Below are 144,179 nucleotides of genomic sequence, written 5' to 3'. Positions count from 1 at the left end.
AAGAGGTTCTGACAAACCGTCCGGCGCCTCAGAAAGGGTAAGCAGTGTCCAGTCCACACTGTTTACAGTGGGGACGGAGGCCTGCTGACCTCGACTGAGGATATAGTTGGGCGGTGGAAAGAATACTTTGAGGCCCTTCTCAATGCCACTGACATACCTTCCATCGAGGAAGCAGAAGTTGAGGACACAAACGTGGCTACTACGTGCCATTCGGTCCTTGTACAATCAGAGCAGGAGCCTGGTTCGCATTGCCAGCAGTAAGTCAAGCCTGTTTCAGGTGAACGTTGGCCTCCGCCAAGGCTGCCCTTTGTTACCGATTCTGTTCATAATTTTCATGGACAGAATTTCTAGGCGCAGCCAAGGTGTCAAGGGAGTCCAGTTCGGTGGTCTTAGGATCTTGTCTCTGCTATTTGCGGATGACATGGTCCTGATGGCCTCATCAGGCTGTGACCTGCAGCGTTTACTGGGACGGTTGGCATCTGAGTGTGAAGCTTCTGGGATGAGACTCAGCACCTCCAAATCTGAGGCCATGGTTCTCAGTCAGAAAAGGGTGGATTGCTCCCTCCGGGTTTGGAATGAGGTCCTGCCCCAAGTATCTCGGGGGTCTTGTTTTCGAGTGAGGGAAGGTTGGAGCATGAGGTCGATAGGCGGATCGGCGCAGCTTCTGCAATAATGCGGTCGCTGTACCGGACCGTCGTGGTGAAGAGAGAGCTGAGCCGGAAGGCAAAGCTCTCAATTTACCGTTCGATCTATGTTCTTACCCTCACCTATGGTCATGAGCTTTGGGTCATGACCGAAAGAACGAGATCGCGGATACAAGCGGCTGAAATGAGTTTTCTTCGTCGGATGGCGGGGCTCACCCGAAGAGATAGGGTGAGGAGCTCGGTCATCCGGGAGGAGCTCAGAGTAGAGCCACTTCTCCTTCACATCGAGAGGAGCCAGCTGAGGTGGCTCGTGCATCTAGTCCGGATGCCTCCCAGACGCCTCCCTGGTGAGGTGTTTCGGGCATGCCCAACTGGGATAAGGCCCCGGGGAAGACCTAGGACACGCTGAAGGGATTATGTCTCACAGCTGGCCTGGGAACGCCTTGGTGTCCTCCCGGTGGAGCTGGAGGAGGTAGTCGGGGACCGGGAAGTCTGGGCTTCCCTACTAAGACTGCTGAACCTGCGACCCAGACCCGGATAAGCGGAGGAAAATGGAATGGAATGGAATGTTCGATGGAAGGTTTAGTTGAAAACACATAGCTTATTTTTGTAAATGTGAGGAATTGTGCGCTGCTCTCTCTCCCGCTCTACCTCTGCTCCTCATTGCAGCGCACCTGCCATCACCCAGCTCCCTCCTGACACACCAGCAGCTTATCAAGAGGGAGGACTTATAAGCAGCCCGCATCGACAGCATGTTGCCAGATCGTTGTTGCTCGTTTGTGATCTTCTTTGCATGTTTCCGTCAGGACTCTGCTCCAACGCCCAGCTGCTGATCCCCCTTTGTTAGCACACGTGCCTGCCGCCGTGTGCCGTTGGTATTTCTAGCTGTGTTTGCTGGTAGCTCCTTTTGTTAGTTTTACCTTTAGTCATTGCTGTTACTTCATTTCCTTTTCGGGAGCTTCCAGTCTAGGTTGTAGAGTATTTTCTCCCCGTAATCCTCCGGGTGAATTTCTGTTGTACTTTCCTTTTTTCTCCTTTTCCTCTGTTCGTATTTTTGCTGCTGTTGAGTAATAAACTCATTACATCACCTGCTGGCTCTCGCATCCTGGGGTCCTCGTCCTGGCCGCAGGCCAAATCCTCACAGTAAACCTCATAATGAACCTGGAGCTTTGACTTTTCATTTTCAGCATTTTTGTTCGACTGTCCGGCACTCCCGTTTCTGTGCCATGACGGATTCTTCTTTCCTCCATGAGGCCTTTTGTGTCATGTTCTGTGTGCTGTTCTTCTGCCTTCTGCTTGTTGTTTGTTGCAGCACACCCCTGAGCCTGCCAGGAGAGCCTAATTGGGCACACCTGCAGCCTAGCCCTGGTCTTCTTAAGTAGCAGCCAGACAATCTACCGCTGCCAGATTGTTACCCGCTAGCCTACCTGGCAAGTTAGTGGTGAGTGTTTTGTGTTTTTGTATGGTATCCTGCTTGGTTCCCAGCAGCGACTTTAGTTTTGTATGTTCTCTGCCACATTTGTGCAGCTTTTTCTGTTTTCCTTTTTTCCCTGCTTGTTTTTCCGTACAAATATCGCCCTGTGTATTTCAGTATTTTTTCCCATGGCCAGGTCCGGGTATATTTTTGTTGTATTTTTGCATTGTTTGGTATTTTTCCCTTGTTGGACACCTTTTGTAATAATAAATCATTTTTGTTACACGGAAATTCGTCTCCGCTTCTTTGAATCCAAGACCTGGCGTAGCCGATCCGTAACGTTTTGCTTACTTTTAACCATTTTAACCTTGAGGAGCAATGGTATCCAAAACATCTACAACACTTGATGTATAAGAGCTCAACAGATCATCAACGTTACAACCACAGAGTGTTTTCAATCCGAATCCTTTCTTTAAACTGTGTCCTTGTGCTGTTATTAATGTGTCTTCCCTGAACAACTGTAGAACCAACTGCTGGTTTGTGTGTAACAGACAGGTTAAAGTAAACACAAAAGTGATCAGACAAAGCAACATCCACAACATTCACATTTGAACAACACAGTAATGATCAAATCAAGGGTGTGCCCTCTGCTGTGGGTGGGTTCTGTCACATGCTGAGTTAAACCAAACATTTCAAGGACAGCAGTGAGTTCTTTAGCATGCCTGTGATCCGCTACATCCACATGCACGTTTAAGTCCCGTGTAATTGCCAAACAGTCAAAATCAGTGAACACAACTGAAAGTAATACAGTAAAATCATCAATAAAACAAATCAATAAAATGTTACCAGCAAGGCAGACAGGGGAGCAGACGAATAGGAAAGCCAAGCAAAATAAGTTAGCGGGCGGGCAAACGGGCGAGTAGCAAGGCAACCCACCACACAGCGCCAGCCGACAACAGCGGGGCAGCAAATCCCCCGAAAGGGAGGGCCGCGCTCCCAAGCTGCGGGGAGGCCGGAAAGCGAGACCAGCAGCAGACCAACCGCCAGACCCCACCAGCCACGGACAAGCCAGCAGACAGACCCGAAGGAAGGCAAAGACATGGACAGCAGTCCAGCAAAGCACAAAGACCGGCAGCAACAAACGCCGAAGTGCCCGGCAGAGCATCACTCCACCCTGGTAGACCTGCCCCCAGGAGCAAGACCGAGCCCCACGCCACTAGACAGCCCGCATGGACCGAAATTAACCTGACGCAAGATGCTAAATGTGTGCAAAAACTGTCAAAATCGTGCAGATCGGGTCAGTTCGGTCATGGGAATAAGGGCGCACTATAATTTGCGAAAACCAAATTGCGCTGGAAAGTACGGTATTATGGCCATAGTGCGTATGAAAGCAGATCTCTGATTGGTCGTGAGACATATTCCCATCCAATCACGATCTGTGTTGCAGCAGATCGTCTGTTGCTGTCGGAAACAAATATGGCGGTGATGTTGCTGTTTTAGCTGGCGATCTGCAGACTGAACACGATGATTACTAAGTATTTTGCCAAGACGGACTCATGTCACTCGGAGCGGGACAACAATAACAACCCTCCGAAAAAACAAAAAACAACGGCCGATGACTTGGATAAGCTCGCGGTTTCTCAGGCACCAGTGACAGTTCCTGGACGCCGACGACGCCGACGGTGAGTGATGGACGACAGCTGCCACCGAGACCTGGTGCATCTCATGTCGCCATAACCAGCTCGTTAAAAACAGTTTGGAAGTGGATGAAAGAATTAAACATGGACATTGGTTATAAAGTCAAGAACGACGATTGTGTTTACGAAATTTGGTGTGAGGTGTGCAAGGAACATGGTACTGGCTCAGATCGTGGGTCGGCTCTTGTGACTGGTAGCAACAGGGTGAAAAAGGAGGCAATACAGCAACACATTAAATCAACACTTCACGAACGGTCGTTAGCAAGCAGGCACGCCAAATATTTGGAAGCAAACAAGAAACCAACTCCAACTGAAGACGGCTTTAAAAGGGCTGATGAAAAAACATTGGAAAAAATTGACAAATTATTCTTGACAGCATATTACATTGTCCAAAAGGAAAAGCCTTTTACTGAATTCCCCTACTTGTTGGAACTACCAAAGTTGAACGGACCTAATGTGGGGGACACCTACCAAAATGAAAAAGCAGCCAAGGAATTTTGTGCCCAAATTGTCGGTTCTATTTTTGACGATTTGAAAACATTACTGAATGAAGGTGACTACTTCAGTGTCTTCTGTGATGGAAGCACAGACAGAACTGAAAAGGAAAATTAATGTGTCATGGTCAAAATGCTGCAAGGCTTTTATCCCACAATTTTTTTTCTGAAGTTGCAGGAGCCACCCAATACCAAAGCCAACGGCATCGTCGAAGCCATCGATAATGCTTTTGCTGCATTTGATTTGCCCAATTACAAACGAAAATTGATCGGATTCTGCAGTGATGATCTTTCCGTAATGATGGGAGAAAGAGGCGGAGTAATCCAAAAAATTAAAGAACAGGGAGATGCTGATTGGATACTTGCACAGTGGTGCTTGGCACACAAGTTGGAACTCGCTGTAAAGGATGCCTTCAAAAAGACTTACATGGACAATGTAATTGATGTGCTCACGCTCATTTACTACTTCTACAAGGGATCTGCCAAGAGAAACAAGGAAATTGAACAAATCGCCGAAGTTATGGAAGACCATTTCTTGAAACCAGAAAAAGCCAATGGAACAAGATGGGTCGACCACAAACTTAGAGCCATCAGCAAAATGATCAAAAACTGGGAACTCGTCTACATTCACTTGTCAAACTATGCAAAGGACAATTCTAACAGAGCTGATGATCGTGCCAATGACAAAGGAATTATCATCAAAATGCTGCAGTACAAGTTTGTTTGGTACCTGTACTTTACCAAGGACGTTCTGAGTGAGGCTGCTGCTGTAAGTTTGCTTTTTCAGCGTGCAGACATCAACGTTCCAAGCTCTTTGAGCAAACTGCAAAGTGTTCGGCTAACACTGACTGAGATGTTGCAGAACCCCGGTGTGCAGCTGCGTCAATTTGGAAACGACGTCCAGAACAACGACTTCAAGAACCAGACTTTACGAAACAAGTGGAGCCAGAAGTTCTAGAGAGGCAGAAAACGGCTATTGTGCAAGCAATACTGGACTGTATTGATTCCTGCTTTGTATTTTGTATTTGTATTTTGTACTTTATTTTATCCCACAGCGGGGAAATTCACTTGTTACAGCAGCAAGCAAGATACGCAAGTAAAGAATACAGTGTAAAGAATACATATTGACTACAACATGGTTCAGGTGGTGCAGGTGTTGTAGAGCCTGACAGCGGGTCGGTATGAAGGACCTGCGGAACCTCTCCTTCTTACACCGTGGGTGTAACAGTCTGCTGCTGAAGGAGCTGCTAAGGGAAACAACAGTGTCATGTAGCGGGTGAGAGGTGTTGTACATGATGGATGTCAGCTTAGCCAACATCCTTCTCTCCCCCACTTCCTCCACGGAGTCCAGAGGACCGTCCAGGACAGAGCTCGCTCTCCTGATCAGCCTATTGATCCTGCTCCTGTCCCTGTCCGTGCTGCCCCCTCTCCAGCAGCCCACAGCATAGAAGATGGCTGAGGCCACCACAGAGTCATAAAAGGTCCTTAAAAGAGTCCTGTACACACCAAAGGACCTCTCCACAGCAGGTGGAGGCGACTCTGGCCCTTCTTGTAGAGGGCGTGGGTGTTGACGGACCAGTCCAGTTTGTTGTTAAGGTGAACACCCAGGAATTTGTAGCTGCTACCAACTGTATGTCCGCTCCCTGGAGCTTCACCGGTGTGAAGTGAGATGTTTTCCTCTGGAAGTTAATGATCATCTCCTTTGACTTGCTGGTGTTGAGTTGCAGCTGGTTAAGCTCACTGCAGCTGACAAAGTCCCTGATGACCGTCCTGTATTCCAGATCATTTGAGATGCTTGAATCACCCATCTATGTGTCTTGCAACATCTTTGACCACAAGAACTGGCCAGTGGAGGAAGAGGACCTTCTAACATTCAGCACCAATGAACTCACAACGATATGCCAGTACTTCAGCACGCTGTTGGAGTCTGCAAATTGTGACCAGCTCTTGGCTCAGAGAGAATCAGTCTAGTCTGATGGAGTGATCACTTCAGAAACATCCATCCTCTGGCGGTCTGGCAACGAGTCAGTCAGGATGATAGCAAGAGGGGAGAATTCAGGAACATCTTGAAAGTTGTTCATCTCACCAGCTTGTACCCTCTCTCAAACGCAGCTTGTGAGAGATCGTTCTATGTAATGAAGCGAATTAAATCAGATTGGAGGTGCAACTTGAGTGTTGAGACTTTGGACGTGCTCATGAGGACCTTGATTGAAGGTCCAGATGTATCCAAATATGACCCCAGACCTGCTGTCAACACATGGTGGCTCTCTGGACAGAGAATGAAAAGACCAAACACTGTGCCTTATGGGCCCAGACAATAGTCCATGGCACTCAGACTTTTCATTGTTTGCTAAGCTACAGTTCAATAAAGAAAATATCTATAAAGCTGAAAGTAATGATGTTAAAACAGTTATTGGACTTTTATTATCATCAACATACGAATACAACATACCATGATTGATTACCAGTGGATTCGATCACAGGCAATAGGTGTACAGTATACATCAATGATCATGACGTGCATGATTTTTTTTGCATGAAAATTGCTTCTTAGATGAGCAATTTGCTTGTAAAGTTAAAATCTAAAAGCAACAAATTGCTTCCACTGGATTTTGGCAATTTCTACCCCTGGCCCGGCCCCCCAGCAGCCACCACGGTGCAGCAAGCCCAAGCCACCACGGCGGCATGCAGGCCAACCAGCATCAACCGGCCCCAACGGGCCACCCCAGGGCAGGCGAACAGGACAAAAACAAGCCAGGCCACCCCGGTGGACAGGAGCCGCGGAATAGGCAGGAGGTACCCCAATCCAGCCCGCTCCACCTGTGTAAATGATAAAATGGGATTGTGTCTATTATGCAATTAAAAATATAAATATATAAAAGAGGACAGCTCTGAAGGGCTGTTTGTGTGTGCATGTATATGACAGATGTATGTGGATGACAGCTAACGATGCAATTCAAATTGGGGGACAGCTGAGATATGGTGGACCCATCACCTGCCCAGCCCCCCTAAAGTGCCTATTGTGTGATTAAAATTGAAGGACAAAGGTGTTGTTAAATTGTTTTCAAACTAATTGTGTGTAGATAATAATCTACATATGTGTCTATATATAGAATATGCAGTGCGTACATTCACACAATATATTACTTAACATAGTTTTCAAGTAAATTTTTAAGGTGTGGCAGCTTTTATTTTGTAGTGGCAGGCCGCCACGATCAAATACATGTAGCGCAAATACTGCGATCAAAAGATGCAAGAGCTCCTTTGACATGACTGAGAGGTTTTACAACAGCAGCCCGCCGTCTGTGCAGCACTCCTTTCCAATGAAGTGAGAAAGAATGAAAAGGACATATTCACATTGACTGAGACTGAATTCACATGTGCAGAGGAGGTACTCAAAGCACTGAAGCCTATGACAGATGCAACATTAGCGATGTCTGAGGAGAGCATGCCAACTCTGTCAGTCATTGCAGCGCTCCATGCCAACTTGTTATGGGAACACAAGAAAGCTCTGAAGAATAAGAAAGAAGATCTGTCTAAAAGATATGTCAATGAAAAGGAGACCTTGTGCGAAGACTTTTTATCCATCCATCCATCTTCCTCTGCTTATCCGGGTCCGAGTCCCAGGGGTCTCAGGAGGGAAACCTAGACTTCCCGGTCCCCGGCTACCAGGCACCAAATCCTCCTCGCGGAGATTTTTTATATCCTGTTCAATTTAAACCGAAAACACAGTCTGCAACTTGTTGTTAGTTATGCTGAGTTATGTTATACAAATTTTCTTTTGAATGTGTACTAGTTTACTAAATAGTTGTTTCCAGAATCATATATTTTTTAAGATCCCAATAATCGTCTTGACCTTAAGTTTCGGGATATATAGAAATCAAATCAAATCATGACCTATGACTTGTAATACGAATCGACTCGCCAGATACTTGGCAATGCACACCCCTAGTATAATAACATGTATATAGAATAAAATGTACATGATGTCCACAAACAGCTGTCCATTTATGTACATAATAATTTATAGGATATAATTGGTTTACAAATAATAAATTATTTTAGTTACAAATATGAGTTAGACATAAGTCAAATTCATAAGTCAAAGTCCAACAACTGAAGTAAAAGACTTATGGTGACCACGGTGGTCAGTCATAATTACAGTAGTCAAGGTCTTGTATTTTAACACGAATTTAAGTTTCAAACGTCACACTAAGCTTTACGTATACGGCGTGACAATGCATAAATCAATGCGTAAATCAAGCTATTCAGTGTTCTCTCACGGCATTGCGGCTCACCTTTCGCGGATTTGCTCTTTTGCGGATTTTTTTTTGTGCAATTTTGCACGTTTTTTTTAAACAGTGTAATGTATGAACGCGCATTGTGTTCTGTGTCCTTCTGGTGTCTTAGAGCGATCTATCGGTGCTCTGTTGCATATGTCTGTTATTGTATTTACTACTGCTAACAGTAGATGGTGTTGTATACTCATGTGAGAGTTGAAAACGTGTCCAGACCTGCCCAATTTGTCTCAGTAAATACAGAGCCACAACTGTCCTGATTGGCTAAGGAGAACCCGCCCATTGTGTTCTGCGTTCTGATTGGCTGTAGACCATTGTCAATCAATCTCCTTTGTGCAGGACTGCCTGTTTCCTGTTGTATGATCATACATGCTGAATGAAGGCAGAAGTTACGCGGCTGTAGGGTGCCTGGAATACTGTAAATGAATCTTCGGTTCATGCAGGACGACGAGGAGAAATACGTTTTAACAAGGAGACAAAAACGCTACTGCCTAACTGCGCCAGTATAAGCCATGACCAGAGGAGTGAGTCACTTAATTTATTGTGTCCAATCTCGCAAGTTAATCATAGAAAATTCAAACTAAATTTGAACTTTGAGTGTGTTTAAACAGGAGAGAAATGTGATAAAATGTTCATGCCTAAAAGTGTATGGTGAGGGGTTTTACAGCCTTAAAACATATATAATAATTGCACAAAAATATAGTTGGCTACTTCATGGATTCCACTTATTGTGGGCTATTTTGGGAACCTATCCACTATAATACCTATAATAAACGAGGGAAACACTGTACTTACAAGTCGTTTTTTTCACCTCCGCGTGGCGCCACCATGTTAAATTTTTTTCAGTGCTGGGCGTGCAAAGGATCTTGGGATATTAAAGTCCAGTTAGGAAGTTTGCGATGAACCCTTGGAGCTAATGGCAGAGGAGGACACATTCGTTGGCCGCATTTTAAGACACTTTTTCGAATTGGGACAGCCTTCTCGCACCACGATGACGTCATGCGCCCTGCAAATGCGACCTTGAAGGGTGCAGACCCCGAAATGGGACACAGCCTTTGAGTGTGCACCATTGGAGTCTTGGCCACTGTCAGTGGCTGCGTTTAAATCCGAGGTCCGCAGCCTACTATTATGCATTTGTGGGCTGCATGACGTCATCGCGCCGCATGAAGGCTGTCCACAATAGAAAGTCCGCGAAGGCTCCTTCAAATGTAGCCGACAAAAGTGCCCTTCTCCATTGAAAAGAAGTCTGCATTCCAACCATCCTTCGTGGCCCATCATATCCCAAGATTCTTTGCGCACTTCCGTCCAACCCTTAAAAATGCCAACATTACAGTTACAAGTTACAAGTTACAAGTATTGATTTATTAATAAATATTGGTTTGTTTGTAAGTCAGAAGTATATAGATTTTTTTGTGCAAGCAGACAGTTTGATGTGCGGAGCCTTTGGATGTAAAGTCTTAAAGCGTTCTACGACGTGAAAGTTTCACTTTGATCTTACTACCGTGATTATGTAAATACGTAACACTTCATAATACCTACAGTACATAAATGGAACAAGATGAAGTCATTTTGTGCTTGCGTACATCACGTACATACAGCATATGTTTTATTGGGAAATTCTCTGTGCTAACTTTTATGAGCGTTTGTACATGTGTTAACCTGATCTTATGTTTACCTTCTCTTGCTTCTGTCTTTTGAGCGGTCTTGCAGGAAATGGTTGAGCTCACAAGCACCTACAGTAAACAAAAAATAAAAAAAAATAAGAGTATGTGCAAGTTGAGATTATAATTTGGCAAGCAAAATTATGTTTTCACTGTTGAACATGTCAATGAATAAATATTGTCTTCTGTATTAATTACAAAGACTGAGGAATAGGGAGGATGTTCTGCCTTACAAATGATTCACTATATACATCCATCCATCCATCTTCTATTGCTTATCCGAGATCAGGTTGCGGGGGCAACAGCCTAAGCAGGGAGGCCCAGATTTTCCTCTCCCCAGCCACTGTGTACAGCTCCTCCCGGCAGATCCCGAGGCGTTCCCAGGCCAGTTGGGAAACATAGTCTCTCCAACGTGTCCTGGGTCTTCGAGGCCTTGTACTAGTCGGACTTGCCCTGAACACCTCCCCAGGGAGGCGTCCGGGAGGCATCCTGACCAGATGCCCAGGTCACCTCATCTGGCTCTTCTCAATGCGGAGGAGTAGCGGTTCTACTCCGAGTCTCTCCTGGATGACAGTGCTTCTCACCTTAACTCTCAGGGAGAGCCCAGCCACCCTACGGAGAAAACCCATTTCGTCCGCTTGTACCCGCGACCACTTCCCAAAGCTCATGAACATAGGTCAGGGTAGGAACGTAGATCGACCAGTAAATTGAGAGCTTTGCCTTTTGGTTTAGCTCTCTCTTGACCACAAAAGACCGATGTAGAGTCCGCATCACTGCAGACACCGCACCAATTTGCTTGTCGATCTCGCGTTCCATCCTTCCCTCACTCGTGAACAAGACCCCAAGGTACCTAAACTCCTCCACTTGGGGCAGGATCTCATCCCCGACCTGGAGATGGCATTCCACCCTTTTCCGGGTGAGAACCATGGACTCGGACTCGGAGGTGCTTATTGTCATCCCAGCTGCTTCACACTCAGCTGCGAACTGATCCAGCGAAAGTTGAAGTTCACGTCCTCACTTTAGTTGTCTTAGTTCATTCAGGATTACTATGTTACACTTTGCCTATGTACAAATTAAGCATACATTATGTACTGTATATACTCCCATTAATTTTACTTCCAGGTACACATACTTTGCATTTGATCTTGTTTACACACACATCACCAAAAGCTAGTGTAGGATGAACTCACTACAGTTTGTCACTTGGAATGTCAGGGGAGTTGGGTCGATAGAAAAAAGACAAAAAATTTTTAATCATTTGAAGAACACCCAAGCAGACATTGTCTTATTACAAGAGACTCACATGTCCAAGTCAGCTGTCCATACACTTCACTCACCACAGTTCCCACACACATATTTAGCAAGTTACAACTCCAAACAGAGAGGGGTAGCTATTTTAATTAACAGGAGGGTGAATTTTACACTCCACAACACTATTACAGACACAGAAGGGAGATATATAATTATGAACATATCTGTTGATAATGTACATTTCTGCATTGCCAACATATATGGTCCGAATGTTGACGACCCCTCCTTCTTTCATGCCTTCTTTTCTTCTCTCTCTGCACATTTGGATACAAATATGATCTTGGGAGGGGACCTCAACTTAGTATTTAACCCAGAAGTGGACAGGTCTAGCCCAGCTGGGAGACATCGTGAGTCTCAATCAACATCGATACTGAAGAAATACATGAATGATTTTGGTCTTTGTGATGCTTGGCGCTCTTATCACCCTACTCACAGGGAATATACCTATTTCTCACCAGTGCACCACACCTACTCTCGTATTGACTACTTTTTGACAAGCAACTCAGTCATATCAGACATCTCAAACATTCACATACACCCTATCACCATTAGTGACCACGCCCCAGTCTCTCTTTTTCTCACTAACCAAACAATGAGCACTCCTACTAGATGCTGGAGATTAAATACATCATTACTAAAAGACTCAGACTTCCTAAATACTTTGAAAGAGAGTGGACAATGTTTTTAGACTTCAATGACCAACCCGGTGTTTCGGCTAGTATTTTGTGGGAGGCAGCAAAAGCAGTAATGCGCGGAAAAACCATTTCATATTCATCATATAAGAAAAAGAAAGAGAGATTACTAGAATCAGAGTTGGAGAAAAAAATCCAACTCCTCGAAACCGCTCATGCTGACTCAAAGGATGAGCATATCCTAAGTAACCTAACGAAACTGAAACTAGACTTAAAAGAAATTACTGACAAGAAAATTCAGTTCCAACTGCAGAGACTACGTTTGGAAAAGTTTGAGCATGGCAATAAACACGGAAAATACTTAGCTAACCAGCTAAAAGTCAATAAAGAAAAAAGCTCTATCTCCTCCATTAGAAACTCAGAAGGTCACATCACTCACCTCCCGGAAGAAATTAATTCTGTCTTTAGGAGCTTTTATAAAAATCTATATACACCACAGATTAAACCATCTCTCCCAGATATCAAAACATTTCTCAACAACATAGAATTACCAAAATTAAATGACGAACAGGTGACCAACTTAGATGTACCCATTTCATTCATAGAACTCCATAACGCTCTACACCGGTTGCCGAATAATAAAGCACCAGGACCTGATGGGTTCCCTGCCGAGTTTTATAAAACATTCTGGCCATTACTATCTCCAATATTTCTTAGAATGGTTTTGGAAATTAAAGACAGTTCATGCTTGCCTCCAACCATGAACTCAGCTACAATCAGTCTCCTGCTGAAACCGGATAAGGACCCAACACTACCTTCCAGTTATCGTCCAATTTCACTGATTAATGCAGATCTTAAAATAATATGCAAAGCGTTAGCTATAAGGCTGGAAAAAGTTACCCCTCATATAATACACCCTGATCAATCAGGATTTATTAAGGGGAGAAACTCAACTAGCAATGTACGCCGTCTAATCAATCTGATTGATTACTCTATCATCCATAATTTAGAAACCACAATTGTCTCATTGGATGCTGAAAAAGCATTTGACAGAGTAAACTGGAAATTTCTCTTTGCAACACTACATAAATTTGGCTTTGGAGACTCATTCAGAACATGGATTAAAATACTATACAACACCCCGAAGGCCTCTGTTCGGACCAACAATCACATCTCTCCAGAATTTACTTTACAAAGAGGTACTAGGCAAGGGTGTCCACTCTCTCCCTCACTATTTGCTATCTTTATCGAACCTCTTGCAGCTGCAATTCGACAACATATAAATATTAAAGGGATCCACACCACAAATGTTCATCATAAGATAAGCCTTTATGCTGATGATGTATTACTCTTCCTGGATAATTCACATTCTTCACTTCACGAATCTATCTCACTCATTAACAATTATAGCACCTTCTCAGATTACTCCATTAACTGGTCTAAATCCACAGTACTGCCCATTAACTTTGGTTTCCAGAGCACCCCCTCTATACCACTGTGTTCAGGGAACATTAAGTATTTGGGTATTAACATTTCCTCCAACCTGTCAGACCTGATCCGCTTGAATTATACTCCACTATTGAAGTCAATAGAGGATGATCTTGCACGTTGGAGAACCTTGCCCATCTCACTTACAGGCAGAGTATCCACCGTGAAAATGATTATTTTACCAAAGGTTAATTATCTATTTTCCATGATCCCCACTAAACCATCTATAATTTGGTTCAAGTCATTAGACTCATATATAAATAAATTTCTTTGGAAAAATAAGCCAGCACGAATAAGTCTCAAAACATTACAAAAATCTAAAGAATATGGGGGCTTAGAACTCCCAAACTTCTCCAACTACTTCCTTGCAAACAGGTTACAGTATATCTTAAAATGGATCAACCCTAACCCATTGGATTATTTATGGCTAGACATAGAACAATCACTTAGCCACGAAATCCCAATTTGTAACCTGCCCTTCATTAGCCAAATCCTCCGAAAAAATAATTGTTTTAAAAGTATAAATATAAGCAACACTCTGACAGCATGGTGGGAATTTTTAAAAATAACAAAATTCTCGCTCACTCCTTGCCAATACACTCCCGTCTGGAATAATCCTGACATCTTGCTTAAAAAGAAACCATTAAATTTCCCAACATGGCACGAAAAAGGAATGTTGTATGAAAAATATAATTATAGGAATCAACTTTATCTCATTTAACGACCTTGTTACACAGTATGGAATAAATCATAACAAATTTCTTGAATACATACAAATTAAATCCATAATTAAAGCAAGTTTCAGGACCATATCATGGGAAAGCAATACCACTATTGACCAATTTTTAAAAATATCTGCCCCTAAAACATTATCTAAATTATATATTCTACTTTCAAAAAATGACAACACAATCGGAGTACCAATCTCCAAATGGAGCTCAGATTTATCTACAAGCTGTGACCCTGAATTTTGGAAGCAAATATGTCTTAATGCTTCCCGGTTAATCAATAATCCCAACCTACAGCTGATTCAGTTTAAAATCCTTCATAGAGTACACTACACAGGACATAGAATGTTTAGAATGGGCTTAACTGACTCTAACATCTGTACACACTGCTCAGACCATAGAATAGATGACTACTTACACTCCATGTGGACCTGTGCTCCCATTAAAAATTTTTGGCACGGAGTGTGTGAGTACCTATCTTTGGCACTTGGGTTCTCCATTCCTACCTCTCCTTTACTATGCCTGCTGGGCGATCTCTCCACAATTGATGTAGAAACAAATCAAACACAGCTTCTCATCACTGCATTAAGCATCGCCAAGAAAACCATTCTCATCAATTGGAAATCAAGGAAGAAACTGAACATAGCTCTTTACAAAAATCTTTTGTTTGATCATATAGCTATGGAGAGAATGTCTGCTGAATCTAAAGAACAAATGTCAGAATTTCAGTCTATATGGGCACCAATAATTAATTCCCTGACCTGACTCTCAGGGGGGTGAGGGCATCTGTCTCTGCCCCTGGGGGTCTCGTTCTTCTGGCGTGGGGTGTGGTCCTGGTCGCTGGGTGGGCCTGGTACCTCGGGGGCGGGCGGTGGCGGGCTTGGTGTCCCGGGTCTTCTTTGCTGGGCTGCCTACCTTGGGGGGCTGGTGGGTGGGGGTGGGGAGGGGTCCGGGTCGGGTGATGGGGCGGGGTCGGGGGGGTCGCCCAGGGGGCGGCGTTGGTTGGCCTCCGGGGTGGTGGGTGGATGGGGTGCTGCATCCTGCGGGTGCCGGGCGCCTACTGCTGCTGGGGGGGCCCGTGTGCGGCTGGTGGCGCTGGCTCTCCCTCGCCTCCTTTGCCTCTGGGGGTGGGGCGGGGACTGCCCTGGGCCCTCCTGCTCGGCTGCCGCGTGGGGCCGTCCGGTGTGGGGTGTGGGGGCCGGCCTCTCCCCCTGGTGGGGGCGCGGGTGCCTGAGCCCAGCTGCCCCCGCGGAGCCATCTCCCCTGGGTGGGAGGGTGGTTTGGGTTGCCCCTTTTTATTTATTTATTTTTATTTTATTTTATTTTTTTTTTAATTATTTTATTTTATTTTATTTTATTTCACTGATTTATGTGTGTGGTGTATGTGTGATAGGTGGGAGCTGCCTGTTATCCTCCGGCGCCTGTGGCTGTCCCCCGGGTGACGGGGGCGCGGAGGAGGGGGTCGCGGATGTGCGGTTTGGGCTCGGGGTGGGGGGTGCGTGGTGCTGGGGTGGGGGGGATCCCTTGCTTTCTCCCCTCAGGGACGGGGCCGCTGTGGCTCGGTGGGTGGGGCGTGTGGGGGCCGTGGGCGGGTTGCGCGTGGGGGCGGGCGGCGTGGTGTCCATCTGCGTGGTGCTTCCCGGGATCGGCGGGAGGATGCTTGCTCCGGGGTGGGGCGGTCGGGGGGTGGCTTTGGCCGGGGGCTTGGGGGTCGGGCTGGCGGGGGGCTGGCGGGCGGTCCCTGCTGCCTGCTGGTGTCAGGCTGGTCCTTGCTTCCGGGCCGGCGGTTGTCTCCCTCCCTCCGGGGTTTCCCCCTTGGCGTGTTGGTGGATGGGCGGGGGGTGGGGCGGTGGCCGGTCTGTGGCGTGGCGGGGGGCGGGGCGGGCGGGGGCATCTGCTTGGGCGCCGGGCGGGGGGCCGCTCCTCTCGCGGGCCCGGTCGTGCGGTGCTTGCTTCTCTGTCCCTCCCTGGCGCCTCTGGCCTGCGTGCTTCGTGGGTGCGGCCGTGCTCCGCTCTATGTGGGGTCCGGTGCTCTTGTGGTCGTCGTGGTGTTGCTCCCTTGCCGGCCGTGGTGGTATGCGGGGGGCGCGTGGGCGCGGCTCCCGCTGTCCTGGTGGCGGTCGGATCTGCCTTGGGGGCGTGTGGCTTGTCCGTGGTGTTTGGCGGTTTGGGGGTGGCGCTGTGAACGCTACCTCCGGTGGGGTTCCGGTGTTGGGGGGCGCTGGGGGTATCGCCTCTGGGGGGTTGGGTGGGCCGGACTGGGCATCCTGGCGGGCCGGGTAGGGCCTGTGGTGTGTCCTGCGGCACGCCCGAGCCTGGGCTGTGGTGGGCGGCCGGTCGGTCATGTGTCCTTGGTCCCCCCCCTGCTCGGTTTGGGCGGCGTTGGGGTGTGGGGCCCCCGTCCTTCCTGTGCCACTGCACCACCTCACATATATATATAGGACATTGGGGGGTGGCCTACGGTCGGGCGTGATTGGGGAGGGGAGCTGCCTTGCGGGGCTCCTTTGCTCCTGCTGTGCCACTGACCTGTTGCCCCCCAATTTTAATCGCAGAGTAGACACTTAGGGTTTGGGGGGGCTGGCCAGGTGAGGGGCCCTCCGAGCGGCAGCTGTCCCCCGATTTTAATTGCATCATTAGCTATCATCCACATACACTCCATATACATGCACAAAGATACACCATCCTCTTTTATTTTATTTATTTATTTATTTTTTTAATTGCATCATAGACACTATCACACCTTATCACATACACGGGTGGGGCGGGCTGGATTGGGGTGCCTCGTGCACCTCGGCGTCTGCCCGCCAGGGTCGGCGGTGTGGCCGGGGGCCTGGCCGTCGCGGTGGCTCGCCCGGGGCGGCCTGGCCTGTGGGGTGCCCTTGTCTGGTTCGCCTGCCCTTCCCTGGGGTGGCCCTCTGGGGCCTGTTGATGCCGGGGCTTGCGCCGGGGGGGGCGGCTTGCGGTGCCCCCCCTGGACTGACACGTGCCGCGGGCGCCTCTGCGCTCTTGGGGCGGGTTCGGCGGTCTCCGGGGGGCGGTGCTGGTGCTTCGGGTGGCCCGTGTGCTGTCGCGGCGGCCGGTGGTTGCTGCGCTGTGGCGGCTGCTGGGGCGCCGGGCCAGCTGGTGGGTTGGGGCTTGGTCATGCTTGCGGGTACTGTGGGCCTGGGTGGCGGGGTGGGGGTGGGGGGGCAGGTGCCCTGGGGCCGGGCTCGCTGGGGGGGGTCGTGCTCTGCCGGGCGCTTGGGCGTCTGTCGCCGTTGCGCTTTGTGCGCTGCCGGGCCGCTGTCTGTGTCCTCGCCTCCCCCGGTCTGTCTGTGGGCTTGTCGGGTGGGGCTCCGGTGCGCGGGTGGTGCGCTGTCGGCTCTGGTGGCATGTGGCTGGTCTGGCTTCTGGTGGTTTGTGGGGGCCGTCGGCTGGTCGGCTGCTGGTCTCGCCTTCTCGGCTCTGGTGCTTGGCCTCCCTGCGGCTTGGGGTGTGGTGCTCCCGCTCTCTCTTCGGGGTTTGCTGGCCCGCGGGTGTCGGTTGGCGCTGTGTGGTGGTTCGCCTGGCTGCTCGCCCGTTTTCCCGCCTGCCTGCTCGGTTTCCCGCTCTCCTCCTCGCTGACTCCCCTGTCTGCCTCGCTGGCGGCGTCCTACCGCTGGGGGGGTGTGGCCGGGTGTCTTCCTGCTCCCCGGCGGTCTGCGCTCTCCGCCCCTGGGTTCTGAATCGTATGTCTGGGACCCCGGGGTCCCCGGCTCCGCTGCTCCTTGGGTTACCAACGGGGGATAGGGTGGGGCTTCCGGGTGTCGGGCAGTCGACCACTGTGTGTGTGTGTGTGTGTGTGTGTGTGTGTGTGTGTGTGTGCGCGCTTGAGTAAGTAAGAGTGTGTATGAGCGTGCGCATAGGGGTGTGTTTGTGCGTAGGAGTGTTTATGTGCGTGTGTGTGGGTGCGTAGGAGTGTGTATGTGCGTGCGTGTGTGTATTTTTATTTATTTATTTATTTTAGTTATTTATTTTGGGGGGGGGGGGGGGCATACAGGGGTTTGCTCCGTGGGGTCAGGTGCTGGGCGATACATCTCTGCCGCCCGTGCCTCCGCCGGGTGGGTGGAGGGTGTGCCTCCTGCATCCCTTGGCGGGGCGGCCCTGTGTCGGGGGTCGGGCGGGGGTTGGCCCGGGGCGGGCCGGGCTCCGCTCCCTGGGGGTGGGGGTGGCGGTGGGCGGGAATTGGCGCTTCCGGCGCGGGCGGGCTTCTTTCCGGCTGTGGAGGCGTCTCTGGGCCTGCCGGTTTGTGGCCCCAGGTACCCGTCTGCCTTTGTGGGGTGTGATCTCTCGCTGGTCTCAGGGGTTGGCAGTCCTCCGGCCCGCTGGCGCCCTGTCCTTGGCTGGGATTACCTCTCTTCGGCCCCTTACTGGTCTTCCCGGGGGGGGGGCTCTCTGGGCTGGCTCTTGGGGCACTGATCTTTGTGCTGCCTGCCCCTATGGGCCTGGTGGCCTTCTGGCGGCCGGGGCCCGGCCTTGCTATTTGGGGCGGGGCTCTCTGGGAGGTGGAAGGCGGCCCCTTTCCTTTCATGCACTCTCAGTGACAATCACACGCCCACACATTCCTGCACCTTTATATATATATGAAGTTTTCCTTACATACAGAGATACCTGTACATATGCACACTCACAGTACATACGTACTTCCCCACATTACTCACTGAGTTAACCAGGGTGTTATTATGTTGTTGGTTTTATTACAGCGACGGTGATATCAGCAGTATGACTATATATATATATGTGTGTATGTGCGGTATATATGTGTATATATATATATATATATATATATGTATATATATGTATATATATATGTATGTATGTGTATGTATGTATATATGTGTGTATATGTATTTTTTTTTTTTTTACAATGATGTGCATTACAGTAACTTTGATTCTATTCACTATCATGGATAATCATTTCATTACTACCGTTATGTGTGACTGTTTCAATGCGGTATTATCATGGTGATCACTATCATAATTCATCATTTCATGACTGCTATTGTGTGCGACTGTTTCAATGCAGTATTGTCATTGTGATCACTGTCATAGTTCATCATTTCATGACTGCTATTATGTCTGATTGTCATTGACAGCTTTGTCATTGTGGTTGTTGATATTGATTTGTCCTTTATCCTTGTTCGTCTTTATAGTTGTCACGGACATTTATTTGCTGATGTCGTTCTGTATGTTTCTGTTGTTCTGTCACAATTGTTGTTGTTGCTGTTGTTGTCCTTGTCTCTTGTCTCTCTTTTTTTTGTTTTTGTCCCCTCTGCCCCCCCCACCCCCCCGTTTCCTTTTCTCTTCTTCTCTGTCCCCTCCTGCTCCGGTCCGGTCGCTCCAAATTTGCTTTATAACAAGCATCAAGGTTGAATAAATTTATGACAGGGGAAGTGTATATCACACTTCTCTCTGGCAGAGTAAATCTGTTGAGCACTTGACGGCATTTAGGTATACAATTCTATCTGCTTTAAAGGCTGGACAGGACAGGGGTAAAAAAAAAAAAAAAAAAAAAAAAAAAAAAAAAAAAAAGAAGTTCACGTCTCGATGAAGCCAGCAGGACCACATCATCTGCAAAAAGCAGAGACTCAATCCTGCATCCACCAAACCGGAACCCCTCAACACCCTGGCTGCACCTAGAAATTCTGTCCACAAAAGTAAAGAACAGAATCGGTGACAAAGGGCAGCCCTGGCGGAGTCCAATCCTCACTGGAAACGGGTCCGACTTATTGCTGGCATTGCGAACCAAACTCTGACACCGGTCATACAGGGAACGAACAGCCTGAATTAGCTTGTCCGAAACCCCATACTCCTGGAGTACTTCCCACAGAATTCCTCGAGGAACACAGTCGAATGCCTTCTCCAAGTCCACAAAACACATGTAGACTGCGACTGCCAGAGCCACAGACCGCTTGGCCTGCTGATACCTGTCAGCTGCTTCCGGAGTCCTTGGTAGATTACAACTCTTCGTTTCAATTATGTTAAAATATGTTTGTTTCGTGTTCCCAAACTTCTCCAACTACTTCCTTGTAAACAGGTTACAGTATATCTTAAAATGGATCAACCCTAACCCATTGGATTATTTATGGCTAGACATCGAACAATCACTTAGCCACGAAATCCCAATTTGTAACCTGCCCTTCATTAGCCAAATCCTCCGGAAAAACAATTGTTTTAAAAGTATAAATATCAGCACCACTCTGACAGCTTGGTGGGAATTTTTAAAAATAACAAAATTCTCGCTCACTCCTTGCCAATACACTCCCGTCTGGAATAATCCTGACATCTTGCTTAAAAAGAAACCATTAAATTTCCCAACATGGCACAAAAAGGAATAAGTTGTATGAAAAATATAATTATAGGAAACAACTTTATCTCATCTAACGACCTTGTTACACAGTATGGAATAAATCATAACAAATTTCTTGAATACATACAAATTAAATCCATAATTAAAGAAAGTTTCAGGACTATATCATGGGAAAACAATACCACTATTGACCAATTTTTAAAAATATCTGCCCCTAAAACATTATCTAAATTATATATTCTACTTTCAAAAAATGACAACACAATCGGAGTACCAATCTCCAAATGGAGCTCAGATTTATCTACAAGCTGTGACCCTGAATTCTGGAAGCAAATATGTCTTAATGCTTCCCGGTTAATCAATAATCCCAACCTACAGTTGATTCAGTTTAAAAATCCTTCATAGAGTACACTACACAGAACATAGAATGTTTAGAATGGGCTTAACTGACTCTAACATCTGTACACACTGCTCAGACCATAGAATAGATGACTACTTACACTCCATGTGGACCTGTGCTCCCATTAAGAATTTTTGGCACGGAGTGTGTGAGTACCTACAGTATCTTTGGCACTTGGGTTCTCCATTCCTACCTCCCCTTTACTATGCCTGCTGGGCGATCTCTCCACAATTGATGTAGAAACAAACCAAACACAGCTTCTCATCACTGCATTAAGCATCGCCAAGAAAACCATTCTCATCAATTGGAAATCAAGGAAGAAACTGAACATAGCTCTTTACAAAAATCTTTTGTTAGATCATATAGCTATGGAGAGAATGTCTGCTGAATCTAAAGAACAAGTCTTTATGGGCACCAATAATTAATTCCCTGACCTGACTCTCAGGGGGGTGAGGACATTTGTCTCTGCCCCTGGGGGTCTCGTTCATCTGGCATGGGGTGTGGTCCTGGTCGCTGGGTGGGCCTGGTACCTCGGGGGTGGGCGGGGGCGGGCTTGGTGTCCCGGGTCTTCTTTGCTGGGCTGCTTGCCTGGGGGGGCTGGTGGGTGGGGGTGGGGAGGGGTCCGGGTCGGGTGATGGGGCGGGGGCGGGGTCGGGGGGGCCGTCCAGGGGGCGGCGTTGGTTGACCTCCAGGGTGGTGGGTGGGCGGGGTGCTGCATCCTGCGGGTGCCGGGCGCCTACTGCTGCTGGGCTGGTGGTGCTGGCTCTCCCTCGCCTCCTTTGCCTCTGGGGGTGGGGCGGGGTCTGCCCTGGGCCCTCCTGCTCGGCTACCACGTGAGGTCGTCCGGTGCGGGGTGTGGGGGCCGGCCTCTCCCCCTGGTGGGGGTGCGGGTGCCTGGGCCCAGCTGCCCCCGCGGAGCTATCTCCCCTGGGTGGGAGGGTGGTTTGGGTTGCCCCTTTTTATTTATTTATTTATTTATTGATTGATTTTATTATTTTATTTTATTTATTTATTTTATTTTATTTTACCGATTTATGTGTGTGGTGTATATGTGATAGGTAGGAGCTGCCTGTTATCCTCCGGCGCCTGTGGCTGTCCCCCGGGTGACTGGGGGCGCGGAGGTGGGGGTCGTGGATGTGCGGTTTGGGCTCGGGGTGGGGGGTGCGTGGTGCTGGGGTGGGGGGGATCCCTTGCTTTCTCCCTTCAGGGACGGGGCCGCTGTGGCTTGGTGAGCGGGGGGTGTGGGGGCCGTGGGCTGCGTGTGGGAGCGGGCGGCGTGGTGTCCATCTGCGTGGTGCTTCCCGGGATCGGCGGGGGGATGCTTGCTCCGGGGTGGGGTGGTCGGGGGGTGGCTTTGGCCGGGGGCTTGGGGGTGGTGCTTGCGGGGGGCTGGCGGGCGGTGCCTGCTGCCTGCTGGTGTCTGGCTGGTCCCTGCTTCCGGGCCGGCGGTTGTTTCCCTCCCTCCGGGGTTTCTCCTTTGGCGTGTTGGTGGATGGGCGGGGGGTGGGGCGGTGGCCGGTCTGCGGCGTGGCGGGGGGCGGGGCGGGCGGGGGCATCTGCCTGGGCGCCGGGCGGGGGGCCGCTCCTCTCGTGGGCCCGGTCGTGCGGTGCTTGCTTCTCTGTCCCTCCCTGGCGCCTCTGACCTGCGTGCTTCGTGGGTGTGGCCGTGCTCCGCTCTATGTGGGGTCCGGTGCTCTTGTGGTCGTCGTGGTGTTGCTCCCTTGCCGGCCATGGTGGTATGCGGGGGGCGCGTGGTCGCGGTTCCCGCTGTCCTGGTGGCGGTCGGATCTGCCTTGGGGCGTGTGGCTGGTCCGCGGTGTTTGGGGGTGGCGCTGTGGACGCTACCTCCGGTGGGGCTCCAGTGTTGGGGGGCGCTGGGGGTATCGCCTCTGGGGGGTTGGGTGGGCCGGACTGGGCATCCTGGCGGGCCGGGTAGGGCATGTTTTTTTTTTTTTTTAAATTCTTTATTTTTAAAAAGGGACAGTGTACATTAATCAACATTTCATCAGAAAGTAAATGTACCCAAGTTAGCTGAAAGGCTAATTTTCATCGGCAGTCCCTTTGCCAGATGGTAATAGACCCAACAAAACAAAACAACAAAAAAGACACCATACACAACAGACATAGACAGAAAAACAGTCAACATTACATTTCCCCACAGTACAAGTTATATAATAAAATTAATAAAACCAAAATGAAAAATTATAATACAAACACCGCCAAGCCAGCCATATTGGCTACTTTACCATTTACATTTAATTTGTTCTCTACCTGACACTGGTAGAATAATGGATAGTACCAGTGATACTGCTAGTGCACACATCTTTGCGATTCAACAAGCCAATTCTTAGCATTGAGTTTAAAAGAGTGATATGATGAAGATTCTCTGACTGATTGTGGTACTGTATTCCATTGATGGGATGCTCTGAATGAGAATACAGCCTGGCTAAATGTAGTTTTCCTGATTGGGATTGTGCAATCTTTTTTAGTGGCACCTCTGGTGGCTCTGATAGCAGAGGACCGAGATGTTATGAAACCGGATAGTGGAAGAGGAGCCAAACCGTGCAAGATCTTATATACCAAGCAGATGTTTTTGTATTTGATGAGATTTTCCCAGCTCAGCAATTTATACTTCTTCAAAATATGGCAATGGTGGTATCTGAAAGGTTTTTTATCCAGTGTTTTAAGTGCTTGTTTATATAATGATTCGAGTAGTTTCATTACAGTGGAGTGTGCATTAGACCAACTTATCAGACAGTATGTGATGTGAGAGATAATCATAGAGAAGAAGTATATCTTGGCTGCTTCAATTGATAGAGAGTCTCTGATAAATCTAAAATTTGACAAACTAAACTTTACCTTATTGCAGACTTTCTTTATGTGATTTTTGAAGCTGAGATTCGAGTCAATGTGTAGTCCTAGATATTTAAATTCTGTAACAACCTGTAGCCTCTCACCAGAGACAGAAATGACCGGATTCATGTTTGAATTGTTCATCCTTGAAAAAAACATACAGACCGTTTTAGTAACATTTAACTGCAAACAACATTGATTTAGCCAGGATGTAATTCTCACCATTGCATCAGTTAGCTTAGTCTCAACCTCCCCTGCCGTCTTCCCATGACCTAGGATTACTGTGTCATCAGCGTACATTAAGATGTCACATGATTCACACACAAAAGGGAGATCATTAACATACATGCTGAATAGAAGTGGGCCTAGTACTGAGCCTTGCGGAACACCAGTTGATAACCCTAAGACATTGGAATTATGGTTATGATTTTTAACCAGCTGAAAGCGAGATGAGAGGTATGACTGTAACAAATTAAGACAGTTTGTGGAGAGATTGAAATTCAGGAGTTTCTTTAATAATATAGAGTGATTAACAGTATCAAATGCTTTCCGCAGGTCTAGGAAGACAGCACCCACTGCCCCCCCTCCCCGGTCCATGAATGACTTGATTTTTTCAACAAAGTAGCAAGTGGCAGTTTCTGTAGAATGGTTCGCTCTGAACCCAAATTGCTTTGGATGCAGTGCGAAAGTGCTATTGTTGAAGTGGTCAATGATTTGTTTGGCAACCAATTTTTCAAAAACTTTTGAGACAGTGGGTAATATGCTAATAGGCCGGTAATTTGAAGTGAGGAAAGGATCCCCTCCTTTAAAAACTGGAACAACGGCAGCAAATTTCCACGCTTCTGGAAATATCCCCTGACTTAGTGAAGCGTTAATAATGTGTGTTAATGGACCAGCTATTGACTCACTAACTTCTTTAAGTATGAATGTGTCCATCCCATACACATCCTTTGCTCTGGATGTCTTGAGAGATGTTATCACTTTTGTGACTTCAGTTCTTGACACAGGTTTAAAAACAAACTGTGGCTCATTTCTGTTTGCTATGACAGTACTACTTGTAGTAGTACACTCATTATATTGAACTGGGAAACTCCGAGCTATGTCAGCAACCGACTCGATAAAGTAATGATTGAATGTCTCAGCCACATCAGTTGGGTTTTGCAGGATGGTACCATTAACTTTTAATTCAATTTCTTTCGTAAAAGTATGATTTTGACCAGTTAGTTTATTTATTTGAGTCCAGATGCTTTTCGAGTTGCCGTGGCAGTTTTCAATAATAGAAATAAAGAAATCTGCTTTAGCTTTTCTCATTTGTCTAATCACTTTGTTCCTCAGTATAGTAAATATCTGCCTGTCATGGCTCAGTTTAGTTTTTATGGCTACTTTTAAAGCGTTATCTCTGTCCTTCATGAGTTTGATGACATTGTCAGTCAGCCATGGGAGAGACTGCTTCTGGCTTTTGCGTTTAGTTCTAACTGTGAATTCCTTGATTTTGCTTTGTATGTTCTTTATAAAATTCTGACTAATTATTTCCACATCATTGTCTGAAAGTAGATTGTCCCAGTTCAGGTTTGTTATGGCTGTTTTGAAAGCTTCCTGTTTATTTCTTGGGATACCAATGAAGTCTTTACTGCCAGAAAGTGTAAAATTTCGCCTATTACTTAATTTCCTAGATATAAGTACCAAATTATGATCCGACAGCCCAGTTATCATATTATATGATTTTGTAATTCTTTCGGGCCTGTTGGTAAAAATCAGATCAATTTGAGTACTGGTAGAGGTTGTAATCCGTGTAGGACCCTTTACTACTTGGACCAAGTTAAAACTATCAGTTATCTGCTTCAGCTTTTTTCTTGAATTTTTATCTTCCCAGTTTAAGTTTAGATCACCCATTATAATGACCTCCTTTTTAAAATCACACTGGCGTAATATTTCCTTAAACTTATCGAAGAAGTTAATGTTAGAGGACGGTGGCCGATACACGACTATGAGAGTGAAAGACATCTGAGGTGCAAGAATCATGTTAAGGCCGATACATTCCAGATCATTCAGACTCTGCCATTCAATCTCACTGCACTGAATGGTGTCTCTCACATAGACCAAAACCCCACCACCTTTCACCTCAGTTCTATCCCTCCTAAATCCCACATCTTGATCTTGATCTTAAGCTGCGTATATTAAGATGACCACCCAATATACCCTTTGGTTTTGCTTTTGAGTCCCAGATTAATCTAGAGTTGTTAACCGTCTGAAAGACTTTCCATGTCCGATTCATGTGGATTGCCCTGTTAATTACCCCACATTTTTTTTTATTGTGTGAGTGTGTGTCCATACTGTTCAACCTGTTCAGCGGTGGCCTGGATGCTACTGTTGTTGTTGTTAGCCTCCCTGGTGTTCTTAGCCCACTCCGGAGCCTCGGCGCACCCCCACTGCAAGAAGACAGCAACGACTGTTCATCGGTGGCCTGTATGCTGCTCTTGTTGTTGATCGGTTGTGGCCCAGCTGTCGGTGGTTGAAGCCTGGCTAGCAGTGGTTGGAGCCCAATTAGCTGTGGTTGAGGTCCGGCTAGCGATGGTTGAGGCCCAGTTGGCTGTGGTTGAGGCCCGGCTAGCAATGGTTGAGCCCCAGCTGGCTGTGGTTGAAGCCCGGCTAGCGATGGTTGATCCCCAGCTGGCTGTGGTTTAGGCCCGTCTAGCGGTGGTTGAGGCCCAGCTAGCTGTGGTTGAAACCCGGCTAGCAAGGGTTGAGGCCCAGCTAGCTGTGGTTGAAACCCGGCTAGCAAGGGTTGAGGCCCAGCTGGCTGTGGCTGAAGCCTGGCTTGCGATGGTTGAGGTATAGCAGACAGTGGCTTAAGCCCGGCTAGCAATGGTTGAAGCCCAGCTGGCTGTGGCTGGAGCCCGGCTACCCATGCTTGGGGCCCTGTTAGTGTTAGATGGTGAGGCCCAGGTAGCAACAAAAGCAGCCTGGGTAGCAGTGGAAGTAACCCAGGCTCCAGTGATTGGTGTCCAGAAAGGAGTTGGAATAGCTCCATTAACAGTGGATGTAGCCTAGCATCCTGATGGTTTATGTTCTGCTGCAATGGTCCTGGATTTGTTTCAACATCACCAGCAAGAAGCAGGATGACCAGAAGATGTGCAACTCCCGAAAGTGGTTTAGAAGACTGAGACAGTTCATGTTGACCAGGGAGCGGCCTAGCATGGCCCTCATCCAGTATTCTTGTGAAGAGGAGATGTTGGCTCACCTTTACTGGATACATGACTTGGTCATCCTTTTTTCGTGGAAATGTTAGGCACAGCAACAAATAGAGAGCTATAAAAACAAGTAACAAATAAGATGATGGCAAAAGCCATCGTCCTTTAGGGCTTTTCAAGCGTTTTTGTGGCAAACACACAGGACCTGCCAACCTATGTGACTGCTCCACGGCGGCCATCTTGTTCGAGTTATGTGGTGTGTCCTGCGGCCTGTGGCTCGCCCGAGCCTGGGCTGTGGTGGGCGGCCGGTCTGTCATGTGTCCTTGGTCCCCCCCCTGCTCGGTTTGGGCGGCGTTGGTTGTGGGGCCCCCGTCCTTCCTGTGCCACTGCACCACCTCACATATATGTAGGACCTTGGGGGGTGGCCTACGGTCGGGCGTGATTGGGGAGGGGAGCTGCCTTGCGGGGCTCCTTTGCTCCTGCCGTGCCACTGACCTGTTGCCCCCCAATTTTAATCGCAGAGTAGACACTTAGGGTTTGAGGGGGGCTGGTCAGGTGAGGGGCCCTCTGAGCGGCAGCTGTCCCCCGATTTTAATTGCATCATTAGCTATCATCCACATACACCCCATATACATGCACACAGATACACCCCTCAGGGACACAGAGGCCAGCTTTTCGTACCTGTCCTCTTTTATTTTATTTTATTTATTTAATATTTTTTTAATTGCATTATAGACACAATCACACCTTATCAAATACACGGGTGGGACGGGCTGGATTGGGGTGCCTCGTGCACCTCGGCGCCTGCCCGCCAGGTTCGGCGGTGTGGCCGGGGGCCTGGCCGTCGCGGTGGCTCGCCCGGGGCGGCCTGGCCTGTGGGGTGCCCTTGTCTGGTTCGCCTGCCCTTCCCTGGGGTGGCCCTCTGGGGCTTGTTGATGCCGGGGCTTGCGTCGGGGGGGGCGGCTTGCGGTGCTTCCCCTGGACTGACACGTGCTGCGGGCGCCTCTGCGCTCTTGGGGCGGGTTTGGCGGTCTCCGGGGGACGGTGCGGGTGCTGCGGGTGGCCCGTGTGCCGCGGCGGCGGCTGGTGGTTGCTGCGCTGTGGCGGCTGCTGGGGCGCCGGGCCAGCTGGTGGGTTGGGGCTTGGTCATGCTTGCGGGTACTGTGGGCCTGGGTGGCGGGGTGGGGTTGGGGGTGGGGGGGCGGGTGCCCTGGGGCCGGGCCCGCTGGGGGGGGTTGTGCTCTGCCGGGCGCTTGGGTGTTTGTCGCCGTTGCGCTTTGTGCTCTGCCGGGCCGCTGTCTGTGTCCTCGCCTCCCCCGGTCTGTCTGTGGGCTTGTCGGGGGTGGGGCTCCGGTACGCGGGTGGTGCGCTGTCGGCTATGGTGGCATGTGGCTGGTCTGGCTTCTGGTGGTTTGTGGGGGCCGTCGGCTGGTCTGCTGCTGGTCTCGCCTTCTCGGCTCTGGTGCTTGGCCTCCCTGCGGCTTGGGGTGTGGTGCTCCCGCTCCCTCTTCGGGGTTTGCTGGCCCGCGGGTGTCGGTTGACGCTGTGTGGTGGTTCGCCTGGCTGCTCGCCCGTTTTCCCGCCTGCCTGCTCAGTTTCCCGCTTTCCTCCTCGCGGGCTCCCCTGTCTGCATTGCTGGCGGCGTCCTACCGTTGGGAGGGTGTGGCCTGGTGTCTTCTTGCTCCCCGGCGGTCCGCGCTCTCCGCGCCTGGGTTCTGGATCGTATGTCTGGGACCCCGGGGTCCCCGGCTCCGCTGCTCCTAGGGTTACCAACGGGGGATAGGGTGGGGCTTCCGGGTGTCGGGCAGTCGACCACTGTGTGTGCGTGCGTGCGTGTGCGTGCATGCGTGTGCGTGTGCGCGCTTGAGTGTGTAGGAGTGTGTATGTGCGTGCGCGTAGGGGTGTGTATGTGCGTAGGAGCGTGTATGTGCGTGCGTGTGGGTGCGTAGGAGTGTGTATGTGCGTGCGTGTGTGTACTTTTATTTATTTATTTATTTATTTTAGTTATTTATTTTGAGGGGGGGGCATACAGGGGTTTGCTCCGTGGGGTCGGGTGCTGCGTGATACATCTCTGGGCTTGCTCTTGGGGCACTGATCTTTGTGCTGCCTGCCCCTGTGGGCCTGGTGGCCTTCTGGCGGCCGGGGCCCGGCCTGGCTATTTGGGGCGGGGCTCTCTGGGAGGTAGAAGGCGGCCCCTTTCCTTTCATGCATTCTCAGTGACAATTACACGCCCACACATTCTTGCACCTTTATATATATATGAAGTCTTCCTCACATACAGAGATACCTGTACATATGCACACTCACAGTACATACGTACTTCCCCACATTACTCACTGAGTTAACCAGGGTGTTATTATGTTGTTGGTTTTATTCCAGCAACGGTGATTTCAGCAGTATGACTATAGTTTTTTTTACAATGATGTGCATTACAGTAATTTTCATTCTGTTCACTATCATGGATAATCATTTTTATTACTACAATTATGTGTGACTGTTTCAATGCAGTGTTATCATTGTGATCACTATCATAGTTCATCATTTCATGACTGCTATTATGTGTGACCGTTTCAATGCAGTATTATCATTGTGATCACTATCATAGTTCATCATTTCATTACTACAATTATGTGTGACTGTTTCAATGCAGTATTATCATTGTGATCACTGTCATAGTTCATCATTTCATGACTGCTATTATGTGTGATTGTCATCGACAGCTTTGTCATTGTGGTTGTTAATGTGGTTTTGTCCTTATGTCCTTGTTTGTCTTTGTGGTTGTCACGGACATTTATTTGCTGATGTTGTCCTGCATGTTGTCCTGCATGTTTCTCACAATTGTTGTTGTTGCTGCTGTTGTCCTTGTCTCTTGTCTCTCTTTTTTTTTGTTGTTGTTGTCCCCCCCCCCCCCCCCCCCCGTTTCTTTTTCTCTTCTTCTCTGTCCCCTCCTGCTCCGGTACGGTCGCTCCAAATTTGCTTTATAACAAGCATCAAAGTCATTTAAATTCTGTATGACAGGGGACGTGTATATCACACTTCTCCCTGACAGAGTAAATCTGTTGAGCACTTGACGGCATTTAGATCTACAATTCTATCTGCTTTAAAGGCTGGACAGGACAGGGGAAAAAAAATAAAATAAAATAAAATAAAATAAAATAAAATATGTTTGTTTGTTTGTTTGGTTTTTTTTTTGTTTGTTTGTTTATAGTTTTCTGGTTAAATTGTTATTTTACACTGTGCTGTGAGCCGATAAAATCACAGCCGCGGGCCGCACTTTGGACACCCCTGTCTTAAGATATGCAAAGGTCCATTGTTAAATATCAGATTGTGATTTATGTCTAATAGCATTCATTTTAGGTTGCAGATTTTCTTGAATCAGCTAATTGTGTTGATTCAATGTCGTAATAAGGTGTGCTAAACACCTGAGAAATGGAAACCATGCAAAGGGGTTTAATTGTTGTTGCTGCCCCTTTCACCTACAGGAAGGAGCCAGTGTGACCACCTTCCGAGACTGCTGACACAAGGTAACCATTTCTCCTCTGTGTCAGTGAGCTAAAGTGACATCCAGAGGTGCTACATTATTATTGACCGAAAGCCGATTCCATGCAAGGCATAAAACTTTGTGGCAGATTTTGATGAACTGTGTCTTCAGTCTCTCATATAGTTCAAAATGGATAACAGCAAACATTTGGGTGTGAATGCTGCCCAGTCCACGCGTCTTCTATGGAACACTCCACTTATTAAACAATCTGTAACATGAAAGGTGGGGAGGAACCTGGTCAGACATGACGTCTGCAAGCATCTTCCAAGTGTGTCAAGTACCAACTGGTCAAGCACCAGGTTGGTTTATTCATATGTACTGGCTGTAGCTTTGATCTACCTGTGTTCAAGAAGATCCGTGATATAATAATAATACACAAAGAATGTGCTTTCATAATAGCCTGTAATGTAGAAATGACATACTATGACGATAACTCCTACATGTCAGTTTAGGCCTGTTGAATTTGCTGTGTGGCAAAGTGATGTAAACAAAAAACAGGAGCATAAAATTGGCTGCGGGGGTGTTATTTCATGTCTACGGAGCTCTAATAATGTTAAAACCCGCATTTTGAAAATCCCAGAGAGGTTTTGATTGCTCTAACTACGAAAATATTTCATTTATTAATATCGACTAATATGTCGTGGAAATTTAACAGTCTGGGACTGGATTAATGGCGATAAAGGAGCAGGATCAATAGACTGATCAGGAGAGCGAGCTCTGGCCTGGACGGTCCTCTGAACTCCGTGGAGGAAGTCGGGGAGAGAAGGATGTTGGCTAAGCTGACATCCATCATGGACAACACCTCTCACCCGCTACATGACACTGTGGGTTCCCTTAGCAGCTCCTTCAGCAGCAGACTGTTACACCCACGGTGTAAGAAGGAGAGGTTCCGCAGGTCCTTCATACCGACCGCTGTCAGGCTCTACAACACCTGCACCACCTGAACCATGTTGTAGTCACTATGTATTCTTTACTTGCGTATCCTGCTTGCTGCTGTAACAAGTGAATTTCCCTGCTGTGGGATAAATAAAGTACAATACAATACAATACAAAGAGGGATTAGTATACATGCAAACACCTCATTGAGATGGTTGGTCTGTTGCAGAGATACATTTGAAAGTGGGGAATTTTCCCCTGAAACAAATGCAAGAAAATGGACCAAAAGTGCCTTTTTTGGACGCTGGTGTCACTGTGGGAATCCCATGCTACAAAGTTAACATATTCTGTTGGTAAAATTATGCTATAGTGGCCAAATACAATCCAAAGTATTTTTTCAGCCTTACATGTGAAAGGTGATCCCGTGAGGTCTTGTTTGGACTGTAAACTGGCTGGGACAATCCCATGCAGAACATGCATTAGCGGTCTTCACCCGTTGCCACATCCAATATGGCGGTGACGCCCCACGTATGACTCAATGCGCAAGGAGTCCACCTACCCGACTCACTAAACTCGTGAGCTCAGCAAGACTTGCCCATTCAGGTTCACGATTCACTTGTCGGCACCCTCATGCCGGTGTTAGCGAGTTTTAGCGTTGGTTCCCCGGTTGCCGGGTTTGAGTGCTCGGCGCGGCGTTAGCAAGCGATCAGTTCAGACAGGAACAGGAAGTAAAAAGGAGAGTTGATTCGAGGCAAGGAGCATATCTGTTGCTTTTTCCACGCGGTTAGCACATTTGTTCAGGTGCAGTTAGAGTTACAATTTCACAATTAATGCCATGTTACCTGCGTTCCTTGTTCATTTAACTAGCGGCAACAGGATAAGTGAACGAGTCAACAGAAACCAATACCCGCGAGGCCCGGTTTAGTAAAGTTTTGAACGACTCGGTCAACACTCGCCATCATCACTACCCAGCTGCATTTGTTGGACGCACTCAGCCAGGATGGACGTCGGACCTGGACACCAGTGAGTTGTACTTCTGCAGAACATCCGCTCAACCGCTCTTACGAACTTTACACTGCTCGTCGTTCAGCTTTAGATGTGTTCATCGTGTCATTGTGTTCGTATACAGCTGCTTCTCATATTTTCTGCCTATCATTAGATGTGGAAATAATGAATCATTTTCTCTCGCATCCATTTATTACGTTGTTCATTTATTACATTGTTCGCCGCTGATAGAACAGTGTTGATAGTAGGTATACAAGCTTTCTCTACGGTCACGTGAGGACAAAACAAGAACAAGCTGAGCGGGTTTTTGATAGATTTTTTGAATGAGTGACTTGATGTGATGAAACAATGACAGAAGATAAAACATTGACAGCCACACTCGCCGAAGATGGGGCTTTTTAAATTTCCCATATTTGTGACAACATCAAATACATGAAAATATAATATTAAATATGATATTAGTGATGAAACTACATATTGTTTTAAAGTCATAAATTAAAGGTACTATTTGTTTGATAACAAGCTAGAGTGAGTTCAGGGGTGTCCAAAGTGCGGACCGGGGGCCATTTGTGGCACTCGGCTGTTTATTTATTGGCTCAAGGCACATTCTGAAAGCATCATTTAGCAAGGCAACTAAAAATAACAACAGCAAAAATGGGAAAATCAGCAGTAATTTTGCAAGAAAACTCCAAATATTAAGAGAAAAAAGTTATAATCTAATGAGAGAAAGTCATAATTGCACCAGGATAATTTGTAATACTATGAGGAAAATAATGTTATTTTAATAGCATACATTTTAAATATTAAAGAAAAAATATTTTTTTAAAAGTCATAATATTATGAGAAACAAACAAAACAATAAGTTGTAATTTTTGGAAAATGAGGGCGGGTTAAAAAGGTGTTATAGTGGGGATAAAGGCACAATTGCAAGAAGAACATTTCCAAGAAAAATGTTGAAATAGTTGGGGCAAAAAAACCAAACAACAACAGCAGAAATGTAACCCTCCCCCCCCCCAAAAAAAAAAAACAGCTGTAATTTCACAAGAATGAAGTCAAAATATTACGAGAAAAAAGAGGAAAAGTTGTAATTTTATGAGCATAAACACTCATAATTATATGAGAAAAAATAATGTCATTTTAGTGGCATAGAGTTGACATATCAAATTATTTTTTATATTATGAGAAACAAAACAAAATAAAGGTGGAATTTTTGGAAAAAGTTATATAATGGGAACAAAGTCACAATATTATGGCAATAAAGTCCTAATATTACGAGAAGAAAATTTATGAAAATTAGAAATATTTGGAACATTAAAAAAACAACAGCAATAATGAGGGAAAAAAAGAGCAAAGAGTGAAGTTGATACTAATAATAAACTACATAATAATGAAATATGAATGACGAATGAAAATAAATAATGAAAAATTGTAATACACTAAATAAATTTATAAACTTATTTAAAAACAGTATTATAAAATGAATTGTGAGCACCTGTGTGAGCACAACCTGCTTGTTGTATGCTGCTTGTTGTAACAGACATACAAACTTGATGACATTGCGTGTGAATGCGTAAGCTGAATGAAGAGATGAAGGGAAAAAAAACAGAAATGAGCAGGAAAGGCGCGAGTGTCGAAGACGTGAAGCCGTGCTGAAATGGCGCTGAATGGTGCTGAATTTTTATATGGATGTATGAAAGGTACCTAGCATGATAGCGCTAATTGTTTATATGTCTCTACTTAAGAAAATGGCTAAAATGCTACTATGCTAACATTAGCATGCTAATAATGCTAACGTTACCATGCAACACCCAGCATGGTAAAGTGTCTGCGTCTGTTAATTATTGTGGAAATGGCAGAAAATGCTACTATGGTAATTTTAGCAATGCTCACATTAGCACACTGAACCTAGCATGATAGCGTAGGTGTCTGTCAGTTAACAGTAATGAAAATGGCAAAAAAAAAATGCTACTATGCTAATGTTGGCATACTTGGCATATTAACATGTTAATGTTAGCATGGTAACACTTAACTCTTAACATGACAGTATTAAGTGTTTCCATAAGTATGTACTTATAAAAACAGAAAGATAGTATGCTAACATGTGTCTGCCTATGTTAATACTCACAAAAAAGGCAAAAATGTTCCTATGCTAATGTTTGCATGTCAGCAATGCTAAGTGGCTTCTAGTGGTAATATTAATGAAAATGGGTAAAATGCTACTATGCGAAAGTTCACACTGTCAGCATGATAATGTTATCATGCTAACACCTATCTTAATAATGCAAAGTGTTTATGTAAGTGTCTACTTATGAAAATGGCTAAAAATGCTGGTCCACTAATGTTAGCATGCTAACAATGCTAACATCCCAACGTTAGCATGCTAGTACCTAGCATGACAGTGCTAAGTGTTTACATAGCTATGAAAATGGCTAATTGATGAAAATTGGTGTCAAATTTTACAGTAGTGAAGTGTATAGTAGTAGAAGATGCTGCCCCCTGTTGATCAAAGCTGTTTTTTCATTTTTGTTACCGTATTTCAGCATGGAGGTGAAGCGTCGTGCAGTCAAGTTGTCGGTCCATCCATCCAGGGGACTGGTGGACGAGAAGTTTGTCATTGTGGTCCAGAGTGCGCCCCCTGGTATCCAGCTCACCGTCCACGCCTTCCACCGCTGCGAGGATGGACACGGCTGGGAGGCGTTCGCTCACTACGTGTCTGATGCCAGCGGCTCTGTTAACGGTACGCCCTCCGAAAGAAGCACACTAGACACGTTCTGGAACACGTTCTTTGTCTTTGCAGTGTTGCAGGATGCCAGCATGGGGGGGACGTACTCCGGGGTGGAACAGATGGGTCTCCTGTGGAGCCTCAGACCAGTTCCAGGCAGCAAACCTGGACTCAGGTAGACCAGCTGCATAGGTTGCATCAGTGATGAGCATCCTGGTCAACATGCTTGCTTCATCCTCATCATCAGGTTGAGGAAGATGAACGTGCAGACCCCCATGGAGTTCACCATCTCAGTGCATCGGGGTTATCGAACTGAGGGCTTCCTGGACCAGGTGGCCCTGGCCTCTCAGGTGGTGGAGCGCTGGTACATGGCGCCCGGCGTCCGCAGGATCCCCGTCACAAAGGACGGACTGTCGGCCACCCTCTTCCTTCCCTCAGGTAGGACCACCACAAGGTTCCTGAAACACAACCTCTTCAAACAACCGCATCAGAGGATCAGCTTCCTGTTTGGATTGTGACCCCCAAAGGACCTGGACCGTTCCCTGGAGTCTTGGACTTGTGGGGGGGCGGAGGGAGTTTAGTGGAGTTTCGATCTGCGCTGCTCTCCTCCCACGGTTTCGCCTCGCTGGCCCTCGACTACCTGAGCCCCAGGATCAGCCAGGAGACGGGCAAGATGGTGGACGACTCATATTTCGAGGTGCGAGAAGGAAATATTCTGTCCCGTCACGCCGCGACGCTAACAAGTTGTTCCTGTGTCGTCTAGCAGAAGGCGCTGAGAGTCCTGCAGAGACACCCTCAGGTGGTCAGCAGCAGGACAGCATTGGTGGGCCTCTGCCTGGGCAGCAGCTTCTGCCTGAAGATGGCCGCTGACCCCTCAAGCATGAAGGTGGGACGTGCGCTGAGGTGCTAACAAACGCCGCGTAAATATGTGACCGTTTGTGCTTTTATTTTGGCAGCCTCGGTGTTTGGTGTGCGTCAGCGCGACTCATGTGATTCCATCGCCGACAACATTTGACTACCGGAACCAGTAAGCTAGTCTTGTTACACACACACACACACACACACACACACACACAATAAATCAGTGTCATTATTTGTATACGTGTTTCAGAAAGTGATATAGGTCATCCATAAAAATGACCTGCACGTACGACGTGCACGGCCAATCACGACAATTAGACGATGGCATCATCGTGCGTCCTGCAGGAGGCACTGTCATGTTTGCTTTTGTCCAATCAGAGCTTCTGGAAAGTGTCGCCGCAACGAAGACAACGAGGTGATCTCTCGCGACGTGCTGCTGCCGCTTCCGACTGACCCCGCCCTCAAAGTGGACGTGAGTGTCTTTTAGCATACTCAGCATGGAATTGACTCCAGCTGTCTCTGAGTCTTCATTCATCATCCGAATGAGACATTTTGGACAATTGTCTGCTCGCAACTTTTCGGGACACACTTCGGGGATGGGCCTTTCCTGTTTCCTGTTCTCCGTGCGCCATCAAGGCACGCATGGACACAAATTCTAACGCTGCAAAGTCTCCTGGAGCTGTCCCAATACTTTTGTCCATGTTCTCCTGAAAAAAGCCAAAGAAAAACCACACTTGTGTCCTGACAGGTGGGACGACTGCAGTGTCCTCTGCTGCTGATTGTAGGCCGGGACGACCAGAATATACCCGCCTACGAGTCTGCTCTGGATGTAAACTTCTCAACCTCTATGAACCTCCGACTCGCACGCGTGCATGAATGCATGGATGAATCGATGAATACCGTAAATTCTGGCATATAATCTGCTAAAAATCGCAGGAGGTCATTTTATGGAACAGTATAACAACATAACAGTCTGACTCACGATGTCGCCTTAAAAAGAATACTAAACTCATCACACAGTAACTTTACACTCCAAAGGTATACCTGACAGATATACAAACATGCAAAAACTTACGTTTTCTCATAATGCAATGCGTCTGAGCAGCGTCAGCCTCCCTCTGGTGGACAGAGGCAGCATTGCAGCGCCATCCATCCATTTTTCTATGCTGCTTGTTCTTCAATGGAACGCTTTGCTCAGACACAATGCATTATGACAAAACTATTTTGGTACAAACTCATATCGGTACATGTTTGTACATGTATAAGGTATACCTTTTGAGTGTTAAGTTACTGTGTGATGAGCAAAGCGTTCTTTGTAAGATGACACTGAGTCAGACTGTTATATTGAGAAATGACCTCCTGCAATTTCCAGTGGGTTGACAAGCCCACCGTGGGTTTTTTTTTTCACAGTTCCTGTCAAATAAAGAACTGAATTGGTGCTCTGACGTGGACACGTGTGGCTTATACACCAGAATTTACAGTAGGAGGGTGGATGGATGGCTGGATGGATGGTTAAATGAATGGACAGATGGATGTATCGTATGTATAAACAGTACATATACATACGGTACATCCGTATGCGTGTATAGATAGATAGATAGATGATCCTTCTGGTCTTTCTTCTAGATGAAGGAGATGATGGAGCGGGCGGGGAACAGCCACCTCCTGACGGTGGTGTCCTACCCGCACGCCGGTCACCTCATTGAGCCTCCATACTCGCCACACACCAGAGCCAGCTTCTTCCGCTCCATCATGGCAGGACAGAAGAGTGCATTCACTTGTTCGTCACAGTCAAACCTACACACACACACACACACACACACACACTACACAAAAAACCCGCCCCTTGCCAAGGTTATATTTATAAAATACTTTGTAAAATAAAAAAAGGCTTCGCTACATATCTTAAAATTGCGCTATGCCAACTATCTCTCAGTCAGCTACAGACGTGGGAGATGTAAGTTTGGTCATTTAGTTTTTTCTTCAGAAAATATGCTAACCTAGCATGATGTTAAGATGTAATGTTAGCACTTTAGCATCATGTAGCTATACTAAAGCTACACGCACACAAAAGTGTGTGTTCACAGTACTGCAAAGCACCTCAGACACTTATAATGGATGACAAATAATATAATACGAGGCCATTAACAGTGAGCCTTTGGGCTTCTCGTTGGCTAAAGTAGTCGTACAGTGTTTATATCATAGCGCCATCTGTTGTTTGACATGCACTTAACAGCCTGTCAATGTGTCTTCTTGTGTTCCCAGTCAAGGCACTGTGGGGCGGACAGATGGCGGGTCATAGTCACGCTCAGGAGGACGCCTGGAAGAAGACGCTGGACTTCCTATGGGAGCACCTCTACTGCAGCGTGACCCCGCCCAGGGCACACCTCTAAGTGTCGTTCCTGCTGTCAGGAACTCAAAAGATGATTTACGTCCTGATTGCAATTTATGCACAATCCACTACTCACCAGCAGGGGGAAGCAATGTATTAGTTATCACACACAAAAACAGTGATTTTTTTTAAAGGCTAATTTTAGGTGTTTGATCTTGTACCTAATGTCAGTGCTTAATCAAAACTTAAGATAAAATGTTGTTGAAGTAAAAATAATAATAAATTCTTGTTGAACGCTGCCGATTTCAACTGCGGGACAAAAAAAACGTTTATTTTTTAAATTGGCCTTGCATTGCAGTGTTGTCCCGCTGGGGGGCGCCCGAGTACCACGTGTGTTGATCATTCCCCGAAGAAGCTGGATTTCAATTCACCTGTTCGCCCACGTCACTTGTCTTGTCACTCACCAGCCTGGACTTGCAGACCACCCCGCCCCCTTCCCTTCCCACGATGACACCTTCCGTGGAACTTAACGAGCTTGGCGGGACAGATGAGCGTCGAAGCTGCTGTGACGTGGGGGCGTGGTGGTTGGGTGTCACGATGAGCGGGGCTGCTGCGGTGCAGTGACGAGAACAGTCGCTCCATCCACGGGGGAGGAGAACCGGACACCCACCGGCAGATGAGGAGACCCGAGGAAAGTGACGTCGCCACCAAGGAGGGCTTCACAAATTGTTGGCTTTGGCGGTAGAAACGTCCACAGTGGCGCGGGAAAGTCCTGCTCGTCCTGCGGAAGGGAGAAAAAGGTACTTGAAGGCACCATTCAACTGCTCTGCGTTGCATTCGAGCCTGTTTCGGTTCCAAGTGTATTATTCTTAGGACTAGTTAGATTATCTGGTGCGTTTCATTGAACAGACATCATTATGATGACTGTTGTGACTTCGGAGTCAGCGCCCCTCGATGCCTTTCCTGCACCCTAATTGATCTGCAAATCATTTGTTTCTTTAATGAACAAATGCATGAATCAGAGAGGCAAGCGAGTTTTTTTCAGGACCCAGTACGAGCCCATTTTGTGTCAAATGTAAATTGTATTGATCATCATTCATTCACATTGGAGTGAATTTATGTTCTTTATCATGACTATGTGTACAGTACATGTCCATGCCATGGTCATAGATGATTTTGTTTCCCAACAGGAGACCAGGACTGTAGGTTTTAATGACTTGTAGTCCACGCACACAAATATGTGTTCGAGCAGACTCCCGTCATTCATGAGCTTACTAGATTTATTCAACATTATTATGACAGTACAACCTCTAAAGTTGAAGAAAATTCCAATTTGTCTGTTACAGGGTCAAGCTGTGGTCATCATAAAAGTAGTGTACTGTTTTATGTCACATTTCAGCATTTCAAGTGGAAAAAGAAGTGACGCGGTCAACAAGTGAGGCTGACAAAAATGTGACTTGTTATCTTTGGACAGTCACACCATTTAAACGCAACAACAAAGTGATGGAGTCACGGAAAAAGTGCACCATAAGATGGTTTTGTTGTCCAAAGAGGCAGAAGATTCTTTTCTGTTGCTGCTAATGAAGTCGACAGCACAGATTGTCTCCTCACAACAGATGCTCCTCTCGACACGTCTGTCTTTTCGTCTGTCGTCCTTTCCCTTTCCTTCCTCGCATGCTGCAAACGTTACTCTATATATCAAATAGATTTCTAGTTCAGAAAAAATACGGTCTAGCGATAATAAATAAATTAATCAATTAATGCATCATGTATTAATCATCAATTCATAAATGAGAACAAACTTGCCCACCTCAAAGACATCGACCCAACTCTAGGCATTAAGATCTCAACAGTCAACACTCACTGGGATGTTTGGTGGACAAAGTAAATACAAACGGGAACGTTTGCAAAATTGTGAATGTCATTGCAAAAGAAATGATGCTCTTTAATACAGTCGAAAAGCCAGCATTTAAAAAAATGCTGCAAATGTGAGACAGTACGAATTGCGTGTGAAGAAATACATGTCACAAACAACAATTCCACCACTTTACAAAAAGAGGAGCAATTTCATAATATATCATTATTTTTATTTATTACCGTAATTCCCGCTACTTTTTTCTCATATGCTTTGAACCCCATACAGTGATGCAGCTAATATGTGGTCATGTTCTGGTCTCGCGACGTCTCATGTGCTTCCGATCAGCGGCCTCAGCTTGGAGAATGTGTGGAGCGGTGTCCAGAGGTCCGTGCGGTAAACTGTAACCAAATGTGACCAGTAGATGTGGGTATATCCTCAGTAATGTTGAGTAAATGTCTGAAAAAGAGATACTTGCTGCCCGTGTTCTGGCATGATAACATGACGGAATAATGTGTCCGACCACAGTGCACCTTGCTGGGCCGTGCCAAATGGCTCCACCCTCTCTATATCCTGGTTCTACTGACATCTGGGGTGGCACACCGCGGCGCTCGTGGAGTGTGTCCGACCACAGTGCACCTTGCTGGGCCATACCAGGTGCCTTCAGGTTCATGTCGTGTTTGGGTTCACGTATTACCACACGTTCGGGTTCATGTATTGTGATGCATTCAGAACCGTGTATTGTGGTGCATTCAGGTTCATGTAGTGTGATGCGTTCGGCTTTGTGTAGTGTGGCGCATCATGGTTCATGCGTTGTGATGCATTCAAGTTCATGTCTTCAGGATCATGTATTGTGATGCGTTCAAGTTCATGTATTCAGGTTTGTATACTGTGATGCGTCCAGGTTCATATACGGCGACGCGTTCCGTTATGTGACGCATTCAGTTTCACGCGTTGTGTTTGGGTTTATGTGTTGTGTTGCATTCAAGTTCATGAATTCAGGTCCATGTATTGTGGCCCATTTGGGTTCGTAAGCTGTGACACACGTTCGGGCTCACGTGTTGTGATGCATTCAAGTTCATGTATTCAGAATCAGGTATTGTCAGGGTTTCCCCTAGGATTTTTTGAAGCTGTGGTGGTGAGCTGCATGGGAGGCGGACTGTCGCCGCTGCTGCTGGCAGGATTTTTTTAAATACAGTCAAACCTGTCTTAGCGGCCACCTGTATAGAACGGCCACCTGCCTATAGCAGCCACTGAAAAATCTCTCCCCCCCACCCCAGCAAATTTACATGTTATAGACCCTGTGTATAGCAGTCACCTGTCTAACGCGGCCAGCGGCCACCCATTTTGTCTCCCTTGGTCAATATCTGACCACATATAGCGGCCAAATTACCAACTCAAGTAGAAGCTTCATGCACGAAAAAGTTCCGTTTTTCAATCAATGAAGTCGTCGTGTGTAGACTTTAATTACTGAGTCCTAGCTCAGTCACAATCATTCACAAGATCCACACAAACTGTCAGTTGTTCCACATAAAAAAGCCGTCTTCTTTGGAGCTTGCTATTTCCTGGTCAAACATGTAACTTTAAGAGCATTTGCACCAAAACATTACCACAAAGTAGGCTGGGAACAGGACGTGCTCCCAGCGACGCTACAATAAAAAAAAAACATACGCTAGCGTGCATGCGGCAGCGGGAGCAAAACTGAGTTCGGTTGCACTTAATTGAAGTATTTTAGAATGTACTCACGTTATTTTTCATCAATCCTCATCCACAAATCCATCAAAGTCCTCATCTTCTGTATTCAACACAAACAAAGCCGTCTTCTTTTCCGTTCGCTACTAGTCTGTTAACTTGTCAGTGTTATTCAGCTCCGAAGCAAAGAAGGAAACTTCTCCTGTTGCTTCTGCCAACTTTATTTATTGAACGCGGCCACCAGACAGCAGCTCAGAACACACACACATCTCTCAGCATCGTCTCTCCTTCCTGCTTGCCCACAAGGCAAAGGTTAAACAAGCCCCACTACATAGCTGTCCAGCCAATGCCTGTAAGAAATGACACCGTTTATTTCCTGGTGTGCACTGGTCAATACTGTAATGCCGCTTGTTGTGGGGAAGGAGAGACTCACGTCGCCGATGCACTTTAATGGCTTTATTAACAGCGGAGAACACTGCAGGACTTTACATCCACGCCAACATAAACACACTTCCCAACTCTCTCCAAACTCACAGCTAGCACTGAGCCTAGCTCTCCTGCTCGGGACGCCCACCGTCACTTCCCGTCACTTCCTGATGAACTAAAGCTGTAATGACACTCTGCCGTATAAAAAGTAAAATATAAAAAACAAGCGTAAGACATTACTAGCACAGCTTTGTTCTGTGGGTGGTGGATATATTCTATCAGTTATTATTAGATCAAGATCAAGATCAAGAGAGTTTTATTGTCATGTGCATGGTAAAACAGCAGTTATACCATGCAATGAAAATCTTATTCTGTTCATTCTCCCAAGAAAAGAAAGAAAACAAATGAAAGAATAAGAACATAAGAAACATAAACACATAAACATATATACCAATAAATTAAGCAACAACAACAGAAGAGACATTAATACAAGTAAATAATACAAATAAATAAATAAATAAATAAATAAAGTACTATGAGTGTGTGCGTGTGTTGCGTGCGGCGTGTGCGAGTGCTTCGTTGAGGAGCCTGATGGCCTGTGGGTAAAAGCTGTTTGCCAGCCTTGTGGTCCTGGACTTCAAACTCCTGTAGCGTCTGCCTGACGGTAGGAGTGTGAATAATGAGTGTTGTGGATGTGTGCTGTCCTTGATGAGGTTGTGTGTTCTGCGTAGGACTCTAGATTTATAAATGTCTTGCAGTGAGGGGAGGGCTGCCCCAACAATGTTCTGTGAGGTCTTGATCACCCGCTGGAGTGCCTTCCTATCACGTGTTGTACAGTTACCGTACCAAACAGTGATGGAGGCGGTAAGGACACCTCTAGCCTCTAGCTTCCTTTTAGTAAGTAAAAACCTTGGCTATGATTGCACTACATTGTCATGTAGACCTACAAAGTACACTTAGAAGAACAAGAGGTGAATAAATGTATTGCAACTGATGTGAAACTGACGAGGGGTAGGATTAAATAAGCTTTGCTTCTTCCTACTCCTTTTTGGACATGCAAAAATGTGAATTGTACTATGTGATGTGCTACTGTTTGACTCATTTGCATGTTCAGGATGAATTAAAACCATGAACCATGATAATACCAAGCCTAGTAGTGCTGTACAACTTTTATCCGCAGTCCGCAGTGCCCTCTACTGGTCAACATTATTATTATTATTTTTTCCCCTTTTTTTTCTTTTTTTTTCCTCTACTGGTCAACATTCAAACTGGACGCCAACCTGTCTATAGAGGCCGCCTGTCTATAGCGGCCACTTTTGCAGACTCCCTCTAGTGGCCGCTATAGACAGGTTTGACTGTATATATTTAAATGTACTCTCGGTAATCATATCAACATTAGGGTCGTTTCAACAGGCTTGAACAACAAATGCATTCATTCACTTTAAATGCCTTTCTCTTGGCCTTTTCTGTCATCTGTCAAGTGCCAACAGGGCAGACAGGTGATTTTGGTGCATGTTTTTAGATACTTTATTTCAAATTAAACATGGTCAATATGTAAATAATAGGCTATACATGTATGTATATAGCACAGGGGTGCTCACACCTTTTCAGCCTTGAGTCAATTGAAGTTCATGACGCAAAGTGCAGCCATGAAACAAATGCCTTTTTTTCCACATAAGCATCTGCCACAAGTGAACAGATAACTTTTGTTATAGATACAGGTATCTTACCACTGAGTTAATCGGTAATTGCATTAATAAAGATGGAAGTGCCATTATCTGTGTGTGCCTGCCGACATCTGTTCTCCACATTGTTTTATGCCTCGCCGCAGCACATCAACGAATGAGGAGGGGGCTTAATGTCAGCTGACTGATGTCATTTGACATCGACGAAGTGACCGTAATGATGCACTTGACTTTTTTGTTCCATAATGCTCAGGATCTTTCCAAAAACTTAGAATGACTGATTTCCTGGGAATGCCTGACAGACAAAATTTAAATTTCAAGCAGATTTTGGCTTTTATAGGCTGTGGTCTTAAACTTTTGATCAGCTGATAAACAGCCTATTTCAGCTGAATTGTTGTTTTCAATCAATGACTTTTTCAAAATGCTTTTTGTCTCACCCCCCTTCTTGTTTTTGCATATTGTAGCTCTACTTAAAACCTCATTAAGATCCAAATGTGCAAAATGCAAATTCTAGCAATTTTTCAACTGGTCTTACGATTTTGATCAGGAGTATATTGTGATGTGTGTGATGTGTGTGGGTTCATCTGTTGTTATGCATTCAAGTTCATGTATTCAGGATCAAGTTGTGTGATGCGTTCAGGTTCACGTGTTGTGATGCGTTCAGGTTCATGTATTCTGATATTGGTGTTGTGTTTCAGGAAGCATGTGAAAGCGGATGGTGAGGAGGAGATGTCCCAGAACAGAAGGAGGACCACAGAAGAACCTCCTGGTTTTTAGGGGTGGTCAATCCGGTACTTGGACTCGGGAGGGGGGGCCTCCATGGTCCCGCCCATCACGACCCTGCACCCCTCCCAGTGTATTGACCTCCCGCAAGATGATCTCTGCTTGGAAGCTGCCGACGGTCACGTGTCCCTACTTCCTGTCTCTGCTGATGATTAACAGCTGCTGGCTGCTGGGCTCCGCCTCCCAGAAGACCGGCACAGCCGTCGCAGACCCCCAGCAGGCCTCACAGGAGTATGCCCACTCCATCCGTCTGGACGGCGACATCATCCTGGGGGGCCTGTTCCCTGTGCATGCCCGTGGTGAGCGTGGCCTCCCCTGTGGTGAGCTGAAGAAGGAGAAGGGCATCCACCGGCTGGAGGCCATGTTATTCGCCATCGACCTCATCAACAAGGACCCCGAGTTGCTGCCCAACGTGACCTTGGGGGCGCGTATCCTGGACACGTGCTCGCGTGACACCTACGCCTTGGAGCAGTCGCTCACCTTCGTGCAGGCGCTTATCGAGAGGGATGCCTCTGACGTGCGCTGTGCAAACGGGGAGCCACCCGTCCTTGCCAAGCCCGACAAGGTGGTGGGCGTCATCGGGGCGTCGGCCAGCTCCGTCTCCATCATGGTGGCCAACATCCTGCGCCTCTTTAAGGTGAGATGCTCTCATTGGGCGTTTTGTTGGCATTTATTTATTTACCCTTGACTCCCTTGGCTCTCATGGCCACCATTCTGCCACCACACAATATAATAACATTACTGACACCTAGTGACCAGTGTAGCATACTACATTTCATCACAAAGTCTTTGAATGCATCTTCTGAATGCCTTATTCACATGTATTATACACATTTTCATGCTACACAGCATGATTTATCCATCCATCCATTTTCTATGCTGCTTCTCCTCATTAGGGTTGCGGGTATGCTGGAACCTTTCCAAGCTCCCTTCGGGGGAGAGGCGGGGTACACCCTGGATTGGTCGCCAGCCAATTGCAGGGCAAATATACATAAACAGTCATTCATGCTCACATTCATACCTGTGGACAATTTAGAGGCTCCAATTAGCCTAACATGCATGTTTTTAGAATGTGGGAGGAAACCAGAGTACCCGGGGAGAACATACAAACTCCACACAGACATGCCCAATTGAGATCTCCTGACTGTGTGGCCAACATACTAACCACTCAGCCACCGTGCGGCCCAGCATGATTTATAATTTTTTTTTTTAAAAGATGATAGAGTGAAGCTGCGAAATTTAAAGTGCAAAGTGGCGAGTGATTATTGTACATGTCAAATATCCATCCATCCATACATCTTCTACCGCTTATCCGAGATGGGGTTCCGGGGGCAGCAGCCTAAGCAGGGAGGCCCAGATTTTCCTCTCCCCGGCCACTTCGTCCAGCTCCTCCCGGCGGATCCCGAGGCGTTCCCAAGCCAGTTGGGAAACATAGTCTCTCCAACGTGTCCTGGGTCTTCCCCGAGGCCTTCTACCGGTCGGACTTGCCCTGAACACCTCGCCAGGGAGGCGTCCGAGAGGCATCCTAAACAGATGCCCAAGCCACCTCATCTGGCTCCTCTCAATGCGGAGGAGTACTTCTACTCCGAGTGTCTCCCGGATGACAGTGCTTCTCACTTTATCTCTCAGGGAGAGCCCAGCCACCCTACGGAGAAAACTAATTTCGGTAGAGTCAGCATCACTGCAGACACCGCACCAATTCGCTTGTCGATCTCGCGTTCCATCCTTCCCTCACTCGTGAACAAGACCCCAAGGTAGCTGAACACCTCCACTTGGGGCAGGATCTCATCCCCGACCCGGAGATGGCATTCCACCCTTTTCTGGGCGAGAACCATGGACTCGGACTTGGAGGTGCTGATTCCCATCCCGGCCGCTTCACACTTCACTGTGATCCGATCCAGTGAAAGTTGAAGTTCACGGCTTGATGAAGCCAGCAGGACCACATCATCTGCCAAAAGCAGAGACCCAATCCTGCAGCCACCAAACCGGAACGCATCAATGCCCTGGCTGCGCCTAGAAATTCTGTCCATAAAAGTAATGAACAGAATTGGTGACAAAGGGAAGCCCCTGGACCGATAAACAGAAAGCACTCGAGTTAACGCTTTGCCTGTTGGATGAAGATCCTGTTGAGTGATGAAAAGAGAAGGGACTACACGTCTTTAGTGGGGGGAGGTGAAAGGTGTGGCGGACAGGAAGTGATGTTGGTTAGTGTGGAGATCCAAGTCTTTGATCTCCAAGTGTTTCATTGAGATTAGTTTGGTAATGGTTTCATTTTATTTTAACAGGCATGTAAGTTACAATGGAATACATCAAATAATTCAATTCAGTTCACAGGTACACAAAGTTAAAAGGAGTAGGAAGAAGCAAATCTTATTTAATCCTACCCCCGCATTCGTTCCATGTCTTATGCAGTACATTTATTCACTTCCTGTATTCCATATTTTATTTTTTTAAAACATAGAAGAATCATAAGGCAATGTAACAATATGGATAGGGCGGATGGCACTCCTTCTTCAGCGTGATGTCATCCCTCACCACTGGTGTCCACCAACGGGTTCTGGGATTACCGCGACGACTGGCACCAACCACCTTACGGCCACAGCTCCGATCAGCCTCAACAATAGAGGCACGGAACTTGGCCCACTCGGACTCAATGTCCGCCACCTCCCTCGGAACATGGTCGAAGCTCTCCCGGAGGTGGGAGTTGAAACTTCTTCTGACAGGGTTCTGCCAGACGTTCCCAGCAGACCCTCACAAGACGTTTAGCCCTGCCAGGTCTGACCGGCATCCTTCCCCACCATCGGAGCAAACTCATCACTAGGTGGTGATCAGTTGACAGCTCAGCCCTCTCTTTACCTGAGTGTCCAAGACATTTGGCCGCATGTCCGACAAAACGACCACAAAGTCGATCATTGAACTGCGGCCCAGGGTGTCCTGGTGCCAAGTGCACATATGAACACCCTTTTGCGACGAGCACACAAGTCCAATAACAAAGCACCGCTCAAGTTCAGATCAGGGGGGCCGTTCCTCCCAATCACATCTCTCCAGGTCTCACTGTCTCTGCCAACGAGAGCGTTGAAGTCCCCCAGCAGAACAAGGGAATCCCCTGAGGGAGCACTCTCCAGCACTCCCACTAAGGACTCCAAAAAGGGCGGGTATTCTGAACTGCTGTTTGGCGCATAAGCACAAACAACAATCAGGACCCGTCCCTCCACCTCAAGGCAAAGGGAAACTAGCCTCTCGTTCACCGGGTTAAATTCCAACATGCAGGCCACAAGCCAGGGCCTGCATAGCGCAACAAGAATTGCCACCCCTGCCCGTAACCTCTCACTGCTGGCAACGCCAGAGTGGAATAAAGACCAACCCCTCTCAAGAGAACTGGTTCCAGAGTCCTTGCTGTGTGTTGAGGTGAGTCCGACTATATCTAGCCGGAACTTCTCCACTTCACGCACCAGCTCAGGCTCCTTCCCCACCAGAGAGGTGACATTCCATGTTCCAAGAGCTACCTTCTGCAACCGAGGATCGGACTGCCAAGGCTCCCGCCTTCGGCCACCATCCAGCTCACTCTGCACCCGACCCCTTTGACCTCTCCCACTCATGGGAGGGGGGACTCATGTTCCCTTTTCGGGCCCAATGGGTGCAGGCCCAGCCACCAGACACTTGCCATCGTGCCTCACCTCCAGGCCTGCCTCCAGAGGGGGGCCCTGGTGACCCGCGTCCGGGCAAGGAAAATCGTAATTCAAAGTTTGTCTCTTTATTGGGATCTGCTATTACCAAATAGCATTATTTTAGGTTTACTTAAGTTCAAGGATAATCTGTTTTTATCAAACCATCTTTTTAATACGGACATTTCATCCGTGACTTTTTGAATTCGCTCCTCTGTGCTTTCCCCAGAACTAAAGGCAGGAATATCATCTGCAGATAATACAGACTTTAAGTCTTTAGTCACTTTACAGATGTCATTGATATACCCCATGCACCAACAGTTTTGGTCCCAATATTGACTCCTGGGGTACTCCACACGTAATATTTGTGGCGCTACCTGCTAACTTGCAGATGTGTATTCTCCTAGCTTTACATTACAAATTGCTTCCTTTTTGCCAAAACTAATCCTCTGATTCTGTACCTTTCTAATTTTGTTGTTAGTCCTGATTAATTGAATCGAAGGCTTTTGTGAGGTCAGTAAATACTGCAGGTGCACACTTTCTGCGGCCTTCAGCGTTAGTTTAGCGTGGTGTGCAGCCGCAACAGTAGCCCGTGTTGGGAATTATTGTGCCTGCTGTGAGAATTTCAAAACTGCTGTTATTTCGCTGACCCATTCTGGTGCTTGTGACACACACACATTGTTACAGTATGTTCATTCTCAAACCACTTCTTTCCTGACGCCAGCCAAGATAGCAGCTACACACCTGCAGGCGGCATGCTCATGTGTACATGACACACACGCACATGCGCACACACTGGCAGGCATAACGAGGACAGAAAGTCCCGTTGACATCACTCATCTAAAATTAGCAGAAGATGCTTCCAGGGAGAGTGGCGAAGATGGGGGACCAGATTGTGCTGATGTGGATATCAGAGATGGTCACTTCATTAGGTACACCTGCTAATGAGGCCCAATACAAAAACAATCGCACAAAGAAACAGGGGAACGACTGTGCCGACGTCACAACACGCGACTGTATGTTGTTAGACAGCCAATAAAGAAAACTTCGTCCACAAGACTTACTTTTCTTGCTTAAGTGAAGCTTTTTTTCACATGAATGTGTGCGTGCGGTAACTGTAACGAACAAAAAAAATGGAGTTAATATCAATAAATGGATATTTGATATGCTAAACACAAGTAGCTAGCCAAAACACATCATACAGGAGTAACTGCTTACAGCACACCATCGAGTTTAGAAACTTATTCAAAGTAATCATTCAGGAGCATTTGTGACCACTATTTAAATGCTTTGTACACTTAGAAACTCACGAAGCATGGTTGTATATCTCTTGGTGGTACACGAATTGATACACATGTACATACAGGGGTTACGGTACGATAAAAAAAACGATATATTTTAAAAACAGAACGAATAGACACAGTGTATAAACTATACAATTTGATTTGATACGATTCAACAAGTTATGTTGGTTCATGGGCCTGTCACGATAATTGATAAATCGATTAATCGAATGATAAAAATAAAAAACAAGGTTGATCATTTTGACGGCCTCAATAAATTAACATGTGCGTATTCGCCTGTTCCTTTTCCTCGTCTTGTACCACACATGCTGGATGGTAAGAGGGTTCACTCTACATGTGTGTCTATGAGCATTGGCTCTATAGTGGAACGAACGGAGAGAGTGAACACTCCTGTTAGCCTCTTTGTCCCCCCCCCCCCCCCCCGTACATGAAGGCGGGTTACAAGTGAGTGGATACACAGACAGCAAGCTAGCAGTTACCAAGTTAGCAAGCAAACGCTAATATGAATGAAGGCATGAAAGCGATAGATTCTAAGCCGAATGCCACATCTCCAGTGCACATGTGCAGCAGAGCCTTCGTCCTGACAGTCAACGCTTACTGAGGCGTTTGATCGGCGAAGTAAATAAAAAACGAAACAGGGCAGTGTTGCTCGCTACATTGCAGAAGAAATGCAACCTTTCAATACGGTCGAAGAGCCAACATTTCAGGAAATGTTAGGAATGTTTGACGGACTGGGAGAACATACATTTGTGGAAGGACAATCAGCAACATTTTACACTGCATTTTACTCCGCCACCACAGATATGTGGTCCAGCTCAAATATGACCGCCTACATTGGTTTAACAATACACTGCATAACTGCATGTGTGTGTGTGTGTAGTTTTTATGGGGGTGTTTTTTCTTTCTTAACAGAGACAGGGTCTATACAGGCAACTTCTGTCAAGGTAATAATGGCTCACACAGGTACACTATACTTGAGTACCAATCCAGTTGTTCAAATGTGAATTACATCTCTAATGACAATAAAGAAAGCATGGTCTGATAATGTCGATAATGTCGATTATCGACGATAATTTGTAGCCCAATTACCGACCAGCAAAATTTGTTGATGTAGACATTAATCTTACATTGTTAACAGCCAATTCACTTTGTTGGACGGTCCTTGAACGCACCTTGTAACTTTCTCCCACGCTCACAGATGGACTACTACTCTCTGATCAGCAAAGTCCAGGCTCGTACTGGTGGATGGTGGCTCTGTGTTCATTTTGTGCTTTGAATTTGATGATGTTACTGTCATAGTTTCACACAACACAGAACAAGATCAATTATATTGCAATAATGTACGCACTGCTACTATTTACATCCATTCTGGTCATTAGTCATGTCAAACTAATCTCTAATCTCTCGCTTGTCAAAGCGGATATCCGGTCGCATCGGTTTATCCTTCACACCCCGATCACAAAGACCAAAGTTTCCCAAGGCTCAAACCGTGAGAGACGTACAATTCGCTCTGGATGTGAATGCGTCGCTCGGAGGTGATCGGCGTTATCAAGCAAGTATCGGCATGGGCACCCCGACTAATAACATTACAACTTTCAAAAAATACCATGTTTTGGATTTAATATTTCAACTCCATGCTAGTAAAATTATTTTTCCTGATAATATTACAAGTTAATTCTCGTCAAAAAAAAAGATTGTTACAATCCGACTTTTTTCTGTCAATATCAGGACTTTATTCTGGTAGAACTACTGCTGATTTTTTCCCATTTCTGCTGTCATTGAGGTGTTTTTATTGTCTATTTATTTTTTTCATCATTTGTTTTTTCATCATAATATTGGGACTTTATTCTTGTAACATTATAACTTCTCTCCCAACCCAATTTCCCCCAAATTACAACTTCATTCAATGTTTTGTTTTGTTTTTTTTTGTCATAATACTACAATTTAAAAAAAAAAGAAAGTTCCACCTTTTTTTCTTAAATATTTCAACTTTATGCTACTAAAATGTTTTTTTTTGTGAAATGACGTTTTCTCATTAAATTACAGCTTTTCTCTGTTAATATGTAGACTTTATTTTTGGAAAATTACTGCTGGGTGTTTTTTGTTGTTGTTGTTGTTGTAGATTCCTTGCAGAATAATAATAATTTTAGAATGTGCCGCTGGCCAATTAAAAAGTAGCTGCGGGCCACACTTTGCGCACCCCTGCTTTACTCACTTTTTAAAACTTTTTAAACATTTTTTTTACTGTACATTTTGAACTTCTTTAACAAATATCTTAACCTTTTAAACCACGCACCCATTGTCTAGTGACTGGATATTACATTTCATGTGTATTTGGTTCCTCAAAGCGAGATTCGTGTTGCTTTTCATCTCCCGGCTGCTTCACAAGATGTGCTGTTAGCACGTTGTTGTGTTAGCAGGTAGCGCCTGATTGGGTGCAAACAAGTCCTCGTGTTCACACATCCTCACAAGGTGAGAAGATCTGCCCTCGCTGCAGAAACTCTCTCAACTTCTTGCAGTGTTTGGAGCACATTTTATTGTGTGACCGTTCCTAGCTGCCATGCAAGTGTAAAAAGAAGTGAGGCTGTACAAAAAGGTGATCAAAATCTATCATCTCCCTCACTTGTTAGCTTTATTGCTTTTCAAGTTTTCACGACGTCATCCTCCAAATATATTTAGAAGGTCATAGACAGGTTTACCCTGTCTTTTATGTCTTATTTTCTCTTACATCTACTACATTGGGTAATAGGGGTGTAAAGGTGACTATAGGGGTGTTACTTCATGTCTAGAGGGCTCTAAAAGTGATTAAAAAACATATTGAGAAGGTGGTAAACAAGTGTATTATGTCTTATATGTCTTATTTTCTCTTATTATGTCAACTACATTGGACAATAGGAATGTGATGGTGGCTATAGGAGTGTTATTTTATGTTTAGAGGCCTCTAAAATTCTTAAGTGCCTTTAGAAGGTGGAACACAGGATTTCTATGTCTTATTTTCTCTTATTACATCGACTATATTGGGAAATAGTAGTGTAAAGGTGACTATAGGGCTGTTATTTCATGTCTAGTGGGCTCTAATAATGTTAAAAAACATATTTAGAAGGCCATAAACAGATGTACTACGTTTTATATGTTTTGTTTTCTCTTATTATGTCGACTATATTGGGTAATAGTAGTGTAAAGGTGACTACGGGGCTGTTATTTCATGTCTAGAGGGCTCTAATAATGTAAAAAAAAACATATTTAGAAGGCCATAAACAGATGTACTATGTTTATAAGTTTTATTGTCTCTTATTATGTCTACTACATTGGGTAATAGGAGTGTAAAGGTGACTGTAGAGGTGTTATTTTAGTTATTATTGTTATTTTGTCTAGAGGACCCTAATAATTGTAAAAAGCATATTTACAAGGTAAGTTAACCACCATCCGTCCGTCTATCTATTTTCGATGCCACTTATCCTCATTAGGGTAGCTTGTGTGCTGGAGCCTATCCCAGCTGACTTCGGGCAAGAGGCAGGGTACACCCTGGGCTGGATGCCAGCCAATGGCAGGGCACATATAGACAAACAACCGTTCACACTCACATTCATACCTATGGACAATTTGGAGTCGCCAATTAAGCTAACATGCGGGCCAATGTGGGAGGAAACCGGAGTAACTGGAGAAAACACACACGGGGAGAACATGCCATCTACACATAGAGACGCTCAACGGAGATTCGAACCCAGATCTTCCTGATCTCATGACTGTGTGGCCAACATGCTAACCACGTGCGGCCAATTAACCACCATATGATAAAAATCTATCATCTCCCTCACCTATTTGCTTTGTTGCTTATCAAGTTGCGTATTTTAACGACATCATCCTCACGGACTTGTCTCCATGTCACCACCTCTGACCCGCCTCAAGCTAGATGAGCCCGCCGCCCACTTCGCTATACATCGCAAGCTCTGCCAGCTGTCGGTCCGTCAGCAACACACGTGGGAGGTGTGAGTCTGAGCATGTCGTTTTTCCTGAGCCAGTATGCTAACCTAGCATGATGTTAAAATGTTCTTTAGTGCAGCAGATGAGACGCTCCTCATGAACGCTCGTCAAAGATCCTCTATATGGCAGACGTGCTCTGCTGGCTTAGGGATACCTAAGATCGAGATCGGGTCTACAAGGAAAGAAATAGTGAAATGAAAAAATATATGATGATATATTGCAGTCTAACAATTTAATTTGATGAATTTTTACAAAAATAAATACAAATACCCACTTCTTTAGAAATAAAAATACATTTTATTTTATTTTCTCAACTTTATACGTTTTCAATATTCCATTTTCAAAAACAAAAACACAGTTCTCTGAAGTTCGTCACTTTTTTCTAAAAAAAAATATCCAACTCTCCAAAAAAAAAATATATATATATATATATATATATATATATATATATATATATATATTGATTTTTATTCTTGCAACTATATACATTTGTGTTAATATCCCAATTTTTTCCCTCTTAAATAGATAATTTTTTTATGAAAATATATACATATATACTCAAAAAAGCTACAAAAACCTTCTCTTTGGAGGATTATAATTTTCCAAAAAAGTGACTTTATTCTCTGATGAGGGAAAGGCTTCTTGAGATGTCATCTGTACTTCTGTGAAGAAGGTGTCGGACGTTTCGCTCCTCATCCGAAGAGCTTCGTCAGCGAACTAATAAGTGCTGGTAGCCTAGGCCTTAAATACAGTAAGAGTGGGCGGAATTGGTGTGCCAGCACCCTCCTCCTATTGGTTCCTTACACTAAGACTGGGAGGAGTGGTGGTCTAATCCTCACCGACCATTAGCACCTCCGATCAAAGGGAAGTGTCGCTCCCTGTAGTTGAGTATGAACGACTCTGATACTGGCTCCTTAGCATCTATTGTTCTGGCTCGGCCCTGGCTCTACCTCATTTGCATGACTAAGAGCTGTGGGTTTTGGTCTCAGTAACCTGCTGAACACAGGGTCCAAATTAAACCTCAAACCACCATTCCGATTCAATGATGGGTTCTGTTGTTTGACAAAAATAGCTTCCTTTACTCCTCTTTCAAACCATCTGTTTTCTTTGGCCAAAATCTTTACCTCGCTGTCCTCAAAAGAGTGATTGGTAGCTTTAAGGTGTAGATGTACTGCTGATTGAGGACCGCTAGAATTGTCCCTGCGATGTTGATAAAGCCTTTTTTGGAGCATTTGCTTAGTTTCCCCAATGTAGTGCTCTTTGCATTCCTCATCTTTACAGTGGATGGAATAGACCACATTGCTCTGTTTCTGGTTTGGAGCCTTGTCTTTAGGATGCACTCATTTTTGTCTCAGGGTATTTACTGGTTTGAAATAGGTAGGAATTTTGTGTTGCCATAAGATCCTCTGGAGTTTTTCGGAGACCCCTGCTACATAAGGGACTACCACTCCTCTCCTTTTTGCTTCTGTGGGCTTTTGGGTTTCTTTCCCTACTCTCTTCTTTTGACATTTGTTAAAAGCCCACCGTGGGTACCCACAGGTTGAGAGCCCTCTCTGGACATGTTGTGTCTCCTTTTTCCTTCCCTCAGCACTAGTTGGTATTTGTTCCGCTCTATGTTGGAGGGTCCTAATAACCCCTAGTTTATGTTGTAGTGGATGGTTTGATTCAAAAAGCAGGTATTGGTCAGTGTGTGTGGCCTTTCTAAAGACCTCTGGAAGTAGCTGTCTGTCCTCTCCTATAATTACCTTGCAGTCTAAGAAGGCTAGTTGGTTTTCTTTAGCGTCCTCGCGAGTAAATTTGATATTGGTGTCCACCGCATTGATGTGATCTGTGAAAGACTGAATTTCTTGTTTTTTTGATTATGACAAAGGTGTCATCCACGTATCTAAACCAGTGCCTTGGTTTTGTCCCTGAGAAGGATGTGAGAGCCTGTTTCTCCATCTCTTCCATGTACAGATTCGCCACTATGGGTGAGACTGGTGAGCCCACAGCACAACCATGAATTTGTCTGTAAATTCTTATTCTCTGATGTTTGTCACTTCTTGTAAAAAAAAAAAAACAAAAAAAACAACTCTCGAAAAAAAATCTGATTATTCTTGCAAGTTTGTAACTTTTTCTCAGTGGCATCCCTTTTTTCTTCCTAAAATCTATAAAAGATTTCTCTTTAAAAGATTACAACTTTTCTTAAACTAAAAACGTTATTTTCCAATATTTTTGTCTGTTTCCTTTATTTTAGATTTTTGTATTTATTTTTTTGTAAAAAAAAAAAAACATACCCAACTCTCAAAAAAAGAAAGACAAGTTCATACATTTTTCTTCATAATATCCCATTTTTTAAATGAAAATATATATACTGAAAAAAATCTAGAAAAACCTTCTCTCTGGAGGATTAGAACTTAAAAAAAAAGACTTTATTGTCCTAAATTTGTCCCTTAAAAAAATAAATGAATAAACAACTCTCTGAGTCTATTCTCACAAGTTTAAACTTTTTCTCAATAACCCACCCATTTTTTTTCTTGAAAATCTAGAAAAAAACCTTCTCTTTGAAAGATTACTATTCTAAAAAAATTGACTGCATTCTTTGAAGTTTATAGTTTTTTGCCAAAAATATGTATTTTTTTCCCTCTCTCAAATAAAAGAATTTCCGTTCATGCCGTTGTTCTATGGAACAAGCGTGCCCAGGTGGTGAAAGCAATGCACAGAGTGACTCCTACGAGGAGACGAGGAAAACGGACACGCACGCACATGGCAATGTACTGATTGTCCTGTTCGTTTTCGTTTATTGTGTGATGAATTTATTTATCGATTATCTCCCCGGGCTGAGTTCCCACCAGACATTGTCTTGTCACGTTTTAATCTCGCAATATTTTGGGATACCCCTCCTGAATCCAGTTAGCGGTGTTGGATTTCTTTTTGCGCCTGTATAACCACGTTACGTCAAGAAGGTCACCCCTGTGGGGTGTTGATGCGGCAAGAAATGTGCTGGTTTTAAGTGAGGTGGTGAGCTAGACAGTCCAACCGTCGTCATCCCAAAAGAAAGATTCCCAGAACATGCGCTGCTGTCAACTGATACCTCCAACATCCTGTATGTTCTTCAAAATCAATAGTCTTCTTGCTTTGACTTGTCAATATTGGTATCAGGCATTTCAAATCAGTAGAGTTCTTACTGTTGACAGTACAGTATTCCTGTAGTGTATGAAGACCTTGGCTGGTGGACCGTCAGCTTAGATGCTGCTAAAGAGAAGCTGCTTTCAGTCAACGTCAAGCCGCTGCTGGAGCGGGTGTCAGCAGGCCCGTGTCGGCGAGCATCACGTCTCGTCACGTCTCATCGCGTCGAACCACCCCCCTACCACCTCCCCACCCCCTCTTCCTTCCACACAGCTTAACCCCAAAATGTCACGCCGACGCCCGCCCGCCGCGGCCACGCGAGGAGGCGGTGTGGTGACGTCCCGCGCCCGAGGCCTCCAGAGGAACCACGCGACACGTTTCCCCTTCCGCCCCCGCGGCGGGACACGTCAAGGCGGCGCGCGCGGGCTCGACAGTGACGAGTGGCGGGCCAAGAAATGAGACGCGCTGAGGTCGGGATGAGTCCAGCGGGTCGTGCAGAGAACAGCGTTCCTTCTGGCCGAGTAGAACCAGACCCAGAACCAGGAGCTAAAACATGACATTGTCAAATTTCTCTTCCCATCGTCCTCTCTGTCTGATTGGTCAACAAATAGTCCCGTCCCGCCTATCCATGTATGCCGATGGCGTGGCGGTACACGGCTTTGCCCACTCTCAGCGTGCCGACCTCAGCGTGTCACTCCAAGCAAAAACACACAATAAAATCCACCCTCACGCTAAGGCTTTTGTTAGCGCAAGAATGGCGAGTAATTAGCCGCGTTGAGCCCTGCCTCTCTGAGGAGCGCCCCGTGTTGCCTTGCACTGTGGAAAAGCATCGAGCCAAGCGCCAGGAAGAAAATAGAGGAGCAAAGAAAGCCGTGGAGCTCAAATGAAATACAGTGATCCTTTGCCACGTCATGCAGATCGTCCATGTTTTGCTGGCTAACTAACAGTCAAGAATAGAAATATTGAAAGAAATTCTTTTTTTTTTTTTTTTTGCCTGAATGAAGCATTGTCAAGCATAAAAATGGTAAAGTAAAAGTACAATACAGTACAATACAAATATAAGGCATTCAGAAGACGCATTCAAAAACGTGATGATATGCAGTAGTCCACACTGGTCACTAGGTGTCACTATTGTTACATTGATGAGACAAGAACCACTGCAGGAAGTACTCTGCACAACAAGGAACTCTCTCAATGCTAACATGTGAGTCTTTATTATGTCATATTTTTTTACTTATTATGTCTACTATATTGGCTAATAGGAGTGTAAAGGTGACTATAGGGGTGTTATTTCATGTCTAGAGGGCTCTAATAATGTTAAAAAAACATATTTAGAAGGTGATAAACAGGTTTACTATGTCCTATATGTCTTATTTTCTCTTATTATGTCTACTATATTGGGTAACAGGAGTGTAAAGGTGACTATAGGGGTGCTATTGCATGTCTAGTGGGAACTAATAATGTTAAAAAAACATTTAGAAGGTGATAAACAGGTTTACTGTGTCCTATATCTGTTATTTTCTCTTACTATGTCTACTATTTGGGTAATAGGAGTGTAAAGGTGACTATAGGGGTGTTATTTCATGTATAGGGCTCTAATAATGTTAAAAAAAAAACATTTAGAAGGTGGTGAACAGGTTTTCTATGCTCTAACTACCAAAATATTCCATTCACAAATCAAGAATCCTACTTTGCGGAAATTGTCTGATCACAGTCGGGTCTGGAACCGATGAAGCGCCATAAACGAGGGACAGCTGTGTACACAATACTTCACACACGGCATCCTAAACAAAATGCGTAACGCACGGTCTAAACAACAACATGATGTCATGTTCTCCATCTTTCGAGACTCCTGGAAAAACTCCAAGGATCGTGAAAAAAATGATCATTAAAAAAAATGATGCCATAATGATTTGGAGTGCATGAGAAAGTGTAGTTCGCTGTGGCCACATGACCACAAGAATAGTGCACAACACAGCAGTAACAGAACCAATGTTGGGAGCAAACTGCTGAGTCAGCTGATGAGCAACATGTTCAAGCGCACACAGACCTAGATAAAGGCTACAGCACGCTGACAGCTTATCATACTCCAAATGCAATCTTGTGGCGTCAACAATAAGAAATAAGAAGAATAAGAAATAAGAAAAAAGAAAAAAAAAACAGCCACAGCTGTTAATCCCAATGTGTTTGACCCACAGCTAATTGTGGTAAAAACCCAGCAGGGTTTTGCGTGCGGCCGTCCACCATCATCCCACTCCAGCTGTGACGCAAATACATGAACCCGCCCCCGCCCCTGCCTCCCCTGAGGAAATAACACAAAAAGCGTCGACTGAGTGCGGTGCAAAACTGCAGCTTCATCTTCTTTCAGTTTTTATCAGACGTCAAAGGTGCAAGTTTGCAAACTTCCCTGACAGAGTTACACCTGCACATGTTTGGGATTTGTCATGCCGATATTTCATCTCAAGCAAATACACTAAACTCATTTTAGTAGATGATGGCATTTTGGTGCAGATTGCAAAATTTATATCCAGCTTTGTGTGTTGCTGTCTGCTTGCATCGTGGCCAAGCTGGAGTGGAACACGTCAGGATTTTCTCAGTGAAAGGAGTCGCACAGGCCTTGGGGGGAGCCTCCGAAACCTACCATCTAAGTCAAGCTGCGTTCAGGCGTCTCAGTGAACGAGATCGGGGGTGTCCAAAGTGCAGCCCGGCAGCTAGGCCTGTCACGATAATCGATTCATCGAACAATAAAAAAGGTCGAAAATACAAAATTCCTATCAAAAATAGCATGTCTTTTCTTTAATGTTTCAACTCTATGCTACTAAAATGACATTAATTTTGGTCAAAATATTACTAGTTTATTCTCGTAAAATTGTGACTATTTTCGCATTGGAATGTAACATTTTCTCTTCCTATTTTGACTTCGTTCTTGTAATTTTACAGCTATTTTTTTTATTTCTGCTATTTTTCTGTTTCTTATAATGTTATCATAAACAAAAAGCATGTTTTTCCTTTAATCTTTCCACTCTATGCTACTAAAAATTACATTATTTTTTCCCGAAATATTACAAGATTATTCTCATAAAATTGTGAATTTTTCATGACATTTTTTCTCTTACTACAGTCAAACTTGTCTATAGCGGCCACTAGAGGGAGTCTGCCAAAGTGGCCGCTATAGACAGGTGGCCTGTAGACTGGCATCCAGTTTGAATGTTGACCAGGAGAGGGAAAAAAAAAGAAAATAATAATAATAATGTTGAACAGTAGAGGGCGCTGTGGGACTGCGGATAAAAGTTGTACAGCACGACTAGGCTTGTTATTATCCACCACCCACAGAACAAAGCTGTGCTAGTAATGTCTTACGCTTGTTTTTAATATTTTACTTTTTACACGGCAGAGTGTCATTACAGCTTTAGTTCATCAGCAAGTGACGGGAAGTGACGGTGGGCGTCCCGAGCAGGAGAGCTAGGCTCAGTGCTAGCTGTGAGTTTGGAGAGAGTTGGGAAGTGTGTTTATGTTGGCGTGGATGTAAAGTCCTGCAGTGTTCTCCGCTGTTAATAAAGCCATTAAAGTGCATCGGCGACGTGAGTCTCTCCTTCCCCACAACAAGCGGCATTACAGTATTGACCAGTGCACACCAGGAAATAAACGGTGTCATTTCTTACAGGCATTGGCTGGACAGCTATGTAGTGGGGCTTGTTTAACCTTTGCCTTGTGGGCAAGCAGGAAGGAGAGACGATGCTGAGAGATGTGTGTGTGTTCTGAGCTGCTGTCTGGTGGCCGCGTTCAATAAATAAAGTTGGCAGAAGCAACAGGAGAAGTTTCCTTCTTTGCTTCGGAGCTGAATAACACTGACAAGTTAACAGACTAGTAGCGAACGGAAAAGAAGACGGCTTTGTTTGTGTCGAGTACAGAAGATGAGGACTTTGATGGATTTGTGGATGAGGATTGATCAAAAATAACATGAGTACATTCTAAAATGCTTCAATTAAGTACAACCGAACTCAGTTTTGCTCCCGCTGCCTTTTAAAAAAGCGTTTTAAAAAGTGTTTTAGCGTGCATCCAGTATTGTAGCGTCGCTGGGAGCACGTCCTGTTCCCAGCCTACTTTGCGGTAATGTTTTGGTGCAAATGCTCTTAAAGTTACATGTTTGACCAGGAAATAGCAAGCTCAAAAGAAGACGGCTTTTTTATGTGGAACAACTGACAGTTTGTGTGGATCTTGTGAATGATTGTGACTGAGCTAGGACTCAGTAATTAAAGTCTACACACGACGACTTCATTGATTGAAAAACGGAACTTTTTCGTGCATGAAGCTTCTACTTGAGTCGGTAATTTGGCCGCTATATGCGGTCAGATATTGACCAAGGGAGACAAAATGGGTAGCCGCTGGCCACGTTAGACAGGTGACTGCTATACACAGGGTCTATAACATGTACATTTGCTGTGGGGGATTTTTCAGTGGCCGCTACAGTATAGGCAGGTGGCCGTTCTATAAAGGTGGCCGCTAAGACAGATTTGACTGTATTTTTATCTTATCTTATCTTATTTTCTTTTCATTTTTTAATTTCTATTGTTTTTTTGTTGTTTTTTTTAACATTTTCCAACTTCTAATCTTGTAATTATAACTGACACTTTTCTTGTAACGTTATTGTTTTTTCTGCAACCTAATTTTCCGAAAATTGCTACGGTCTTTGTTGTTTTGTCTGTTTCTCGTAATATTGTGATTTTTCGAAAAGTAACGCTTTATGCTACTAAAATGACGTTATTTTGCCTCATAATATTACGAGTTTATTGCCTTAATAGACATTTACCGTAAATCACGGTGTATAAACCGCACCCGTGTATTAACCGAACCCCCATTTTCAGGCTCACGACGGGGGAAAAAAAAAATTTGGTTCATAAATGCTTTCATAAATGCTTGCCAACTCTTTCATCTAAAGGTACTAAGCAATTTAAAAAAGAAGAAAGGACAAATCTGCCGTCCATCAATTTATCTGCAATGGAATTACATAATGCTGCATTGCTTCAGTGTGAATTTGAATAAACTCCAACGTTTATTCAAGCATACACAAGCATTTTCAGCAAGAGAGCGCTTAAAGTCAAAGCAACTGTCTGACCCACAGACGGCTTCTCAAATGGGCTTCTGGTCAATTTCTCCCTGTATTCATAGCCAAATTCTGGCCTAGCGGACCCAAGCGTCCACGAACTTGCGTCTAGCGGCGCCAAACTTTGACTGGTTGTTAGAGCTGTGATGAACTTTGCCGTGGCGGAAAATTGGCCGCTCCTCACCGCTCGCAATATTTTGTGCAGCTCAAAACTTTCGGAGCGGTAGGAGGGACCATCAGCGGTGGCCGAGCGGATATGGCGTTGCCTTAACGAGGTCCAACCTCTGTTAAACGGTGGTGAACGAGCGGTGATGAATTTTTTTAAACCGCTCCAGGAACGCTACAGCAAAGTTTAGGCGGTGTGACCCGGCTTGTAGTACGAGTGATCTTCCGCTGAAGCGTTGTAGAAGTGTTGTCTGATATTATTTTTCAGTCCGAGTCTGGTCACAGACCTGTCATCGTGTATAAACCGCACCCCGATTTTTTGCTTCTTAGAGGTGGAAAAAAAGTGTGGTTTATACACGATGATTTACGGTACTTGGTTCTCACAGGATTGTGAGCGGGACAGTACTACAGTAACTACGATTCAACAATGTTGCAGTTTTGCGACGTTGGCGCTAAAAGCTCGATATTGGCTTTCATTTTAGGGAAAAAAACAATACCTAGGCTTGTCACCATAACAAATTTTGCTGGTCGATAAATGTACTATAAATTATCGACGATAATTGATAATTTCGACTTTTTTTTAAAGACCATATTAAGTTTGTCATTCATTGATCACTGTTCTCAAGTGTAGTGTATCTGTGTGAGGCCCAGAAGATATGACTTACCACTTAGGAATCACGGGGCGTCACCACTTCACATACCCTGGTTAGATAAATCGTTTTATCGATTATCGTGACAGGCCTATCCATATCGATGTTGGCCGATATCACATTTTTATGCCAATATCGGGCCGAAAATCATCCATTGCCAATATTATCGGACCACCCTATTAAAAAGGCAAAGTCATTTATTTTTTATATCAAAAAAGTATCGAATCGTAACACAAATGTGTCGAACCAAAACGAACCGTGAATTATGTGTATGGTTGCAGCCCTAGTAATATTAAGGAAGGAAAAATAATGTAATGTTAGTAGCATAGAGTTAAAATAAAATGAATTAAAATGAAATAAATCTGAAATGTAGTGAAATGTAGTGCTCTAGAGCACTACATTGGGAAAACTAAGCTAATGCTCCAAAAAAGGCTTTATCAACATCGCAGGGACAATTCTAGTGGTCCTCAATCAGCAGTACATCTACGCCTTAAAGCAACCAATCACTCTTTTGAGGACAGCGAGGTAAAGATTTTGGCCAAAGAAAACAGATGGTTTGAAAGAGGAGTAAAGGAAGCTATTTTTGTCAAACAACAGAACCCATCATTGAATCGGAATGGTGGTTTGAGGTTTCATTTGGACCCTGTGTTCAGCAGGTTACTGAGACCAAAACCCACAGCTCTTAGTCTTGCAAATGAGGTGGAATCAGGGCCGAGCCAGAACAATAGATGCTAACGAGCGAGTATCAGAGTCGTTCATACCCAACTACAGGGAGCTACACTTCCCTTTTATCGGAGGTGTTAATAGCAGGAAAGGATTATACCACTACTCCGCCCAGGCTTAGTGTAACGAACCAATAGGAGGAGGGTGTTGGCACACCAATTCCGCCCACTCTTACTGTATTTAAGGCCTAGGCTACCAGCACTTATTAGTTCGCTGACGAAGCTCTTCGGATGAGAAGCGAAACGTCCGACACCTTCTTCACAGAAGTACAGATGACGTCTCAAGAAGCCTTTTCCTTGTAAGACAGGAACAACATCAAATTAAAAGCACAAAGTGAATACAGAGCCACCGTCCTCCAGTATGAGCCTGGAGTTTATGATAAAGATGATTAAATGATTATCTGGCCGGAATGTTTCCATGGTGTCCTGACTCTAAAAGAACCACTACCACTTCTTAATAGTATTCCAAGTACAAAAAAAACATACAAAGCCTAATTTTCGGGTGAATCCCCACTCACAGTGACAGGTTTTCACCGCTGCGCCGTGCGGGGGATGAGTTGAAACACCAAAATAAATGAAATCTTCAAGATAAAACACTCTTAAAGTCCAAAGTAATCATCAAACGGACTTATTTGTTCGTGCGATGCACACACAGCAATGAACAAGTTGATGCTCGTCTCCTTCCTGCTCCGGTCTCCTGCGCCGTGAGGCGTTCAGGCGCACTCATAATTGCGAGCTTCAGGCGCTAATTGTTTTTCATTTTTATTCACGTACCCCCTACGACAATTGGCTCACTTGTAGACTCACTTGTAGAAAGAGCGGAATGTTACAAAAATGGAAAATGTTTTTTCACCAGTAGGGGGCGCCAAATAAATTGAAAGAAAAGCCAATAAAATTACATTTTTCTTTTTGACATGACGAGTTTAGTCTTGTAAAATTGAGACCTTTTTTCTCATTAGAATATACATTTTTTTCTTAATATTTTGACTTTATTCTTGTAAAATTACAGCTCTTTTTTTGTTTCCTTTCTGTTTTTGTATTTTTACATTTTCCAACTATTTCAAATTCATTCTTATAAATATTCTTCTCGTAATTATAAGTTTATTCTCATAATATTTTGACTCTATTCTTGTCATGTTATCATTTTTTTCCGCAGCCTAATTTTCCCAAAATTAAATTTTTACTTTTTTTTTGTTTGTCAGATTACTATAAAAAATATATTTTATTATTTATTTAATATTTCAACTCTATGCTACTAAAATGATCCTCAAAATAATCTGTGGTTATTCTCATAAAATTGTGACTTTTTTTCATTAGAATCAAATATTTTTTTCCTGAATATTTTGGCTTTATTCTCAGCAGGTTTTATTTTGAATTTTCTAAACATTTCAACTTTCTTCTTTAATGTTCTTTTTGTAAAATTTTAACTTTTTGAGTTTATGAGACTTTTTTCTCTCTGGAATATAACAGTTTTACCTTAAAATTAAGGTGTAACATTTTTGTTTACATTTTCCAACAATGTGTTTGTGTGCCCATTTTCCGTGTTTGTGTCCCCGAGTGATCCTAGGAGCTATGTTGTCTGGGTCTATATGCCCCTGGTAGGGTCTCCCAAGGCAAACAGGTCCTGGGTGACGGGCCAGACCAAGCGTGATTCAGAAGACCTTTATGAAGAAACACATGAGGAGAGACCGCACCTCGCTCAGACGTGGGATACCGGGGCCTCACCCTTCAAGATTCAAGATTCAAGAGAGTTTTATTGTCATGTGCATAGTACAACAGCAGTTATACCATGCAATGAAAATCTTATTCTGTTCATTCTCCCAAGAAAAGAAAGAAAACAAATGAAAGAATAAGAACATAAGAAACATAAACACATAAACATATATACCAATAAATTAAGCAACAACAACAGAAGAGACATTAATACAAGTAAATAATACAAATAAATAAATAAATAAAGTGCTATGAGTGTGTGCGTGTGTTGCGTACGGCGTGTGGGAGTGCTTCGTTGAGGAGCCTGATGGCCTGTGGGTAAAAGCTGTTTGCCAGCCTTGTGGTCCTGGACTTCAAACTCCTGTAGCGTCTGCCTGACGGTAGGAGTGTGAATAATGAGTGTTGTGGATGTGTGCTGTCCTTGATGAGGTTGTGTGTTCTGCGTAGGACTCTAGATTTATAAATGTCTTGCAGTGAGGGGAGGGCTGCCCCAACAATGTTCTGTGAGGTCTTGATCACCCGCTGGAGTGCCTTCCTATCACGTGTTGTACAGTTACCGTACCAAACAGTGATGGAGCCAGGCCTGGGCGAGGGGCTCGCAGGTGAGCGCCTGGTGGTCGGGCTCTCACCCCTGGGGCTCAGCCCGAACAGGCCACACGGGATCTCCCCCCCGTAGACCCACCACCTGCTAGGGCAAGCATAAGGGTCCAGTGCATTGCGCTTTGGGTGACAGTCGAGGGCAGGAGTCTGGGCAACCTGGTCTTCGACGGCCAAATCTGGTTCTTGGGATATGGAATGTCACTTCTCTGGCTGGGAAGGAGCCCAAACTTGTGAGAGAGGTTGAGACATTCCGACTAGATATAGTTGGACTCACCTCGACCCACAGTTTGGGTTCTGGATCCAAACTCCTCGAGAGGGGCTGGACCTTGTTGTACTTTGGCACTTTGACAGTGTAACCTGGAGGGGCGTGATTGGGCCTCCCCGATCTGAACCCGTGCGGTGTGTTGTTGTTGGACTTCTGGGTGAACCACAGTTTGCCCATCACAAACACCATGTTCCAACATAAGGATGTCCATAAGTGCACATGGCACCAGGACACCCTAGACCGCAGGTCTATGATCAACTTTGTAGTCGTATCATCAGACCTGCGTCCGCATGTTCTGGGCACGCGGGTAAAGAGAGGGGCTGAGCTGTCAACTGATCACCACCTTGTGATGAGTTGGATTAGATGGCGGGGGAGGATGCCGGACAGACCTGGGAGATCCAAACGTGTAGTGAGGGTGCGCTGGGAACGTTTGGCAGAGTCTCCTGTTCGTCGAGTCTTCAGCTCTCACCTCCGGCAGAACTTCGCCTGCATCCCGGGGGAGGACGAGGATATCGAGTTCGAATGGGCTCTATTCCGTGCTTCCATTGTTGAGGCAGCCGATCGGAGCTGCGGCCGCAAGGTGGTCGGTGCCTGTCGTGGCGGTAAGCCCCGAACCCGATGGTGGACACCAGAGGTCAGGGCTGCCGTCAAGCTGAAAAAGGAGTCTGGATGGATGGCTTGTGGGACTTGTGAAACAGCTGATAGGTACCGGCAGGCCAAGCGGCACGCGGCTTCGGCGGTTGTCAAGGCAAAAACTCGGGTGTTGGGAGGAGTTCGGTGAGGCTATGGAACACCACTTTCGGTCGGCCTCGAAGAGTTTCTAGCAAACCGTCCGGCGCCTTTAGAAAGGGGAAGCAGTGTCCAGTTCAGACTGTTTACAGTGGGGACGGGGGCCTGCTGACCTCGGCTGAAGATATAGTTGGGCGGTGGAAGAAATACTTTGAGGCCTTTCTTAATCTCACTGACATACCTTCCATAGAGGAAGCAGAGGCTGAGGACACAAACGTGGACAGTTCCATGGTTGAGGTATCTGGGGTAGTGAAAACGCTCCCCAGTGGCAAAGCGCCGGGGGTGGACGAGTTTCGCCTTGAATTCCTCAAGGCTCTGGATGTTGAGGGACTGTCTTGGCCGTAGAAGTCGGGAACAGTATCTCTGGATTGGCAGACTGGGGTGGTGGTCCCCCTTTTCAAGAAGGGTGACCGGAGGGTGTGTTCCAACTATAGGGGGATCACACTCCTCAGCCTCCCTGGGAAAGTCTATTCCAGGGTGCTGGAGAGAAGGGTACGGCCGTTAAGCTCGGCTACAGGAAGTGCAATGTGGTTTTTCGTCCTGGTCGCGGAACACTGGACAAGCTCTACCTGTACACCCTTGCAAGGGTACTGGAGGGTACTTGGGAGTTTGCCGAACCGGTCTACATGTGCTTTGTGGACCTGGAAAAGGCATTCGACCGTGTCCCTCGCGGTGTCCTGTGGGGGGTGGTCCGGGAGTATGGGATTGTTGGCACGCTACTACGTGCCATTCAGTCCTTGTACAATCGGAGCAGGAGCCTGGTTTGCATTGCCAGCAGTAAGTCAAGCCTGTTCCCGGTGAACGTTGGCCTCCACCAAGGCTGCCCTTTGTCACCGATTCTGTTCATAATTTTCATTTACAGAATTTCTAGGCGCAGGCAAGGTGTCGAAGGAGTCCAGTTTGGGGGCCTTAGGATCTCGTCTCTGCTATTTGCAGACGACGTGGTCCTGATGGCCTCATCGGGCTGTGACATATAGCGTTGACTGGGACGGTTTGCATCTGAGTGTGAAGCTTCTGGGATGAGACTCAGCACCTCCAAATCTGAGGCCATGGTTCTCAGTCGGAAAAGGGTGGCTTGCTCCCTCCGGGTTGGGAATGAGGTCCTGCCCCAGGTGGAGGAGTTCAAGTATCTCGGGGTCTTGTTCTCGAGTGAGGGAAGGTTGAAGCGTGAGGTCCATAGGCGGATTGGCGCAGCGTCTGCAGTAATGCGGTTGCTGTACTGGACCATCGCGGTGAAGAGAGAGCTGAGCTGGAAGGCAAAGCTCTAAATTTACCGTTCGATCTATGTTCCCACCCTCACCTATGGTCATGAGCTTTGGGTCGTGACGGAAAGAACGAGATCGCGGATACAAGCGGCTGAAATGAGTTTTCTTCGTAGGGTGGTGGGACTCACTTGAAGAGATAGGATGAGGAGTTCGGTCATCCGGGAGGAGCTCAGAGTAGAGCCGCTGCTCCTTCACATTGAGAGGAGCCAGCTGAGGTGACTCGGGCATCTAGTCCGGATACCTCCCGGACGCCTCCCTGGTGAGGTGTTTCGGGCATGCCCAACCAGGAGAAGGCATGGGGAAGACCTAGGACACGCTGGAGGGATTATGTCTCACAGCTGGCCTGGGAACGCCTTGGTGTCGTCCCGGTGGAGCTGGAGGAGGTGGTCAGGGACCGGGAAGTGTGGGCTTCTCTGCTAAGACTGCTGCCCCCGCGACCCGGACCCGGATAAGCGGAGGAAAATGGAATGGAATTTTCCAACAATTTCAACCTAATTCTTATAAATGTTCTTCTTGCAATTATAACATTATTCTCATAATATTTTGACTGTTTTTTTCCACAACCTGATTTTCCAAAAATTGCACCTTTTATTCGTTGTTTTTTCTTTTTCTAATAATATTCTGATTTTTTGTAAAAGTCACGTCTTTGGTTGATATTTCAACTTTATGGTACGTAAGTGACTTAATTTGCCTCATAATGTTACGAGTTTATTCTAATAAAATTGTGACTTCTTTCTCATTAGAATATACACACATTTTTTTTTATATTTTCACTTTATTCTTGTAAAATTACTTGTAAAATTACAGCTGTCTTTTTTTTCTGTATTTTTGTATGTTTTTTATATTTATTTATTTTTTACATTTTCCAACTATTTCAACTTAATTCTTGTAAAATGTCCTTCTGGCAATGATGTCTTTATTCTCATTCATTTTCAATGGGGAGAACTGTCACAGAACGTATGACATGTAACCGAGGTGACACGTTCTTCCGGGTGCGTTTTTCTCCGCAGATCCCTCAGATCAGCTACGCCTCCACGGCGCCGGAGCTGAGCGACAACACGCGCTACGACTTCTTCTCCCGCGTGGTTCCTCCGGACTCCTACCAGGCTCAGAGCATGCTGGACATCGTCACGGCCATGGGCTGGAACTACGTCTCCACACTGGCCTCAGAGGGGAACTACGGCGAGAGCGGCGTGGAGGCCTTTGTGCAGGTCTCCAGAGAGTCAGGTAGGGGAAGGAATGGGGCGTTGCCGTGACAACCAGACAACCACAGAAAATCTCTTCATTTTCAACTTTCTAATCCTTTCCAAAGGTTTTTCCTGCAGCTAGGACCGCATAGTGAAAAATGAAAGGACGCAACACCTACAGTACATATACTAACAAGTGTTGTCTGTTTCTCATAATATTACGATAAACAAATAGCATGTTTTTCCTTTAATATTTCCACTCTATGCTGCTAAAAATGACGAGATTATTCTTGTGAAATCGTGAATTTTTCATGAAAATTTTTCTCTGACTATCTTGATTTTATTCTAGTCTAAAATTAAATTACAGCGCTTTCTGTTGTTAATTATTTCAGTTGAATTCTTCAAAATTTTCCTCTTGTAATTATAACCTTATTCTCATAATATTTTGACTTTTGTTTTTTGTGTTTCTCAAAATATTACGAGAAAAAAATAGTAAACTTTGTAAGCTTTGTTTTTTCTTTGACTTCTACTCTGTTACTAAAATGACATTATTTTTCCTCAAAATAATACGAGTTTATTCTCACAAAATTGTGACTTTTTTCCATTAGAATATAAACAATTTTTCTCAATATTTTGACTTTATTCTTGGCAGGTTTTTAAAATGTTTTTTTTTTTTAATATTTCAACTTTCTTCTTAAAAATAAAAAATAAATAACAGGTTTTTTCTTTAATATTTCCGCTCTGTGATATTAAAATGACATTATTTTTCCTCAAAATATGGCAAGTTTATTCTCGTAAAATTGTAACTTTTTTCCATGAAAATATAACATTTTTCTCGTAGTATTTTTTATTTTATTCTCCTAAAATTACAGCTGTTTTTTTTTATTCCTATTGTTTTTTTTGTTGTTTTAATGTTTTCCAACTATCTCAACTTAATTGTTGTAAATGTTTTTCTTCATATTTTGACTTTATTCTCAACAGGTATTTTTTGAATTTTCAAAATATTTAAATTTTCTTCTTTAATTTTTTTTCTGAAAATTATGACTTTACGACCAGAATATTTTGACTTTATTCTCCTAATATCATAACTTTTTCCTTTTCCAAAAATGACAACTTTACTTAGTTTTTCTTGGTTTCTCATAATATTAAAATAAAAAATAAATAGCATGTTTTTTCTTTAATATTTTCGCTCTGTGATAATAAATTATTTTTCCTTAAAATATTACAGGTTTATTCTTGTGAAATTGTGCCTTTTTTCCATTGAAATATAACATTTTTCTCTTACTATTTTTAATAAATTACAGCTGTTTTTTTTAAATTCCTATTGTTGTTTTTTACATTTTCCAACTATTTCAATGCGTCTGTGTAGGCTCTCAGTCGTACAGGAGTTGTCCATCGAGGAAAAGGCTTCTTGAGACGTCATCTGTACTTCTGTGTAGAAGGTGTCGGACGTTTCGCTCCTCATCCGAAGAGCTTCGTCAGCAAACTAATAAGTGCTGGTAGCTTAGGCCTTAAATACAGTAAGAGTGGGCGGAATTGGTGTGCCAACACCCTCCTCCTATTGGTTCGTTACACTAAGCCTGGGCGGAGCAGTGGTATAATCCTATCCTGTTATTCACACCTACGATAAAAGGGAAGTGTCGCTCCCTGAATTGGGTATGAACGACTCTGATACTGGCTTGTTAGCATCTATTGTTCTGGCTCGGCCCTGCCTTCACCTCATTTGCAAGACTAAGAGCTGTGGGTTTTGGTCTCAGTAACCTGCTGAACACAGGGTCCAAATTGAACCTCAAACCACCATTCCGATTCAATGATGGGTTCTGTTGTTTGACAAAAATAGCTTCCTTTACTCCTCTTTCAAACCATCTGTTTTCTTTGGCCAAAATCTTTACCTCGCTGTCCTGAAAAGAGTGATTGGTAGCTTTCAGGTGTAGATGTACTGCTGATTGAGGACCACTAGCATTGTCCCTGCGATGTTGATAAAGCCTTTTTTGGAGCATTTGCTTAGTTTCCCCAATGTAGTGCTCTTTGCATTTCAGGGAGCGACACTTCCCTTTTATCGTAGGTGTGAATAACAGGATAGGATTATACCACTGCTCCGCCCAGGCTTAGTGTAACGAACCAATAGGAGGAGGGTGTTGGCACACCAATTCCGCCCACTCTTACTGTATTTAAGGCCTAAGCTACCAGCACTTATTAGTTTGCTGACGAAGCTCTTCGGATGAGGAGCGAAACGTCCGACACCTTCTACACAGAAGTACAGATGACGTCTCAAGAAGCCTTTTCCTCGACAACTATTTCAATGTAATTTTTATGTATTTTCCTCTTGTAATTATCACTGTATACTTGTAACATTATCATTTTATCCGTAACCCAATTTTCCAAAAATTGCAACTTTATTTGTTGTTTTGTCTGTTTCTTACAATATTCTGACTTTAGAAAAACGTCTTTCTTTAATATTTCAACTTTATGCTACTAAAACGACATTATGTTTCCTCGTAATCGTCCAATGTTATTCTCGTAAAATGACAGCTTTTTCTTGTTAGATTGCAACTTTTTTCTCCTCCAACTTTGACTTTATTTGTGAAAAATGAATTTTCCATTTTTGCTGTTGTTGGTGGTGGTGCTTGTTAAAGTATATTTTTAGCATGTGCTGCGGGCTGATAAAAGAACCGCCTCGGTAAGTCGGTACGTCATTTCTGTGCAAACGAAGGCCATTTGTGGGTTGGAGATTGCTATGATATGTACTGATGTATGTGATTCAGTCATAAAAAAAGGTGCAATACTCATTTTTGCTTTGAAATACTTGTTATTTTGGGGGGACGTTACAAGGTTTAACCGCTGGGACGTTTGCAGTATTGGATAGGATTGGATAGGAGGTTGCCTACAGCCACAGCTGACCGCGCCGATGCATTTAATTTGAGACCCTGCCAGTTATTTGCTTTGTGAACCTCGTGGCAGCTGCAGTTTGAAGTGTGTTTTATAAAAAGTCAGAAACATGCTGAGTTCATTAATGATGCAAAATAAATACAAATGCTTTTCTCCGCAGTGCACCTGTCACGCTAGCTAGCTGCTAGCCCGCTGCTAGCCCGCCTGTTGTTTTCCTAAATAGTACCTGGTAGCCGAGAGCCTTCATGTGTGCACGCTAACCCTGTGATACATGCAAACTGCTAGATTAGCGTTCTGCACGTGTGTGTGTGTGTGTGTGTGTGTGTGTGTGTGTACGACTGTCAACAAGGCTGCAGGCTAATGACGCAGCATGACGCCAGTAGGCTGAGCTCGCCATGATTAGGGAGCCGCTATTGATTAGCGCTGATGGCGATTAGCGTGTGCTCGTTAACGACGTCTGCTCTCGGCCTCGAAGCTGCCGCAAGTTTGTTCCTCAGCCATCGCGTCCGACATGGCGGCTGACTGATTGTGCAGACTGATGAGAAAATCTCGACTGACAGATTCTCATTTGTTTTCGGTTCTCTGTCATCTATACATGTCGTTTTACCATCGACGACTCGTTTCTTCTTTGTTAGTCGACATAAAAACCTGATAGATCACTGGAGCATGAGAGTATTAATGAGAAACGAGACCGTAGAATGAGATGTAAGACTACAAGATGAGATGTCGGATGTAGTAATGTGGGATGAGATTGAGTTGGACCTCAACAGCTAATAAATAACAGCAGAGTGAGATTGTCATGAGAAATAGGACCATAGAATGACATGTAAGAACATAAAATGAGATGTATGACCGTAGGATGAGATGTTTGACCTCAGTAGCTGAAAAAGGACTGCAGATATGATAAACGAGACCATGGAATGAGATCCAAACCTGGAAAATGAGATGTAGGATGTTGGATGGGATGTAGGAACGTGGGATAAGAATGACTTTGACCTCAGCAGCAAAAGATGACTGCAGTGAGACTGAAATGAGAAATTGGACCACAGAACGACGCTTAAAAAAAATGAAATGTGAAAACTCTAGGATGAGATGGAGTGTCTGATGAGACATCAGATTGCAGGATGAGATGTTGGACTGTGGGGTGAGAAGTAGGAATGTGTGATGAGATCGAGAACTGTGGGAATGCAGTATTAGATGAGATGACGAAAATGATGCAGGACTGAGTGACGAAACACAAGCTAGGGTATTGAGGTCTGTGAGATGTGTCATCTTGTCTAGGACTACAAGATGACATCAGATGACAGGATGAGACGCAGAACTGAGACTCAGAGCAGAAGGACTGCAGGGTTCCATATGCATGAGATGACAAAATTGTAACGAGATGACAGCTAGCGCTGTGTCATGAGACCTCAGCAGCTAATAAATGACTTGTAGGATGAGATTTTTGGCCCACGAGACCGTAGAATGGGACGTAAGACTGCAAAATGAGATGTTGGATGAGATGTAGGCATGTGGGATGAGATTCAGTTTGACCTCATCAGTTAAAGGAGGGCTGCAGACTAAGACAGCAATGAGAAACGAGGCCGTAGAATGAGATGTAAGACTACAAAATGAGATGACTTGTAGGATGATTTTTGTCATACAAAATTTGCCACAAATATCATGACAGCGATGAGATGATGAGACGTACAATTTGCCCGATGAGATTTCCAACCATCTGATATCAGGACTGCAGGATGAGATGGGTCGTCTGATGAGACGTAAGACTACATGATGAGATGTAGAAGTGCATCATGCGGTCTACGAGACGTAAGACTGCGTGATGAGATGCAGTTGGACTGGATGAGATGCGGCACTGCGGAACGAGATGTACTGCAAAATGAGACGGGAAACTACCGTATGAGAATGGCTGTCAGATTGTAGCATGAGACGTTGGACTGGCGGATTGAGGGAGGAGATGTAGGGCTGAGACGTTCACCTCAGCCGCAAATGAGATCTACGACTTGCATTGAATTCTTGAGGGTTGGCAGTAAACAAGAAGATGAGAAGGTAACTGCTCTGCCAGATGTTCCTCATGTGTGACCAGGCGTCCATGGAGACCTGGTGCTAAGGTAATGGACGCCACATACCTACCTACGTACATGGATGCTGGTGCCCCCAACGCTGAGCTGGTCTCCATGACGACGGCTGCAGGTCTTCTTGAGGCTTGCGTGCTGTGACGTCCTCCTGAGCTTTCAGATAGCGGGACCAGCAGGGGGCGGAGCTAGGCCACTATTTATACACCGAATGCGCTCACACCTACATGGACAAAAGTATTGGTACACACCAGGAAGTGAACAGTGAAGAAAATGCGAGCTTGTTCCTCCTTTGCAGCTTGTGGCGAGTGTCATTTACATAACATCACAGTAAATCTGTTTTTCTGGAACTTTCCCATTCGAGTGGCTGACAGTGCGTGTGTGAGAAATAGCAACATCTTGAAAGAGTTTCCTCAGTGTGTTAATCCTGTTCATGATAGATGATATATGAATATTTTCTTGTGCGTTTGCCTTTGAAGCCTTCAAGTGTCATCAGCTGTGGGGATTTTGTCAGAGAGCCTTGACCTACCGCACGCTCCCACGAGTCACCGCCACTTCGCAGCCGACTTCTATCGTTTATATCTCCTTTAATCAAAGCAAAGATAAAAGTTGATCCAGTCCCGTTTTCTGCTATCATTTGTCCTTTAAAAGAATGTGGCGGGGCTGCCTTTGCAGCGCTTGCTTGTGTGCTAACCCGGGATGCTCCGATCAGGAACAAAATTCTGGTCTTCTTATGTTTATTTCAGAGTGCATTTCATCTCGTGTTCTCACGTTATGAACTCAACACCTGACTGAAAAGCAGGCTTGCAGGCGCCTCATGTGGTCGCAGGCGGGGCTCACGTTGGTGATGAAAGGCGAACCGTCAAATTTTGACAAAAACATGTTTGACTTACTTTTTCAAAATCACTGGTGAAACTTAAGAGGATCAGGCCCCTTCTTTAAAGACTTTGGAGGCGAGATCACCTTCATAGCTCTCCAGCAGGACCCCCAGGCAGTCGGCAAACCCGCCCGTCGACGGCCAGCCATCCCATCGACGAATCCAACCACTTTTCCGGCTGTCTGCCTTAGTCCTCACATATAGACAATCTGTCGTATTGGACTAAGACATACACTGCTGATCAAAATCTTATGACTAGTTGAAAAATTGCTAGAATTTGCATTTTGCACATTTGGATCTTAATGAGGTTTTAAGTAGAGCGACAATATGCAAAAACAAGAAGGGGGAGTGAGACAAAAAACATTTGGAGCTTGTAATTTAAACAAAAAAAAAAACTGAAATAGGTTGTTTATCCCCTGATCAAAAGTTTAGGCCACAGCCAAAATCTGCTCAAAATTGTCATTTTCTGTCAGGCATTCCCACTGTCATGCCCTCCTGACGGTAAAGCTAAGAAGCTTTCTCTTTTTCAACGTGGTGGGATTGTGGAGCTGCATAAGCAAGGCCTCTCGCAGCGTGCCATGGCTGCTGAGGTTGGGAGCAGGAAATCACTCATTCTAAATTTTTTGAAAGATCAAGACACAGGGTGGACTTCCACCCACATGAAGGCCCTCACTGGTGCCGACTGCAGCGCAATAACCATCAGACGCAATCTGCAGGAAAAGGCTTTAAAAAAACAAAAAAGGAATTCAAAGACCTCGTCTCTTTCAAAATTGCCCGTGTAGACTTTGCCAGGGAGCATCAAACATGGGACATTGAAAGGTGGAAAAAAGTTTTATTCTCTGATGAGAAAAAATGTAACCTTGACGGTCCAGATGGCTTCCAACGTTACTGGCATGACAAGGAGATCCCACCTGAGATGTTTTCTACCCGGCACAGTGGAGGGGGGTCCATCATGGTCTGGGGTTCTTTTTCATTCAGTGGAACACCGGAGGTTCAGGTGGTTCGGGGTCGTCAAAAGGCGGTGCTTACGTGCAGATGTTGCGGCGGGCGTCCCTCATGACCGAGGGCTCTCGTCTGTGTGGTACCAGCTGGGTTCTTCAACAGGACAACGTTGCAGGTCACAATGCTGGCTTGACCAAGGACTTCTTCAGGGAGAAGAACATCACTCCTTTGGACCATCCTGCATGTTCCCCTCATTTAAATCCCATAGAGAACATTTGGGATGTATGGCAAAGGAAGTTTATCAAAATGGCCATCAGTTCCAGACAGTTGATGCCCTTGGTGAAGCCATCTTCACCACTTGGAGTAATTTTCCCCACTAGCCTCCTGGAAACACTGGCATCAAGCATGCCCAAAGCCATTTTGGAAGTGATGAACAAGAACGGTGGAGCTACTCATTACTGAGTCCTACTGAGAACATTTTTTGTTCTGGTTTGTAGAGTTTTTTTGTGGCGATGGTCTTAAACTTGAACGATGGTCTTAAACTTTTGATCAGCTGATAAACAGTTAATCAATGACTTTTTAAAAATGTTTTTTGTCTCACTCCCCCTTCTTGCTTTTGCATATTGTAGCTCTACTTAAAACCTCATTAAGATCCAAATGTGCAAAATGCTAATTCTAGCAATTTTTCAACTGGTCCTAAGATTTCGATCAGGAGTGTATGAGGAGGTTCAGCTGGAAGAATTTCAGTACTGGGGACTTTGTCTTGCCACTTAATATGCATGATGTAGCGCAAATGGTGGCACTGCAGGCTTGTCAGGCGCCTGATGTCCCTACAGGAAAGAGGTGCAGAACAAGGCAGATATGCAAACTGCCCAGTACACGGTACAATTTGTGATGGTCAAGTGGCTGCCCCCCAAATGCCGCAGCAAACTAAAGCTTTTTAAAGCGCCACCCCGGTGAGATATTTTTCGTGGAATGTTTTGCAGGGTGCAAAACTTGTATCACTCCCACAACAACCGCAAGTCCCACACGGCAGACGTGCTTGTTTTGCCTTTGTGAAGGGAAAGTGGGCGAGAGATGGTTGCCATAGGCATATGACCTACCGTGCTTTTTCACGGAAATTGGTCGATGCTGATCAGTGGCCGATTGATCAGAGCACCTTTGCTGACCATGCTAAAAGCTACAGAAATGGTTCGATGAGTTAAAAATGACTATTCACATTTGTTACTAGGGGTCTTTGTCTTTGTTCCTTTACGTATTTCACTGGGAAGGCCAAGTGTTCCATACCATGGAACATGGAATTTGGCACCATCGCTAACCAGAGGCTGCGCAGCACTGTATTTGTTTATCGAGTACACACCATAAACACTTGCTGTCCCTCACTTAATGTGAAATGTTCTTTCCTGATTCCCAATACTTGTACCATTAAACCCTTACTTGTTTGTAATTAACCATAAAACATGCTTTAATGCCATCTATTCTCTCCAAAAAAAACTTGCTAACATGCTAAAAGCTATCGTGCTAGCTTCCGTTATGGGTCAAAATATGTAAAAAAAAGACTTGTTGAATGAGTCAAAAATTATACACACATTGACTGTAAACATTCCCCTTATGATGTCACAGGGGATGTGCTAACAACTAGCATGCTAGGTCACAAACATGGGTCGATTGGATTCATGATTCATCAGGCGGTGTTGACACAGAACGAGAGATGAGACTTTCCGAATGTGAAACCTCCTACAAGTACAGTCGTATAAACTCTTATCAGTCCAACCCTAGTGACGTCATTAGCATGCATTAGCATGTGTTAGCACTTCCTCACTCTTTGATGCTAAACATTCCCCTTTGGAATGTGATGTCACAGAGAAGGCAAAGTCGTCACTTTTCCGGGTGACACGAGTGAGAGCAGCACATCAAGAACACACAATAACAACAACAACAACAATGCAACGATACAAGTCAATATCAGAGATGCGCATCACATCGGACCTCCAACCCGAACTGCTGCCACTGTTGGCTCTGCACACACGGTGGCCATCAGCCAGCCAAAAATGAACCAGACTGGTAGGTAGCAGAATGAATAATCAGTCAATCAATTAGCACGACTGGTCAATAGAAAAAACTGTGGATAGTCAAGATCGCATCATAACAACAATACCTGCGGGGGGCAGCAGCCTAAGCTGGGAAGCCCAGACTTCCCTCTTCCCGGCTACTTGGTCCAACTCCTCCCGGCGGATGCCGAGGCGTTTTCAGGCCAGTTGAGAGACTCTCAGTCTCTCCAACGTGTCCTGGGTCTTCCCCGAGGCTTCCTACCGGTCGGACGTTTCCTGAACACCTCCCCAGGGAGGCGTCCGGGAGGCATCCTGACCAAATGCCCGAGCCACCTCATATGGTTCCTCTCAATGCGGAGGAGCAGCAGTTCTACTCCGGGTTTCTCTCGGTGACAGTGCTTCTCACCTTATCTGTAGGGGAGAGCCGGAGAAAACTCATTTTGTCCACTTGTACCCGCGATCTTGTCCTTGTTTGCCTGTCCACTGTCCTTAAATCGAGGAGCAGGAGTAGTAGAACTTTGTTCAGGTTCCCGCTAGTGACACTTTGTTCCGATGTTGTCCATGCAGACGACTTAAAGATGTACAAGGGGGTCACGCTGGGAGGGTGTCACACAGTGGAGGACATCCTCGGCGAGGGAACCTTTGGCGTGGTGGTCAAGTGCCGCAACACGGAGACCAACACCATGGTGGCCATTAAAGTCTTCAAGAACTACCAGAACTCTGTGAACGACGCCAAGGAGGAGATATCCATCCTGAAGAAGCTGTGGCGTCTGGATCCTGACAAGTGCAACATTGTCAGGTGGGACGGCTTCTTCTTCCACAAGGAGAACATTTGCCTGAACTTTGAACTTCTTGACCAGAACCTGCGAGAGTTCATGCAGCGTCAGTGTGCACTGCCCATTCAGCAGCTGGGGCCTGTGGTACACCAGTTGGCCATAGCGCTCTCCCACATGAGTAGCATAGGACTAGTTCATGGCGACATCAAACCCGAGAACATCATGGTGGTGGACCGCCGGCAGCAGCCGCTGAGGGTCAAACTGGCCGACTTTGGCCTGGCTAAGAACGTGTCGGAGATTGTTCCTGGAGATTGCGTTCAGACTTTGTGGTACAGAGCGCCTGAAGTCATCCTGGGGGTTCCCTTCAATGAGACGGTGGACGTGTGGTCACTGGGCCTGGTTGCCGTGGAGTTGGCCACAGGACAGCCTCTATATCCCGGCAGAAGCGAGTACGACATCTTGAACTTTGTCGCCAACACTCAGGGACAGCCAGCAGATAACGTGCTGGACCGTGGAAAGGAGGTAGGCCACTACTTCCTCAAAGAGTACACCGGCGTGCACCGGTGGAAACTAAAGTCGCCCGAGCAGTTTGCCAAGGAGACAGGATGCCAGCCCAAAAACATGCGCCCTCTCATGCTCTCCTCCCTGGACGAGCTGCAGCTGGTCATAGAGGACGTCATGGGACCTCAGCGCACTGAGCACCTCTTTGTGCTCCTCGTCAAGAAGATGCTGGACCTAGATCCTGATCTGCGGGTCAACTCCCAGACGGTTCTCCTACATCCTTTTTTTCATTTCTTGAGTTCCCAGTCAGAGAACCGCTTTGACAAACAGTCCACCGAGGATGTCAGTGAACCGTTGCCACCGTCCCAGACCGACTCCCTTATTCCGGAGACTTCTCAGATCCAGGACGATTCCTGCTCTTCAGAGGATGTCAGTGGGAATCCATTTGATCTCAACACACATCCAAGTACTGCTACCTGCTTGGGGGGGTTGTCCAGCAGGGTTCTAGCGGCCTTACGCAAGATCACGTCCATTTTTACTAAGAAATTTAAATTCTACACAAACAGCCCTGTTTCATAACCAGCCCTGTTTCTTTTTACCTCTGTCAAACACGAGGAGAAAATGAATCAAAGATTGGAATACCTCTGTGGACTCTTCTGATAACAAATGCTTGTCTGCATTGTAAAGTAGATGGCAGTTTCTCAACACAAGGTGTCCCAACACCTCCAAGATGACAAGTGCCTTGCTGAGGAAGATGAATGTGAAGGTCAACCCAATTGAGCATCGTCACACGGAAGGAATGAAGGAAGGAAGGTGGAGGAGTGCACGGTGTATAACATCCACCAGCTCCTGCCGAGTATGGTTAGGGGTTCCATCCATGCATTTTTTACGCTGCTTGTCCTCACTAGGGTCGCGGGTTTATGCTGGAGCCCATCCCAGCCGACCCTCGGCGAGAGGCAGGGTACACCCCGGACTGGCAGGCAGCCAATGGCAGGGCACATATAGACAATCAACCATTCACACTCACATTCATACTTTTGGACAGTTTAGTTGCCAGTTAACTTAACATGCATGTTTTTGGGATGTGGGAGGACGCTGGAGTACCCAGAGAAAACCTACGCATACACAGGGAGAATTCAAACACAGATCTTCCCAATCTCCTGTCTGTGTGGCCAACATGCTAACCACTAGGCAATCATGTGGCCCCGGGTTTGGGGTTAGGTTAGGTTAATTAAATTATAAGAAATTCGCCCACATTGTCGTTGTTCAAGTAATTTCTCACCACATGGTGTTAGCCTATGGACATGGCTGCTATAAGGTAACATACTAACTTTGCTAATCTAATGTACTACAAGGTAGTCCCGGCGTCATACTGAAACAAAACTGCAGAACTACAGTAAATGATTTTAAGGATGTGTTCAGGGGCCTGCTGTGAGCGTGGGGAACATTACGTTCTCTTGTGACATCTGCAACGTCCTGAATAAGGAGGAGCATCCTCTGGAGCAGGGGTGTACATTACGTCGATCGCAAGCTACCGGTAGATTGTCAAGGTAGTTTGGGTCGATGGCGTAGATAGTTGTCATATGACATCAGTTCCCTTCCTGATCCGCGCTTGCTGCCCCGCAGCATTTCAAGCGACACACGAAGATGCAACTTTCATCTTTATTATTGTAATGATGGATGAACTAACTCTGCTCTAAGATGTCTATATCTATAACAAAAGCTATCTGTTCACTTGTAGCGGCTAGCTACGTAGAAAAAAAGTGTATTGTTGACTGGCTTTGCTTGCCGTCATGAACTCTACTACAGAAATCAGTGTTTACTACACGTTGGCTTCTTAAACTATTATTTCATGATGACATTAAAAATGTGCCCATTGGTGAAACCTTTTCAATATGTTGCCTTGACTTGGGCTGCATTGTCTTTTGCATCATCATTTTACATTCTTGTATATGCTAATGTTTGCTAGCAAATGCTAACTGGATGTAATACATGAAGTGTGTGTCCTAATGAACTTTACATAGCTAATGTGACTGACATATTAGCAGTACTCACTCACTAGTACACAACTATTTAGGACTTATGTGGAATGATCTTTATTTCCATATTGAAGTGAATTATGATAGCAACTATTTTGATGACCTGGAAACTTTGAACATGTGAATGTGAAATACTAATCATGAATATGTACAATAGAATTTCACAGTTTACTGCTTACATTTTGTATATGTTATATAGAAAGAGGTAGATCATTTGGACTTGGACTTGCATGCTGAGAAAGTGCATGCACTCCTGATATACATGTCTAACCTACATAGATGTCTACTCCATCCATTTTCTGTGCCACTTCTCCTCACTAGGGTCGCGGGGGTATGCTGGAGCCCATCTCAGCTGACTTCGGGCGAGAGGCGGGGTACACCCTGGACTAGTCGCCAGCCAATGGCAGGGCACATATAGACAAACAATCATTCACACTCACAGTCATACCCATGGACAATTTTTAGAGTCGCCAATTAACCTCACTTGCATGTTTTTGGGATGTGGGAGGAAACCGGAGTACCCGGAGAAAACCCACACGCACACGGGGAGAACATGCAAACTCCACACAGAAATGCCCAAGGGAGAATCGTACCCAGGTCTTCCCGATCTCCAGACTGTGACTGTGTGGCCAACGTGCTAACCACTAGACCCCTAAATACCTACTTTTTAAAAAATTATTATTGTAAATATGTAGCTACACTTTCTATATATATAGTAATAGGTAGATCTTTGGGACTTGGTCATTTTAAAAGTAGCTCGCAGGATAAAAAAGTGTGAGCACCCCTGCTCTAGAGAGTTGAAGTGAAAGGAAAAGAGGTTAAATCAGGCAGCAGGATGCTTTGATGAATGATCTCCAAGAGATTGTTTTTTGTATCTTTTCAGGTTACGTTCAATTACAGGTGGGCTTCGTGTTAACGACATGGCATTGGCAGAAGCTACTCCTCGAGGGAATGGGGCTTTTGGCAGACCCCACGCTTATGTAAGGGGTGCACGCCAGACTTAAAGGAAAACTGCATTTATTTTGGAATTTTGCCCATCATTCATAATCCTTATGTGAAACGAACACGTATTTCTTTTCCTTTTCTGTGCTTTAGAACAACAGAAAACTAGTATGAGCCAGCTAACAATGCACGTCATGGGCGGTACCTATTTTGATGCTGAAGCCCTAACAAACAACCCTCAAAAAAGCACCACCAGTTCCATTTCAAGATGGACGAACTACGAGCAAGGATTACAGCTCAAAGTGAGATCAGGGAATGCTGTGTCCTCACTTTCACAGAAACCTGGCTGACGGAGGATATCCCGGACTCGGCGATCCAGTTGGAATCATTTGCTGCTTACCGGGGAGATCGGACTTTAGCATCTGGTAAACACAGAGGTGGCGGCGTCTGTGTTTACGTAAACAAACGGTGGTGCACAGACGTACAGACGATGGAAAAGCACTGCTCGCAGGACATTGAGCTGCTGATGGTGAAATGCAGACCTTTTTATTTGCCTCGTGAGTTTAGCGCTGTGTATTTAACTGCTGTTTACATCCCACCACAAGCTAACACCGCTAACGCACTAGGCCTCCTGCATGACATCATTGATAAACACGAGACCAAACACCCAGACACTGTATTCATTATATCTGGCGATTTCAACCACTGTAACCTCAGGACTGTCCTCCCCAAATATTACCAGCATGTGAGCTTTCCCACAAGGGAAAATAACATCCTGGACCAAGTCTACAGCAACATGAAAGGTGCTTTGAAGGCTGTTCCAAGACCCCACTTTGGAAAGGCCGACCACATCTCTATATTCCTTTATCCAACATACAGACAACTTCTTAAACAAGCTCCCCCTGTAAGTACAGCAGTTAAAGTGTGTAATGAAGAAACTGATCAAGTACTTCAGGACTGCTTTGGCTGCACAAACTGGGATGTGTTTAAAACTGCAGCGGGGAGGGAAGATTGTACTGTTGATTTGGATGAATATGCTTCTGCTGTTACTGGCTACATTAGCACATGCATAGAGACTGTTACCACCACCAAGTATTACAGAAAATACCCTAACCAAAAACAGTGGATGAACTGTGATGTAAGGGCTAAGCTACGTGCTCGTTCAACTGCATTTGTCATGGGCACCGCTGATGACTACAAAAAGGCCAGATATGACCTGAGGAGGTCCATACGAGAGGCCAAAAGCCAGTACAGACAGAAGCTGGAGGGCTACTATTCCACCTCAGACCCTCGGCGCATGTGGGCGGGGCTCCAGCACATCACAGACTACCGACAGCAGAGTAGCGTACCCACGTCCAGCCAAACCACACTTCCTGATGAGCTGAACGAGTTCTATGCCCGCTTTGACTCCCAAACTCCTGATGAGCAGAGAGGGTGGCTGGACTTGGGGAGCACACAGGACTCACCTCTCATGGTGACATCAGCTGATGTGCGCAGGGTTCTAAACAAAACAAACCCACGAAAAGCAGCAGGCACAGACAACATCTCAGGACGTGCACTTCGGGTTTGCTCATCAGAGCTAGCTGATGTGCTTGCTGACATATTTAACCTGTCGCTTGCACAAGCATCTGTACCGACCTGCTTTAAGTCCACCACCATAGTGCCCGTACCCAAGAAGAGCAACGTGACCTGCTTGAATGACTATCGCCCTATAGCACTCACTCCTATTGTTATGAAGTGCTTTGAAAGATTAGTCATGACCCACATCAAAAAGAGCATCCTGGCGGCAACTGTAGACCCTCTACAGTTTGCATATCGCCAGAACCGATCCACGGATGATGCAGTCAACACTGCCATCCACACAGCCCTTTCTCACCTACAGGGACAGGACACATATGTCACAATGCTATTTATAGACTATAGCTCTGCTTTTAATACAGTCAGCCCCCACAAACTCACAAATAAGCTCCTCACACTTGTCCTGTCTCCCTCCCTCTGTAACTGGGTGTTTAACTTTCTCACAGGCAGGCCCCAGTCAGTCAGAGTCCACAATCGCACATCCAGCTCAAGAATTGTGAGCACTGGGACCCCACAGGGGTGTGTGCTGAGTCCGCTCCTCTACACGCTCTTCACCTACGATTGCGTGGCCTCCCAGAACAACACCAGCATCATTAAATTTGCGGATGAAACTACAGTCATCGGACTGATCACTGGTGGTGTTGAAACATCATACAGAAGAGAGGTGGCGGACCTCATAGCTTGGTGTCGTGATAACAATCTCCTTCTCAATACAGATAAGACTAAAGAGATGATCATCGACCCAAGAACAAGGGAAAAGGAGCCGCATAGACCCCTGTTTATTGGTGAGACTGAGGTGGAGAGGGTGAAAACCTTCAAGTTCCTTGGCACACACATCAGCGAGGACCTCACCTGGTCTCACAACACCCAACAAATTCTGAAGAAGTCCCAAAGGAGACTGTACTTCCTGAGAAGACTGAGGAAATTTGGCATGTCCACCATAATCCTGAGTTGCTCCTACAGATGCACTATGGAAAGTGTCCTTACCGCCTCCATCACTGTTTGGTACGGTAACTGTACAACACGTGATAGGAAGGCACTCCAGCGGGTGATCAAGACCTCACAGAACATTGTTGGGGCAGCCCTCCCCTCACTGCAAGACATTTATAAAACTAGAGTCCTACGAAGAACACACAACCTCATCAAGGACAGCACACATCCACAACACTCATTATTCACACTCCTACCGTCAGGCAGACGCTACAGGAGTTTGAAGTCCAGGACCACAAGGCTGGCAAACAGCTTTTACCCACAGGCCATCAGGCTTCTCAACGAAGCACTCACACACGCAACACAAGCACACACTCATAGCACTTTATTTATTTATTTGTATTATTTATTTGTATTAATGTCTCTTCTGTTTTGTTGCTTAATTTATTGGTATATATGTTTATGTGTTTATGTTTCTTATGTTCTTATTCTTTCTTGTGTTTTCTTTCTTTTCTTGGGAGAATGAACAGAATAAGATTTTCATTGCATAGTATAACTGCTGTTTTACCATGCACATGACAATAAAACTCTCTTGAATCTCTTGAATCTTGATTTCTGTAACTGACCTGTGTATTAACCAAGCTACACTGATATTGTTATTGTAGCAGCTAACACAAAAATCTATGTTTATTTGGCGGAGTAACACGACGCCTCAAGCCACTGCAATGGGACGGATGGAAGAGTGGATACCACTCGCTCTAAATTTTGCTACAAAGACTCAACAAGATGGTTGTTCGCGGTCAACATTTTTTACCTGAGGACCGGAGCACAAGTCTCGTGCTGGGAGACAGCCATCCCAGTGAGAGCGGACACTGGAAGAGTCGTCGCTGTTTGTATGCAGCTGTTGGTGAAGGAAGTCGAAATAAGACCCCCCCATGACGTGCATTGTTCGCTGGCTCATTTTCTCTCCTTAGAACGCACAGTAAAAGGAAAGAAATATGTGTTCATGTTTCACATAAGGATTTTGGATGATGGGCAAAATTCCCCCAAAAAGTACACCTTTCTTTTAAAGGAAAAGCCCATCCATCATCCACAGTCCTTATGTGAGACATACATGGAATGTGACAAACCTATCCCGCCTATAGACTTTCAAAAAGAGCCTGCAAAAGTTACAGCGACATTGGGCCTCATTCATGAAACGTTCTTACGCACAAATGTGTTCTTAAAGCCTTCTTACGGAGATTTTTGGCATTCACGAAACATGTTCTTAACTCACAGTTCTTAGATCTAAGAACAAATTCCACGAACGCTCAGGAGGACTCTTACGCACAATCAAAGCTTGCACTTTAAATGCGCAATCGCCCTCATGATGGATTTTGCAACCTGATCCCAAAAAAAGTAGTGCAAATAAAATATCCCAACAATTATTTATCATCAAAAAAACTAAAATATACTCCATGGATAAATATATATTCAAATCCCAATTCATTCATCCATTTCCCTACCTCAATCGCAAACGGTATCACTCAATTAATATCCAAATAATCTCAGATTCGCAACAAGATTCTGAATGTTGTTGCAAGTTTCCCTGGAGGTACACACGACTCCTACATTTTCCGAAATTCCTCCGTTGGAATGCACCTGAGTCATGGCGCAGCATGTGACGGATGGTTAATCGGTGCGGAAAATGTTAATTTCTTGCCTTTTGCATGTTGTTATGTGGCCATTAACTTATTTTACAGGTGATCGAGGCTATGCCCTGGCACCTTGGCTCATGACACCATTGAATAATCCGTAGACCCCACAAGAACAAATGTACAACCAAAAGCACAAACGTACACGCTCCTGCGCACCATCGGTGTACTCAAGGGACGCTGGATGTGTTTGGACACTGCAGGTGGAAGGCTGCTCTACAAACAAGAAAAGGTACAGTAGGTTTTGTAGTATTTAATATTAGGTTTTAGTTTAATTATGCTTTGGAATGGCAAAAAAATAAGAGGCAAACATTCTGATTCTTTGTGAAGGCTCTCATTAATCCAGGAATTCTCCATTGTAAATATGTTTTATTTGGTCAACTGGATAAATCATTGATTCTCTGTTGTTGCAGGTGTGCAGGATCATAATGGCCTGCTTGCATAACATCGCAATGAAACGTGGTGTGCCTATTGTGCACGTAGCACCCCCAGATAACGACATGCGCCCCCAGCCACGTCTTGAGCCAGAGCACGGGGCTGCTGAATTAATTAGGCAGCGTCTAATCAAATGTAACCACAGAAAAAATACATTGTCACACACAAACTATGTATTTTGACTTTATTTTTCCATCATGATTGTGTAAATATTTTCTAGAGTTTCCGAAATGGTTTGGTTTCTGATTGATGGCCCACCTCCCGTTTCCTCCAGATCCCTCCGGTGCAGTCCAATCTTTTTTTTTAGTCTATTTTAAGTCAAACCACTTCTTTTTAACCTCTGCGGTTGCACGTTTCTCCGTGGAAACGGCATTTATGTTTCCTGCAATGGTGCTCCATGCCGACTCTTTTTGGATGGCCTGGTGACCGGTGGATACACGTGAAAATAAGGTGGTCTTGTGTTGGCTCACTCCTTGTAAAAGCATCTCTATTTCAGTACAATTGAAGTTTTTCTTCTGTTTGTTGTCCAGCTGCTCCTCAGTCTTGCCCTTGCACGTTGCCATCTCCGCCTCCAGCTGCCTGTTGCGCACGGCACACTTGTTACCTTATATAGGAAATAATAGGCGGTGACCTATGCAAATTAGGCCTCACATGCACGTGCATTGCAGTTGGCATTCATCAACCTAAGAACAGCGGTGCGAACGATTATCCCTACTTAAGAACGTGTCGTGAATGTGGCGCAGTTTCCAACCCGCGCCTTCTTAAGTACACTTCTTAAGAAGACTTTTAAGAAGATGTTCGGAAATGAGGCCCATTGTTATTATTATTGTTATTATCATTGTTATGCCCAAGAACTACGCCACTTGTGACACCTCTCCACTAGCCGGCTAGTGACTAACTTCGCCGCACACTCGTTCACAATGCTTGGGGCCACTGGCGAAAGGCAGCGCTACATGTTGGAGCTGCCTCCACTGCTGCCATGCTTGTTAGCTTTTCCAAGGTAAAAAAACAAACGCTCCATTCTATGTTGCTGTCTCCATTCTATGTTGTTCTGCGCCCACGAACAAAGCTCTACTAATGTTTCACATGACCAAAATACGGCAAAATATACTGTAAGTATTAGATGTTATGTGCATGTTACTACATGCTCGCAGCATGGATATAAAACCATAAAACTTGTTGGAGGTTGGAGGTTTTAATAGTGGGCTTCTGAGGCGGAATAGGTGTGTCCCATTAATTAGCTGACTCTTTTTTGCTGTTTTTGTATCTGTAGCATGCACAGAAAAGAGAAAGGCGTGCCTTCATAAGGTTTGTGGATGATGGGCAAAATTCCCCAAAAAGTGCACTTTTCTTTTAAGGAATTTAGCAAAACATGTTGTGAAAGAGCAACTGTTAAAGAACCTCGGGTCTAGTTGACATCTTATTTGATGCCGTTTGAGTTTCCAGAAAGATTTATTCTACAATATAATTACCCCCTCTTGGGGTTCCCAAAAGCCCCAAAAGTTGCATGCTTGGTCCAGGCCGCTCAGCTGCTGCAACCACCATGAAGGGTAAAGATGATATCTTTGAACAAGTGAAAGGATGTGCTCCTATGAAATGGACAGTAATAACTAAGCACTGTAGTGCTCTCATTATTGACACTCTCCCTCCCTTGCAAAGCCCCTTCCAGCGTACCATTTTTATTCGATTTAATATTTGTTTGACTGTGTTTTATATGCTCTTCATGTGTTCTGTGTACAGAGGGACTTATTTAGTTATCTTTTAGGTATGAGTTTCCACTTGCACCAAAACTTAGCTTAGGTCACCAGCGTAGGAAGAGAACTTGTACGGAGACCGAGGACCTTCTGTGTTTATTTTTTTTATGGCGTTGCTCTTTTCTGTATTTGTACGCCTTCAGCAGAAAAATCTCCGTTAGTTCCACGTCTTTTACTCGTCTTTGTCTCTCTCGTCCCGTTCTTCTTCTCATCCCCACCTGGACATCCAGCGTTTATTGTCGCCATTCAGTTCCTTTCCATGTGAAAAAATTGCTTTTCCTGACAGGAAGATACATTTGTCTTCCACTATATGGACGGTCGAAATAACTTTTTCCCAAATGTTTCCCCGCAAAAATACCCCGATCAGGTATTTGTGCAACATTGGCTCAAATGTCTTCTGTGGGGCTTTTCTTGGACATAGTCGACGTCCTCGCCTCTTAAATCCTCTCCATGGTCCCATCTGTTTGTCTCCCAGACAGACGCCGGAGCAGAAGCCCAGCCTGAAGACATATGGACGTCGCTTTTGCTTCACTGCTTCAATAACGGTGCTTTAAATGACACCCAAACTGTCCAAGAACTTTCACCAAGATTTCCGTCATGTAAAGGTCGCCCAGATATTACAGAACTGATTTCTAAGGACATCGTCACAGTAATATGTGTTTTTGGGCACCGAAGGTGATAAACGCCTATCATCTACTGCCCTTGATGGCTCCACTTTTGAGAGAAGAATCACTTTTCAAGTTGGCCCCAATTGCAAGAGCAGCCTGGGGGGGGGGGGGGGGGGGCTAATATGATTTAGCCCAGAATTCCTAAAATGTGTCGACCACTTTGTAAAACAAAAAAAAATACACATCTTAAAAGTATCTATCCATCACTGAGCTACATCTAAATACACTTTTTAACATTATTCGAGCCCTCTATGAAAGGAAATAAAACCCCTAAAACATTCCTGTTGTCACCTTTACATTCCTATTACCCAATATAGTAGATATGATAAGAGAAAATAAGACATAGAAAACTTGTTTACAACATTCTGAATACACTTTTTTAATCAGAGAGCCCCGGAGAGATGAAATGACACCCCAAAAGTAACGTTTACACCCCATTACCCAATATAGTAGACATCATAAGACAAGACACAACAGACATAGACATAGAAAACCTGTTTACAACCTTTAAAATGTGCTACGGACGTGGGAGCTGTAAGTTCGATAATGCAGTTTTTATTGAGTGAATATGCTAACCTACCATGATGTTAGCTATGCTAGTGTTGCTAGCGTTTGTGTCCTCCTCAAGATTCAAGAGATTCAAGAGATTCAAGAGAGTTTTATTGTCATGTGCATAGTACAACAGCAGTTATACCATGCAATGAAAATCTTATTCTGTTCATTCTCCCAAGAAAAGAAAGAAAACAAATGAAAGAATAAGAACATAAGAAACATAAACACATAAACATATATACCAATAAATTAAGCAACAACAACAGAAGAGACATTAATACAAATAAATAATACAAATAAATAAATAAATAAAGTGCTATGAGTGTGTGCGTGTGTTGCGTGCGGCGTGTGCGAGTGCTTCGTTGAGGAGCCTGATGGCCTGTGGGTAAAAGCTGTTTGCCAGCCTTGTGGTCCTGGACTTCAAACTCCTGTAGCGTCTGCCTGACGGTAGGAGTGTGAATAATGAGTGTTGTGGATGTGTGCTGTCCTTGATGAGGTTGTGTGTTCTGCGTAGGACTCTAGATTTATAAATGTCTTGCAGTGAGGGGAGGGCTGCCCCAACAATGTTCTGTGAGGTCTTGATCACCCGCTGGAGTGCCTTCCTATCACGTGTTGTACAGTTACCGTACCAAACAGTGATGGAGGCGGTAAGGACACTTTCGATGGTGCATCTGTAGAAGCAACTCAGGATTGTGGTGGACATGCCAAATTTCCTCAGTCTTCTCAGGAAGTACAGTCTCCTTTGGGACTTCTTCAGAATTTGTTGGGTGTTGTGAGACCAGGTGAGGTCCTCGCTGATGTGTGTGCCAAGGAACTTGAAGGTTTTCACCCTCTCCACCTCAGTCTCATCAATAAACAGGGGTCTATGCGGCTCCTTTTCCCTTGTTCTTGGGTCGATGATCATCTCTTTAGTCTTATCTGTATTGAGAAGGAGATTGTTATCACGACACCAAGCTATGAGGTCCGCCACCTCTCTTCTGTATGATGTTTCAACACCACCAGTGATCAGTCCGATGACTGTAGTGTCATCTGCAAATTTAATGATGCTGGTGTTGTTCTGGGAGGCCACGCAATCGTAGGTGAAGAGCGTGTAGAGGAGTGGACTCAGCACACACCCCTGTGGGGTCCCAGTGCTCACAATTCTTGAGCTGGATGTGCGGTTGTGGACTCTGACTGACTGGGGCCTGCCTGTGAGAAAGTTAAACACCCAGTTACTAGGGGACTCCTGTCCCACTCCTTCATGTTACTGCGTTGTGTGTGTGATATATGGCATCTATTACGTTGGATAACTGCAGAGTACATCCCTAGCCCTATCCCGGTTTTTGAATCATGTGAATTAATACATCACGCTGCTTCCTGTGCGAATAAGGTCTATTAGTAATTTTAAAAATATGCATATTTAAGCACGTTATGTATTTTTTGTCTAAATTCAGCATTTTCAAGCATTAAAATGGCTTAATAAAGTGAAACACAAATGGTATTCAGAAGATACATTCAGAGACATTATGATGATGATATGATGTAGTATAGTACACTGGTCACTAGGTGTCAGTAATGTTACTGTAATGTTGGGTGAGACACACAAGCACCAGACTTATTACAGTTTTGAATGATCTCACAACAGGCACAATAATCCCTAACACTGGATACTCTGAACCCCCAAAGTCACTTCCTGTGTCCCCCCCCCACTCAGCTCCCCTAGCACTGGGAACATATTTACAGCAACACACACGAGCACAAGTCTTATTTATGTTGTATTGTCTCTTATTTTGACTACTATATTGGGTAATAGGGGTGTGAAGGTGACAATAGGGGTGTTATTTCATTTCTAGAGGACTCTAACAATGTTGAAACTCATTTTTAGAAGGTTGTAAACAAGTTTCCTTTGTCTTTTTTTCTATTATTATGTCTACTATATTGGGTGATAGGAGTGTAAAGGTGACTGTAGAGGTGTTATTTCATGTCCAGCGAGCTTGAATAATGTTAGAAAGCGTATTTAGAAGGTTGTAAAGTTTTCTATGTCTTTCCATTCCGTTCCATTTTCCTCCGCTTATCTGTGTCGCGGGGGCAGCAGTCTCAGTAGGGAAGCCCAGACTTCCCGGTCCCCGACCACCTCCTCCAGCTCCACCGGGAGGACACCAAGGCGTTCCCAGGCCAGCTGTGAGACATAATCCCTCCAGCGTGTCCTGGGTCTTCCCCGGGGCCTTCTCCCGGCTGGGCATGCCCGAAACACCTCACCAGGGAGGCGTCCGGACTAGATGCCCGAGCCACCTCAGCTGGCTCCTCTCGATGTGAAGGAGCAGCGACTCTACTCTGAGCTCCTCCCGGATAACCGAGCTCCTCACCCTATCTCTTAGGGTGAGTCCCGCTACCCTACGAAGAAAACTCATTTCAGCCGCTTGTATCCGCGATCTCGTTCTTTCGGTCACCACCCAAAGCTCATGATAGATCGAACGGTAAATTGAGAGCTTTGCCTTCCGGCTCAGCTCTCTCTTCACCACGATGGTCCGGTACAGCGACCGCATTACTGCAGACGCTGCGCCGATCCGCCTATCGACCTCACACTCCAACCTTCCCTGACTCGTGAACAAGACCCCGAGATACTTGAACTCCTCCACCTGGGGCAGGACCTCATTCCCAACCTGGAGGGAGAAACCCACCCTTTTCCGACTGAGAACCATGGCCTCAGATTTGGAGGTGCTGAGTCTCATCCCAGAAGCTTCACACTCAGATGCAAACCGTCCCAGTAAACGCTGCAGGTCAGAGCGCAATGAGGCCATCATGACCACATCATCTGCTAATAGCAGAGATGAGATCCGAGTGCCCCCAAACTGGACTCCCTCGACACCTTGGCTGCGCCTAGAAATTCTGTCCATGAAAATTATAAACAGAATCGGTGACAAAGGGCAGCCTTGGCGGAGGCCAACGTTCACCGGAAACAGGCTTGACTTACTGCTGGCAATGCCAACCAGGCTCCTGCTCCGGTTGTACAAGGACTGAATGGCACATAGTAGCGCGCCACCAATCCCATACTCCCGGAGCACCCCCCACAGGACACCGCGAGGGACAGGGTCGAATGCCTTTTCCAGGTCCACAAAGCACATGTAGACCGGTTGGGCAAACTCCCAAGTACCCTCCAGGACCCTTGCAAGGGTGTAGAGCTGGTCCAGTGTTCCGGGACCAGGACGAAAACCACATTGCACCTCTTGTCGCCGAGGTTCGGTTAACGGTCGTACCCTTCTCTCCAGCATCCTGGAATAGACTTTCCCAGGGAGGCTGAGGAGTATGATCCCCCTATAGTTGGAACACACCCTCCGGTCACCCTTCTTGAAAAGGGGGACCACCACCCCAGTGTGCCAATCCAGAGGTACAGTTCCCCACTTCCACGCAATGTTGAAGAGACGTGTCAGCCAAGACAGTCCCGCAACATCCAGAGCCTTGAGTTTTCTATCTTATTTTTTGTTATTATGTCTACTATATTGGGTTGAAGTAGTGTAAAGGTGACTACACTAAGTCCCCTACTAACGAACATCCGACGTGCGAACACTCGTAGATACGAACACAAGCCGACTGGTCTATTTTTTCATGTGTTTTGCCTTATAAGCCCATAATTATTTACTGTATATTTAAGGCCATATTTCACATGCTTGACCAGTAGAGGGCACTGCGACACTGCTAATGGGACCAACAGGCGATTAAGACCAGTGGGAGGAGACTGAAGAAAAGCAAAATTTTAGCTGTACATGCAACCCCGCACAGCATGTGATTAAAGTTGATGAAGAGTTAATAGGCCTGCTTATAATTCTACACCACCCACGGAACACTACCTCTTTTGGAAGAGTCTAACGACGATGATTTGTCCTTTTTTCAATATCTCCGCCTCCTCCTCAACCACCAACGACGTATGCCCGACCACTCCTCTTCAAAGGTAAATAACATTTATCATTACGTATTATTATATCATTTTTATTATTGTTTTTTTCATTAATTATCATTGTTTAATATTACTACTGCATCCAAACTCATATTTACATACATACACATATACTGTATATGTATACACGTACATGTAGTACCTATATCATTGCTAATATTACCTTTTCCCCTACTTAAGAACAATTTCACTTAAGAACGGTCGTCTGGAACCAATTGTGTTCGTTAGTTGAGGACTGAGTGTATAGGGGTGTTATTTCATGTCTAGAGGGCTCTTATAATGTTAAAAGTTGTATTTAGAAGGTTGTAAACACGTTTTGTATGCTGTAACTATAACCACAATATTTCATTTATATATAAGGAATCCTACTTTGTGGAAATTAACTTATCACGGTCGGGTCTGGAACCAATTAACCGCCATAAACAAGGGGCGTGCATCAAGTACAGACTAGCGTTTTTAAGAGACACACCATAAACGTTTCCAAGTTTATATATGGGTCATTGTTTTTTTTTTGTGTGTTTTATTCCATTTTTTAAACAAGAGGCCCCGAGTGTCCGTCACAAGAAAAGCTGCCACTTAAAGTGACCCACTTTGGACTGTCTCCAGTTAGGATATTTTTAGGTCTGCTGTTGAACTCCCCCCTCCTGTCGATTTTGGAATGGTTGCAAGTAAAACGAATAAAGAGGTTGCTCTCAAGCAAAGGGTTGTTTTCGAAATCATGGGAAAAACAAGCATTGATGTTTGTGTGGTGAGAAAGGTAGCGCATTTGAACAATTAAATGTAACTTTAAGAATGAATAACGCTAGAGGCCAAGCTGAAATGTTGTCAGTCTTTCTTACATTGGCTGTGCTCGCTTCCGCCGTCAAGGCTGCGTTACCCAGGCAACCTTTCAAGCGTCGCGGTCATCAAAGGGCGGCATTAAAAGAAGCGAGCGTGCGCTAGCGTCCTTTGCTGGTTCACGGCGATAAAAGTGCCGTTGCCATGACCAAGTGCTCATTCCAAAGGTCAACAATTCAATGACCGCACACGCAGCCTTTCATTCCTCCCTGCTGCCTCGTCTTCACTGCCGTTATTATTCTCAGCTCGTTATTAATTACAACAACTGTCACGGTCAAGACGTGTTAGCGTGTGGAGCAAATGTTGCACTTAAATCTTGATAAAGCTTTTTCTCTTTCCATTTTGACTCCCTTGGAGTCAAGCATCCACGCTAGTGTACAATGTGTGCATGTCGAACGTCTGGAGGCACTGTCACCATCTGGCTTAACTGAAAACCGGAAAGAACAAACGGTGACTGTAAGAAAAAGGTCACCGTGATAAAGCTAACTAAAGAACAAAATACAATAATCACTCATTTATGGCAGTTAATTGGTTCCAGATCGACTGTGATAAGTGAATTTTCACAAAGTATGATTCCTTATTTAAAATTAAATATTTTGGTAGTTGAAGCATTAAGTGTCTGGCCGGTGTGCCTTTAAGAGCTCAAAGCAGGCTGCTACCGTAATGCTGTAGACGAGTACAGACAGCGACGTGCAGTTACTGTCCTGCGAACAGTAAGTGTTAAACGGGTCATTTGTTTAGTATATAGGATATCTCCTGTGGCTCGGATTGGGTATAGACTAGGCTTGGCCTTATTAGAGCTTCTTGTGAGTACTTTAAACTGCTGGTGAACAGAGCAATAAGGTTCACTTCAGGGTTAGGCCTAGGTTAGCCTCAAAGGTTTCCTAAATCTCAACATCATCACCTTTAGGTGTTAAATAACAGTAACTTCTCAGGGTGGATGGAGTTCAACAGCTGATTTAAAAGCTAAGACCCTAGGACCTTGCTGTCTACGTCCCAGCTCGCAAGGCTATGACAGATGAACCCCGGGTGTCAAGCGTGGGAACGGTATGCGCGCACCTAAAAAAGCCTTTGCACAGGCTCTAGGGAAAGGTCCACGTCCCCCACCACCACCCTCCTCACCCAATTTTTTTAATATCCCAACTTCTCCCAAGTCCTCCTAAGCAATGGAAAGGGGAAAATATACGGCAGGTGAAAAATGTAACTGAAAGCCGCAGCTCCAATCCCGCATGCAGGCAGTTCAGGATATTGGTCGTCTGGTTGTTGACCTGAAGATGACAACAACCTTCAGCAGCACCCTGAATGACCAAGCAGCCCTCTTCAGGGACAGCACTGCTTGCTCCACATGGAGACGGGCCCAGAAAAGTTGGCCTAAACAAAGCTCATCTTCGTACCACCCAGTTGGCTAGCCGCAGTCAACGGGCATGTTCCCAAGTGGTAGAACAACTTCAAAGCGTAGTGGCTCCGCACCTGCCCCTAAAAGCTCAACTGGATTCTTGCATGCTGGAACATCAGAACCATGCTAGATACCACCGAGAGCAACCGTCTTCAAAGGCGTTCTGCCTTAATTTTGCTCCCCCGCCTGTACATCGACATTGCTGCCCTCAGCGAAGTCTGCTACCCAGAAACAGGCAGACTCACAAGAGCAAGGCGCAGGCTACACCCTCTACTGCTCAGGCAAGCCCCAGAGGGGATGACGCTTTTCAGGTGTGCGCTTCATGATCAAGAACACCATAGTCTCAAAACTGGAGAGCTTACCATCAGGTCACTCTGACTGCATAATCTCCATGCGCCTACCATTGAAAAAGAAGCAGTTTGTTACTCTCTTCAGCATGTATGCTCCGACCCTTCAAGCGAACCCTGTAGACAAAGACAAATTCTACACAGACCTGTGCAATCTAGTTCAGAACACCCCTGCAGATAATCAGGTTGTTATTTTTGATGACTTCAGTACCAAGTGGGCCGAGATTCAGAACCCTGGAAAGGAGTTGTTGGGGAAACATGGCATTGGTAACTGCAACAACAACGTCCGTCTTTTGCTGGAATTATGTGCAGAGCTGCAGCTTACAGTCACCGGCACCACTTTCCAGCAGAAAAATAGTCTCAAGACAACCTGGATGCATCCTCAGTCCAAACACTGGCACATCTTAGACCAGGGGTCACCAACGTTTTTCCTTGTGAGAGCTACTTTTACAAAATGAAAATGGCCAAGAGCTACTCATTTTTGTAACATTTATTTTCAGATCTTATTTTAAACCCAAACAAAGCGAATATGCTTGTTTTACCAGAACGTGAACAAAATGCTTCAAGCCCTTCAGGCCGAGACGAGGAGGCCCCCTCAAGAGGAAGCTCCTGGTCTGCGGCCTGAAGTCAGCTGAAGTGCGAGCTTACTTCCAATCTAGCCTTCAGTCAAAGTTGGAAGATTACAACTCCGTCACAGATCCCTGTCCTGAAAACCGCCATCATGCGGAAGAAGACTTTCTCCACAAAGAGGAACAACTGCTGGAGAAGAAGAGCTCTGCCCACCTTGCACAACCATTGTGCCCTGTGAAGAAATCTGCCTTCCGTTCTGCATGCAGCAACCTCCAGCGCAAGCTGTGAATCATCCAGAATGAGCGGTGGACCAATCTTGTAGAGAAAACACAGCGCTGCGCCAACACTGGTTATTACAGGGGCTTCTATGAAGCTTTGAAGGCAGTTTATGGCCCCTCGCGCCCAGTGGTTAGCCCCCTGCATAGTACAGACGCCCAGGCGCTCCTCATAGATAAAGTGTCCATCCTGAACTGCTGGGTAGAACACTTCCAGACCTTCTTCAGTGCCAACCGCTCCGTTGACGAATCTGAGATCCAGCAGATCCCTCAACAGCCTGTGAAAGAAGAGCTGGATGAAGCACCGAGCCTCGATGAGGTCATAAAAGCCACAAACCAGATGAATTGTGGCAAGGCTGAGGGTGTCGATGGCACCCCACCAGAAATTTGGAAGTACGGCGCAGCAAACTTCACAACCTCTTCCTATGCTGCTGGAAGCACGAAAAGCTACCGCAAGATCTCTGAGAGGCTGTTGTCATCACCCTGTACAAGAACAAAGGGGAAAAGTCTGACGGCTCAAAGTACTGGGGTATAACTATTCTCTTCACCGCAGGCAAAATTCTAGCAAGAGTTCTCAACAGACTGGTACCTGCTGTGGCAGAACTCCACCTCCCAGAGTGCCTGCGTGGCTTCAGAGCAAACAGGGGCACCACCGACATGGTCTTGGTGCTCAGGCAGCTCCAAGAAAAATGCCATGAACAGAACAAGGGTTTATATGCCCCTTTATATGCACCTTTCGTAGACCTTTTAATACTGTAAGCAGAAAAGACTTATGGCAGATCCTGAAGCATGTTGGCTGTCCCCCAGAGTTCCTCAGCATGGTCTTGCAGTTGCATGAAGATCAGTGTGACCCGGTCAGAAACAGCAACGACCTCATGGAACCTTTCCGAATCATCAACAGGGAGAAGCAAGGCTGTCTCCTCGGACCACCTCTATTCACTATCTTCTTCAGCATGATGCTTCAACGAGCCACAGAAGACCTCGGTGACAAAGATGGGATCTACATTTAGTATCATACTGATGGCATCCTCTTCAATTTACGACGCCTACAAGTTCACACCAAGACCAGAGACCAACTGATTCGGGAGTTACTCTTTGCCGCCAATGCCGCCCTCGTAACCCATACAGAGACTACCCTGCAATGTGTAACATCTTGCTTTGCAGAGGCATCCCAGCTTCTTCGAAGTCAGCCTGAAGAAGACAGAGGTTCTCCACCAGCCCGCCCCCAAGGAAGTGTACTGCCCACCCCACATTACAATTGGCGAGACAGAACTGAAGGCAGTCCAACAGTTCACCTGCTTGGGGTGCACCATCTCCTCTGATGCAAGAATCGACAAAGAGATGGACAACACACTGGCAAAGGGAAGCAGTGCTTTTGACAGACTCCAGTCATGTCAGGAACAACAACCACCTGAAGAAAGCCACAAAGAGCAGTGGTACTAACCACCCTCCTATATGACTCTGAGTCATGCGTCACTTATAGACTACCTACGACTCCTGGAACCAACGGTGTCTTCGCTCCATCCTCAACATCCACCGAAGTGACTGTGTCACTAACGTCGAAGTGCTTCAACAAGCGGGGATCACCAGTAGTGGTTGACCGATTATCGGCCGGGCCAAGCGGATTATCGAGGCCCATCGGTATCGGACTTTATTTTAATCCGACAAGCCGATATCAAGAAATCAATTTAAAACTGGGTTATTTTGGCTCAGATGCAGCCGCGCATCTCTCTCTCTTGCCGGCTGCGACTTCCGTCTCCAGCATTGCTCCACCCACGACGCCATCTGATTGGTTAAGCAAGCCACAGCACGCGTTAGTGGCAGAGCCACAGCACGCGTTAGTGGCAGAGCCACTGAAGCGGACCCTGTCCTCACACACATACATGGCTGGGAGGGAAGTTTTCTTGGGTGCAGAACGTCCTGAGAGCAAACACACATGTCAAGGTAAACACAGGAAACGCTCTCTAAATTGTAATAAACATCCCAGTGCTCTAACGTTACAGTGAACAGCAGAAGTAAGTAAGAGCAGAGTAAACATTAGCGGCAGCTCTACTAGCTCATTAGTACCTTCCAACATGTCTGTGAATTCCATGAAAGAAGGCAAACAGTCTGTGATAGTAAAAGCATGTGTGTGATTGAGAGAGAACACGTAGAAAACTTTTATTGGAGGGAAGCTTGCCAAGATGAATGCGGGTTAGCATACCATAACATTAGTGAGAGCCGGTCAGGCTCTAAAGTCACAGCAGACTATGTATAGTGTTCCCTTGTTTATTGCGGGGGGATAGGTTCCCAAATAGCCTGCAATAAGTGAAAGCCGCAAAGTAACCAACTTTATTTCTTTGCAATTAATATACTGTATATGTTTTAAGGGGGGCCGCACGGTGGTCTAGTGGTTAGCATGTTGGCCAACACAAGAACAGCGTGGAGATCGGGGAGACCTGGGTAGATTTGTGGGAACACAAGCCGGTCCCTGGGTCAAAAAAGGTTGGGCACCACTGATGTAGACCATTGTCAATCCCCTTCGTGCAGGACTGCCTGTTTCCTGTTGTATGATCATACATGCTGAATGAAGGCAGAAGTTACGCGGCTGTAGGGTGCCTGGAAAACTGTAAAAGAATCTTTGGTTCCTGGAGGATGACGAGGAGGAATACATTTTACCAAGGATACAAAAACGCTACAGCCTAACGGCGCCAGGACAAGCCACGATCAGAGGAGTGAAATATTCGTGAGTCACTTCATTTCTTGTGTCCAGTCTCGTGGGTCGATAATTAAAATTCAACCGAAATTTGAGTATGCCCAGGATTTTCCAGTACTCCTTATGCGCACAAGCAGCGGTCAAAAAGATCTCAATTTACGAACTGAGCACTCTGTTGGCTCTCCTCATATGTAAATGAGGCCATTCCTTGATGAATCAGCAGAGTGGGGTGAGGGATGTTCATATGTACTGTAAATGAGGCCATCACCAGAGGACTCAGCGGGGAAAAACAAGCAAAAACAGGAACATAAAAACAGAATGGAAAGATACAAATAAGTGAATAAACGCAACAAAAAAAGGTACAAATAAGTGGTAATAAAGGTACAAATAAGTGAATGGAAAATAAGGGAGCAAGTGATTGAAACTCATTTGACCAATTGTAGTATATTTGCGAAATGGTGTAAGTTCACACATCCGTAGAAACCACCAATAGCAGCTTGTTTTCAAATGAAAGGTAATTCCTTCCGTGCTGCGGTGAATAAGAACCTCAGTGCACATCGCCTACCACTTCAGTGACCTCAAGAATTCTGTTGTACAAACCACCTGTCCAAGGAACCAAGATGCAGAGAAGAGTCGCCACTCAATAGGCGTTAGAAATGATCCTGAGCGAAACAAGCCCTTTTGACTCGGATGGAGAAGACATAAACCTTCAGCCGAGTTCGGACTGTGTGTCGTGTGTCAGGTTAGTTTCCCAAACACGCTACATACTTTTCCTGACTATCTTTTATTTAGGAAGACATTCCTTGTATCATATTCAGAACGTAACTCCCGAGAGGGACCACTGTACTAGAATTATCATTAGCATCTATGCATGCGTTTATGATATCGTTTGACTTTCCGTTCCCATCATTTGAATTTGTTCACACTGCAGATGAAGAGACTGCTCATCTGCCAAATAAGAGAGCTCGGTTGGGGACTGCGCCGACAGCGACGGTGAAAGATGGCACAGAAGAACAGCTGGGGACGCGTCTTCATTTCACTCCAATAGAACCATATACCGCATACGGAGAGCCAACGGCTAAGGCCATGAGAAGTGTCGAGAGTCGCCTTCAGAGCTTCCTCTATTACATCACTCTTGATATGCTTCGTAACATTCAAGAATGGACTTTTCAACATGCACGGAAAACGGAGCTGGTGGATTGGTTCATGGCAATCCCTGAACTAATGGCATTTATTGCTGTCGTCATCTTGTGGGGGGTGATGAAGCTTCCATCACTCCGCGATAGCTGGTCAACGAAAATGGGAAATCCGCGGATCATTGAAATTATGTCCCGACATCATGCGACACCTTCGCTTTGATGACCGATTCACGCGCAGTGAGCGAGCAGAGACGGATACGTTTGCTTCATTTCCGCTGTCGGAATCGTTTGTCACCAACTGCATCAAATCCTACAGCCCTGGTCGACACATCACCATTGGGGTTGGTTGGGTTGGAGCTAGCGCTACAGTTAGGCCAACTCTTACGTTGCTGCGAAGAAGGCACGCAAGTTAGAACTGCTTCCACAATCTCCCACACCTAGCCCTTTTCCCAGGGCTCGGTGTCAGGTCAGTGATCAATGCAAGGACAATCTCCACACTGCTGACCGTGGTAAATATACTGTACATACAGTTGATGCTGAAATGCCATGTTTGTGTTTTGTTCTCTTACTTGTATTTTTTGGACTATTTTGTATTATTTTTATAACAAAAGTACAAATCCATGGAAACAAATCACAGTTGTTCTCTTGTAAAGTCCTCATGTCAACCCTCCTCTTCAAATCTCCGCAAGTACAGAAAAAAAATGTGTGTTGATCTCCTAACATGGCAAAGTGATAATGCAACACAAGTTTCCTTCAAGTGGCTCAGCATGTCCATTCTTGTGGTGTGCTAGTAAGTGCCTTGTTCACAGAACAAAAGCGTCTGTTTGAGCTAACAATAGGGGATTAGCATAAAGCAATCAGGTCGAAAAGACCTTCCCTTGACCTGGAATGGGCCTTCTAGTGTTAAACAAGAGACAAATGCGACAAAATGTTCGTGCCTGTCTGAGAAAAGTATATCAAGTGTATGGTGAGGGGTTTTAAAGCCTTAAAACATACAGTATAATCATTGTCCAAAAATATATCTGGCTACTTGGCAGATTTCACTTATTGCGGGCTGTTTTGGGAACCTCCCGTGATAAATGGGGGAACACTGTGTATGTGTGTGTGTGTGTATACAGTATATATATATATATATATATATATTATATTGTAGAATATTCCATAATAATGATAATAATAGTGCACACAGTGTTAATAATCATTTGGAGACGAACGCAGCGTTTTTCTGATTCTTCCTCATCAAAAAGGGATGAGCGTTTTCCCCAATGCTTTCATTTTTACGCGGTCTTCCCAGCAGAGCTTAAAGTAAATCCTCCCTCCGCTGTTAGAGGCGGGCGGGAGGGGATTTTCTTATCTGCCCCCCGGGACGTAGGCTCATTTCCACACGGGTGCACGTACTGTACGTGTGCACGTTGCGTGCGTGTCAATTGCACCAGACAACATTTGGAGCCTGATCATCGGATGAAGCTCGTTAAACGGTCCCTTCATTGTTTGCGACATTGCTAATGCTCCGACTGAAAATGCACCAATTACAACATGAGGACATTGTAATCTAACACTTGTAATCTAACCAGGAAAAGATATACATGAGGGAAAATAACATCATTTTAGTACCATAAAGTTGAAATATTCAAGAAAAAAATTATTTTTTAAAGTCGTATTTCATCAAGAAAAAAGTCGTCAAGAAACAAAAATTTGGCAAATTAGGTTGCGGAAAAAGAATAAACTAAAAAAAAAAATATTCAGAGAGAAACATACTCTAACGAAAGAAAAGTTGCAATTTTACGAGAATAAACTCATAATATTCTGAGTAAAAATAACATTTTACTATCATAAAGTTGAAATATTAAAAAAGACATTTCTTTAAAAGCCATTTTTGTAGCATAGAGAAAAATCAACAGTAATTTGACTATATTTTTTTACTAATTTTACTATCATGTCAAAATATTAAGAGCAAAAAAGTTGGAATTTTACGAGAAAAACGTAACATTCTGAGGAAAAATAACACCATTTTAGTAGTATAAAATGAAAATATTAAAGAAAAATGATGTTTTTTTGTTGTAATATTATGAGAAACAGGCAAAAACAACAAATGAAGTTGTAAAATTTGGAAAATTAGGTTTCGGAAAAAGTTCTAACGAGAATAAAATCAAAATATGAAGAGAAAAAAGTCGGATTCTAACAAAAGAAAAGTCGCATGTCATTTTAGTCGCATAAAGTTGAAACATTAAACAAAAAAGATGTTATTATTTAAAAGTTGCAATATTATGAGAAACAAGCAAAAGAGCTGATGAAGTAACATCTGGAATATTGGGTTGTAGAAAAAGTTCAGATGTTACGAGTCAAAAAATTAAGAGAGAAAACTTGTATTCTAACTAGAAAAACATAAGATACTGAGGAAATACGACATTTTAGTGGCATACAGTTGAAATATTGAAGAAAAAAATATATTTTTTATTAAGTGGTAATATATATGGTTAATTCATGTCGTCATTCGTCCTGTTTGCATGCGCTAAACCTGAACATGTCCTTTTTGTTGTTGTTGTTTTTTTTTAATCTCTGCATTCTCAGCCTCACATTGCACGGAGATGGGAAGTGCCGACTTTGAATGAGCCGCCGGGGAACGTCTGCACGTGGTTTAAACAGGGCGATAATTCCAAATGATGTTTTTGTTTGTTTGTTTGTTGGTATGTGCTAACACCAGATAGGATGCTCACCAGTCTGTTTTATATTTTTTGTAAAAACAAAAACAAAAAAAAATTATTATTTTTTGTATAAGAAAAAAAACAAGCAAAACAAAACCTACATACCTATAAAATACAGTCAAACCTGTCTTAGCGGCCACCTTTATAGAACGGCCACCTGCCTATAGCAGCCACTGAAAAATCCCCTGCAGCAAATGTACATGTTATAGACCCTGTGTATAGCAGTCACCTGTCTAACGCGGCCAGCGGCCACCCATTTTGTCTCCCTTGGTCAATATCTGACCGCATATAGCGGCCAAATTACCGACTCAAGTTGAAGCTTCATGCACGAAAAAGTTTTGTTTTTCAATCAATGAAGCCGTCGTGTGTAGACTTTAATTACTGAGTCCTAGCTCAGTCACAATCATTCACAAGATCCACACAAACTGTCAGTTGTTCCACATAAAAAGCCGTCTTCTTTTGAGCGTGCTATTTCCTGGTCAAACATGTAACTTTAAGAGCATTTGCACCAAAACATTACCGCAAAGTAGGCTGGGAACAGGACGTGCTCCCAGCGACGCTACAATAAATAAAAACATACGCTAGCGTGCATGCGGCAGCGGGAGCAAAACTGAGTTGGGTCCTGGTGTGAGACAATGTGCACTGGTCAATACTGTAATGCCGCTTGTTGTGGGGAAGGAGAGACTCACGTCGCCGATGCACTTTAATGGCTTTATTAACAGCGGAGAACACTGCAGGACTTTACATCCACGCCAACATAAACACACTTCCCAACTCTCTCCAAACTCACAGCTAGCACTGAGCCTAGCTCTCCTGCTCGGGACACCCACCGTCACTTCCTGATGAACTAAAGCTGTAATGACACTCTGCCGTGTAAAAAGTAAAATATTAAAAACAAGCGTAAGACATTACTAGCACAGCTTTGTTCTGTGGGTCGTGGATAATAACAAGCCTAGTAGATTCAAGATTCAAGAGTTTTATTGTTATATGCATAGTAAAACGGACAGTTATACTAAGCAATGAAATTCTTATTCTGTTCATTCTCCCAAGAAAAGAAAGAAAACACAAGAAAAAGAATAACATCAGTAGTGCTGTGTACAACTTTTATCCACAGTCCCACAGTGCCCTCTACTGGTCAACATTATTATTATTATTATTTCCTTTTTTTTTCCTCTAATGGTCAACATTCAAACTGGACGTCAACCTGTCTATAGAGGCCACCTGTCTATAGCGGCCACTTTTGCAGACTCCCTCTAGTGGCCGCTATGGACAAGTTTGACTGTATGTTAAAATTATATATACAACATTGTCTATTTTAAAATATTTAAATATTTTTTTTATTTTATGTGTACAGTAAATAGTACTAAAGCAAAAACAAAACCTACACACCTATAAAATATGATGAAATAATATATACAAAATTGTATATTTTAAAATAACAATAAAAATATTCAATAAAATATATATATTTTTTTATTTATGTGTAAATAGTACTAAAGCAAAAACAAAACCTACACACCTATAAAATATGATAAAATAATATACACAAAATACTATATTTTAAAATAATATTTAAAATATTCTAAGTTATTTTAAAATAGCTAAAATATTCCAAAAATACTGTATGTACTTTTTAAATTTTATGTGTAAAAAGAACTAAAGCAAACACCAAACCTATAAAACATGTTAAAACGATGTATACAAAATCCTATATTTGAAAATAATATTTTAAATATCCCAAAATATTTTAAAATAAAAAGAAGCAAAAGCAAGACCTGCTTACCTATAAAATGTGTAAAAATATTATATACCAAATAATATATTTGAAAATAACATTTATAATGTTCAAAAATATTTTAAAATAATGACTCTAAATTGTCCCAAAATATGAGTGTGGTTCAAAGCTCACTGGTGGAGGGACTCTGAGTTTTGAGTCAGTTTTACATTTTTTATTTTATATGGAAAAAAAAAAAAAACTACCTACCTATAAAATATGTTTAAATAATACGTACAAAACAGTATATTTTAAAGTAACATTTAAAGTATTCAAAACTATTTGAAAATATCTTTTGTTTTATGTGTAAAAAAAAAGCAAAAAGAAAACCTACCTACCTATAAAATATGTTAAAATAATATATACTAAATAGTATATTTTAAATAATATTTACAATATTCTAAAATATTTTCAAATCTAAATTATTGTAAGATAATATATACAGACTGATATATAATTTCTAAATAGTCATTTTTATATTACCTTTTTATTAATATGATATGTAATATTAATAATTTTTCATTATGATTTCAAATGTTAAACTGTACTGTACCTTAAAATGTATTTGCTTTGCAGTATTTATGTATGTTTGCATGGTTTTGACTGCTGCGATGTGTTCAGGGGCAGCTCAGAACTCAGAGCGTTGTTATGTCTCTCCGCTCTCCATCAGGAGGCGTGTGCATCGCTCAGTCCCTGAAGATCCCTCGCGAGCCCAAACCCGGCGAGTTCGACAAGATAGTCCTGCGTCTGCTGGAGACGCCCAGCGCCCGCGCCGTCATCACGTTCGCCAACGAGGACGACATCCGGTACGCTAACAGTTGATCCTCGAGTCCCATCTGGAGACAAAGTGGCGCTCGTTGCAGCATTACTCAACGCCTTCTCAAAATGAAGTGATGAGAGGCCACCACGTTGGTGTCTCACCTGTGTCTTACTGCATTAGTGTCTTACCTGTGTCTTACTGCTTTGGTGTCTCACTTGTGTCTTACTGCATTAGTGTCTTACCTGTGTCTTACTGCTTTGGTGTCTCACCTGTGTCTTACTGCATTAGTGTCTTACCCATGTTTTACTGCTTTGGTGTCTTACATGTGTCTTACTGCTTTGGTGTCTCACTGCTTTGGTGTCTCGCCTGTGTCTTACTGCATTAGTGTCTTACCTGTGTATCACTGCTTTGGTGTCTTATCTGTGTCTTACTGCATTAGTGTCTTACCTGTGTATCACTGCTTTGGTGTCTTATCTGTGTCTTACTGCATTAGTGTCTTACCTGTGTCTTACTGCTTTGGTGTCTTACTGCATTGGTGTCTTACCTGTGTCTTACTGCTTTGGTGTCTTACCTGTGTATTACTGCATTGGTGTCTTACCTGTGTGTTACTGCTTTGGTGTCTTACCTGTGTCTTACTGCATTGGTGTCTTACCTGTGTCTTACTGCATCGGTGTCTCACCTGTGTCTTACTGCATTAGTGTCTTACCTGTGTCTTACTGCATTGGTGTCTCACCTATGTCTTACTGCTTTGCCATCTTACCTGTGTCTGACTGCTTTGGTGTCTTACCTGTGTCTTACTGCATTGGTGTCTCACCTGTCTTACTGCATTGGTGTCTTACCTGTGTCTTACTGCATTGGTGTCTCACCTGTCTTACTGCATTGGTGTCTTACCTGTGTCTTACTGCATCGGTGTTTCACCTGTGTCTTACTGCATTAGTGTCTTACCTGTGTCTTACTGCATTGGTGTCTCACCTATGTCTTACTGCTTTGCCATCTTACCTGTGTCTGACTGCTTTGGTGTCTTACCTGTGTCTTACTGCATTGGTGTCTCACCTGTCTTACTGCATTGGTGTCTTACCTGTGTCTTACTGCATTGGTGTCTCACCTGTCTTACTGCATTGGTGTCTTACCTGTGACTTACTGCTTTCGTGTCTCACCTGTCTTACTGCTTTGGTGTCTTACCTGTGTCTTACTGTATTGGTGTCTTTCCTGTGTCTTACTGCTTTGGTGTCTCACTACGTTAGTGTCTCACCTGTGTCTTACTGCATGAGTGTCTCACCTGTGTCACGGTGTTGGTATCTCACCTGTGCCTCACCGCGTTTGTGTCTCACTGCGTTGCGTTGGTGTCTCACCTGTGTCTCCCTGCATTGGTGTTTTACTGCATTGATGGTGCCACTTTTGTCTCACTGTGTTGGTGTCTCACTGCGTTGGTGTCGCACCTGTGTGTCTGGAGCAGGCGTATCCTGGACGCGGCCAAGCGCAATAACCTGACAGGTCACTTCCTGTGGGTGGGGTCTGACAGCTGGGGCTCCAAGATCTCTCCAGTGGTCCAGCAGGAGCGCGTGGCCGAGGGGGCAGTTACCATCCTCCCCAAGAGAGCGTCGGTGGACGGTGAGTGGAATGGCGGATGCAAACCTTCAAAACATCATCCCAGTGACCTTGTTGCTTTTTTTTATGTGTGCAGCTTTCGATCGCTACTTCAAGAGCCGCTCGCTGTCCAACAACCGCAGGAACGTTTGGTTTGCTGAATTCTGGGAGGAGAATTTCGGCTGCAAACTGGGGATGCACGGCAAGAAGCCCGGCGGCGCCAAGAAGTGCACGGGTAGGCGAAAATGGCTACAGCGGCACTTTGTCTCCTTTGCACACCTGTTTGCGATTTAACACAAAATCCACCAATCGAGTGCTTTGTTTGTGTGTGATGGGAAGTTAGGAAGCGTGATGCTAACATCCAAACACCTTGAACTGCGCCCTGGGGAACAAATAAAGATTGTTTTGTATTGGAAATGCAATTCAATATACTGTAAATAAATAATAATTACTGTATAATGTCATGAAGTGTTACAATAATGTAAAAATACTGCAACAAATAAACAATATAAAATACATTAAAAATAAACAAACAAAATAAGACATTTGTATAAAAATAAATGAATAAATAATCGAGTAAAATAAGCAATATAAATGTAAAAAGTCGTAATGACCATTTTCATTCCATGCTAACCTTTGCTGCCATGGTTGTGATGAACTAATTAACAAAATGATTATGATAATGTAGTTGATGCACTTATTTGTTTTATGGACGATCGTCACTTAGGTACACCATCCAATGAGAGCCAATAAACAAACACGTTTTGCAGGTATAAATGTCACAATATGTTTATTATCATGCTTGAGCTGTACTATTTGCAATATGTAGAATACATTTCATGTCTCCAGTATGCCCTCAGAAGTTTCTTGTTGTTTTCTACGACACAAAACAGCTTTGGTCTCATCCTTCAAAAATTGACTTTCTTCTATTTATATTTCTTGGCTTCTTCCTCTCTTCGGCTGCACCACTTTCTTTCCTCCCTCACTCTCCATCATCCGTCATCTTCCTTTTTCTGCCTTAATGCGCCTTTGCTTTTTCTGCTGCATTCCGTCCTTCTTCACACTTTTCCTTCCTTCCATTTTAACCTCAGCGCGCACGTTCGTGTGAGCATCAACATGTGTCAGAGGCTGATAAATAAATGAATTACGTTCGCCGACACCTCATTGATTTACATTTCCTTTCAAGCAAACACTCTCTCTGTTCTCCTTGAAGCCACAAGCGAGAGAGAGACTCAGTCCGCATGTTGACTCCTCTTTTCGGCCATTCACTGTTGGCTCTTTTCCACTAATGACTTTCTTCAGGCGCCTGATTGGCTAGAATGGACTTACTGTCAGGAATTGGTTTCGTAACACAAAACGTCAGTAGCAAAATAGCATAACGTGGAATGTCATAACACAAAATGTCGTAAGCCGAAACGGCATAACACTAGGTGTCGTCCTACGGAACGCCATAACACGAAGCGGTGGAACATGAACCGTTCTTGTGTTTTCTTTCTTTTCGTGGGAGAATGAACAGAATAAGATTTTCATTGCATAGTATAACTGCTGTTTTACCATGCACATGACAATAAAACTTTCTTGAATCTCTTGAATCTTGTAATAAAAGGAAATGTGATGTTAAACATTGTAACGGCAAACATCGTAACGGGAGACGCGACATGACACAACACAAAATGTTGTAACCTGAAGCGCCGTAACACAAAACGTCGTAACGTGAAATGTTGTCAGATGAAATGTGGTAACACGAAACGTCATAACACGGAACGTTACACGGAACATTACAGCACGAAATGGGGTCGTAAACACAAAACGTAACATGACACGGCGTAACATGAAATGTCATAACAGGAAACATTGTAACGCGAAGTGTCATAAGTAACGCCAAAACAGAAATTGTCGGAACGTGAAACATTGTAGCCCAAAACGTAACAGCGTAATGCAGAATGACTTAACACGAAATGTCGTAAAATGAAACGCCATAACACGGAATGACATTATACAGAATGTCATAACACGAAACATTGTGACTCGAAATGTCTTAACATGAAATGTTGTCATGTGAAACCATGTAACACCAAACATCATAACAGGCAACGTAACATGAAACTTAACACAAATTGTCATAATGTGAAATGTCATAACATGGAATGTCTTAACACGAATCGTCATAACATGAAACGTCATAACTCAGAATGTCATAACACGAAATGTCGCAACATGAAATGTCATAACAGAAAATGCTGTTGTGTAAAATGACATAACACGAAACATTATAAAGGAAACAACATGAAACAGCACAAGATGTTGTAATGCAAAATGTCCCAACAATCAACGTCATAACACAAATTGTCGTAACATGAAGCATCATGCCACAAAATGTCGTTATACGGAATGTCGTAACACAAAACGTCATAACGTAGAATGTTGTAATGGGAAAAGCCGGAAAATGAAACATCAGAACACGAAACGTCGTAATGCAAAAAGTCGTAACATGAAATGTCATAACACAAAACGGCGTAACGTGAACTGTCATAACAGGAAATTTAACGTTAAACATTAACACACCAAACATCATGTTACAGGAAATGTAACATGAACATGAAACATAACACAACATGTTGTAACACATCGCAACACTAAATGTTGTAACACAAAACGTAGTATCATGAAATGTCATAACATGGAATGTTGTAAGGAATGTCATATGTCATAACAGGAAACATAACATCAAACATAACACAAAATTTCATAAGTAACCCTATAGCACAAATTGTCAGAACGTGAAACATTGTAACACAAAACGTAACAGCGTAATGCAGAATGCCTTAACATTGAAGCGTCATAACATGAAACATCATAGCACGGAATGACATTACACAGAATGTCATAACACGAAACTTTGTGAGCCGAAATGTCGTAACATGAAACATGTTGTAATGTGAAACCATGTCACACGAAACATCGTAACAGGAAACATAACACGAAACTTAAACTGTCGTGAAATGTGAAATGTCATAACATGTAATGTTGCATGAATTGTCATAACATGAAGCGTCGTAAAATAAAACAGGGTAATGTCATAACGCAAAATGTCGTAACAAAAAATGTAACATAAAATGACATAACATGAAACATCATAACAGGAAACATAACATTAAACAACACAAAATGTTGTAATGCGAAATGTCATAAGTAACGCTTTAACACAAATTGTTGTAACATGAAACATTGTAACACAAAACGTTGTAACACGAAACAGCGTAATCCAGAATGCCTTAATGCGAAACGTCGTAACATGAAACATCATAACACGGAATGACGTTATACAGAATGTCATAACACGAAAAGTGGTGACACGAAACATCGTAACATGAAATGTCACAATACGAAATGTTGTAATGTGAAACCTTGTAACACGAAACATCATAGCAAGAAACGTAGCATGAATCATAACACAAACTGTCATAACGACAAATGTCATAACAGGAATTTGCGTAATGTGACAGCTCATAACACAAAACAGCGTAATGCGGAATGTTGTAACATGAAACATCATAACACAGAATGTCGGAACGCAAAATGTTGTAACATGAAATGTCATAACAGAAATGTGAAATGACGTAAGGTGAAACATCATAACATGAAACATAACAGAAAATGTCGGAATGCGAAAGGTCATAACGTGTCATGTCAAAACACAAACTGAAGTTATGTGAATCGTGGTAACACAAAATCTTGTAACACGAAACAGCGTAACGCGAAATTTCATAACACGAAACGTCATCACGCGCAGTGTCGTTGTACGGAACATCATAACATGAAACTTTGTGGCGTGAAATGTAACACAAAACGTCGTGACTTGAAATGTGTGAAAAGCCAGAGCGTGGAACGTAATGCAAAATCTTGTAACACGAAATGTCTTTATTACAGAATGTCGAAACTTTGTTATGCGGAGCGTCATAACACGAAACGTGGTGTGAAATGCTGTAAAATGAAAAGCCGTGGCATGAAACATTATAACGCGAAACATCCTCATGCAAAATGTCATAGCTTTAAACGTGGTTGCATGAATTGTCATAACAAGGAATGTTAGAACACAGAACGTTTGGAACAAAAAAGTAACGTGAGGGCCGCCTGTAGTTTATCTATTGTTATGTGACCGTCTTACCTGCAGGCCTGGAGAAGGTGGGCCGTGACTCCATGTACGAGCAGGAAGGCAAGGTGCAGTTTGTCATGGACGCCGTGTACGCCATGGCCCACGCCCTGCACCGCATGCAGCACCAGCTCTGTGCCGGATACCACGGGCTGTGCCCGCGCATGGTAAACATCGACGGCAAGGAGCTGCTCTCCTACATCCGCCATGTCAACTTCAACGGTAAGATGTGCAATATGAGTGTGATACAATATAGTGTATTGTATTGTATTGTATTGTATTATATTGTATAGTGTAGAGCAGGGGTCACCAACCTTTTTGAAACCGAGGTGCTACTTCCTGGGTGCTGATTAAGGCAAAGGGCTACCAGTTTGATACACATTTCTGAAATAGCCAATTTGCTCAATTTAGCTTTAATTATATGCTATTATTAATAATTAATGGTATTTAGCTATGTGAAGACACTGATTATGTTAATGATTTCTCACAAAAAATATCAACAATGACAACAAGATAGGCAATAAATTAATATCAATAGGCAGCACTTTATTTCTATATTTTCAAGTTTCAGTGTTTTTCAAATTGAACATTTTCAAATCATCACTTCTACAACAATCCTAGGAAATCACAATGTACCTCCGGAGAATTTTTAACATTTTTAACAAACACCCTGCACAAGCCTAAGAAAAAAATGCACTTAACAGTTGTGCTATCAAATGTTACATTTTACAAACACGTTTAACAAATCATGAATGACACATTTTGAACTGGACACCAAATCTGGTATCTGTTTCTTTGTCAGTTAGTGGGAAGCCTGGCATTGCATGTTCTCCACCAGTGTGTTGTACTCTGGTTTGTAACTTGACACTAGAGAGTCTTGCAGATGTGCATCAGTGAGGCATGTTCTGTGTTTGTTCTTGATGAAGTGTATGTCAGAAAAGGCTGATTCACAAAGATAGGTTGAACACCTCCTCCCTGAGCTACCACCTTATCGTGGTGTAGGAGTTTGCGTGTCCCAATGATCCTAGGAGCTAAGTTGTAAGGGGTTTCTATGCCCCTGATAGGGTCACCCACGACAAACAGGTCCTAGGTGAGGGACCAGACAAAGAGTAGCTCAATAGACCTCTATGGTGACAAAAAACATTGGACCACGTTTTCCCTTGCCCGGACGCGGGTCACCGGGGCCCCCCTGTGGAGCCAGGCCTGGAGGAGGGGCACGATGGCGAGCACCTGGTGGCCGGGCCTACGCCCATTGGGCCCGGTCGGGCACAGCCCGAAGAGACGACATGGGTCCCCCCTCCAATGAGTGGTGAGCTCAAAGGGGTCGGGTGCAGAGTGAGCTGGGTGGCAGCCGAAGGCGGGGACCTTGGCAGTCCGATCCTCAGCTACAGAAACTAGCTCTAGGGACATGGAATGTCACCTCTCTGGTAGGGAAAGAGCCTGAGCTGGTGCATGAGGTAGAGAAGTTCCGGCTAGATATAGTCGGACTCACCTCAACGCACAGCAAGGGCTCTGGAACCAGTCCTCTTGAGAGGGGTTGGACCTTGTTCCACTCTGGCGTTGCCAGGAGTAAGAGGCGACGGGCAGGGGTGGCAATTCTTGTTGCGCCCCGGCTTGTGGCCGACATGTTGAAGTTTAACCCGGTGAACGAGAGGGTAGTTTCCCTCCGCCTTCGAGTGGGGGGACGGGTCCTGACTGTTGTTTGTGCTTATGCGCCAAACAGCGGTTCAGAATACCCACCCTTTTTGGAGTCTCTAGAGGTAGTCCAGGAGAGTGCTCCCTCAGGCGATTCCCTTGATCTGCTGGGGGATTTCAACGCTCACGTTGGCAGCGACAGTGAGACCTGGAGAGGCGTGATTGGGAGGAACGGCCCCCCTTATCTGAATCCAAGCGGTGCTTTGTTATTGGACTTCTGTGCTCGTCACAGATTGTCGATAACAAACACAATGTTCAAGCATAAGGGTGTCCACATGTGCACTTGGCACCAGGACACCCTAGCCCGCACTTGCATGATTTTGATGACTTTGTGGTCGTATCATCGGACCTGCGGCCATATGTTTTGGACACTCGGGTGAAGAGAGGGGCGGAGCTGTCAACTGATCCCCACCTGGTGGTAAGTTGGCTCCGATGGTGGGGGAGGATGCCGGTCAGACCTGGCAGGCCCAAACGTATTGAGAGGGTCTGCTGGGAACGACTGGCAGAGTCCCCTGTCAGAAGGAGTTTCAACTCCCACCTCCGGGAGAGCTTCGACCATGTTCCGAGGGAGGTGGCGGACATTCAGTCTGAATGGGCCACGTTCCGTGCCTCTATTGTCGAGGCAACTGATCGGAGCTGTGTACATCGGTCTGTAGTGGTGAAGAGAGAGCTAACCCAAAAGGCAAAGCTCTCAATTTACCGGTCGATCTATGTTCCTACCATCAACTATGGTCATGAGCTTTGGGTAATGACCGAAAGGACAAGATCGCGGGTACAAGCGGCCGAAATGAGTTTTCTCCGTAGGGTGGCTGGGCTCTCCCTTAGAGATAAGTTGAGAAGCACTGTCATCCGGGAGAGACTCGGAGTAAAACCGCTACTCCTTCGCATTGAGAGGAGCCAGATGAGGTGGCTTGGGCATCTGGTCAGGATGCCTCCCGGACGCCTCCCTGGGGAGGTGTTCAGGGCAAGTCCGACCGGTAGAAGGCCTCGGGGAAGACCCAGGACACGTTAGAGAGACTATGTTTCCCAACTGGCCTGGGAACGCCTCGGGATCTGCCGCGAGGAGCTGGACGAAGTGGCCGGGGAGAGGAAAATCTGGGGCTCCCTGCTTAGGCTGTTGCCCCCGCGACCCGATCTCGGATAAGCAGTAGAAGATGGATGGATGGATGGATGGATGGATGGATGGATGGAGGTTGAACACTCTTCTTACCATTTTCGATGCACCCAGTTCAACATCAGAGAGAGTGGAGATTACATCGGTTCCGTACTTCTCGTCTTCTCGTCTTCAAGCACAGTTTTAGCAATTATCATCATTGCTTCTTTGACAACAGCCCCAAAATGCCTGCTTTTTCTTAATCAAGAATTGCGTAGCTCTTAATGAGGCTTTGGTTGCTTTCCAGGAGCTTTTCACCGGTCTCGTAAAAAAGATTGCTGTTTACTCAGAGCTGCCTTTAAATTGCGAGCTTTTTGTGCTCGTAGTGCGCTGCCTGGGGGGTAGTTAGCACGGTAGCTTGTGTGGCAAGTTGTGAAATGTCTCTCCACATTGTGTCGCTTCGCCGTCACTACAGTCACCCCGCAAATGAGACACACGCAGGCTCCTTTCTCAGTAGTAAAAAAAAAAACTACTTCCCATTTATCGCGAAAATGATCTTTTTCTTTCTTTTTTCTGCCATCATCGTCTTTTTGCTGCTCCACAAACGCTACGTATTGGGCCTGCGCACAATACTGACCCTTGAACTATAGTAGGTCAGAGTTCATTTATATTAATCAATTTAAAAAAAATAAATTATTTAATATATTGTCATTTCCAGTTCACATGTACAGTAAGTGTGATTTAATCAAGAATAATACAAATAAAATAAATAGATACGTGATACTGATATGTGTGGTTAAAGTGCCGCCTCCTCTCCACAAAAGCCTATGCCAGCTTTGAGTTGCAGTGTTTTGTACTCACACTGTCCAGTCCCATCTTATGTGCTGTGATTTATCGCCCACCCAAGTTGAACAAGGACTTTATGAATGATTTCTCTGAGTTTCTGGCAGAAATCATGTTAAAATTTGATAATATACTGATCTGTGGTGACTTTAACATCCATGTACGATCCCCCTCAGATCAGCTGGCTCAATGTTTTAATTCTCTGCTGGAATCTATGGGTCTCACCCAGTCTATTGCTTGTCCCACTCATCAGCTTGGGCACACACTGGACCTTGTCATCTCCCATGGACTATCTGTGTCAGTTAATAATATACGGAATGTTCCTATTTCCGATCACTCATTCATTTGCTTCCAGACGCTAGCTCCTCCAGCTGCACCTCAACCTGCTACCACCTCCCGCCGCCGGGTTATCACCTCCACAACAGCCAATGACTTTGCTGCTGCATTCTCAGGCACAGACCTTAGTCCTATAATGTGTCCGGACACCTTCCTCTCCTCTTTCCATTCCACATGCTCCCAGATCCTGGACTCTGTGGCACCATTAAAGGACAAAGCAACCAGACCCACACCTGAACCATGGTTGAATGAAACCACTCGCGCCCTGAGACGGCAGTCTAGGCAGGCTGAGCGCAAATGGAAGAAGGATGGACTTCCTGTATCACTGGGCATCTTCAGGGACAGTCTTGCCACTTACCATAAAACCGTGAAGGAAGCAAAAACAAAATATTCATCAAACATCATTTCTAGCAATAGCCATCGCCCCAGAGTGTTATTTAGCACCATTAATTCTGTCATTAACCCTGTCACTGCTGTTTTTAATGATGTTTCTGAACGCACATGTAGTACATTTCAACAATTTTTTATGGACAAGGTTGTAACAGTCAGACAATCCATCCCAAAGGTCTCATCTGCTAGTCTGCCCGACTCCCCTGTAAAGCACATTTTTGAGAACTTTGAGCCAATCACCACTTCTCTTCTTAAAAAATCAGTCGAACAGTTAAACCCCACCAACTGCCCTCGAGACGTTCTCCCTGCAAGGATAATGAAGGAGGTCATAGATACCATTGGTCCCACCCTTGTTCTGTTTATGAACAGCTGCTTCAGGCTGAGTATTGTCCCCACTGCCCTTAAGCAAGCTGTAGTTAGACCACTTCTTAAAAAAACGAATCTAGACCCATCAAGTCTATCCAACTTCCGTCCAATCTCACATCTGCCCTTTCCGTCCAAGGTCATGGAGAAACTTGTCTTCTCACAACTCCAGTCATATCTGTCTATCCATAATATTGCTAACAAATTTCAATCTGGCTTTAGAACCCGTCACAGCACAGAATCTGCATTATTGAAAGTACACAACGACATCCTCACAGCCCTTGACGCTAAAAACTCTGTTGTGCTGGTGCTTTTAGACCTTACGGCTGCTTTTGACACTGTGGACCACTCAGTCCTCATCTCCCGTCTAGAACACTGTGTTGGCCTACGTGGCTCTGTGCTGAAATGGTTCATGTCATATCTCACCAACAGGACTTTTACAGTAATGATTCATGACTTCTCCTCTACAACTACTCCCCTCTCTTCTGGTGTGCCCCAGGGTTCCATCCTTGGGCATACCTTATTTTCACTATACATGCTACCATTGGGTCCAATCATCTCCAGACACTATCCATTTTCATTTTTATGCCGATGACGTACAGCTCTACCTACCAGTAATGCTCAGTGACAAGAAGGCACTAGATCCCCTCCATAGCTGCCTTCATGACATCAGACAATGGCTGTCTCAGAATTTCCTTCATTTAAATGAAGGCAAAACGGAGTACATTGTTTTTACCCCTGATTCACCACACAGTGAAATAAATTTTGACGCCTCCACCCCTCCTTTTGCTCCCGCTGTTAATAACCTTGGTGTGTTTTTAGACAACAGTCTAAAGTTCGATAAGCAAATTAGTTCTGTGGTCAGAGCAAGTTTTTTCCACCTCAGGCTCCTAGCAAAGGTAAAGCCCTTTTTGTCCAGTACACATCTCGAAAAAGCGATCCATGCCTTCATCAGCTCCAGGCTGGACTATTGTAATGCCCTCTACACTGGAGTAAATCAGTCCCTCCTCCGCAGGCTCCAGTTGGTGCAAAACGCAGCTGCTCGCCTTCTTACTAATACCCCAAAATACTCCCATATCACTCCAGTTCTCCGTTCTCTCCATTGGCTCCCAGTACAATCTAGAATACATTTTAAAGTCCTTTTATTTGCGTTCAAGGCCATTCATGGACTTGCTCCAGCATACTTGGCTGAGCTTTTAACTGTCCGTCACCACTCCAGGGCCCTGCGCTCTTCTCAACACACAACATTAGAAGTCCCAAGGATGAAATACAAAAAATGGGGGGATCGTGCTTTTGCTGCGTTTGCCCCCACACTTTGGAACTCCCTTCCACCTGCGCTACGATCTACTACAGAGTTGTCAGCTTTTAAATCTCTTTTAAAAACTCATTTATTCAGACTGGCTTATGACACATGATGGTTATATGCACTTTAGTTGTGATTCTGTGCCTGTATTTTTATTTTATTTTATTGTTTTAGTTGTTTTTATTCTTACTCGATTTTACCCTGCTCTCATTTGCTATTGCGTATTTTTTACTTTTGTGAAGCACCTTGGGCACCATTGGGATGTTGTAAGGTGCTATATAAATAAACTTTGATTTGATTTGATTTGATTTGTGGTTATTTGAGCTAATTTTAGAACAGTCCTGCGGGCGACTCACGTGGTCCTTACGGGCGACCTGGTGCCCACGGGCACCACGTTGGTGAACCCTGGTGTAGAGTATTACGAGGACAGCAATCTCTCCTTTATGGCGGTTCTTTGGTTGCAGACCTGATTGTGAGAATAACAGTCAGAATAAGAATTGATATAATAACAATTTACATCAAGTAGGATTTCTTACTTCTAAATGGGATATTGTGGTAATTAGAGCTTAGAAAAGCTTTTACCACCTTCTAAATACACATTTTTAACATTATTAGAGCCCTTTAGACATGAAATAACACCCCTATAGTCGCCTTTACACTCCTATTACCCAATGTAGTGGACGTAATAAGAGAAAATAAGACATAATGCATAGAACACTTGTTTACAACCTTCTAAATATGCTTTTTAACATTATTGGAGCCCTCTAGACATGAAATAACCCCCCTATAGTCGCCTTTACACCCCTATTAACGAATGTAGTGGACATAAGAGAAAATAGGACAGAAAACGCTTGTTTACAACCTTCTAAATATGCTGAAAACATTATTAGAGCCCTCTACACAGGAAATAACACCCCTATAGTCGCCTTTACACTCCTATTACCCAATGTAGTACATAATAAGAGAAAATAAGACATAAGACATACAACACTTGTTTACAACCTTCTAAATATGCTTTTTAACATTATTAGAGCCCTCTAGACATGAAATAACCCCCCTATGGTTGCCTTTACACCCCTATTAACGAATGTAGTGGACATAATAAGAGAAAATAAGACATAAAACGCTTGTTTACAACCTTCTAAATATGCTTTATAACATTATTATAGCGCCCTCTAGACATGAAATAACACCCCTATAGTCACCTTCATACCCCTATTAACCAATGTAGTGGACATAATAAGAGAAAATAAGTCATATTAGACATAGAAACCTTGTTTACGACCTTGTAAATATGCTTTTTAACATGTCCTCTGGACATTAAATAACTAGGATTGTCCGATAATATCAGCCCACCCGTATTATCTGTCCAAAATTGAATAAAAATGTGATATGGGTAAATATCAGTATACAGTGCAAGCCCACCTGTAGGCTAGCCCCTCACGTTAGCCTCTGGGACGCTCGCTGTTGAGTAAATAGATAGATAGGTAGATTGATAGATAAGATAAAAATAAGACAATAGAATATGAATAAATAAATAAATAAATATGGAACAGGTCACGTCAACCAAGGCAGGACATGAAAGGTAAGAAAAATAACACAATAGAATATGAATAACTAAATAAATATGGAACAGATCACGTCAAATTTAAAGTGAGTAAGTCATCAAGGCAAGATGGCGCCCCTGCGTTTGGCTGTCCGTCTCCCTCCGCTGTTTTTTTCGCTGTTTGTGTTGTGTCTGCTGTTTGCTGTAAGGAGTGTTTCACCAGGATCTGTCCCAGCTGCCTTCAAACATGCTGTGGTTAGACCCCTCTTTAAAAAAACTCATCTCTACCCCTCCGTGCTGTCCAATTTTAGGCCTGTCTCACACTTGCCTTTTCTTTCCAAGGCTCAGTTACAAACTTTCCTTGAGATGAAGTCTGTTCTTGATAAATTCCAGTCTGGTTTTAGATCCCGACATAGCACTGAGTCGGCGCTGTTAAAGGTGCACAACGACATTGCCCTGTCTGTTGATGCTGGGAATCCTGCTGTGTTGGTGCTGCTGGACCTCACAGCGGCCTTTGATACAGTTAACCATGCAGTCCTTGTATCCCGCCTAGAGCGCTGTGTCGGTATCCAAGGCATTGCTCTTCAGTGGTTTAGGTCATACATGGCTAATAGGCGCTTCTCCGTTATGATCGGTGACCTCTGCTCCTCCCATGCGTCCCTCTCGTGCGGGGTGCCACAGGGATCCATCCTTGGCCCTGTTCTGTTTTCTCTGTATTTATTACCCCTGAGTTCAATTTTGGAAAGACATAATTTGTCTTTTCATCTCTATGCTGATGACCTGCAGATATATCTGCCTATTAGACCCACTGACAATACTGCTCCCACTAGGCTGCTCGATTGTATTACTGATGTATTACTGGATCAGAACTTCTTACATTTAAATGACAGCAAAACAGAGTGTATTTTATTTGGCATGTCACCAACATTGCACACTGTCGCAGCGAACTTCGGCTCTCTGGCCCCCTTTTTTAAACCTGATGTCAAAAATCTTGGGGTCATATTCGACTGTGGATTCAAATTCGACAAACAGATTAGCTCTGTCATTAGGACGAGTTTCTTTCAGCTCCGTCTTCTGGCTAAAGTGAAGCCTTTTTTAGGTCAGCAGGATCTTGAGAAAGCGATCCATGCTTTCATCAGCACAAGACTGGACTACTGCAATGCACTTTACGTTGGCCTCAGCCAGACCTCAATTTCGCGTCTGCAGCTGGTCCAGAACGCTGCTGCCCGGTTTTTAACAAACACGCCCAGACGTGAGCACATCACCCCGGTGCTGTCATCACTCCACTGGCTTCCAGATCGTTTTAGAATCGATTTTAAAAAAATTTTAATTGTTTTTAATGCCATTAACGGCCTTGCTCCGTCGTACCTGTTGGAGCTTTTAACTATCCGCAATCACAGCAGGGCCCTGCGTTCCTCAGGACAGCTTCTGTTAGAAGTCCCACGGGCAAAGTACAAACAGTGGGGCGAACGCTGTTTCTCCGTCGCTGCTCCCAGACTGTCAAACTGCCCACTGACATTCGCACCACTACTGAAGTCGGCCTTTTTAAATCGAAATTGAAAACTCATTTATTTAGACAGGCGTTCAACACCGACGAGGGCGGTCTTGTATTTATTTTCATTTTATGCATTTTCCATCCATCCATTTTCTATACCGCTTCTTTAGTTCTTGTTGACTCCCATTTTACGCTTTTAGCACTCTGCAGCACTGAAGCACTTTCTTATAGAGATTTTATTTTGTTTACTTTGTGTTTATGTTCTGTTTTTATGCTGTGTTCTTATGTATCGTCTTATTGTAAAGCACTTTGGGAGCCTGTGGGCTATTGTAAAGCGCTATATAAATAAACTTTGATTGATTGATTGATTGAAATTTGTGGTGCAATATACATAATAAATAATAATAGTAATAATAGTAATAATAACGTAATAAGTCCAGTCTTGTTCAGTCCAGTACTTCCACGACAGGAGATATGTGATGTTACACATATCGGTATCGGTTGATATCGAAATCGGAAATTGAGAGTCGGACAATATCGGCAAAAAAGCCAATATCGGACATCCCTAGAAATAACACCCCTATAGTCACCTTTACACTCCTATTACCCATTGAAGTAAGACATACAGGACAAAGCTTTATCATCATGTACTTATAAACTGATGTACGGCGTGTGAGGTCTGTTTTCTACAAGAGAGAAAAAGCACAAATGGGAGAGTTTTCCCACAAAAAAAAAAAGGTTTTTGAATGTAAAGCCACAAATTTGCGTATTAAAAGTGATTATTTGTACTATTTAGCATTAAATGTGGAGTGTTGATGGCAGCTTGTGGAGGTTTGGTGCCACGCTGAAGCTTCCCTGACCTCATCTCAGCTGCTGACGTCCCCGCGCCTGATGGATGCCCGGCCGAGCGTGCACACCACGCTGCATCGGAGGCTTCCTGCGACCTCGCATACATCAAACGTTGACACAAATCAAACTGGAACGCTGCCTCTCCTGCTTTTTCTACCCACAATGCTTTGGAACAAACGTAGCCGATGGAGAACCCGGGCCCGGCGGGCTCATCGCTAATTCATCCGTGCTCCTGGCCCGTGTGCTTATTTCTGGAGCGGCGTGGGGAAGTCGACAGGGAAGCTTTTGTGCTAATGTTAGCACGTTAGCGGGGCGGGGGAGTCGGCGACATGATTGTTTTGGACAGCGGATGCTTACTAAGAGGCTATCAAAGTGTTTTTATCTTCCTGCGATGCGAGCGACCTCGTGCAGCTGCGGGGACAGGAAGCCTTTCACATCACATCACTGTGGAGGGCGGGGGGTTAAGTCACACAGAGTGCAGTAGGTGAGGCGGGGGTCACGCACATGTGAGTGCTCGACACACATACCATACTATACCGTACGTATCATACACCAAAGTGTATGATACGTACAAAGCTAACGCCAACAGTCGCCACAGCTGTGGCGAGCCTCTCCCCCATGTTCTTCACGTTTCTACCAGCAACCATTCATAGCTCTGCTTTATGTCCTTGGAAGGATGCATTGATTCATGATGGAAATACATTCTATTCCTCCAGCATAAGCCGGCTTTTCATCACTGAAAGGTATTGAAACCTGAGGCTCAGAGCTGAACGTTCCTCCTGCAGGCCTGTGGACCTATTACAACAGGGGTGTCCAAACTTTTTCCACAGGGGCCCACGTACTGAAAAATCGAAGGATTTGGAAATGTTTTTATTTCAATGGGGTGTTTGACGTTGTCACGTGATGTCACAGTTTGTCTCCAACGTCCTCTGGCAGGAAGCGCCGGAACCCCGGTCACCTTCAACGAGAACGGCGACGCCCCCGGCCGATACGACATCTTCCAGTACCAGCTCAACAACCGTTCCGCCGAGTACAAGGTCATCGGGCACTGGACCAATCAGCTGCATTTAAACGTGAGGTCCCCCTTCCATTGCCGGTCAAACGTTTGGAGACAGTTTACCATAGTATAACATGAGAAAGTGTCTCCAAACTTTTGGCTGCTGGTGTACATGATTTCCTTTCGGAGCTTTTGCATTGGTGAAAAGTTTGGAGACACTTTTCCACTGCTAGTGTAAACATCTGTTCCAGGGTCAAACTGCGGCTGTCTTAAGAATGCTGGCATTGTAAAGTGTCATACAAAGCTTCTCTGATGGACCTTTGTGGCTGCTCCTCCCTCCTCAGATGGAGGCGCTACAATGGCGCGAGAGCGCCGCCCCCCTCCCGGCCTCCGTGTGCAGCCTCCCATGCCGGGCGGGCGAGAGGAAGAAGGTGGTGAAGGGCGTGCCGTGCTGCTGGCACTGCGAGCGCTGCGAGGGTTACCACTTCTTGGCTGGCGAGTTCACCTGCGAGCTGTGTCCCTACGAGAAGAGACCGGACCGGAACCGCACCGGATGCCAGCCGATCCCCATCATCAAGCTGGAGTGGCACTCGCCCTGGGCGCTGATTCCCGTCTTCATCTCGGTGCTGGGCATCCTGGCCACCACCTTCATCATGGTCACCTTCGTGCGCTTCAACGACACGCCCATCGTGCGGGCGTCGGGGCGCGAGATGAGCTACGTGCTGCTGACGGGCATCTTCCTGTGTTACATCATCACCTTCCCCATGATCGCCACGCCCGACGTGGCGGTCTGCTCCTTCCGCCGCATCTTCCTGGGCCTGGGCATGTGCTTCAGCTACGCGGCACTGCTCACCAAGACCAACCGCATCCACCGCATCTTCGAGCAAGGCAAGAAGGCGGTGACGGCGCCGCGCTTCATCTCGCCCACCTCCCAGCTCGCCATCACCTTCTTGCTCATCTCGGTTCAGCTGCTGGGCGTCCTCATGTGGTTCGCCGCCGACCCGCCGCACACCTTCGTAGACTACAGCGAGCAGCGCACCCAAGACCCCGAGAGGGCTCGCGGCGTCCTCAAGTGCGACATTTCGGACCTGTCCCTCATCTGCTCGCTGGGCTACAGCATCCTGCTGATGGTCACGTGCACCGTCTATGCCATTAAGACGCGCGGCGTGCCCGAGACCTTCAACGAGGCCAAGCCCATCGGGTTTACCATGTACACCACCTGCATCATCTGGCTCGCCTTCATCCCCATCTTCTTCGGAACATCGCAGTCGGCGGAGCGGGTGAGTTGTCTTCACCATGACCTTGAAAGATCAAACACCGTCCATGTTGGAATTCAAGCCGGGCGTTTACTTAGCTAAAGCGCAAAGAGGGCAGGCGTTAATTAGAAGCAGGTGGTAAAAAATTATGTAAAAAATAAGTAGTAATAAAATGTACTTTACAAAATTAAATGACATTTTAAAAAATGTTTTATGTCAATTTAAAAAAATACTAAAAAGAAAAAAATGAATGTTTTTTTAATTCAAATTCATTTTTTCATTAAAAAAAATACTGAACAAATGTCATTTTAAAGTTTTTTAAAATTATTTATTTAAATGTATTTATCTAAATTTATGAAAATAAATAATAAATGTTCGTGCCGCCACAACGAAAGGTACAAATAATAAAATATGAATGTTTCTTATAAATAATAATATACCGTATTTATTTATTTTATTTTATTTATTTTTATGCATATAAATATTTTGTATTTATATCAATGTAATATAAATATATCACTATATATTTATATTACATTTTGTAATTTAAAGTATACAAATAATTATGAAAAAAATAAGTAAAAGTACTAATTAATTACACATTTAATATTTATAACATTTAAAAAAAATAATAAAATTGAAAAATAATGAAAATTTATTTTGTAATTTTTTTTTAAAAGGGCAGCAGGTGATCATTGCCTCATTTATACTGTATATTAAAGTGTAGTACACAACTCGGCAGCAACAGGACCAATGTTGTAAAAGCAGTAAGTAACCGCTGAGTCATCATTCATAGCGCAGATGACTTGATTGTAACCAACAGCTTAGTAGCAACATTTTAAAACGTATGCAAAGCTAGATATAGCCCACTGGTAGGAATGAAATATTTCCCACTTTGTTGTGAACAAGTGTGACTCTGTTGCATTATTTATCCAAAACAGAGTTGGAAATATTCCATTCCTACTACTGCTCATCACACATATGAAATGTAATTGTTGTTTTATTTATTTCTATTTTCCTCCACAAAAAAGCAGTTTTCCTTCACCGCAAGTCAGTAATGATTAATCAATACGTGAAAGGAAAGCATAGAGTGTACGTAAAGTGACATAAAATGCAAACGTCAAGCTAGCAGGCGGGTTTGGCGGGGGAGGAGCGAGCCGCGTGTTAAAAGTAGCCATTTTTATGGGCGCATAAGCTAACTTTAGTTTGGGTTTTTTCCTTTCTGTGTTGCGTCATTGTTGGTGATGAATAATGCACGATTGTCAGCAACGTGTGTCAGCGTTACACTTTTTAAAGACCGAGGATTGGGCCCAGCCTGTGAGCGAGCAGCAGGGTGCAGCGTTGAACGAGGGAACAAAGGTCTGAGAATAACTTCTGAATAACATCAGAAGAAGTGGAAGTAAAGTACAAATATAAGGCATTCAGAAGACCCATTCAAAGAGGTTGTGATGATATGTAGTATTGTACACTGGTCACTAGCTGTCAGTAATGTTACACTGATGACACAATAGCTACCTCAGAAAGTACTGTATGGAACAGGAAGTAACAAAGGAACTCTGAAAATGCTAACATTTGTGATTTTGTCTCTTTTATGTCATATCATGTCTACTCTAGGTGTAAATGTGACTATAGGGGTGTTATTTCATGTCAACAGGGCCCCAATAATGTTAAAAAGCGTATTAATCAAGTTTTCTATGTCTGATATGTCTTATATTCTCTCATTATGTCTTCTATATTGGGTAATATGAGTGTAAAGGTGACTACGGGGTGTTATTTCATATCTAGAGGGCTCTAACAATGTTTTAAACTCATATTAGGAAGGTGGTAAACAAGTTTCCTTTGTCTTATTTTCTATTATTATGTCTGCTATGTTGGGTAATAGGAGTGTAAAGGTGACTCCTGATGAGCAGAGAGGGTGAGGGCAAAACTTTTGCGAGATAACGCAAAACTGTTCATTATATATTTTTTTTCTCCATGTCCCCTCCGGGGCTCCGTACTTTCGCACCTACAGGGCCAGGACACATATGTCACAATGCTATTTATAGACTATAGCTCTGCTTTTAACACAGTCAGCCCCCACAAACTCACAAATAAGCTCCTCACACTTGGCCTGTCACCCTCCCTCTGTAACTGGGTGTTTAACTTTCTAACAGGCAGGCCCCAGTCAGTCAGAGTCCACAATCACACATCCAGCTCAAGAATTGTGAGCACTGGGACCCCACAGGGGTGTGTGCTGAGTCCAGTCCTCTACACGCTCTTCACCTACGATTGCGTGGCCTCCCAGAACAACACCAGCATCATTAAATTTGCGGATGACACTACAGTCATCGGACTGATCACTGGTGGTGTTGAAACATCATACAGAAGAGAGGTGGCGGACCTCATAGCTTGGTGTCGTGATAACAATCTCCTTCTCAATACAGATAAGACTAAAGAGATGATCATCGACCCAAGAACAAGGGAAAAGGAGCCGCATGGACCCCTGTTTATTGATGAGACTAAAGTGGAGAGGGTGAAAACCTTCAAGTTCCTTGGCACACACATCAGCGAGGACCTCACCTGGTCTCACAACACCCAACAAATTATGAAGAAGTCCCAAAGGAGACTGTACTTCCTGAGAAGACTGAGGAAATTTGGCATGTCCACCACAATCCTGAGTTGCTTCTACAGATGCACTATGGAAAGTGTCCTTACCGCCTCCATCACTGTTTGGTACGGTAACTGTACAACACGTGATAGGAAGGCACTCCAGCGGGTGATCAAGACCTCACAGAACATTGTTGGGGCAGCCCTCCCCTCACTGCAAGACATTTATAAAACTAGAGTCCTACGCAGAACACACAACCTCATCAAGGACAGCACACATCCACAACACTCATTATTCACACTCCCACCGTCAGGCAGACGCTACAGGAGTTTGAAGTCCAGGACCACAAGGCTGGCAAACAGCTAATAATGTTAAAAAGCATATTTCGAAGGTGGTAAACAGGTTTTCTTTGCTCTATCAAAATATTCCATATATAAATAAGGAATCGGAATTTGAAGAGATTCATTTATCACGGTCGGGTCTGGAACCAATGAACTGCAGGATTACTGTATAGATAAATAACAATATCAACAACATAACAAAAACACACACATGTTTGTGAAAAGAAACAGAGAAAAGAACTGATAAATATCCATGTCATCACGCTGGGATCGATGCTGTACTGATACTTGCCTTGGTATCCTTCTAGATGTACATCCAGACGGCCACGCTGACCGTGTCGCTCAGCCTCAGCGCCTCGGTGTCACTGGGGATGCTCTACGTGCCCAAGGTCTATGTCGTCATCTTCCACCCGGAGCAAAACGTTCCCAAGCGCAAGCGCAGCTTCAAGGCCGTCGTCACCGCCGCCACCATGACCAGCAAGCTGTCGCAGCTGGCGGCCGAGCGGCCCAACGGCGAGGTGAAGACAGAGCTGTGCGAGGGCGTGGAGGCCGGCGGTGAGTGTGGGCAGGGCTTGAACGGGAAGGAGATAGGCTCAGGATTGAAGAGGCGTGTTTACTTCTTGTTATCTGCCAGCAGTGGCTCCGGTTTCGATTTAACGCCTCTGTGTTGCGCCGCGGCCTTCATCTTGCAAGCTGGTCATCTTAGCAACACTCATTAAGAAGATATAAGGAAAAAGCACCGAGAATAGGATCATCTTCATCTTCGCAGATTGTACAATTTTTGATGAAAGCTCTTGTTTGTAGAAGGAAGCAAGGTTGTTGTGTTTTCTCTCCACAGTTCTCCCCACGAAGACCACCTACGTCAGCTACGCCAACCACGCCATCTGAACACAACCTTCTCCGGAGTCCCGATCCAGTCCAGTCCGGGAGCAAGCGAACTCTGGGAAAGAACTGGTTTCCATGTTTACATTCAAGCAGGAACGCAGCCAAGAAACTGGACGAGAAGAAGAAGAAGAAAGACAAAAACATATCTGTTGTTATTCTAATCTAATTTGTGAGAAACAAAACAGTGCTCGTTTTGGATTCTTGTCCCACTTTGTCCGTCGACTCGCGTGGAGGCGAGTCCGTCGATGTTTTTTGGCTTTTGGTGGTGAAAATGTGCAAATGGCTGAAGTGAAGTGAAGCATGCTGGGATTTGTTTTGTTTTGTTTTTTTATAAATGATCAATTTCTAATAAAGCCAGCTTTCACACGCTGCCTCTGGACCAGAACTTTCTTACCTCATGGAACTACAGGGTCATTGATCCATCTACTGTCAATCCAGTGGGACATCCATCCATCTGGTGGCTTATATAGCCAGGGATCCATTCAGCCAGAGATCCATTTAGCCAGTGATCCCTCCATCCACCTGTGCTTCATTTGCACAGGAATCCCTCCAGTGGGTCATCCCTTGTTTCATCCACCCAGTGATCCTTCCATCCATAGATCATCTTATCCAGGATTCCCTAAAGTCATCCATTCACGGGTTTATCTCGCCAATTCAGTGATCCACTCAGTAATCCAGCTATCTAGTGCTCCATATCGCGAGTGATCCATCCACCTAGTGATCCATAAGTTCCTTCATTGGTTCTTCTAGCCAGCGATCCATCCAGTGACCCATCTATCGAGCAATCCATTGATCCAGTGATTGATCTCCCCAGCGGTTTAGGCAAGGATCCACCCAATGATCCATCTACTGATCCATATAGCGAGTGATCTGTCATGTTCTGTGTTGATTTTGCACTCTGCTGCCGCCTCTGTTTTGTCCTTGCAGTGTCATGGCTGCTCTGATGAGTAATTAGGAACACCTGCGATCAATCTGCTGCTCCCCATATATACCTCTGCTCAGCCACTACCCAGTTGCCAGTTATTCCCTTGCCAACCCTGCTTCCTGTTCCTCATTCCTTGGCTCCCAACTGATCTCCTTTACCCGTGTATCTACTGCCATTGTGTATTGTTACTGCCTCTACCTGTTCTGCACTTTTTTCCCTGCAGCTCCTTTTGTTTCAGTGAGTACCCTTTTTCCTGCCTTGCAGTGTTTTTCGTTTCCTGTAGTTTTTTGGCTTATGCCCTGTGTTCTTTAGTTATCTTTTTGTCGTTGCCCTTTTTCCTGCCTAGCAGTGTTTTTTGTTCCTTGTAGTTTTTGGCTCTAGCCCTGCATTCCTTAGTTGTTCCTTCTTGTAGTTATTTTTGTTTTGTTGTATTTTTACCTTGTATAATAAATAGATTTCTTACTAGCGCTATGTCATTCTGCATCACGGGTTCCAATCTTTTTAGTTGGCGTAAGCCACACCGTGACATGATCCATTCACCCAGTTATCCATAAATCCATTCATTGGTTCATCTATCCAGCGATCCATCCAGTGACCCATCTATCGAGAGATCCATTGATCCAGTGATCGGTCTACCCAGAGGTTTAGGCAAAGATCCACCCAATGATCCACCTATCAAGTAATCCATAAAACCAGTACATCCAGTTTAAACAGAAAGAGCACAAAAGGCAAAGCATAACCTCTCATCTCGGCCAAGCAGGTGTATTTAAGCATATTTGATACTAACGTAAACACACTGCAAGTTCCAGATGAGGGGCTGTTCGACCTTTAACATGATCCAAAGCTGGCAGGAAGTGAGGCATACTGTGTCCCTCGCTGGAGACAAAAAGAAGCAGCCAGTCGATGGCAAGAGTGCAACAGGAGCGTTGGATCGATACAGGCTGCCAGCGGGATCTCCTCATGCGTGTAATGAATATTTCTGCATCTCCTGGCAGTATAGCAGAAGACGCTGATGAAGGCTCAAAGCTTACTGCCTTTATTTCCCCTGACGAGACTCCTGTCGCTCGCGCAGGAGAAAACCTTCTGCCGGCCGAAACGCACACGAGAAGATCGTACAAGGCGTCAGTCGCTGGCCACGGTGCAATCGGAGGTTTGATAAATTACGCTGGTGTCAGGCCAAATGATACGTACATGTGTGGAGATGAGCTCGGCAACGCTCTCCATAGCAGACAGAGCTGCAGGTGCACAGCTGTTTCTGCTTCAGGGAAGTCTTCCCGTCTGTCAGCTGGTCCGTCTCAGTCCAAAGAAGACCCATCTGAATGTCTGAACCCAGAGCCACAATCTCCTCCGGGCCAAAACACTTCTTCCAGCCTATTGGGCCGTCTAAAATAAGTAAAGAATAATGTCAATCCAATCATTTGTTTCAGAAAGTTCAGAAAACACTAAAAAGTTTTTTGTGTTGACTCTGTTAGCTAGCAAAGAACGACAAGTCCACTGCTGATGACATCATAGAGGGGTGACATAGCTGGCTTCCACTTCCTGTTTCCATGTGTCAGCAAGCTAACAGGATGTAAAATCTCTTTTTTTTAGATTTTACAACTATTTCAACATTTTCTTGTAAATTCAACAAATTCTTGTCATAATTGTAACTTTACTCTCATGATAGTTTATACACCACGTGTGGAGTACCCCAGGGGTCCATATTGGGACCTAAACTGTTCAATTTGGATATCAACAACATTTGTAAAATTACAAAGGATGTAAAATTGGTCTTATTTGCAGATGATACTACCGCTTTTTGTTGTGGGGACCGCTTTTTGTTCTGGTGAAAGCACACAAGAACTCATTAAAAAGGTCAAGGATGAAAAGGTCATATTAAAGTCATGGTTTGACAGGAACAGATTATCCCTGAACTTAAGTAAAACTAAAATAATGCTATTTGGAAATAGTAGAAAGGACACGTACGACCAAATACAAATTAATGGAGTGGACATTGAAAAAGTGGAAGAATATAAATTCTTATATAATAGACGAAAAAATGAGTTGGAAATTTCATATTAAAAATATACAACAAAAGGTGGCGAGAAATATCTCTATATTAAATAAAGCAAAATATGTTCTTGACCAAAAATCACTCCACACTCTGTACTGTTCCTTAGTATTAGGATATTTAATGTATTGTGTGGAGATATGGGAAATAATTATAAAAGCAATCTTCACTCACTCACTGTACTGCAAAAAAGATCAGTGAGGATCATTCATAATACCAAGTATAGACAACATACACACCTTTATTTTTAATATCACATATTAGTGATGATCATTCATAATACCAAGTATAGACAACATACACACCTTTATTTTTAATATCACATATTAGTGATGATCATTCATGATACCAAGTATAGACAACATACACACCTTTATTTTTAATATCACATATTAGTATCATTCATAATACCAAGTATAGACAACATACACACCTTTATTTTTAATATCACATATTAGTGATGATCATTCATAATACCAAGTATAGACAACATACACACCTTTATTTTTAATATCACATATTAGTGATGATCATTCATGATACCAAGTATAGACAACATACACACCTTTATTTTTAATATCACATATTAGTATCATTCATAATACCAAGTATAGACAACATACACACCTTTATTTTTAATATCACATATTAGTGATGATCATTCATAATACCAAGTATAGACAACATACACACCTTTATTTTTAATATCACATATTAGTATCATTCATAATACCAAGTATAGACAACATACAAACCTTTATTTTTAATATCACATATTAGTGATGATCATTCATAATACCAAGTATAGACAACATATACACCTTTATTTTTAATATCACATATTAGTGATGATCATTCATAATACCAAGTATAGACAACATACAAACCTTTATTTTTAATATCACATATTAGTGATGATCATTCATAATACCAAGTATAGACAACATACAAACCTTTATTTTTAATATCACATATTAGGATCATTCATAATACCAAGTATAGACAACATACAAACCTTTATTTTTAATATCACATATTAGTATCATTCATAATACCAAGTATAGACAACATACACACCTTTATTTTTAATATCACATATTAGTGATGATCATTCATAATACCAAGTATAGACAACATACAAACCCTCTATTTTTAAAATCACAGATATTAAAATTTAGCAGATTTAGTACTCTTTCAAACCGCTAGAATAATGCATAAAGTTAATAACAACTCGTTACCCAAAAACCTAATAAAGTATTTCTCAATCAGAGAGGAGAAATATGATCTTAGAGGAAAATTAAACTTAAAACATTTATATGTGAGAACTACGCTGAAAAGCCACAGCATTTCCGTGTGTGGAATGAAAAGATGGAAGGGATTGAGTAAGGAACTAAAACAAAGTACAGAGATGAGCACATTCATAAACAATACAAGCAGTTGATGTTTGCTAAATACAAGGAAGAAGAGTCTTGATTGTTCTGTCAGGTTTGTTATGTTTATTTTTTTATTTTTTGTTTTTTTTTCATTATTCTTTAAGGGAAAAAAAAGAAAAAAATGATTTTGTTTCTTTATTCATATTTATTTTATATATATAAATATATATGTATATACATATATATTTATATATATACTTTTTTGTTGTACTGTTATCTATTATGTATTATTATTCTGATTATCATAGAAAACATGACATGTAGACTTCTTCAAAATACATAAAATTATTATATTTGTACCCCCTGCACGGTTTCTGATGCTATTTGGCATGAAAAAGCCGAAAATCACACCCAGAGTTAATAGAGCTAAAATGTCAGGAACCTTTGCCTCATTGGACATAAATATAATAATCCCACGACCGTAGAAAAACGCCAAATTTTGCCGTTTTTTCACCCAAAACCTTTGATACAATAGGGATAGAACAACATAATGGGTATGAAATCGAATAATTTTTAATGTTCTATTTGCAGAAACCATTCAATACATTTGAAAAAAAACCCCAAAAAACAGATCATGTCCACAAAAATATCCAAATTACAAAAATATTGTGGTCATGTCGCAATTAGACATCGAAGTCACTTGTTCAGAGTTTGCTTCTTGAAGCTGTCAAATGGCTCACGGTTGTATTCCACAGCTTGAAGCAGGTACCCTCTCTGTTGACAATCTGTAGTCATGATGTTTGCAAAATCGCTCATCATCTTGACTTCCCGCTCAGCAATGTCATTTGCTACTTTCACATTCCAGACATACTCCAGTGCCTTGTTGTAACCATCACTCCCTGACCATGTGGACACAGGTCGCAGGAGCCAGTTGCACTCGATGCCGAGGGTGTCAAGCAGAAGATGACTCTCTGGGCCAATCAGATCAGGTAGAGTCGTCTTGGCTGTAACCTGAGGGAACACAGGTCTCCCTCTCCTGAAACTATCTGGCTTCTCAGTGGCGTGCAGCTTCGTGGCAACGTCCTGTTTATCACCATCACTGAGCCTGGTGCTGAAGAGAGCAAATGGCACAACCTCTTGTGTCAAGTACCACCTGTGGTTCTGAAGTTTCTGAAGCACTGCTTCTGCAGTTTCTGGGTCGCTTCTCTTGAACTTGAGCATGTCCTTCCTGAATTGCAGATCATTCACGGGAGCATCAGCAGCAAACGTTGCAGTCATCCACATTGGCGTGTAGAACAGAGACAGAAAGACATTGAGGCGTTCCAGCTTTGCCACAGTGTCATCATCATAGTGCATCTGCTCTGCAAACATGTACATTTTCATAGAGTAGATATTCCTGGCCATCATCTGGCCTGATGGATGGCTCCAGGATGACTCCAGTGGATGCCACGAGGAGGGGTCCCACCAAGCAGTATGACTGTCAGCTCTGACATCTCACGATAATCTGCTCTTGGAGGCTTCTGAGAAGTCAGTATTCCCTGGAGCAGCTCCCCACACTCCGTCTTCTTCTCCTTCAGTCATCCTTGTCTGATGGACAGGTTCTTGGGGTTGTCTGTAGTAAGATCTGTCCATGCATCCTTGAATGCTTTGAACCATGGATTGTCTGGACTCTTGACCTTTCCGAACAGCTTCTCCCAGGCAGCCCCAACCACAACCTCTAGGATGTGATGTCTACATGCTAAGTAGAAGACCTTTCTATCCAACTGTTGCTCCAGTAGTTTAGCAGCTCCCTTGTGTACACCACTGTTGCTAGACGTTGTATCAAACACAAGGGCAGTCACCACACCTGCAAGCCCCCATGCCTCCAGTAAATCCATGGAGGCTTCTGTCTGAGCCATTCCTGTTGAGCTGTCTATCACCGGTACTCCCAGAAGCTCAGGTGGACCTGAGACAAGCACAGCCAAAGTCTCTGACATGGTCCCAGGGTCACTTCCCAGGACATTTTTCAACATCTTGCCATCCCAGTGGAGAGCAGCATAGTGGGAAGGGTCCTCACTGAAGGCTGTCATGTATTCTTCACTAATGTGGTACCTTGTCAGCATCCTGTTCCTTCTTCTTGTTGAGGCTGTACTCTGATTTTGTACTCTGTCAACACCCCAAAACGCCGATTTTTTTCAGTTTTAGTACTTCTGTAACAGTTTCTATGCATTCTATTGTATCAGTCAGAGTGTAATTACTTTCTATAACCTGCTTGTGCAAATTTATTATTGAAAACATAGGTGGAAATAAGCCTCCAAATGCTGTGAAACCAGCATTTCGGAAAAGGTGTATACATGAGAGCTTCTTGCTTCATGAGGGAAAGGTTCCCAATGTTTGAGAAAATAATGGTTGTGATATTCGGCTTTTTCATGCCAAATAGCACCAGAAACTGTGCAAGGGGGTATAAATACAGGAATTTTATGTATTTTGAAGAAGTCTAATGACATGGAACGCAGGAAGTGAATAATATGTACTGTAATAGATGTGGAATAGATGGGGGGTAGGATTAAATAAGCTTTGCTTCTTCCTGCTCCTTTTGGACATGTGGAACTGTGAAAGAATGATTCATGAGATGTATTCCATTGGAACCTTCATGTTCAAATAAACTAGACCAAACCAGCTTATTCGTAATATCCAGCATACAGCTCATAATATTCTGACTTTTTTCTTTAATATTTCAACTTTATGCTACTACAATGACGTTATTTTTCCTTATAATATTATGACGTTATTCTCATAAAATTATGACTTTTTCACATTTGATGACAATTTTTTTTTCGCTGAACATTTTGACTTAATTCTTGTAAAATTACTGTTGATTTTTGCCGCCATTTTTCTTCATAACAAGGTTTCTTGTTAAATGATATTTCTAAAATATAAAATGTCTTCAAATTACAGCTGTTTTTTTCCCATTTCTGCTCTTGTTTTTTTTTATATTTTCCAAATATTTCAAAATGAATTAATCAATACATTTCTATCGATACGAGGCATCAAAACGGGTGTCCACAGTGCGGCTTTTGTTTTCTTTTATTTGCCTGCAGCACTTTCTAAAAACACAGTTTAACAAGAAACTAAAATGAAAAAAACAGCAGTAATGTTACAAGAATTAAGTAAAAATATTAAGCAAAAAATGTTGTCATCTAATGAAAAAAAGTTGGAATTTTACGAGTATAACGTCATAATATTATAAGGAAAAATAACGTAATGTTAGTCGCATAAAGTTTAAATATTAAAGAAAAAAGTCGTAATATTATGGAATATTATGTTACGAGTATTAAGTCAAAATGTTGTGGGGTTAAAGTCACAATTACGAGAAGAAAATCATTCTTCTTGAAAATGATCTTCTCATATAATGACAATAAAACTCTTGAATCTTGAATAATATTCTTTAATATTTCAACTTTATGCAACTAAAATGACGTTTTTGTTCTTATAATATTACTACATCACTCTCGTAAAATTATGACATTTTCTCGTTAGAGGACAACCTTTTTCACGTAATATTTTTGACCTCATTCTTGAAAAATTTTTGCAGATTTTTTTCCATTTTTTTCCTTTTTTTATGTAGATTCAAGATTCAAGAGTTTTATTGTCATGTGCATGGTAAAACAGCAGTTATACCATGCAATGAAAATCTTATTCTGTTCATTCTGCCAAGAAAAGAAAGAAAACACAAGAAAAACAATAAGAACATAAGAAACATAAATACCAATAAATTAAGCAACAACAACAGAAGAGACATTAATACAAATAAATAATGCAAATAAATAATACAAATAAATAAATAAATAAAAGTGCTATGAGTGTGTGCGTGTGTTGCGTGCGGCGTGTGTGAGTGCTTCGTTGAGAAGCCTGATGGCCTGTGGGTAAAAGCTGTTTGCCAGCCTTGTGGTCCTGGACTTCAAACTCCTGTAGCGTCTGCCTGACGGTAGGAGTGTGAATAATGAGTGTTGTGGATGTGTGCTGTCCTTGATGAGGTTGTGTGTTCTTCGTAGGACTCTAGTTTTATAAATGTCTTGCAGTGAGGGGAGGGCTGCCCCAACAATGTTCTGTGAGGTCTTCATCACCCGCTGGAGTGCCTTCCTATCACGTGTTGTACAGTTACCGTACCAAACAGTGATGGAGGCGGTAAGGACACTTTCCATAGTGCATCTGTAGAAGCAACTCAGGATTGTGGTGGACATGCCAAATTTCCTCAGTCTTCTCAGGAAGTACAGTCTCCTTTGGGACTTCTTCATAATTTATTGGGTGTTGTGAGACCAGGTGAGGTCCTCGCTGATGTGTGTGCCAAGGAACTTGAAGGTTTTCACCCTCTCCACCTCAGTCTCATCAATAAACAGGGGTCTATGCGGCTCCTTTTCCCTTGTTCTTGGGTCGATGATCATCTCTTTAGTCTTATCTGTATTGAGAAGGAGATTGTTAGCACGACACCAAGCTATGAGGTCCGCCACCTCTCTTCTGTATGATGTTTCAACACCACCAGTGATCAGGCTGATGACTGTAGTGTCATCCGCAAATTTAATGATGCTGGTGTTGTTCTGGGAGGCCACGCAATCGTAGGTGAAGAGCGTGTAGAGGAGTGGACTCAGTACACACCCCTGTGGGGTCCCAGTGCTCACAATTCTTGAGCTGGATGTGCGATTGTGGACTCTGACTGACTGGGGCCTGCCTGTTAGAAAGTTAAACACCCAGTTACAGAGGGAGGGAGACAGGCCAAGTGTGAGGAGCTTATTTGTGAGTTTGTGGGGGCTGACTGTGTTAAAAGCAATGTGTCCTGGCCCTGTAGGTGAGAAAGGGCTATGTGGATGGCAGTGTTGACTGCATCATCAGTGGACCGTTTCTGGCGATATGCAAACTGTAGAGGGTCCACAGTGGCCGGGATGCTCTTTCTGATGTGGGTCATGACTATTCTTTCAAAGCACTTCATTACAATAGGAGTGAGTGCTGGACGTGGCTACGCTACTCCGCTGTCGATAGTCTGTGATGTGCTGGAGCCCCGCCCACATGCGCCGAGGGTCTGAGGTGGAATAGTAGCCCTCCAGCTTCTGTCTGTACTGTCTTTTGGCCTCTCGTATGGACCTCCTCAGGTCATACCTGGCCTTTTAGTAGTCCTCAACGGTGCCCATGACAAATGCAGACGAACGAGCACGTAGCTTAGCCCTTACATCACAGTTCATCCACTGTTTTTGGTTAGGGTATTTTCTGTAATACTTGGTGGTGGTAACAGTCTCTATGCATGTGCTAATGTAGCCAGTAACAGCAGAAGCATATTCATCCAAATCAACAGTACAATCTTCCCTCCCCGCTGCAGTTTTAAACACATCCCAGTTTGTGCAGCCAAAGCAGTCCTGAAGTACTTGATCAGTTTCTTCATTCCACACTTTAACTGCTGTACTTACAGGGGGAGCTTGTTTGAGAAGTTGTCTGTATGTTGGATAAAGGAATATAGAGATGTGGTCAGCCTTTCCAAAGTGGGGTCTTGGAACAGCCTTCAAAGCACCTTTCATATTGCTGTAGACTTGGTCCAGGATGTTATTTTCCCTTGTGGGAAAGCTCACATGCTGGTAATATTTGAGGAGGACAGTCCTGAGGTTACAGTGGTTGAAATCGCCAGATATAATGAATACAGCGTCTGGGTGTTTGGTCTTGTGTTTATCAATGATGTCATGCAGGAGGCCTAGTGCGTTAGCGGTGTTAGCTCGTGGTGGGATGTAAACAGCAGTTAAATACACAGCGCTAAACTCACGAGGCAAATAAAAAGGTCTGCATTTCACCATCAGCAGCTCAATGTCCTGCGAGCAGTGCTTTTCCATCGTCTGTACGTCTGTGCACCACCGTTTGTTTACGTAAACACAGACGCCGCCACCTCTGTGTTTACCAGATGCTAAAGTCCGATCTCCCCGGTAAGCAGCAAATGTTTCCAAGTGGATCGCCGAGTCCGGTATATCCTCCGTCAGCCAGGTTTCTGTGAAGGTGAGGACACAGCATTCCCTGATCTCACGTTGAGCTGTAATCCTTGCTCTTAGTTCGTCCATCTTGTTTTCAAGAGAGCGGACGTTGGCTAGCAGCAGGCTTGGTAGCGGTGACCTAGTCGCTCTAGCTGTTAGCCTAGCATGCAGGCCGCCTCTCTTGCCTCGTTTCCGCCTCGGATGCTTTGCTCGCCGGGTATTCAGCTCACCAGGCCCGCAGGCTGCTGCGTTCTCCCGGCGCAGAAGAAAGCCAAAGTCTGAGAGGCTGAATAAAAGATCATGATGAACCCTGCCGATGTTCAAAAGTGTCTCTCTGTTGTAATGTACTACGTGAGTGTGTTGAATGTCCAAAATGAACAGTAAAATAGAAAAAAATAGAAAAAAACGGGAGAGTGAGACAGAGACGTCTGCCACGGAGGGCACCATCTTGCATGTAGTTTTGTTCAATTATATTTTTAGAATGTGCTGTGAACCACAAATGTCCCCCAGGCCACACTTTGTACACCACTGCCTTAACTGTTCATTTAAAATAGTTTCATGCATGTAAAAGTATACAAATGTCTTTTGAGACTTGTGGCGTAACAGTGTTAGCTAGCAAACAACCACAGAGTCCACCGCTGATGACATCATAGACGGGCAACGGAGTTGACTTACGCTTCCCGTTTCCACGTGTCAGCCACTGAACTCTATACCACTGGACGGGCGTCACAGCTGACCGCATGAAGCCATTGGTCGGCCATCTTGCTTCACCCAAAAAAAGCACACACACGCATACACATACTGTACTTAGATGAAAAGATGCTTACATATTTAAAGTATCTATTTTTTTTTAACTACTTTTATTATTTATAAGCATTTACCTACCTGTGAAATGTAAGTCCCTTCTCGCGATTTTCACGAGTATCACGATTTGTGCAATTAATACAAAGTAGCAGCACAAGACGGTATCTTGAACAAGCACAAGACTTGAACTTCTTTTTCACTTTGCTGCTATACGGTTCCAGTTGCTAGTGACTTAACGTCGTCTATTGTGGCTTCCAGCGAGTCTTCCCCCCTGCGGGAAGCTGCTGAGCTGGCATGCCTCTTAACATCGACGTACGGTAAGGAAGACGCTTGGCGTGTTTCTCTGTCACGCTGCTGCTGCATCCTCGCAGCTCGCTTCCTCCGACACCAGCGGGACGTCCAGCACCGTCAGCTTAATTGGACCTTTGACGGACGCGCCGCGGAATGCGTGCTGCCACTCTAACGCCATCTTACTAAGTATGCCGGCTGTCTCGTGAATGGTGAATGACTTCACATTTAAAAGCATCAGGTGGTCTGCGGGCTTCAGACGCGGTGGGTCAGCGCGAGGTTCACCGCGCAGACCCCCTCGCCCCTCAAGGTGCACCTCCCGCACACACTTTATTTTTAGAACATGCACTGTACGTATGTTTGGAGGAACGTTCCACACAGACAGCTTTCCGTGCTGCCAGTCATTTCCATTCCTCTTGTCTAGTGCCACCTGCTGGCTCCTTTGACAGGATGAGTCACAGGAGCTGTACTGCTGTACTTAATGATCGACGTCAAAAATGCTAGTCAAAGATCATCTACAGACCATGAAGGACCTGTTGCAGAAAACACCAGTCAAACATCCTCTATGTGACAGGAGCGCTCTGCTGATTTTTAAGAACTGTTGGAGATTCTCCACAACCTCCTAATGGTCAAAGGAGCACTTTGGAAAAAAAATTAAGCCAATTTCACCTCCCCCTTGCGTGCTGTTTAATCTCCAGGAAGAAAGACTTTCACAACAAATAAGAGTAAGTCAAACAGGATAATTGAAAAATAAGTCAGACAGGATGTCTCCACAGCTCACAAGGCTCTGGCCCCCGTTTCATTCACCTGTAGCCATAACGCTCGGAGATCCTCTATACAAGAGTGCTCTGCTGGTTTTTAACGATTCACAGCACAAATGCCAGTCAAAGATGCTCTGTATGACAAGGATGTACTGCAAATACACTAGTCAAAGATTGTCTGTTTGACAAGAGTGCTTGGCTGTTTTTAAGAACCTGCCGCAGAACATTCTTGTCAAAGATTCTCCATACGAAAGAGTGCTTTATTGCTTTTTAAAAGAACCTACACCAAAAAAAAGAACACAAGTCAAAGATTGTCCATTTGACAAGAACACTCTGCAGTGTTTAAGGACCTTCAGCAAAAAAAAGCTGGTCAAAGATTCTCTATATGACAAGTGTGGTCTGCTGTTTTTAATGATCAACTACAAAAACGCTAGTCAAAGATTGTCTACATGACAGTAGCGTTTGCTGTTTTTTTTAAGAACCTGCAGCAAAAAAAAAACAGGACCAGTAAAAGATTGTCTATTTGACTCCAAAAACGCTAGTCAAAGATTGTCTATGTGACAGGAGTGCAGCTGAAGTGTTAGTGTTTGTGGTTTGAACGATGAATGAAGAGCTGGAAGAGTGGCGATAACCATAGAACAGCAAATGGCGCTTACTGTGTGTTTTATCGGTCAGTTCCTACAAAAGGCCACAAGGTGACAGTATCGCTGTTGCTGCTGGGTGAGTACTTTGACGTTTATGAAGCAGTGCTTCACCTCTTTTTACACTTAAGAATGCAAAAATGACAGTTTGACCCTGGAACACATTCATCCACGTGAATACACACACACACACACACACACACCTGTGCACATGTGTCATCATCTCCCTGCTGGGTGGAAGCTAATATTAGATGTGCCACCCTTACAGCCTCCAGGCCCCTCTCCTGGGGGAGGACCCTGAAGGTCCACATGACCCCAAGAAGCTCATGATACACACACACACACACGCACATACACACACACTGCATTATTTATTGTGTGTGTGCTGCTTTTGTCTGCAGTCTCCTTGCACTCTGATCAGGATGATGATGATGATAACAGCAGCACTCTGCTGTTTTTAAGAACCTAGCACAAAAAACACACAAGTCAAAGATTGAAGAAAGAGTGCTCTGCTGTTTGTAATGATCAACAGCCAAAGCGCTAGTCAAAGATCATCTACAATACATGACCAGAGCACTCTGCTGTTTTTAAGAACCTGTTGCAAATATGCACACTCAAAGATCCTCGATACGACTGCTCAGCTGTTTTTAATCATCAACAGTAATGACACGAGTCAAAGATCCTCCATTGGACAAGAGCACTGTCTTTAATGATCTACAGCAAAATTGGTAGTCAGAGATCCTCTATATATCAGGTATTAATGAATAAAAGTAAGGATGATATCGATGGCTATGATTAGGATGGTGTACTAATGAATAAAAGTAAGGATGATATCGATAGCTATGGTTAGGATGGTGTACTAATGAATAAAAGTAAGGATGATATCGATGGCTATGATTAGGATGGTGTATTAATGAATAAAAGTAAGGATGATATCGATGGCTACGATTAGGATGGTGTACTGATGAATAAAAGTAAGGATGATATCGATGGCTATGATTAGGATGGTGTATTAATGTATAAAAATAAGGATGATATCGATGGCTATGATTAGGATGGTGTATTGATGAATAAAAGTAAGGATGATATCGATGGCTATGATTAGGTTAGTGTATTGATGAATAAAAATAAGGATGATATCGATGGCTATTATTAGGATGATATACTAATGATTAAAAATAAGGATGATGTCACGATTGGCTGTATGCCAAGTGTTGGAACCCAAAATGCAGAAGGAAAATGCGCTGGGGTGAAAAATATACGTTTTATTACCAAAGGTAATAAATATACAAAAAAATACAACAAAAGTACAAAAACACAACTAAGAAGCTCAGGGCTAAGGCCAAAAAGTCTAACAAAAAACACTGCAAGGCAGGGAGAAAAAACACACACAATAACTAAGGAAGCTGTAGCAAAAATGGCATACAGAGCAGGAAAATACACGATACTAGGAATCACAATGGCAGCGAGGCAAAGAGTAATAAAGACCAGTTGGGAGCCAGGGAAGGAAGGTGCAGGAAGCAGGGTAGGCAAAGGAATAACTGGCAACTGGTTGTGGTCTGGCAGCAGCTGATAAAGGCCCAGGTAATTGGTCACAGGTGATTCACATGAGTAATTTGGGGTATGGTATGCACTGCAACAGAAAACAGACAGGCGGCAGCAAAGCGACAACACTGAATCATGACAGTACCCCCCCCCCCCCCCCCCCCCCCCACAAGTCGCCCCTTGGCGGCGTACCTGGTTTGTCTGGATGGAGAGAGTGGAAGTCGCTTATGAGTGTTGGGTCAAGGATACAGGAGCGGGAGACCCACGATCGCTCCTCAGGTCCGTATCCCTCCCAGTCTACCAGGTATTGCACCCCCCTACCCCTCTTTCTCGAGTCTAGAATGGCCTTCACCGTGTATGCTGGCAGGCCATCGATCATCCTCGGAGGAGGCGGAGACTCAGCAGGAGGACACAGTGGACTGGTGGATACTGGTTTGAGGCGAGAAACATGAAAAACAGGGTGTATCTTGAGGGCAGCGGGGAGCTTGAGCTTGACAGCGGAAGGGCTGATGATTGTCTGGATGGTGTATGGTCCTACGAATCTGGGTGCCATCTTTCTGTTGGTGTTAGCCAATGGTAAGTCCTTGGAGGACAACCAGACCTCCTGGCCCGGTTGATAGTTTGGAGCCGGGGTCCTGTGTCGGTCCGCTAGTCTGCGGTTGCGGGCCGCAGTGCGTGAGAGTGCAGCTCTCGTCTCACGCCAAATCCGGTGGGCCCGGCGGATGTATTGATGGACCGACGGTACTGCTGCTTTTCTTTCCTGGGCAGGAAACAATGGCGGCTGGTATCCAAACGCGGCCTTGAAAGGGGACATGCCTGTGGCCGAGCAGATCAGTGAGTTATGGGCGTACTCGACCCAGGGGAGGTGGGCGAACCATGCGGATGGGTGGCGATGGCACACACATCTCAGAGCGGCCTCCAGGTCCTGATTGGCCCAGTCAGTCTGGCCGTTGGTCTGAGGGTGGTAACCAGAAGACAGGCTCACGGAAGCCCCCAATGTCCTGCAGAAGGATCTCCAGACCTTGGATGCGAATTGGGGCCCCCGGTCAGATACAAGGTCGGTAGGGATGCCGTGAAGGCGAAAGACGTGCTTGACCAGCAACCGAGCCGTTTCCATGGACGAAGGCAGCCTGGAGAGAGCAATGAAGTGTGCCATTTTGGAAAATCTGTCAACCACGTTAAGTATCACCGTATGTCCTTGAGAAGCCGGCAACCCCGTGATGAAATAGAGCGCAATGTGGGACCATGGACGGGAGGGAACCGGAAGTGGTTGCAGAAGTCCCGCTGGAGGTTTATGAGACGACTTGCTACGGGCGCAGACTGAGCAGGAAGCGACGAAAGCCTTGACGTCGGAAGTCAGGGATGGCCACCAGAATCTCTGTCCCAGAATAAACTTGGTGCGGCCAACCCCTGGATGACATGCCACTTTCGAGTCATGCCCCCACTGCAGGACCTCGGACCTAAGGGAATCAGGCACAAACAACTTGTCCTCCGGGCACCCGTCAGGGGG

The 144,179-nt window shown here is 44.5% G+C and overlaps 3 protein-coding genes across 5 annotated transcripts; all 3 read left to right on the top strand.

The window, feature by feature from the left end:
- The first annotated feature begins 32,205 nt into the window (after positions 1-32,205).
- Positions 32,206-38,703, top strand: LOC129181036 (peroxisomal succinyl-coenzyme A thioesterase-like). Of its 2 annotated transcripts, XM_054775656.1 has the most exons (11): positions 32,206-32,579; positions 35,102-35,298; positions 35,359-35,458; positions 35,531-35,721; positions 35,811-35,980; positions 36,050-36,169; positions 36,240-36,310; positions 36,523-36,616; positions 36,893-36,973; positions 37,771-37,924; positions 38,410-38,703. In XM_054775656.1, exons 1-11 carry the CDS (start codon positions 32,557-32,559, stop codon positions 38,535-38,537), a joined length of 1,329 nt encoding a protein of 442 aa, XP_054631631.1. In that variant the 5' UTR covers positions 32,206-32,556; the 3' UTR covers positions 38,538-38,703. The 2 variants fall into 2 exon arrangements, with proteins under 2 accessions (XP_054631631.1, XP_054631632.1); XM_054775657.1 differs by lacking the exon at positions 36,893-36,973.
- Positions 38,704-38,913: 210 nt separating this feature from the next.
- Positions 38,914-129,741, top strand: LOC129181034 (metabotropic glutamate receptor 8-like). 2 transcript variants are annotated; one of them, XM_054775652.1, is made up of 11 exons: positions 38,914-39,276; positions 44,833-45,554; positions 69,262-69,478; positions 106,487-106,622; positions 108,033-108,187; positions 108,261-108,398; positions 112,338-112,538; positions 123,166-123,302; positions 123,571-124,506; positions 127,719-127,965; positions 128,249-129,741. In XM_054775652.1, the coding sequence occupies exons 2-11, from the start codon at positions 44,850-44,852 to the stop codon at positions 128,296-128,298; spliced, it is 2,922 nt and encodes a 973-aa protein (XP_054631627.1). In that variant the 5' UTR covers positions 38,914-39,276; positions 44,833-44,849; the 3' UTR covers positions 128,299-129,741. The 2 variants fall into 2 exon arrangements, with proteins under 2 accessions (XP_054631627.1, XP_054631628.1); XM_054775653.1 differs by lacking the exons at positions 38,914-39,276; positions 44,833-45,554; positions 69,262-69,478 and adding an exon at positions 90,458-104,024.
- On the top strand, positions 81,988-89,688 carry LOC129181035 (uncharacterized). The gene is made up of 2 exons (XM_054775654.1): positions 81,988-82,571; positions 82,687-89,688. The coding sequence occupies exon 2, from the start codon at positions 82,802-82,804 to the stop codon at positions 85,565-85,567; it is 2,766 nt and encodes a 921-aa protein (XP_054631629.1). The 5' UTR covers positions 81,988-82,571; positions 82,687-82,801; the 3' UTR covers positions 85,568-89,688.
- Positions 129,742-144,179: the final 14,438 nt, after the last annotated feature.

This window comes from Dunckerocampus dactyliophorus, chromosome 5, assembly GCF_027744805.1.
Source record: "Dunckerocampus dactyliophorus isolate RoL2022-P2 chromosome 5, RoL_Ddac_1.1, whole genome shotgun sequence".
In the NCBI taxonomy this organism is placed as follows: domain Eukaryota; kingdom Metazoa; phylum Chordata; class Actinopteri; order Syngnathiformes; family Syngnathidae; genus Dunckerocampus; species Dunckerocampus dactyliophorus.
The sequence above is the reverse complement of the archived record's forward strand: the minus strand, read 5'-3'. Positions and strand labels throughout refer to the sequence as shown.

What these genes read in the sequence shown, in the direction of transcription:
- LOC129181036 (XM_054775656.1), top strand. Translation starts at nt 32,557, where the DNA reads ATGGACGTCGGACCTGGACACCA. An exon ending in CACCCTCTTCCTTCCCTCAG is followed by an intron (nt 35,722 to 35,810) that starts GTAGGACCACCA and finishes TGACCCCCAAAG; the next exon opens with GACCTGGACCGTTCCCTGGA. An exon ending in TGGACGACTCATATTTCGAG is followed by an intron (nt 35,981 to 36,049) that starts GTGCGAGAAGGA and finishes GTCGTCTAGCAG; the next exon opens with AAGGCGCTGAGAGTCCTGCA.
- LOC129181034 (XM_054775652.1), top strand. Translation starts at nt 44,850, where the DNA reads ATGGTGAGGAGGAGATGTCCCAGAACAGAAGGAGGACCACAGAAGAAC. An exon ending in CCGCCATGTCAACTTCAACG is followed by an intron (nt 112,539 to 123,165) that starts GTAAGATGTGCA and finishes GTCCTCTGGCAG; the next exon opens with GAAGCGCCGGAACCCCGGTC. An exon ending in CATCGCAGTCGGCGGAGCGG is followed by an intron (nt 124,507 to 127,718) that starts GTGAGTTGTCTT and finishes GTATCCTTCTAG; the next exon opens with ATGTACATCCAGACGGCCAC.
- LOC129181035 (XM_054775654.1), top strand. Translation starts at nt 82,802, where the DNA reads ATGGACGAACTACGAGCAAGGATTACAGCTCAAAGTGAGATCAGGGAA.